The sequence below is a fragment of the Periplaneta americana genome, chromosome 11 (assembly GCF_040183065.1).
Source record: "Periplaneta americana isolate PAMFEO1 chromosome 11, P.americana_PAMFEO1_priV1, whole genome shotgun sequence".
NCBI classification, from domain to species: domain Eukaryota; kingdom Metazoa; phylum Arthropoda; class Insecta; order Blattodea; family Blattidae; genus Periplaneta; species Periplaneta americana.
The window spans coordinates 161945856-162090034 of NC_091127.1; the positions used below are offsets into that span (position 1 = coordinate 161945856).

A 144179-nucleotide genomic window follows, 5' to 3' on the forward strand; every position below is an offset into this window, starting at 1 on the left:
TTCAATGTAGCATTACAATACAAAATGGAGAGTTTTGCATGCCACTAACAAAACAGAACAGACGCTGGTACAGACACTCTTTCTACCTCACTTCGATTATTGCGACGTTTTGTTCAGTGATCTCAGGATTGATTCCGCCCAGAAACTACAGCGTGTTCATAACGCGTGCGTCCGCTTCATTTGTAATGTTCGATACTATGATCATATCTCACCTTCTTTCGAGAAGTTATCATGGCTTAGGTTACATGAGTGGAGAAATCTGCACTCACTTTCTCTCTTATATCGAATTATGCACCCTTCATCCCCCTATTATTTATTCGCTCTTTTTCATACTCTCTCTCGCTATCATAATATTAATACTCGATCACAACGCGACAACACGCTAGAAATTCCACTTCACACATCATATCTGTATTCCTCATCCTTCACTGTTGCTACCTCTCGTCACTGGAACTCTCTGCCGCCTGAAGTCAAGGTCTGCCGAACATTGAAATCTTTCAAATCCAAGTTAGAAAATATGACGAGTTGCCAAACTAACTTACTATTATGACAAGTGTTGTATTGCATGTTTCCACGTATTCACATTTTTTTATGTTCTAGTGATATTTAACTTATTTTATATTTTCCGATAATGGTATATCTATAATGTGATAAGTTGAGCTATATATAATCATAATTTTCCTTACTGTGTGTACTTAAAAATATTGTATTCATTGTATGCTTTGTACTGCACTATTTTATTACTACCATTATTATTGTTGTTATTATTATTATTATTATTATTATTATTATCAATAATTGTCTTATTTTTTATACTTTGTATGTCTCATTCATTTTCACCTGCTGTTCATATTTTATTATGCTTTTTTCTTTCTTTCTGTATGTTATATGTTATGTCTGATTTCTACTTACTTGTTGTTACATTTTATTGTTACATTAAATTATTATCTTACTCAGTTTTCTGTGTAAAATTGTAGTGTACTTTGTAAATTTGTAGTGTTTTTTGTAATGCAGTTTTACTCCTGGTTGAGTGTTAGAGAAGACCATATGGCCTTAACTCTGCCAGGTTAAATAAATTATTATTATTATTATTATTATTATTATTATTATTATAAATAGCTATTTATTATGCATATAATGATGTATACAACTAAACAAAATAGAAAAATGGACTTGGCGGGTTTGGATCTTGTCACCTCAATGTACAAGTTGTTTTAACCATGAAGCCTACTGAAACTCCTTTGATTACAACACTGTTGTATAGCACCGATATTTAGTTTGCAGTCAGATACTTGCACAGTCATAATGAAATTGCAACTCCTGACAGATTTATTCAAGGTGTGATGTCATAGCATGTTTCCATGACTACCCGACCTATCAGTTGTTACAGAATAGCCATGTTATCTCACGCGTACTACTTGTTATCTTCCTAACTTACCGTGCAAATAATGGACAACTAAGTGCAAACAATTTAATAATTTTAGCGTTGCTAGTGGCTGGGCTGTCTTAGCTCTTTTCTGAGAACATTAATTTCTGTTAGGAATTGGACGTCTACGTAATATTATACAACTGTTTAAAATAACTTAAATAAAAGGGCCTCGTTAAGTAATTAACTGTCACGTGATTTCCTCCCTTTCTACGACCCTACGAGATAACCACTTGGACGGACAGTAGATATTATGTCCGAGTAATTGTATCTTTTCGGATCGGGCAGAAGTGAAGATTGAATTTACAGTACGTAAGGTACTCTTTTATAGAGTAGGTATAGAATTATTTCAACATGAGTTACTCGTACAAAGGACGAAACTGGTAATTGGAATTAGGTACAATAGTCTATAGTGTGATAATATGCACAAAAGAACTGAAGCCTGTATCGAAATGAACGGCCACCATTTTCAAAAATGTGTTTAAATATCCATATTATGATTATTTTTCAATTTAACTTCGTTCTCTATATTGTAGGCTAATGTGCTGTAGACAGTATAATATACACTGCATAATGAATACGTTCGCATGGATAGCTCAATTCGTGAGTAAAAACACTCATTGTTAATACTGTACTGTATTTTGATTAAACAAAAATCGTAATGAAAATTATCAAACTCAAAATTGCGATATTTCCTAGTTTACGTAAATGGATGAACTACTTTTCTTCCCTCCTATACCTAGTAAAGTGATTTGTTTGTATATTACGCCAGTACCATCGTACTCCAGTCGTGGAAGGGGGTAGCAAACTGCGTTGATACAGAGATATAGCCAAGTTAATATTAAAAATGTTAGTAAAAATAAAATGATGTCCCTGTATATCTTATACAGGTCTATATTATATTCTTGTAGAAAACATACAGAGGGAACAAAAAATATTCGATGTAATACAATATCAAAATAAGAGATAGGCCCCTATTACTTGAGATTGCTTTCTTAAGATAATGTGTTATGGTTTTTTTCCCTCTTGTACGGAGGCGGAACCCGAAGGCTTACACTGCAGCCTGAGGCTTATTGTGCTTATCACTCTTATTCTGTGATTGATTCAGTAGCCAAACCCCACGCTCTTGTACAAGTACGCCTACAGCACGCCGCACCGTGAACTTAACCCGGACTATGATATGGAAGATGATATAAGAATAATTAATAATGGCGAAATGAGTCCGGGGCATAATTATACAGCCACAATAGAAGTCATGACATTTTAGTTGTCATGGTAATATTTTGCGGTACTGGTACAATAATGTGGCATATTTTGAACGATTTTAGCTTACTTACTTACAGATGGCTTTTAAGCAACCCAGAGATTCATTGCCGCTCTCGCATAAGCCCGCCATCGGTCCCTATCCTGAGCAAAATTAATTCCACCTCTATCATATCCCACCTCCCTCAAATCCATTTTAATATTATACTCCCATCTACGTCTCGGCCTCCCCAAAGGTCTTTTTCCCTCTGGCCTCCCAACTAACACTCTATATGCATTTTTGGATTCGCTCATACGTGTTACATACCCTGCCCATCTCAAACATCTGGGTTTAATGTTCCTAATTATGTCAGGTGAAGAATACAATGCGTGCAGTTCTGTGTTGTGTAACTTTCTGCATTCTCCTGTAACTTCTTTCCTCTTGGCCCCAAATATTTTCCTAAGCACCTTATTGTCGAACACCCATAACTTCTGTTCCTCTCGCAGAGTGAGAGTCCAAGTTTTACAGCCATACAGAACAACCAGTAGTATAATAGATATGGAGCTTCCGGTAATATAATTGATATGGAGCTTCCGGTAATATAATTTATATGGAGCTCTGGTAATATAACATATGGAGCTTCTGGTAATATAACTCTTTTATAAACTCTAATTTTCTGTATTCGACTGTAGGCTTTCACGGCCTACACTCGAATTTGTACTACAGTGGGTGATCAAATTATTAGGGACACTTGGTAAAAGTAGGAATTTCATCTTCAAATTCATATAAAACACAAGTCATTTGGATTTTCTCAACTGGAAAAGCTTCATTACTCTAAATAGTGTTTTATAAACAATATTATTACATATTTAATTGTGTAATAATGAAAATGGAATGAAATAAACAAGAAAACTAATATTTTGTCACATCCCTTTGTAGCAATTACAGCTTTAACTCTCTTTGGCATACTAGAAATGCATTGGATACAATTTTTTTTAAGCTCTTGGCTGTGATGCCACTTATTGATCAGTTTTTCTAGTAAAGATTGTTTATTTGTAATAATTTCTGAATGAACTTGCCTCTTCATTAGCTCCCAAATATTTTCAATCGGATTAAGGTCCGGAGAGTTACCAGGCCAATTCAGAATCCTAATTTTGTTTTCAGACAGGAATTTGGTCACCTTATTTGTCTTGTGATAGGGCGCAGAGTCGTGCATGAACACAAAATAACCATCTGGAAACCATTCACGGACTTGTGGAAGAAGCCGTTCGTTCAGAACCTTTATGTATTGATATTGTCTCATCATTTCTTGAACAAAATACAGGCGACCAGTTCCATGACCACTAATCACAGACCACACCATAAGGCTTAGAGGATGTTTAACAGTCTTCATAATACAGTCATTATTGTCCTTATCACCTTTACGCCTTCTAACGAACACAGATTTGTCAGGAAGTATCTGTATGGTAGATTCATTTGAAAAACACCTGTAAAAAGAAATGAACAGTACATAAAACACATTTGCACAAAGTAAAATTGTGACTAACAAAGAAATCATGTGAATGACAAACAACTCACTTTTTTCCAATCATCCACAGTCCAAGATTGATGCTGCTTTGCCCAAGAGAGACGCTTCTTCACCATATATGGTTTCAGGAATGGTTTCTTGGTTGGAGTGCGACATGAAAACCCTAACTCTTTGATCTTCCGACGGGTTGTCATAGAAGAAATGTCGATTTCAGCATCTCTCATTCACGCCTTTCTATGTAGAAGAATGTTAAACATCCTCTAAGCCTCATGGTGTGGTCTGTGATTAGTGGTCATGGAACTGGTCGCCTGTATTTTGTTCGAGGAATGATGAGACAATATCAATATATAAAGGTTCTGAAGGAACGGCTTCTTTCACAAGTCCGTGAATGGTTTCCAGATGGTTATTTTGTGTTCATGCACGACTCTGCGCCCTGTCACAAGGCAAATAAGGTGACCAAATTCCTGTCTGACAACAAAATTAGGGTTCTTAATTGGCCTGGTAACTCTTCGGACCTTAATCCGATTGAAAATATTTGGGAGCTAATGAAGAGGCAAGTTCATTCAGAAATTATTACAAATAAACAATCTTTAATAGAAAAACTGATCAATAAGTGGCATCACAGCCAAGAAATTAAAAACAATTCTATCCAATGCATTTCTAGTATGCCAAAGAGAGTTAAAACTGTAATTGCTGCAAAGGGATGTGTGACAAAATATTAGTTTTCTTGTTTATTTCATTCCATATTCATTATTACACAATTAAATAAGTAATAATCTTGTTTATAAAACACTATTTAGAGTAATAAAGCTTTTCCAGTTGAGAAAATCCAAATTATTTGTGTTTTATATGAATTTGAAATGAAATTCCTACTTTTACCAAGTGTCTCTAATAATTTTATCGCCCACTGTAGCTTGGTGTATAATTCCTAGCGATTTTTCATAAGTATATTAAACACATCAGATAAACATAAAAGAGAAGTTAATCATCAACAATATATTCTCCTTCACTATTTACAACAGTCTGCCAACGCTGGAGTAGTTTTTCGATTCCACAGCTGTAGAAATCGCGTGGTTTTGAGTTGAAGAAGTCGTCAAGCCATGTTCTGAGCGCATTTTCATCCTGAAAGGAAGTTCCTTGAAGATTGTTCGATAGAGAGCGGAAAAGGTGAACATCTGAGGAGCACAAGATCAGGTGAATAAGGTGGGTGCGGAATGACTTCCCAATCCAACTCCTGGATAGTGTTTTGTGTCAGGTTAGCAGAGTGCGGAAGATCGTTATCGTGGAGTAGCATCACTTCATGCAGTATTTTGGTCGTTTTTCTTGTGTTGTGAGTGCAAGACGTCTCAGTTGGTGGCAATAGCCTAATGTCGCACGATGGTGGAATAGTCACAGTTCATAACATTTGCCAGTTCTGACGTGAATCATTGTGGATTAAAGTGTTTAAACGGTCTTCATTAAACCCCGAAGATGTTCCTGAACGTAGGGTGTCACTGATGTCAAAACGACCCTCTTAAAACGAGAAAACCATTTTCTTGCCGTGCTCTCTCCGATAGCATTGTTCCCATACACGGCGCAAATGTTTCTGGACGCCTTCGCTGCTTTCTCTCCTCTATTGAACTCAAAAAGAAGAATATGTCGGAAATGTTCCACTTTCTCCACTTGACACTCCATTTTCTAGCGTTCACGGCTCCACTCACTATCTGCAAAAATGAAAACTTCAATATGTAAACTCAAGTACAACAATTGAATATTTTCAAATTTTTTTTTTCGTTGTTGGTAACTCTATAGCATCTATTAGATGCTTTATGGTTGTGCTAACAGATGGAGTTACTTGTCAACAATGTGACGCTGAAACGTGTGTTCAGGTTACTGCCCAGCGACAGTCCTGACGTATTTTTATATTGTGATGATTGGTTAATTTATATTAACCCGGCACACTCACATTCATACAAATTTCCAGACTGTAGACACCCAGGGAATTCCTCTTCTTCAAGAAAAATTCACCGAGAGCCTAGCCCGGGAATCGAACCCGGGACCTCCCGATCTGGAAACCAGCATGTTGACCAACAGACTACGGAGGCAGTCTGAATTTCAAATTAAGAGTGACAATCGATAAATAAATTCATAACAACCTGAGTACCAACACGCGAAACAAAAACGCTACGAACTTATACACCAACCCAATATTTTGTGGCGGTAAAATTTACCGTCACAAAATATTAATTAATATTATGACGGTATTTGTGAACATATTAGGTTTAAGCCTAATACTTTGGAATTAAGGAAAAACATTAGATTATTAGTGTCGTTTCATAATTACAACGTGCGAGATGCATTATGTTATAATATTGTTATCAACATTCAGCAATATTGATTTTTAGTTATGAAATTCCACTTGTGTTTCAAGAATTGAAGCCTAGTGTCATAAAAAGTAAGCACACTATCTTCCACAGGAGCAAATTTCAACAAGACATCATGTGAGGTAAATCGCATATCATCGTTAGCCGATTTCTGTGCGGACTCCCGCTCAAGGACGTTGAGGCAGTAAGAATCGAGACGTTGAGGAAGCAGCATCGTGCAGTCATGCTGCGGTTACAAGTTCTGGTCGTGCTGGCTGTAGCAGCTGCAGCTCTGGCAGAAGACACAGTCACACTGAAGCAAGGACGTCTGAGAGGACACGTTCTGAAGTCACGGAAGGGACGCCCCATATACGCTTTCCAAGGAATTCCGTACGCCAAGCCACCTGTAGGAGACTTGAGATTCAAGGTAAGGCAGTCTTAATTGTTGTTTAGTAATCCATTTAAATATTAGTAGTAGCCTATTAGTATTTATTTATTTAACCTGGTAGAGATAAGGCCATCAGGCCTTCTCTGACCCTCTACCAGGGGATTACAACTATAATATGAAGAATAAAATTACAATTAATATTACATTTACAATTACAATTACAATAAGAATTAAAGTACGACAAGATTACCTGATTAATGAAAGCTAGACTACAACTATAATATGAAGAATCAAATTACAATTAATATTACATTTATAATATTACGATTACAATAAGAATTAAAGTACGACAAGATTACCTGATTAATGAAAGCTAGACTACAACTATAATATGAAGAATCAAATTACAATTAATATTACATTTATAATATTACGATTACAATAAGAATTAAAGTACGACAAGATTACCTGATTAATGAAAGCTAGATAATTTATCATAGAAGTTAAGAACAAAGAATATTTTTGTATTTACTAAATTACAAATTAAACCTACAATAACAAAATTCTATAGTGATGAAATTACCATATACTGAGATATTTTGTGACAGATTAAGGGAACTATTTACAAGAAACCATGTCTGAACGAGTCTCAATTACTGTCCAAGTGACTATTGTCCGCGCAACTTATCTAGGCACTTGGGTTCCCTAGTGCTCTCTCGCTGTCCCTCTCCTTCCCTCTCCTGCCACGCTACCGCTACAAGCAACCTCGCTACACCCCGCTTCCCCGCTCTTTTAGCTGCCCAGATAAGTTGCGCGAACAGTAGTAAGTTTGCGTTTGAATTGAATTTTATTTCGACAGTCCCTGATGCTAGCAGGTAACGAATTCCAGAGTCTTGGCAGGGCTATTGTGAAAGAGGATGAGTATGAGGAGGTGCGATGGGATGGTATTGTTAGTATTGTTTCATGAAGAGAGCGTGTGTTCAGATTGTGGTGGGAAGAAAGGTATGTGAAGCGAGACGACAGGTACGAAATATGGTTGATAAATAAATTAAAACAGCGTTTCTGAAACATTTTTTAAGTGGGGACCACTTTTTTAAGTGAGAACAGTTCCGCGGACCACCTTACTTTTGTTCCCTTCGAAAGCAAATTTATCATTTTTGTAGCATATTTTAATACCAGTATACTTATATTTTAAAATAGATTTAATAAATTATAATGCTTTTCTAAATATAGTTTTGTAGCCAATCACAAGTAACTTATAACAAATTCTGTGCATTGTTGATTCATCGCTTGACTGTTAGCAGTTAGTTGTTTGAAATCCTTCTTATGTGGTACACGCAGTAGTTGTCCATGTCTCTGTTAAATAGTGCCCATTATAAATAATGGAAAATTGGCTTCGATCCGGATCTTTAAAAAAAGAAAGGAACATGATGGTACTCTTCATTTAGGCAGTGCTAATAGTTCAGAACCTGTGTGTGAAGAAATATAGGCCTATTAATATCAGTGATTATAGTGTCATTAAAGAAATATATAGTCCTAGTGGTAGCTATTGAAAGAAAAAATACTTTCGTAAATATGACAAGAGTTATTTGGAACTTGGATTTACTTGGTGTGGCAATGAAAGTGAACCAAAACCTCGGTGCGTTGTTTGTTACGAAGTGCTTTCAAACGAGTGTATGAAACCCGCGAAATTGAAACGGCACTTAGAGACGAACCACGCAAGTGTAAAAAGTAAACCTGTCGGATATTTTAAAATAGGCGGAGTCTAAAATTTCTTATATCGTCACCTGGAAAAAAAAAATAATAAAATTAATGCAAAAACTTGCGCGATTTTCAACAAGTAAAGATGCAATTTGGCACGTTCTATTATTGGTATACGACGTACAGTACGTGACCATTTCAATGTGCAGACTGGGTGTCGGCAAAACTATTTAGAATGTCATCAATACATGAAAAGGTTCGGTACTTTGGTCCTCTGTTATGAATTTGGGTGGTCCTTGGTTGGGTTATAGGCGCGGCACCAGATGTGCAGGGAAAAGATGGCGAGAAATACCTCTTTCATAGTCCATAGTGCTTTAAATCCCTCTTTTGTTGTTGAGAGTAGAGTGGGAAGTGGGTAGACAGGTAGGGTAAGAAATTTCATAAAGTATTAGTACTGGGACAAAAAGTGAAAGGCTATTGCCATGTATCATTTTCAAACTCTGAGATTTTCAGCTATAGTGTGATACTCAATTCGTTTGAATTATATTTTTTCTTCTGTCTTTTTTGAAGGACCACAAGGGCAGACTTCGGACCACAGGTGGTCCGCGGACCATAGTTTGAGAAACGCTGGCATAGCATATGTCAAATAATTGTAGCATGTCACCTTTTTACAGTTTGACTACTAAATGTCCAAGATTTGTATCATTTAGATGGTGGAGGGAGCTCAATTTTTTGGGCCCTTGGGCGTAGCAGGCTGCGTGTCGTCATGACAACTCTACGATTAACCTAAAGGAAAGCCTAGCGTTATGCCCCAGATCTGTTGCCAACTCATAATTAGGAGCTTATTTGTTATGTAGTTGTTTTGCCTTTATTCCACGTGTTACGCGCACATGCCTTTTGGTCATGTCGCAAGTGAATTTTTCTGTGATTTCTGCATTGTGTTACGTGTTTATATATTTTGCACATATCGATGACTAAGAAGTGATAGTACCTCATATCTGCAAAAATGGTCATTTTGTTTAACTACACTATTAGGGTGTATTTAGATTAACTACATTATTAATATGTAAAACCAATGCAGCTTTTTATCGTACCATGAGTCAAGGTCCCAGATTATTAAACAAATTTTATTCCAATATTATTTTAACCACGAATCCCCTCCAAATTAATAAAAAAAATTGTATTGGATTTATAGTTTGAGTTTAAACATATTAAACACTATTTAATCTGTATTCACTCTCAATTTTAATTTTATTTTTGTCTGTATTGGAATCCCCTCCTGAGCACGAGTCTTTCTCATTCAGGAGTGGGCTAGTTTATCTTTCATTATACAGTAGAGCCTCAATTATCCGTCGTAATGAAGAGGAAAGTAGAAACGGTTAATCGAAAAAGACGGATAATCCGTTCTCCTTCTTATTATTAACTTATTTTTTATGTTCATTTAAAGAAGTTTGTCGCTATTTTCTGAACTTTACTTTCAGTTATTTTTTTCTGACCTTCATTCTAATTCTCCGAAGTCAAACAATGTGCGGGAATGGAGTGTCATCTTTTTTGCTCCAAAAACCTCATGACGAGTCCATTGGTTTAAGTGCAGTTTCTAGTGAAACACGCGATTCATGTGCAATCGGATAATCCGATTATCGGTTAATCGAGAGACGAATAATCGAGATTCTATTGTACTTATTAACTTGTATTCATTTCAAACTTACTAGCAATAAAATAAATAAATAAATATGTTCACAAAATTGGACGGTTAACCAATAGTTTGTTGTCAAGTAGAAGATTTTACAAAACAGAAACATAAAACTGTTGCCTATTTTGAGAGAAAATAATTTTTAAAACAATAGTTTCACCCGCAAATTTGCACATACAAGGTATTACTTCTTAGCAATCATATATTTTTTCATTGTTCTTTATCCATTTACTTATAGCATAATCATCATCATTATCATCGTCATCATAGTTTTTAGTTGGTAATTTAACGACACTATATCAACTATTCGGTCATTTACGTCTATGGGATTGAAAAAAAAACCTTGTTGCTTAGGGATAGGCTTCCTTATATTCCTAGTAAGTTTGTATTTTTATATTTCACTATTTTCAAAATCTCTTCAGTGGGACTGCGTATACCAGAGTGAGATACAAGGCGCCCGCAGGATCTAATCTCAGTAGTAGCAAGATTGTTAGAAAATTAGAGGAACGGGATGGACGAAGAGAGAGAAAATTGAAAATGAAAAATAGCCAGTTCTGAAATCTAAATTACCCTGCGCACGCATTCATAGTTTAAAGCACTTGCTTTTGTCGAATTGTTTTGTTTACCGAGAGTTTGAGAAAACATATATCGAATACATAGAAAAAAATTTAAAAAAGCGTAAAAATAGAAATCTCAGTAGTAGCAATTGCTACCACTACTCCCTGTTTGCGCCCTTGGCGAGATAAATGACCAAAAGATCTGAGCATCACATATGATATCTCAGTATTTGAGATCTGTGATAAGGCGATAGATATTATGTATCTAGCAAATTTTCTTCTTGAAATTGTTATTGATGTCTGAGTTTTGAAATGAAGCATAGCCTACGACCGGATCAGATAGTTCTACTGGGTGTTCAGTTCAAAATGTGTCATGGCTCGCTGTATGTCGTCATGTGGCTATCCGATGAGCCTAGAGAATTCAATCTTCCTATACTTCCGCAAAGGCGTATTACCTAAATGCGAAAGATGTTGCCTAGCAAGTACGGCGTTCATTCTGAAGATTACTTACCGATACGTACGGTAACGCCAGTAGTGGCAAGAATGTGAACTGTTTGGAAACACGTACTGAAGTGAGTTTTTTTTTTTCTTACTGTCGGGATATGGGGGAGAGGGTTAAGACGATTACTTACGAATTTGTTGACATTAACTTCGACGGTCAACATGGACACGGAGCATTTGATTTGTGTTGTGGAATGTTACCGTACGCAACCGATGATAACAAATACCCTGCGTACGACTTGCCGGCGCAAAACACAGTTCGAAAGAGGTTATGGTAGCACACAGACCGTACAGACCGCCATCTGTTGCTACGACGTTCAAGTTATACCGTACACGTTCTCAAGTTCAGATTGAAGAACGCCTTAAATAATAGGCAACTTCTCTAACATATAAGCTGAAACTTGCTTCAAATCGGTGACCCAACAACAGTGACGTCATGACACACTATGAAATGAACACCCAGTAGTGTTCCTTCAGTAGGGCTATGTAGTAAGTACAGGTCTTTGCTGACAAGGATGGGAAATACTCCATTAAGCGCCGATAATATGGTACTGTAGAACCACTATAATGATGGTGCTATCCAGATGTTTGAAACTCGCGTGCGTCCAAGCCCGTAATTTGCAGTTAGAAATGTTTTTTTTTGTAAGGGAGATATTTGTGATGTCCTTGCAAAGTCATCTTCCATCCAGAGCTTTCCTTGACCTTGACCTTGGAACTCAGACAGCCTGTACCTATGTGGAATTTGAGTAGATCTTGATATCATGTAATCATTTCTCATGGTAATGTATATATCGTAGTGTTTGTTGGTTACAGGAATTAAAAATCATTTCAAATGTTACGTAAGCGTAAGTCGGCAAATAAGAATAGCCTTATAACTGTTCTTACATAATTCAGATCTTTCTTTTACCGGCCATGATACGTATAACTTACGCAACTGCTGAGGAGTGCAGTTTCAGCAATGATTCTGATCCCGCATAGGGTTTGTAGATACAGTATTTGTTTGCAGTGTGATTTTCTTCGTCGCTTTAATTGGAGGCTTGTTGCGCTGATTCCACGTCATGGGATCGTGTCGCCTATCTGCTTAGTCTCATTGTCAAAGCGAAAAATTGAGAAACAGTTTCATTTCATTTTTAATTTTATTTATTTTATTCCAGAGATCTTACATCAGCATTAAAGCTTTAAGATGTGCAACAAGTCAAGATTTTACAATATTAGAATTTCTTGGCGAGATGAAGTGAGGTGAGGCCGAGAATTCGTCATAGATTACCTGGGATTCGCCTTATGGTTGGGGAAAACCTCGGAAAAACCCAACCAGGTATTCAGACCAAACGGGAATCTAACCCAAGCCCGAGCGCAGCTCTGGATCAGCAGGCTAGCGAGTCCACCGACAGAGCTACGTTGGTGGCTCTACAAAAAAATATACAATGAAGCAACATGAAAAATCCTGGATACACACAATTGTAAAATTGAATGAAGATTTTAATATGTCTTCAGTATTACTGTAATAATTCTGCATACTCATTGGCTACTTTATACTCAACTGACGAATTCTTTATGCTTGTAGTCCACACCTGTGGAGTAACGATTAGCGCGTCTGGCCGCGAAACCAGGTGGCCCGGGTTCGAATCCCGGTCGGAGCAAGTTACCTGGTTGAGGGTTTTTCCGGGGTTTTCCCTCAACCCAATACGAGCAAATGCTGGGTAACTCTCGGTGCTGGACCCCGGACTCATTTCACCGGCATTATCACCTTCATATTATTCAGACGCTAAATAACCTAGATGTTGATACAGCGTCGTAAAATAACCCAATAAAATAAAAATAAAAGGTTTCGGTGCTGGACACCAGACTCATTTCACCGGAATTATCATCATCTCATTCAGACGCTAAATAACATAAGATGTTGATAAAACGTCGTAAAATAATCTACACCTCTCTCTCTCTCTCTCTCTCTCTCTCTCTTTATGCTTGTAAATTGAATTAATTTTCTTCTTACGTACTGAATATTTTTGTGTAACTTTTAACTTATTCCATAGCTTAAAGATACAATCCTGATATAAGATCTATGGAATACAATAAATGAAATAATGCCACCGGCGTAGCTAAGTCGGCTGAGGCACTTGCCTTTCGATTCGGAGTTGGATTCAATTCCCGCTTGGTCCCGTTACTGATTGGATTTGTTCCGAGGTTTTCCCCAACCGTAAGGCGAATGTCAAGTAATCTATGAAAAATTCTCAGCCTCATCTCGCTATCACCAATTCCATCGACGCAAAATAACCTAGTAGTTGATACAGCGTCGTTAAATAACCTACTAAAATAAATGAAAAAAAGAAGTTCGAGTTACAAGAGAGAAAATTTGTAACGTTCTGATATTAAAGATTTACTCTGTCACTCGTGGTGCCATCAGACGTATAGGCTACATATTGGCATTACTCCTGTTTGCCTCCCTTCTCTTCGAAACCAGTAAGCAGCGTCATTCCTGCTTGAAGGGGAGGCAGTAATATGTGTCGCCGCAAGTACCACCGCCAACACTCCTCAAACAGGCAGCATGGATAAATATATAATAGGATGCGAAACTTACTGAGTTTCCCGTAACACATGCTAGAGACGCTAATGTAGAAATTGCTCTTTCTGCCACCTGTTGGGAGTACGCGAACTTATTACTTCTAGCAGCGCACCAAGTAGCTAAAATAAAAACTAATTACTCCATGCATTTAGCAGCGCACCTGGTGACGAAAATGTTAAACTGTGCAGAAAGTATTCCCTCCCACCCTCATCGATATTCAAAACTAATCCAATTTAAAATAAAACATTTACATTTTTATTCCTCGCAACATCTTCTACTGAAAATTCTTACCGGAGCCAACAGGAAGATAAAAGAGACGATCTATTTTACACTACCCAATTAAAATATAACCAGACAGAGACAGAAAATAAAGCAAAAGGTTAGATAATTGGGATTGTATTCTTTGGGTATTTATTGTACAGCGCAATGGAAAAGTCTGCAAGAACTACTTAGATAGTTCAATTTATTATATTACTATTACTTTACAATACATTCAACAGCACTATTTTTACAACGTCCATAAACATCACTGTTTAACATATACTGCTTATACACACACGTAGTATCACTTTAAATTCACTTATTAGCAAGTTTCTGTCTGCCATCTTGTCACTTCGAGCAATATCTCGAACGGATAAATAGAGAACTCTGGGTAATGTACCCAACACGTAGTTCTAATGTTCACCACCTAAGACGTTGGGCGCTGATCATCTTATTTCGGCCCCCCGCCGCCAGATGGTGCTGACCGCAGTTTCGCATCCTATTATTTATATTCCATGGTAATATCTGTCGCCTCAAGTACCCCCGCCAACCCTCCTCAAGCAGGCAGTACAACTCGGTCCCAGTATTCGTACTCATAACTGCTCTGGTGAATGGATATGCATAGACATATTATTGTTTGTTGAATTGTATATTAAATTTTTGATAGATAATATTATGTTCATTTATGTTCCTTTAACACATTCGTGCACATTAATTATATATATATATATATATATATATATGTTATAGACTGTAATAGCCCCCGATCTCTTCAGTTACGTCACACAGATACTTGCATCGTCATCATCACATCCAATGTATAATGAATGAAATTGACAGACGTTTTAATTTAAGGCTACGCCTACTTCCATAAACTGAGCACACTTGCTATATTTCTTTAACAAAACAATGATGGAACAAGCAACAGAACATTTTCTTTCTTTCGGAACATTACAATCACACTTGCCTATACCTACGACAGAGGGTAGTACTAGTACGAAGCATTTCGTCTTGGCCAGGACAGGAATTCCTGTCCTATAGAGCAGCCGTGGCGAGAACGTGACTCGCGAGACATTGTGGCTCGCAGTGATTTCGCTTGCGTCTAACCTCCGACAACCCCCACCCTCTCACTCGCTGGAGTCAACTCCGTTCCATTTGTATTTGTCTCTGACCAGCGAGTGGCATATGTCTCTCTCGAAACCATGTACGAAAGTTCCAAGTAGGATGGGAGGACGCATTTTTTGCTGTCAATATGATGAGAATATTAAATGTATGATTTGTTCACAAGTATTACGAGGAAACGGTTGTATAACATAAAACGGCATTATACTACATGTTACTATGAAACATTAAATTATTGTCATCATCATCATCATCATCATCATCATCTCTGTACGTCGACCCTTTTTCAGCAGATGTACGAATAATGCGGTTAGCTCTTCAATTTGAACTCACAGATTTACAATGTGATGTCAAATGAAAGCTAGATGTAAGGACTTGACAAATGTTGAACTTTCAAATCTTTGCCAAAAAATAAATATCCGAAGCTTCGTTCTTTCGCTTGCTCTGTTGAAGCCATGTTCGCTACAACTTACGTTTCGGGAACATTATTTTCAACAATGAAAATAGTAAAAACCAAATTTAGATTACGACTGACAGACAAATACCTTCGTGATCAACTACGACCGGCAGTAAGTGACATAATTCCTGATTTTGAAACTTTGTCGCAGAGACATTCTAAAGACAGTTAATTTTAGGTTATGATATTGTTCATTTATTGTTCATTTCTTTCTTCGTTACATGTACTAAACATTCGTTTCTGGCCTTGTACTGTATAAAATTATATTTAAGTGCTTGACGTAAGGAAAATGAAAATCCGTTAATAAGTCAGACAGTTGCTTCACTTCCCCTTCGGGTGTCCGCCTCCCTCCATAGGTGCTATGCACGTTGCAGTTACACAGTGGTTCGGCGCACGATTACATTTTCGCCACCGCTGTTATAGAGTATTCCAGCTTAAGAAAAAAGCATTGGTCCTATAGGTCTTGGCTACTACACTGTTGCCGCAAGATGCTTCTGTTAGAAGAAAGAGTGAGGTATAGTATCTCTGTCTGACACTCTCTTCCTAACGCAAGTCGTAATTAGCAAGCTTATCGTACAAGATAGGTACGTCGAGTTAGTTCAAATGATAAAAAACTACAGTATTAATGCAATAATGATTCCTGCAAAAACATACATTATATTTTATATAGGGGAGAGTCGGGTAGTATCGGACATCGGGTAATATCGGACAGTGAGTTTCTTTCATCTACCATACGATGATAGTACCTGATTGACAGGGTTACGTTTCTGTGATGTCGCATAGAGAAACGTAACCATGTCATTCAGGTAGTACCATGTGGTGGTAGATGAAAGAAACGCACTGTCCGATATTACCCGATGTCCGATACTACCCGACTCTCCCCTACATTATAATTAGACTTCGGAAACTGTGTTAAACATGAATACAGTTATTTTATTGGGTTAAGACGTGCTTAGAATACAGATTTAGGATTATGTGCAGCACACGTTTTCCATTATTAACTTCGCACTATAATCAAACAAGAACATAAGGTACATACCTAATGCCTTTGTTGTGTTGCTGACATTTAAAAATGCTATGAAGAAAGTTTTACTTTGGATCCTGAGATTTGAGGATATCAGCACGCGGGAAGAGAAGAAAGCAATATATGCTTTTAGATGTATTTTCAATATATTTGTGGGACATTGACATGAAAATTACAAATTCCATTTCCGTTTATATGATTACTTAAGCTTGAATAGGCTACTGTTTCTAGCATACGAAAGTTGCTTTCTTAAAATGTTCTAAAACATTATATAAATATTATAGACTTATTAATTTGTCCTTACTTACTTAACGGGCTTTTAAGGAACCCGGAGGTTCATTGCCGCCCTCACATAAGCCCGCCATTGGTCCCTATCCTAAGCAAGATTAATCCAGTCTCTACCATCATATCCCACCTCCCTCAAATCCATTTTAATATTATCTTCCCACCTACGTCTCGGCCTCCCCAAAGGTCTTTTTCCCTCCGGCCTCCCAACTAACACTCTATAAGCTTATGCATTTCTGGATTCGCCCATACGTGCTACATGTCCTGCCCATCTCAAACGTCTGGATTTTATGTTCCTAATTATATCAGGTGAAGAATACAATGCGTGCAGCTCTGCGTTGTGTAACTTTCTCCATTCTCCTGTAACTTCATCCCTCTTAGCCCCAAATATTTTCCTAAGAACCTTATTCTCAAACACCCTTAATCTCTGTTCCTCTCTCAAAGTGAGAGTCCAAGTTTCACAACCATACAGAACAACCTGTAATATAACTGTTTTATAAAGTCTAACTTTCAGATTTTTTGACAGCAAACTAGATGACAAAAGCTTCTCAATCGAATAATAACACGCATTTCCCATATTTATTCTGCGTTTAATTTTCTCCCGAGTGTCATTTATATTACAGAATAATATCTGTAATATTGACAATTATTCTGTAGGACAAATTAATAAAATCTATAATATTCTCATAGCTGCAGTGCATATGTCTGTACATATTACTGTGCACTTAACTGCGGAATCCCGGCCAAACAAGTCACTCAACTGAGTGCGCTCCTAATATAATGGCAGTTGACATTGGACATATACGTCAACATATATGCCTAACTTGGAGTCAGGCCACAAAGGGAGATAGTAAAGGAGGAGAATTCGATCCGGTGCTATGGATTGAATTCGGCGTAGCTCAGTGGTCAGAGCGCTTGGTACGTAGAACCAAGGACCAGGGTTCGATCCCCGGCGCCGGAGCGAATTTTTCTCCTCAAATATTAATTATATAAATAGTTTATTACAATAAATAATACACAATTGAAAGATTAACAGTCGCATTAGTGATTTTTGTTTTTTGTCCTTTCAGATGCTTTCAGAGGACACCAAAATACAGTAGATCGGGCAAGGTTCAAAGTATTTAGATGCGTATTTTAAGCCCTTTTCAATCCAATAAAATATGTGGGCAAATCGCAATATAGCGAACGTAGAAGCTCCGCCCACGACCCCTTCCACTTTTCCCCTACTAGCTCATCAGACACTCTACGTGATAGGCGAGTGTTGTGTCGAATGCACATTTCATGTGGGTGGGGATAACTTCCCCTACTGGCGTTCGCTATATTGCGATTTATCCAAATATGTTCAGATTAAGAAAACAACCAAAACACCACACATGTTTTGCAACGTAATTTTCTATACCCGGTCTTTAAGGGGTTAACTGACATATAGGGGTAGTATTGTCTACAAAAACCTCTATGAAAAAAACATAAAGATATAAAAGAGCTGATAACTCTGCCGGTACTGTTCGTGTTTCCCTCATTCCAGTTCTGACAAATTAAACCACCACTTTTCCCCCTCTGCGCCCCTCACAAGCCGCAGAAACAACTTGCCACTCACAACCGACTTCCTCTTCCTCCAATAGCGTCCGGTAAGTATAGTGAGGATCACGTAAGTGTAGTTCCTAAAAGCTTCTTTTTGGCCGTCTCTTCGGTGTTGCCAACTAATACCAGTTACAACCAGAGAGGGAAAAATCACAATGCTACGTACTGAAATGATAATAATAATAATAATAATAATAATAATAATAATAATAATAATAATATAGTAATTAACAATAACATTGTCTTACTTATTTACCACATCTCATCTTTATGTTGCGAGGTGTTTTCTAAATGGTTCAATAAAATTATGAAACAGTATATTTTCCTCCTGGACTTCTCGCATATTATATTGGTAATTAGGATTAGTATGATCTAATATTAAAATTTATTTTGTCTGGCAACATGAAATTCATTGCTTTAACTAAACAACGTACGATTCACGAGATCTAACCTAAAAATGTAGTTTGATCGCGTGAAATGATTAGTACGAATTTCGAATACAGAACACCACTTTAAAATGTATAGCTTACTTAAAATATTTACAAGCATTTTCTTTCTTGTAGAAGTCGCTGCCATGCTATTTCCTCTCTTGGACATTTTAATAAAAACCTAAACACGAAAGAATTTCATTAAAATGTCAAATATATTTACATGCATGTTTCATACGAAGTAGGTCCATAAGCTGTTTCTTATTTAATTACACTTACCTGAATAAAGAGTTGAATTGGAATGATAACGCAACACAACTGAATTGTGTATTGATATTAATATTAACACCGGTATTACTAATTAATTATTAATTCACAAGCCTAGGTACTTGCATTTCCATCAGTTTACTTTACTGCAAAGCGAAGTTATTGCTGCCAATATAACACAAAATAATTGCCAGTTGTATTTTGTCAGTACCCGAAATTCGAAACGAAGTTGGTAAAAGAAAATTCAACCTGAGAGCTAGAAAATCACCACAATCTACTAGCATATGTAGTAATAGGGGAAAAATCGTTAGGTTTCACCCTTAGGGTATTAAGTAAGCTGACTCGGACTATAGTCAGAGGTAAGCAGGGGGAGAAATGGAAGCGCAATATATTGTCGCCTAAACCAGTAAATACCACTGCAAATCCTCAAAATCTGGGGCTAACTCCGCTACGAAAAATGAAACACTCGTAACCGGACACGTCTACGGCCAACATTCGGCCATATAGCCTTCACTCCGCCTCAACTCCGACTCCGACCGTAAGTGGGCCGATTCCTTCAAAAAGCAGACCTTCATATGGGATGCCATTTGTCATTTTGTCACCTATGTTCCAAATAGTGGAAGGCATGAGTAACGTTCGTTATCTTCACGAGATAGCTCGAAAAGTAAGAACTGCCTTGGAAATTTTGACAACTCTACGTAGACTTGTCGCTGCCGGTGATAGAAGGAACGCGAAACGGTCACGTCATGATGAATTTCGAGGTATATTACTCGATTATGTCAACTTTATTATATACGGTCAAGAAAACACTGCTGTCAAGTATCTTCCACCACTTGCAGAAGCGATGAGAAACGACTGTATAGTGAGGTCACAAAGTGGGCGTACCCTCCAGACAGTGCTGTACAGTAGAACCTCTATTATCCGTGGCAATGAAGGGGGTGGAGTGAACGGTTAATCGAAAATTCAGATAATCCGTACCATAAAAAGTTTTCATAAACTAAGTACATAATATTTTCGTAATTTCCTCCATGGTCTTTTCTTTTAATACGCTAGATAGTGGATCAGAAGTTCGCTAATTTAAGTCTGTTTTTTTTTTTTTACAATTCATGTTTGATTTTACGATAAGTCAGTTATTAAAACATTATTTATTATACTTATGTCTGGTTTTCAACGACGGGTTTTTAATGGGCAAGAAAACTTATGACGACTGTCTGTGGAAAGATAGGAATAGTAGAGGTCTCAGTTTGTAGATTTACAAATTTTATACAGTTTATATTTTAATTTTCATTAGCCTAAATCGCTTACAGTTGTAATTAATATCTCGTATTGTGATGTGAGATGAACCACATTTTCTCTTATCCCAAACCACTCAATTACTTGCACTTTTTTTTTGTAGTACAACATGTTTTCTTTTGACACTTGTAGAAGACATTTTGCCTAGAAGATAAACAGTACGACCACTCGAAGAGTAGGCCATAATGCGTAAGGGTAAAAGTTTATAAAAAAACACTCTGTAGAAAAAATTTGTACTAATATAATGTACAGTACCGGTACTTCATATTGTTTTTTTCTGCGAGCGAGAAAGACAGACGGATAATCCACCAATCGGTTAATAGGGTGACGAATAATCGGGATTTTACTGTAGTTGGAAAGAAATTTTAGGGGGTACTATTGAAATCTTCTTGGTCAGATAAGACTATATGGACTCATACTGCACTTCTTTTCCAAGGTTACTTCTTCGTCATGCAGTCTTCTCTGCAGACCTCCTTCCAGATCACAGCCACTAAGGGATTAAAAACTGACATTGGTGGCTCAACACTTTTTAGCAACGAAAGCCTAGGAACTCTTTTACTAGAAGAGTTCTCCTTTTCTTAGTAATCGTTCATTACAGTAATGCTCATTCACATTATTTAGTTGAAATTGGAATATAATCTATACTAGGCCTATGTACAGAGGTGTGGAAATTATTAGAATCATCTTAATTTCAAAGGTTTTTTAATAGTTCTTTCACAAATATTCATTGAATTAATGAATATTGGTATATAATATTACTATATTGATTTAGGATATATTTACTACTAACAATGCCGGAAAGCATTGTTGTACATTGGTATTTTTCTTATTTTACAATTGTTATGGAATTCAGAAATTATTATATTATGTTGGCGGAATTGGAAACATCAAAAATTAATTAAGAAAAGCTTTAAACAAATTGTTCTTTGCGTTTACATTGTTGTGAAGGTTCAAATGAACGTATACATCTGTTTTGTGCATATAATTTTTTATGTTTCCAATTCCGCCAACATAATATAATAATTTCTGAATTCCTATAACAATTGTAAAATAAAAAAATAGCAATATACAACATTGCTTTCCGGCATTGTTAGTAGTAAATATATCCTACATCAGTATAGTAACATATACCAATATCCATCAATTAAATTAATATTTGTGAAGGAACTATTAAAAAACCTTTAAAATTAAGATTATTGTAATAATTTTCACACCTCTGTAACTGGACTCTGATTGGATCTTTCCCAACCGGTGGATTGGAAGAGGATCTGCAGATGATCAAACTCCTTTTCCCGACCTCACAATACCTGATAATACTGTCTGGAGGTTCAACAAGTACAAAGTGCGAAATCACCGCCATAACACAACGGCACAATTATAGTACGTCCGCTCAAATGAGAGCCACTTGCACCTGCCTTGAGCGGGAGGTGTCAGGTGTTTCAGTCTTGAAGCAGGCGGCTGGTTGTTAGTACGCCAGCGCTGTTGACAGATCTAAGTCGGTGCTCCGAGAACAAGTTCATATAGTATTCGGTTTCAGAGGAGCCGGGAAGTATAATACAGTTAGCTCAGAACGAGGCAGAGGATCGTAAATGTATACTGTGGCTTTTGTGTTCCATATAATATAAATAAAAAATAAAATAGCCCCAACGTCAAACTTCTCAGTGCAATGCGTAATGAAACACAAGCTACCCAATATAAGTGTCCGTATCAAAGAATAGTAATATACGTTACAAGAGCGGTATGTTGACGTTTTCATGTTCGAGGAAAAGATTGAAAAAGCGAAACGTAGTTGAGCTTTTTTAATTTCCGAGAACATGAAAACAAACATACCGCTCGTGTATCGTACATTATTTTGTGCGAAGATCGTTTATTACATACCTGAAAGACGAATTTCTAATTAGTTGCAATGAAATCTCCATGTTGGTTTCTGTTTAATGACGCCAACTTCGGAACACCAAAATATCTTTCTTCAACATTGTTGCTGTAAAATGTTTTCTGTTTACTATACTCCAGCAGGCCGTGATATACGTCTGTCTTTTTTTTCCTCCAGTCTATAAGGTAAGGTTATGTAATGATTTATTTTTCATTTTAATATTTTAACAATAGCCTATTATTTATATAACATACTGCAGTAATAACATCGGCATCTGGAATCTCGTTGATTTTTTCACGGCTTCCTTAATGTTACTTGTATCAGGAATGCAATAAGTTTCGTGGAGTAGTAGACTTTACTTAATTTTTGCAAATATTTGAAAACAATAATTAACATTGCAATTTAGGTGAAATTGCAGTGGTAAGTTTCCAATTTATAATTATTACTATGTTAAACGTCTCTAAAAATAATATGTTAAAAGCCTAAAGCGGTAAAATGAATGTCGCGCTTAAGCGGTAAGAAGAGGGAAATTGTTATGTGTGTTACGTTGGGAATACTGAATGTGGTATTTCACACTTACCGCGTATTGGTTCTGTGCGGAAAACAAGCAAATACGCACGATCTCGCACAAATACTTTAATGGAACTATTACATTCAATGGGGTTTAAATATAAATTCATGGATCTCAACCAGCAGCAATGGAATCGTTACGAATACGGATGTGGCGTTCCTCGTATTTACGGAATATAGAGTATTATCAACAACTGGGTTATGCAGAAGTATACTTAAACGAAACATGGTATGATACTCATGACGGAGTGAAGTGTCGTTGGTCAGATTGGTCAAGTTATTGTGATGACAATATTTCTTCAGGTAAAGGACAACGAATGGCAATTTTACATGCGGGGGGAAGAAATGGTTTCATTCCAGGAGCATTATTCGTTACCCACCAAAGTATGTGTGATGACCCGGCTGATTATCGTGGGACTATGAATTCTAAAATATTTGAAGAATGGTTTGAGGAATGTTTGATAAAACGACTGGAAGAACCGTCTGTCATCATTATGGATAATGCCCCAGACCATTCCCGTATTGTGAATTCTGTATCTACCACTAGATCAACAATAGATGGAGCAGCACAATTACGAGCAACGGTGGAAGATGCCGTCAACGAATGACCCTTGATTATCAACAGTATTCTCACTAGAGGGTTTGATTTATCTAGAGAAAATCAAAACACGAGTGGGATTTAATTGAGTATTACACGATTAGAAGAAAGTAGGCTATATAAAGATTAGAAGTAACAAAGTGTACAATAAAATATTAATTGGCTTACGAAAATAAAACTGTCTTAAAATGTATTATTGTACCATCTCAACATTGCGCTAGATGGCAGTAGTGTTTTATGATGATGTTTTCTTGTTACCGGTATCAGTTGTGCCAACTATGGAATCATCATTGAACTCTGTGGACTGTTACTAGTCAAGAAGGCTTTGTTGATTCAGTTTCATTTTTATTAAAACATTTGCATACCATTTCAATCATCCGGATCCCAGTAATCAACGTCACTTGACAGATGATTTTCAATAAATCTTAGTATTAAACAATCTCTGATACGTGACTATCCATAATATCATATAGCAGAAGCTATAACAAACATAACCTAAATAATATAAACAAGTGTTCGAAAAGTTTTAATTAGGGATGATTAAATAAACAAGAAACGTTTTAATTAACGATGATGAAATAAAAAATAAGCATTAATAATTTTAAAAGAAACAATTATCGAAAGTACAATTTTCAAATTCGAATGTTTTGGTGGTTGGTGGTTCAGTTGATGTTATATTGGACGTGTGCGTAAAAGAAGTGAACTCGTTGATGTACATGGTGTATCCCTCAACTCATTCAGGATTTCCGAATGGTGCTCTTCATATATGACCAGTGATCTTTATTAATTCTTGTTCTTGAATGCCAAAATCCGAGTCATATTTGAAAGTGATGTGCATCGACTGGAGTGGTTTGTAATTTTCTGTTTTTTGACGGCCAGACCAATGCAGTTTGAAATGTTGGCAAACAAAGAAACAAATGCTAGGGTAGTGATAAAAATTAAAAAATGCTAGGGACGCGATAAAATTAAACAAATACTAGGGACGCGATAAAATTGTGCGATAAGCAGCCATGATTGGTTGAAAGACGTCCTTTCGTGCCGTTTTATTGGTCGAAAGTAGTGTGACGTAGTAAAAGTGTAATAGTCTCCACAAAACATCTGCAAGGACATGGCGCAGAATTCAGCTGTGCTATGAAAATGAAGGTTTTCTTGCCGATGTTTCGGATCGTTAAACTATCAGGTACGTGTCCATATCAATCAGTCAACCATACCCATCGTAGTGTCGTAATACATGGGGGGTACGCCCACTTTGTGACCTCACTGTACAGTCCTTAAAGAAATACAGTCGCTCTGTCATCTCTTGACAGAAAGCAATCCATCCTTCTACTGTTCAACCAATGTAAGAGATAAGCTGTTTTATTCGCAATCTCACTCACAAACTTTGTTTACAGCGGCGATTAATTGGTATATTTTCCGCGTGTTTTACGTCGTCGCACATAGGCTACGTAAAAACAAGAACGAGCTTAGCCACCATTTAAAAACTAAAAATATAAAATTAGTGCTTATATAAGAAATGCACCTCTGTCCTTACGCAATAAAGATAAGCCTGTAGAGATGCTAATCGGTCGGGACATCAAGCATCTTTTAGCACAGAGATGTCAATTGATGCCCATAGGAGCAAGCGCGCGCTTTAGAGCCCAGGAGAGCCTGAACGATTTACAGCGGAAAGGAAGGAGGTAGTATATGCCGCTTGGTCGAGCTATATACAGGGATGATCAGCACTAATTGAATAGATAAAGGGAAGAGAACTTATTATTATTTTTAGATTTGTCTGAGAAGTGTAAGTGCATTATAAGATTGTAAGTTTTAATTTTAATGTTCATTTTTCACAAGTTTGCTTTTTTATTCAAAAGGAATATTTTCTCAACTTTTTTACAGAAAAATGAAATTTTCAGATATGTTTGTTTAGTAGCCTTACAGGTACTAAAACAATGTTTTCGTAAATCTAATATATCGTAAATACGTAGTACTGAAGATAGTGTATTAAAATTTTTGAAAATATTCGCATGGAAAATGTTTGTAAGGAATTGAATTAACAAAGCAAATACTGTTATATCACAAACAAAAGATATGTGCCTATGTGTTGGTAAAACGTCAGCTCTATAGCTTCAGCAGATTTCGAGATAATTTAATATTCTGATAACAGAAAGTTGCGCACCAATATCACCTAAAAGCATAATGCGATAAGAGTTTTATTATGTAATATTAGTTACCTAGACAACTTTGCTTTGTACTATAATATTGTTTTGATTACTTTTATAAGGCTAAAGATACCATCAATATCAATTTCAACTTATGTCATATTCAGTGTCTTTCTTTGGGATAACACTTTCTTTATGAATGATGTGTTTAATTCACTTAGTACAGTATAGTTGTAGTTATTATGGAATTTGTGTGAATATTCCTTTTTTACTCTTTATTATGTTATTAACGTTTAAAACACAACTGCAATATTAGGCTAAGAAATAGGTGTTAGTATTTTTGTTTTACAGACAATATAGAAAATAACAAGCAGAAAGAAGCCATATAAAAATAACGACATAAAATTTCACGTTCCGTTTGAAGTTAGTGCACCACTGTTTTCTTAATCCAACACGCTGCTTATTCCTCCTAGCATATCTAGCGCTTAATGTCCGCGCACGACGTCAAGGTCAGAAAAATGCGCTTGCTTTGACATCACTGTTTTAGCACTTAGCCCAAATAAGCTTTTTATTTACCCATGATCGAATGAGTAGCGTATCGATTGTGTTCCCCTGCTAAGCCTGCACCATCATCCGCAACACTACGCTTTCCTCTCCAGCCTTCAAATCTGCATACCATATTTCTGGTGGTGGTCTGCGTACTTCAGAGATTAATATGAGAGGTGTAACTGTTGTATCCCCGTCAGGTAGAAGGAAGAACTTAAGGCCTTCGGTGTCTCTTATACAGCTCTATGAGTCGCCTAGAATTAACCACCAGTTCTATTTACCAATCTTTGCACAAACCGAGAGGAATATCCTCGATGGCGGACTGATGATTCGGTGTCACGCAAATATAGGACACGCTCTATATTTCGAGAGGGGAGATAATGAAAGGGAATTGTGGAGAGTGTTATCGGAATGAGAAAGGTAAAATGGGAGATCCACGGGAGAAACCCTTAAAATCTTGGTTTTGCCAACCACAAATAATTGCACAATCGTCAAGATTGATCTCGAATTCAGATGAACTACCAAGGCAGCTTTCTTTGTGAAATACTTGCAGTTACCTGCCTGTAGTTTTGTGTCCACGTGCCTTATCTGAATATACAGGGTGTTTCCGAGGTGGTATTATAAATTTTCAGGGATGATGACGAAAGGCACATGTATAAATTTGAGATCAGGAACCTTGGTCCGGAAATGACCGAGTCGAAAGTTACAAGCAAAAATAGTTGTGTGGAAATGAAATAATTTTATTCCTCTGTACACCTTATGTATGTGTATTTATCTGTACATCTTAAACATACTGTATGATGACGAAAGGCACATGTATAAATTTGAGATCAGGAACCTTGGTCCGGAAATGACCGAGTCGAAAGTTACAAGCAAAAATAGTTGTGTGGAAATGAAATAATTTTATTCCTCTGTACACCTTATGTATGTGTATTTATCTGTACATCTTAAACATACTGTATGATGACGAAAGGCACATGTATAAATTTGAGCTCAGGGACCTTGGTCCGGAAATGACCGAGTCGAAAGTTACAAGCAAAAATAGTTGTGTGGAAATGAAATAATTTTATTCCTCTGTACACCTTATGTATGTGTATTTATCTGTACATCTTAAACATACTGTATTCATCTGACGCTGTTTACGTTGTCTACTTACAGTATTCCATTCAGTGCAATGTCTGAGGGATGGGGACAGGAAACTACAATAAAGTAATGCAGATAGCGTAATATGTAACGGACATTGTCGGTCCTGATATGCACGTCTGTAGACAGCAGTGTATGTGTACAAGTTGCAGTGTCCAGTCGATCAGTCCTAGTGAAATGGAGGAGTACACGAGAGCGGAATAAGCAGACCTGATTTTCGAATACGGATGAGCCAATGGGAACAGTAGACAAACTCACAGATTGTATCGGGCCTAGTACCCACGTAGGAGACATCCGGCCCATACCATCTTTCCACGACTGTTCCAAAGGTTAAGGGAAGGAGGGCACGTGGTGCCAAATTACAATTCCATTTCCACACAACTATTTTCGCTTATAACTTTCGACTCAGTCATTTCCGGATCATGATTCCTTATCTCAGATTGATACATATGCCCTTCGCCATCATCCCTGAAAGTTTGTAACACCACCTCGGAAACACCCTTTATATGGACCTTAGGCCTAGTTGTTTCTACATCATATATCTTGCCTGAATTTTTCTGCTTATTCCATAGTAATGTAAACTATAGCCAGGAAGTGGCACTTGTGTTAACAGGCACCACAACCACCTGAGCCATGGGAGGGCGTGCTGGACGCTACCAAAGAAGGAGCCGTTTGCGTTCAGAGAGGGTTGTCCCCCTTAGATCTAACAGTCAGAGGGGATGAAGACTGTCTTTATCTCAACGTCTATACACCACAGGTAAGTCATTCTCTATCGAAAATGAAAATACACCTACATGTATTTATGATTATAAACTGGTTCTTAGTTTTTTAGAACCAGAGTTAAAGTGTGAGTCACAAGAATGATAAAAATTTCACAATTTATTGTTTTCTTTTGTAAATTTACATTATTTTGCAATATATATTATGTTACTTGGTATTATGCATACTATATCCTTATACGACGTTACGTTGAGTTGTGTTGCATTTTATTTTTATACCTTGTAACAGTTTTCTTCATATTTTATTTATTTCGAAGAATTTAAATTCTTCGCTTTTTAAAAGTTACAAATTATTTTCTGTAGCATACATAAACATAATGAAAATAAACTCCTGTCACATACCAGTACTCCTATAGATAAGTAGAATGTAACTATGCAACCTTCTTATTTTACCAGAAGGCAATTGTATAACATTTTTTCAATGTTATTCCGACATATCATTAAGAACCGACGGAATTATAGGAATAACTTTAACAACTTTTTATTTTCTCGGTACAGTATTTTCTATTTCTATTAGCTGGAAGCTTATACATAATTGAGGGGCTCGGGCGTAAAATATGGTAACTGACATTTTGGTCAAAAATGAGATATGCAGCATATAATAAGATTTCTCACATTTTGTGTCTAACGCAGTAGTTAGTTTTCCAGTGTCTCAACAGATGGCAGAAGTATACAGATTTTACTTTCCTAGTAAGCTTATATATATTTCTAAATTATAGACATCAGCTCAAAAAATTTGAATGACACCACAAGGGTCTCCTGAATACAAGAAACATGTACAATATAATGTGATGTGATACATTAAAGAAAAAAGAAAGTTAATTGTTGAAGGCAAATAATATGAGTGGATTAATTGAAATAGAGATGATGATGTAATATTTGAAGAGAATCCTTGATAATATTTATAAGGACAGACATTACATAATCAAAAGGAATGTGAAGTTCCTTAAGATAATTCCACGTGAATTTTGTAATCGAACCTCTACTGCCAAACAGCAAACCAATGACAGAACGTTGTTTAAGAGGGACGTTGTACTTTTGAGAAAGATACGGCAGACAAGGTTCATTGTTGCATGTATAAATGTTTATCTTCCTAATAACTTCAAAACACTAAAACGTCACTTACCGTGTTTTATTACCGAAGCCCTCAATTGTTAATTTCATTTGGATGTATTGCTGAAACATTATTTTTCTGATATTATTGCAATAAATATTATTATTATTATTATTATTATTATTATTATAAATATCTTCTTTAACTTTTTCGCTCTGCCTATCTGTTTGGGGACTCTGTACAGAATGCCCCATAAGTCTGGAATGACAGGCGAAATGACAAGCTCAAAAAATTTGTTGAACGTGTCTTCCAAGAACTGGCAACCGATAGAACTCGAAGGCCATTTCCCTGTGACTGCGGTTGCCAACAGACATCACTTATACTTTCCGCTTTACTTAACGATATCACTCATTCTTCAGAAAGAGAATACACAATATTTCAAGGATTTGGCCTACGGTTCCAGACTTAATGAGACATTCTATATGTTAAGTCATGCAAACTTTTAGTGAAGCGTGATAAATGTTTTTGTTTTGCGGCAGTATTTATCATTATTATTATTATTATTATTATTATTATTATTATTATTATTATTATGTGTATAATACAAAATTGGAATACCAGATTGTCTACACGTGTGGAGTAACGGCTAGCGCGTCTGGCAGCGAAACCAGGTGGCCCGGGTTCGATTCCCGGTTGGGGCAAGTTATCTGGTTGAGGTTTCTTCCGGGGTTTTCCCTCAACACAATATGTGCAAATGCTATGTAACTTTCGGTCCTGGACCCCGGACTCATTTCACCGGCATTATCACTTTCATCTCATTCAGACGCTAAATAACCTAAGATGTTGATAAAGCGTCGTAAAATAATATATTAAAAAAATATCAGATTTTCTGCACTGTATAGGAACAAGAGATATATTTGTTATTGTATTAAATATGATGTAAAAATAATACATTCACGTTTACAAGCTATTTACTGCATAATTGATTTTATTACTGTATCTTCTTTTTTATAACGATATTTTTATTTCTATTGTAATTATATTCTGTATTCTGTATATTTAAATTTAAATAAATAAATAAATACTTACTGGCTTTTAAGGAACCCGGAGGTTCATTGCCGCCCTTACATAAGCCCGCCATAGGTCCCTATCCTGAGCAAGATTAATCCATTCTCTATCATCATATCCCACCTCCCTCAAATCCATTTTAATATTATGTTCCCATCTACGTCTCGGCCTCCATGAAGGTCTTTTTCCCTCCGGCCTCCCAACTAACACTCTATATGCATTTCTGGATTCGCCCATACGTGCTACATGCCCTGCTCATCTCAAACGTCTGGATTTAATGTTCCTATTTATGTCAAGTGAAGATACAGTATAAATAAATACATTTATAAAAAGAATATCTACAGAGGGTAGTACTGAAAGTCATTGAGCTACACATTGCTATAATTTAAATTCCAACAATGTAACAAAAACGATTATATGATCATAATCTACAGACTTTACACCGTGTATTGACATATTTTGACGTCATTAATTTCTATCATGTGACCACAGGCAATGTTTGCAAAATGGTCGACAACGATGGTTCGTTTCGACAGCGTGCTGTCATTAAATTCCTTGTTAAAGAAGAAAAATCTGCTGCTGAAATTCACCTCAGACTTCAGCGTGCATACGGAGATGTGTGCATGGGCGCCAGCAGTGTTAGGAGATGGTGAAACATTCCGAAGATGGGAACACGAGCATCCAAGATGAGCCTCGTAGCGGTCGCCCTCGAACTGCCTCCACGGAACGCAACAAGGAAAGAGTTGATGAGTTCTGGGATGCATTTTGGTTGAATTTCTTGAACCTGGACAGGCCATAAATGCTGTCCGCTATATTTAACAGTTTTGAAGCTCCGTCTTGCATTGCGCGAGAAACGCCCTTGAAAGAAGGTCACCCTGCAACACGATAACGCATTGCCTCACACTGATCGTGTCACCATAGAGAAAATCAGATGATTTGGGTGTAAACTCTTCCGCGATCTCCCTACAGTCCCGACTTGGAACCCTCCGACTACCATCTTTTCTGTTCTATAAAAGAGCAGCTGCGAGGCCGGGCAGGGCATGGTTGTGCCCCACGGTCAGGTAAGATGCAGCAGATAAAAAGGGTCCCTGTTTTGTGGGCATAATTGCGCCCCGTTCCCATCAGGTAGAGAAAAGGGGCATGGCATAGTTGCGCCCCGATGAAATAGGTAGAGAAAAAGACATTACGGGAACTCGAGACTCGTAATCAACCAATCTTATCGATTTCTTATTCGATTTAATATTCATTATCGATACCGTTAAAATGAACACCATGAAGTTGGCAGTACTTTATTAGCTGACATATTCAAATGAGTGAGTCGTTGGAATATGGAACCTTAGAAATCTTGACATTTTTATTAGTGATTTTCACACCGTCTGTGGCGTATAGTGAGGTAAATTTAAAATGAATGTTAAATTTAGTGAAAAGGGTAGAGAGTTAATAATTCATAATGGTTCTAAGTTTCGATTTGCGAAACCCTGTACCGCAGGGTTAAGATATTGGTGTACAAACAAAAAATGCAGTTCATTTATTGTGTGTGATCGATAAAAAAAGTTATTTTAAATAGCAAAATTGATCATATGCTACCTGATTTCAGTGTAGCTACCACTATAATATTTTTAAGTAGGCCTAATTTATTTATATTATGATATCACTTCCGTGTGTACTATGCCCATCGGGGCGCAACTATGCCATGTCCATTCTGCTACTGACTTTTTCGGGGCGCAACTATGCCATGCTTAGGCCTCCGAATTGACCGCGGGGCGCAACTATGCCATACCGGCGAGGCCAACGCTACGAGACGCTGGAGGACATCCGGCAAGCAGTGCGTCAGTGTCTACTGGAAGTTGAAACGGACTTCTACAGCAAGGGAATTTTCAAACTTACAGAACGGCGGGAAAAATGTGTGCAAAGAAATGGAGACTATGTTGAAAAGTGACAGAAAAGCCTGTAGATTAAGTTGATGTACCTGGTTTGTCTAAAAAATAAAAATTAAGATTTATAACAATGGGTTGCTCATGACTTTCAGTATGAGCCTCGTAGTACTACTGGGTTAAAAAAGTTCCCGGAATTTTACTACCATTTTTTGTATTAATATATAACAAGGGATATTATACATTTGTTTTGTTGGTAACATTCATGATGTCATTTCCTTAAAGTTTGTTGATAATGGCGATTGTTGGTTTTGAGTTGTAGGCAATTGTTTATCATAGTGTTTTGTTTGTTCGTTGCATTTTGTAATTATGTCTACAGAGCAACGTACAAACATCAAGTTCTGTGGTTTGTTACACAAAACTCCTGCAGAGACATTAAGATTGTTGGAAGAAGCATATGGCGAAGCAGCAATGAAAAAAACTCAAGTGTATGCCTGGCATAAACGCTTTTCTGGTGGCCGCGATAGCGTCAAAGATGACGTACGCAGCGGCCGACCAACAACTGCAACAAATGAAGCAATCGCTCAGCGTGTGTGTAATGTTGTGAGGGACGACCGACGTAAAATCATAAAAGAGATAACAGCAGAGGTCGGAATATCAGTCGGAAGTGTACACAATGTTCTTCACAAGCATCTCAACATGCATTACGTGTCTCAGAAGTTAGTTCCGAAAATGTCGGCAGAACAGAAAGAAACAAGAATGACTCTTGCTGGGGACATGATCAGTATGGCTGATGAAGATTGTGATTTCTTAAACAAAATTATTGCTGGTGATGAAACTTGGTGCTACCCAGTCCCTAAACGACAGTCATCTGAGTGGAAATCGAAAACATCTCCTCGGAAGCAAAAATTTCCTAGGGACACTTCCAAAGGCAAAGTTATGTTCGACTCTCAGGGTCTCATCCATCATGAGTTCATTCCAGAAGGTCGTACTGTAACGAAAGAATTGTACGTAGAAATCCTCCGTCGCCTCCGGGACGCAGTGAGAAGGAAACGTCCAGAAAAGTGGATAGAAAACAACTGGTTCCTTATGCATGACAATGCACCTGCTCATCGCGCAATTATTGTAAAGAATTTTCTTGCCAGGCACAACATAACTGCTTTGGATCACCCACCATACTCTCCTGATCTCTCACCACCTGATTACTTTCTGTTTCCCAGTCTGAAAAGTCATCTGAAAGGACGGAGATTCAATGCTGAAGAGGTTATCGCAAACGCGACGAGAGCACTAAGACGGGTTTCACAAAATGGCTTCCAGGCCTGCTTCCAGGAACTCTACACGCGTTGGCAAAAGTGTGTTGTTGCGGAAGGCAACTATTTTGAAGGGAATGCTGTAGAATAGTGTTTAAGGTACGTTGTTTCTATGATACTAGCAAATTCCGGGAACGTTTTGAACCTAGTATGTATAACAATTTCAATGCTGGTATTTCCACTTTATTGCTACCATTATTATTATTATTATTATTATTATTATTATTATTATTATTATTATTATTATTATTATTTAGTAATAAAACGTTTAGCCAAAATTGCTTTATACTTTAAACATAATTGAGATTCAATTATTGTGGCGTGTTAGAGCCCTACGGGTGAAGCGTCTGAGCCTCTTGACGTCATGTTCTGGATCCATGGAGGAGGATGGTACACGGGCTCCGGTAATACGGATTTCTACGGACCTCAATACCTACTGGACAAAGACGTCATGCTTGTCACTATAAACTACCGTCTCGGATCACTGGGTAAGCACTTCATTATTTCAATTAAACCTAGACCTAATAAACACATAACATGATGCTGTAGTTACTAATGCTGTATTAAACATCAGTATATGATATGATATCAGATATGATATGACATGATGTATGTAACTAACTCAATGTAGCTTAGAGTAGGCCTAGCATAAATCCCACCGCTTCCTAAATCGCACCACTGCTAGTGGGTTTCTGCCATCATGGAGAATTGCTCCGAATCAACAGACATAATACAGTTCTTCTCTCATCGCAGCTTCAATCCGTCAGAATGCTTCCTATGAGGTTTATGAGGAGGTTGGTTGCGTCTCTTCTGATGGCTCTACTAGACGGGCTGATATCATCATAATTGATCGGCAGAAGGATAAGGGTGTCATTCTTGATCCCACAATCCGTTTTGAGATGCATGAGCAACAGCCACAAGAGGTGTGTCGTGAAAAACAAGTCATATATGAGCCTTGTTGTCAGCATCTCGGAGCACAATACCACATCACACATTGGACAGTTTTTGGGCTCATGTTCGGTGCCCGTGGCACGATCCCACGTGAAACTTTAAATCAACTTAGACAATATAAAATTTCTGATGCAACGATTGATGCCATAGGATCTCACGTGTTAAAATCATCCTTAGCTATAATTAGTAATCATTTGTACCCAACAAAATTTTTATTGTAAATGATTTCCTACGTTTTCTTATCTTAATGTTTTTTCTTTTTCTTTCCAAATGTCACAAAATTGTTTTGTTTACTTATTATTCTTTATGAATTGATTAGTAGGCCGATCTATCGAACCCTTATTTAGGGCGGCTTTTGTTTAAACAAATTTCATTCACTATAGTAGTGTGGCATCTAGTGGTATTGTTACAACCTACCATATGAACTTCCACCATGTCACTTGATTTCTGCCACTTCTTTGTGTCAGCAAAGTGGTGATAGTGTATCTAATATAATCGCTCAGGTGGATGTACGAGTATATTTAGCTAACATTTTGTAACTAAATAACGGATTTGTATAAGAAGGAATCCATAATCTTAAGATGTTATTCGTTTAAAGACGTATTAAAGAACATTTAACTTAGTAGGATTTTCGAACATGTGGTGATTATAGGCTAGAATGAAGGAAATAATAACTTATGGTGTAGTTTCTCAATTCGCACCAATTTGTAGGTGCCTAATTCGCACCGGTGCGATATGAGCAACTGTAGCAATTCTAGCCGTACAAAAGAAGGTCCCGAAAATTTTAACTGAACTAGGAATGCATCAGGTGGGTGCAATATCAAGTGGTGAAAAGGGCGTTAATACAACAAGTGTGTGTTGTACAAGCGCACCAGGTATTTTGTGCCACCTGTGATAATTTTTAAACGTCAAACAGTGCATCCTACATTATCAGCTGGTGCTCCTCCAGGATCGTTATTTGTTTGCTCTGAGTCAGGTTACATCAACAGTGAACTATTTGTCGAATAGCTCAAACATTTTATTTGCCACTCAAACCTGCCATAGAAAAAAGTGCTGCTTCTGTATGTCCACCTATACGACCCATTCCAAAAATTTAGAAGCTAGATTATCTCGGGAAAATGGTATGCTCCTGTTTCAGCTTCCTCGTCATAATACTCAGAGGCCCAGCCTTTAGATGTTTCTATCTTCAAACCATTTCAGACAGCTAAATCATGAAGCAGTTCTTAGGTGCTTCGAGATAATCGTGGAGAAAAGGTGACGCAGTTTACAGTCTGAACTGCCTGGTGAAGCACAAGGCAAATGTGGAAAAATAAAAAACGCATTCAGAAAATTTAAATGTTAGGATATTTTTATGCTGTATTTTTCAATTTCATTTGAAGAAGCGTTACTCTCTTTCATTAATTCCAATAAACTTGTAATTTGCATTTATTACATTATTCATATTAAATAGTGTTCAATATGTTCAATATTAAAACCTTTCCTTCATCCAGTTCCCTGCAGATAAAGAGGTGCTATTTAGGAAACTAGTTGCCTAAATGGCACCACTGACATGTGTTTCGAAAATGTCATTTTAATTAAAAATATTAAATCAAATTCAAGGATTCTTTTTTACATGAAAGGTAAATGTTCTGGGAACGTATCTCTGTAAAGGAATGCAGAAAATAAAAACTGTATTGTTCAATAAAAATTATAAATGCTAAAGTGGTGCGATATGGGCAACCTTACCCTATGTAACTTAAGGCGCAAAGCACCACATCGTACTAGATTATCGTTAACTGAAGATTCTTACTTTGAGTACTTTCATTCCCTTTTCTTTAAATACAACAGATCTCCCTACAGTGGAAAAAACTATAATTTAAAAATTCATAGCAATAACTGTACAAATATCTATAATAATTGCAATTGTCCTAAATTACGCCCATCAACCCACGTGAAATATTTAAGTATCTTCATCGATTAAAACTTAAAATGGAATTTTCATATTAACTATTTAGTCTATATCTTAAATTACGTAAAACTCTATATAAATTTGTCCAACTGCGTCGCTTTATGCCAGTAAAACTAGTGAAAACAACATTTTTAGCCATAGTTCAGTCTGTAATACAGTATGGAATTATACAGGGACATCATTTTATTTTTACTTCAATTTTTATTGTACCTGAGTTTTTGAACGTACTTCACTCCCACCCCTTCTACTAATGAAGTTCCAACTCCACACAGAACTAAGACCGCAGATAGTAAGCAGTACTGAGTTACTGAGTATAGTACGTTCCAGAAATATGTTCGCGTTTTCCAGTGACGAAAGAGCTTTCAATATTGAATCATATTTTCGCACAGGTACTGTCCGTTTGCCTACGTCGCATCCCGATTTCCCCCACCTGCTTCTGCTTTCCCCTCTGTAAAAGCTGGGCTGTCTTAGCTCTTTTCTGAAAACATTAATTTCTCTTAGGAATTGGACGTTTACGTAATATTATACAGCTGTTTAATTTAACTTAAATAAAAGGGCCTCGTTAAGTAATTAACTGTCACGTGATTTCCTCCCTTTCTACAATCCTGCGGCATAACCACTTGGACGGACAGTAGCTAGCATGTCTGAGTAATTTTATATTTTCGGGTCGGGCAGAAGTGAAGATTGAATTTACAGTACGTGGAGTAGGTACAGAATTATTTCAACATGAGTTACTAGTACGAAGGACGAAACTGGCAATTGGAATTAGATGCAATAGTCTATATTGCACAATATGCAATAGTCTATATTGCACAATATGCACAAAAGAACTGAAGCCTGTATCGAAATGAACGGCCACCATTTTCGAAATTGTGTTTAAATATTCATATTATGATTATTTTTCAATTTAACTTCTTTCTCTATATTGTACGCTAATGTGCTGTAGACAGTATAATATACACTGCATAATGAATACGTTCGCATGGATAACTCACTTCGTGAGTAAAAACACTTATTCTTAATACAGTACTGTACTTTGATTAAAGAAAAACCTAATGAAAATTATCAAACTCAAAATCGCGATATTTCCTAGTTTACGTAAATGGATGAACTACTTTTCTTCCTTCCTATACCTAGTAGAGTGATTTGTGTTTTACGCCAGTATCATCGAACTCCAGTCTTGGAGGGGGGAGCAAGCGGTGTTTCCGGTTCTCTAAAAGTATAGACAGGTTAATATTAAAAATGTTAGTAAAAATAAAATGATGTCCCTGTAGAATGGGGTGGATTATCACAGAGTACCATTCGCCCATTAATATTACTGCATAAAAGAATTATTAAAATATGTTTAAGGAGAGAACTTGATCACCCAAGTCATCTCATATATAAAGAATTTAATGTTTTAAATGTTAAGCACATTTATACTATTTTGAATCACTACCATAAATATCAAGCTAAATTCATATCATCCGATCATGGCCACAACACAAGAAGATACAATATTTCGGTCCCCCTCATTGAACCAAAATGTAACACTGAAGCAGGTCTAAGGCACAGTTCTAAATACAGTCCAAGATTATATTTTATAAAGGGGAATCCTAAACTAAAACTATTAAACGATACATTATTCAAGAAACAAGTGCTTGAACTGTTTTTAAAATTATAATCATGTAAATTCTTATTCTTTATTTATTTATTTTTCTGTCACCTTAACAATGTTGTATTCTTAACTTAGTACGTTTATGTATACTGTAGGCTATGTTACCGTTGGTTTTGTTTGTTTGTTTTCGTTTTTATTCTCATTTTTTTAAACTTTGTGTGTAATTACATTTAACAGTTTAATCACAGTTGTGATTATTATTATTATTATTATTATTAGGATATTATTATTATTATAACTATTACTATTATTAGCCTATTATTTTATTTATTATTATTATTATTATTATTATTATTATTATTATTATTAGGATATTATTATTATTATTACTATTATTACCCTATTATTTTATTTATTATTATTATTATTATTACTATTATTAGCCTATTATTTTATTTATTATTATTATTATTAGGATATTATTATTATTATTATTACTATTATTATTAGCCTATTATTTTATTTATTATTATTTTCTCTTCTATCCAGTTTTCATTCTTGATCACACCCGACCTCAAGCATCTTGCTTTTTCGTGTGTGACCCAGTTACCTTGTATTTATACAATAAATTGTAATATGTAGGCTATTTTACTTTGAGATTGGTAATCAATTTCGAATTTTGAAGAATATTCACATACGAGTATTACAATAATATTGTAAAATATTTGTTATTCTATGTAATTTTTGCTTGCAATAAAATCTTTGTAATCTTTGTAAAAAAAAGTACAGTGAGAGGAAAAGAGAACTAAAGCTATTTTAGGTTCATTAAGTTTCACTTTAATCCTTTCAGATGACGTTTAGGATATTTAGTGTTTAATTATTGCTCTACTAATGATGTGTCCAGTGTCAAAAAAAAATTCAGCTCAAGACATAATTCAGAGCAACCCCTAGTACTGCCTGCTGGTTACGGCCCTGACCTGTTAACACCGTGTAAACCACAAGTAGTTTAGTAACAAAAATAAAACAGAAATTATGGATCCATATGTCCACTATGTGAAAAATAATTACAATTCCTTACCTCATGTCTGGATAGACCTTAAGTGTCAGCGTGTCCTGTAGGTTTCCTCAGTACTGAAGACGAGGAATGTCCTGGTAACAATGGTCTCAAGGATCAGGTGGCAGCACTGCGGTGGGTGAGAGATAACATCGCAGCTTTCGGCGGCAACCCTGACAGTGTAACGATATTCGGAGAGAGCGCAGGTGGTGCCAGTGTCCACTACCAAGTGCTATCTCCTGCCAGCAGAGGTGAGTGGAACCTAGCGACAGCTAAGCGAGAAGTATTAATTTGTAACACGTTAGTTGTCATTTTGTTATAGTCCTTGAATTTGTAAGGAGTCCCCTACTGTATTTTCAAAGACGGTAAATTAATTGTTCTTTGCTATTAGCCTAGTCCAAATCAAGACTAAATTAAAATTACAAAATGTGCTCAATTTTGATCCTGATATGGCTAAAAATGTTCGGCAGTTTAATATTTCAATCAATATACATGAAGCTAAGTATTGGTTAATTACCAGACAGTATATGCTGGATGACTTAATGAAATGTGAAGTTGTTTCGTGTCGGAGTATATGGCACGTGCCGCGCCGTTCGTCTTTTGTGTGCCTGGCGAGTATAGCAGCGTACAAAACGAAGGAACCCCGGTCCACATTGCAACGCAATGTGTGCAGTTGTGTTATCCTGCTCAAGTATTTAGTACGAGTTGAATAGTGTAGTGCTGATCCATTCATTATGTCGAAATCAAAACGTTAAATTCGCTTAGAGATACGAAATGCAATTAAGAAGTATGAGAGTGACATTTTATGTATTAACGAAGACAATGTCGTGTGTAATGTATGTAAAATTGAAATAAAAACCAGAACAACTCAGGCTATAGAGAAACATTGCAACAGTACATCGCACAGGAAATGCGTTGAAATGAAATCTGAGGAACCATCATCATCACATCATCATCATCAGCATCATCATCATCATCATCATCATTTAGTTGTGCGGGTCTAACGACACGTGCAACATGATGCTCAGTACAAATATTCCTCTAAAGAAATTGAATGATCCCCATTTTAGAGGTTTTCTTCAGAAATTCTCTCGATACAAAAACTATTTAAGCGTTAGGCGAAGACGATTCAGCTTCGACAACTTACGAGAATATATCGTCGTTTACTGCAACGCTGGTAATTTCATCAATGAAGACGAGGACTGAACTTGCAAGGTATCTACTACAGTACGTTATTTTTCTTTTCCTTCTGACTACGGAGATATAGTAGCATGTTGACGTCGTCTGTTTACGTTTAAAACCTGTTGAGTCAATGGTCTGAATGAAAAAAATGTAACATATAGTAAATGTAAATCAAGATTTCAGGTATAACTCCCTGTAAAGTTGATTTGAACAATTTTTCCCTCGAAATTATTCATATAGTAAATGTGCACCTACATTCAACGAGAAGCCATCTAGCATCCACTGTCTATTAATTACAAAATAAAAATAACATTTTGAAGTGATCCTGTGATTTTATCATTGTTCAATCCGATCACATTTCATTATACAGTCGACTCCCGATACTCCGCGTGCGGTTAATTCGCTTTGAGGGTAATTCGCGATCCTTATTTCTTGGGAGGCGGGCGAATTAACGTTGTAGGCCTAATTTCCGTTCTTAGGCACATTTCTTGTGGTTCTACTTTTATTTGAAATTAAATAAATTAAGAAATTTTTGTTGGTTATAAGACGAAATTACCTTCGGGTAATACGTAATCTTTTATAACAAATATTGCTGAAATGTACATTTTTAATGTAGATCTATTGTGTAAAAATAATTACCAAAATTGACCTGACCTTCAGCCTCTACTTTGACGAGTTGTCATTGCTATATTCATTAGATATTTTCATTAGTCAAATGTCTTTCTTTCGTAGTAATTTACTTTCATAATTTAGCTATATTCCGAACAATATTAGTGAAGCCTTTTTTTTAAATAAAACTCTCGTTCACTTATAGTCCAAACATTTTCACTTCAATTATTTTCATTGGTCCAATTTTCGCAATCATAAAATGCTGCAGTAGTGATCAATGTAGATAAAAAATGTCTTTGGATACTTATAATAACATTTTAGAAGTGTGTACGTTCGTATTTTATTTGCGTACATTTCAGTATCAGATAAATTTGCATGTATATAATTACTTTAATATAAAAATATTTGTCACGTGTGTAAGAACGTTCACATTTTAAATAATGAATAAAACTCACTTAGTTTATTTCGAATAGTTTTTTTATTACACAGTTTTCGTGTGTTTTTTTTTATCAGCAAATGCCGTGATCTTAGTTTTTAAGGCATAGTTTAAAATATACTCCGTAAACATATAGTTTAATTTTAAAAATAATTTTGTTAAGTTCATCTTCAAATGTACTGGAGAAATCATAAGTTAGGTTCCAGGATACAAATTGAAATTAAAATATGGGGTCGTAAAATATTTTTGCAGAAAAAGAGGAAGCAAAAGAGTAGGCCTAGGCCTATTATTGAAATGTGTAGTGAGATATTTAAGTTGCAATATTTCTTTCATTGGGGCTTAAGTTGAAGATGGAACTTGTCTGCAGGTTTGTTTCACCGCGCAGTCTCCCAGAGCGGCAACGCCATCTGCTCCTGGGCTTTGACTCCCGGCGGACGTCCCAGACATCTAGCAGAAGAGGTAGCAGCTCTGTTCGACTGCCCTACTGAGTCGAGTTCGGAACTTATCGCCTGTCTCAGAGAGAAAGATGCCTACGAGGTGTTCGGTTCCGAACAAAAATTAAAAGTGAGTTTACTTTTGCTTATGATTCTTTTTCCATGTCTTCCTTCTCATATCCCAGTCTGGAAAATAAGGATTATTTTGAAAATATCCTAAGGTACAATATTTAAAAATATTCATCAGTCAAGACGAGAGGTTATAGGTGTCAAAAGAAAATGTGTTCGCTCTCTAGATACTAAGTTTCCTTCGGGTATCTCCGCTACAATTCGGAGACAAGCGATGTTACATGTTGTTGGACCACGATGCCTGCTATATACACTTATAATTACAGTATTTTTACTTTGTTACTCTCATAGCGTAATGGTAGCATTGTCGGCTGTTATTCGTGAGAGCTTGCGTTCAATACCACCAAGTACTTTTTATGATTTTTTTTTTGTTTTTGTTTTTTTTTATATTTTAAGTGAGTTTTTTTACGACGCTTTATCAACATCTTAGGTTATTTAGCGTCTGAATGAGATGAAGATGATAATGCCGGTTAAATGAGTCCGGGGTCCAGCACCGAAAGTTGCCGAGCATTTGCTCATATTTGGTTGAGGGAAAACCCCGGAAAAAACCTCAACTAGGTAACTTGCCCCGACCGGGAATCGAACCCGGGCCACCTGGTTTCGCTGCCAGACACACTATCCGTTACTCCACAAGTGTGGACTTTTGTTTTTAAGATAGAGAGAATCGCTGCTGTCTCTTTTATGGCTGTTTTAGTAGGCCTAATTAACATCAGGTTCATGAATGCATTATTTCATGACTTTATCATTATTTATTATGACATTATGGCTGCAAATGGAAAGAAGGAAAAAAATTATACTCAACAAAAATATCTTTCATGGCATAAACAAAACAAGCATATGGCGTCTGCCGTAGAAAATTCAAATAATTAAAAGGTTAAAAAAAAAAAAAAAAAACAAAAGCCACGATTCAATATTTAGTCCGTCTTCCTCCAATCTCGATCGCATTTTGCAGTCGAGTGGATATGTCCTGAACGAGCTTCACAAATCATCAGGACGTCTTGGAGGGGGATTGGGCCAATTTTTCCGCATATTATTATGTTTCTTTATTTGTGCCCCCGTAACTCAGTTGGAACAACGTCGGAATTCAGATGTCAACGTCTCAGGTTCAAATTCTCGTCGTTCCTTTTCATTTTATTGCGTTACAGAATAGTATAATGTAATAATATAAGAAGAAAAAACTAATACTAGTATTACTGCAACTGTATTTTTCCAAATCTAACACTAAATTTATATTATTTATATTGCTAAAGAACATAACAGAATATAAATGATAATTTGAATATTATATCGCTAAAGAATGATAACATAACATAAATGATAACTTGAATATTATTTATATCGCTAAAGAACGATAGCAGAATTATTTGTTACTGTTGCTCCAAGATACTTGAATTTTTCCACCTCTTCGAAGGATAAATCTCTAATTTTTATATTTCCATTTCGTACAATATTCTGGTCACAATTAAGTATCTATCCAAATTGTCTCGTGTGCAACAAAGAAGAGGAAACAATCATAGAGAGATAATGGAGAGATAGTGCTATATGAGAATTTTATAACATATGTACGAATACAGCTCACTTACATAATGTTTCTTTGCTTAACTCCAACACATTCCAATCTTCAACAGAGGAAATTATCTTCAAAATATGCGACTGGTTCTCAGTCAATAAATTGGTATTAAATTGTAACAAAACTAACATAATTCAATTTAAATCCTGTCCAAATTCAATCTCGCAAATTTCTAGCGCAATAGTTAACAATAGATCCCTATTAGAAACAACAACAACCAAATTTCTTGGCTTAAAAATCGATAATGTGTTAAATTGGAAAAATCATATTAAAGAAATTACTCCCAAACTAAATTCAGCTTGTTTTGCTATTAGATCTATGCAAAAGATAGTAAATATCAATACCTTAAAAACAATATACTTTGCATATTTCCACTCGGTAATGAGTTTAGGAATAATATTCTGGGGAAATTCCACAGATAGTAACAATATATTTCTATTACAAAAAAGAGTAATTAGAAAAATAGTAGGTGCCAAATCTAGGGAATCTTGTAGGACTATTTTCAAAAAAATACAAATAATGCCCATGGTTTGTCAGTATATCTTTTCATTAATAATCTTCCTCGTATGTAATCGTGAAAACTTTGTAACTAATTCAACAGTTCATAGCATAAATACACGTCAAAAAATGACTTTCATACTCCATCGGCAAGTCTATCATGCTATCAAAAAGGAGTGCGTTATATGGCAGTAAACATTTTTAATAGCCTCCCTATCGATATAAAAAATGAAACTCAAAACATAAGATTATTTAGGGCCAAATTAAAGAAGTACCTAATTTCTCACGCCTTCTATTCTGTAGGTGAATTCATGACATTCAGTAACGCTTCATGAAATTGATACTAAAACTTTGTGTTGTACTAGTAGACTATATTGTATACCTCGTCTGTATATATTTCATCTAGACTGTGACTATAAATTAAGACTTTATAATCTTTATAATAGTATTAAGTTTTTTGACTTGTTACATATTCTAGCTGTGAAGCAATGTATGAATACCATGGAATGTTAATAATACAATACAATACCTAAAATAAGACTTTTGGACTAAATAGCGCAAGAAATTTATTAGTTTTGTCACATAATTGGATTTTGCATTTCATGAAAGATTTTGTTCTAGGACGGAAACCGGTTCTTACTCGCTTTCCAGCCTGTGGTTGAGCCTGAAAGCGAAGAGGCCTTCATCACAGAGGAACCTTTCAAGATCCTTCTGTCAGGCACCGAGGATCTGGTACCGTGGATGGCCGGAGTCACTTCTAGTGAAGCAAGCTTTTTTGTCAATTGTAAGACATCTTATATGATGATGAGGATGATGATAATGAGGATTTTAATTGAAATTTATGTGTAAAACTGCATTAATGTCATACTCTATAAAATAATGTTAATAATTTACTTTTTCTGCACAGTTTTCTCTGGTGGTAACCCGTCGAAATTCAAAATTGACAACGTCCAATTGATTAAGGAGATCATGGATAATCCACAAGATTCAGCAAAACATAACCTTGCTATCAAAAAACTTGAGGAATTCTATTTTAAAGATGTATCGTCTCCCAAGGAATCGATTGCTGCCGCAGTGCAAGTAAGTCAACAATATTTACCCTTATGCAATTATTTGAAGTTGTGAAACAGTAATCAATTACATATAGTAGACTACACAGGAACAGGAAAAAATTAACACCAATTGAAATATCAATATAACTCATCATTAAAATATTTTCTTTACTCCTTCCACACGTTTTTATGATTACAGGAGTTGTTTTCTCTCTAGGGTGACCAACTTCTAATTACAAAAATACGAAACACTTGGTCACAACAAATTTTAGCGCAATTTTTTGGGGTGTGAAGCATGATTCAGCGATAAAATTATTTATATGTTTAATATAAATCTATAGATTTAACTTACAATACTAATATGATTTAGTTCCCAGCATTGAGTACAATCATATTTAAAAATACAATTTTTTCAGTTTTAACGATTTATATTTCGTGTTGAATCTTTCGTACACTACTTTTAACACTTGAATATAAATAATTGATTAAATGGCTATCTTGCTAGTGTTAATTATGTAAGCATGTGCGGCTTACAGCTGTTTCGATGCTACTTGACACCATCCTCAGAGCCTTCTGTGTCTCGGCGCCATCTCAACTTCGCTGCCTGTTGTGTGGGTGCGTTCGTGTGATGAAGAGTTGTGTCAAATAGTGTGTGTGTTCTGAAATTGATCTGTGTGTTGAGAATTTGATTAGGGTGTGTTTTAGTAAGATCGCCATTTAATCAATGATTTATATTTGTCAACAAAATGGTGCAGTACATACATTTAATTTTTTATCTTGCCATACAAATTGAAAATCTTTACAATCATATGTGCGTAAGTAACACCAAAGATTACAGTATCATCGGAACTGAATTGAATCGGTTTTTTTAAAAACCCCTTAAGTCACGGAATAAAATGTTTTGAGGAAACACAAAAAAAAAAACCTGTTTAAAAGAAATGCATGAGTTAAGAATTGGAATGTTTGAAATGGGAAATGTTGGTAAAAACATAGCGAATATGAGTAGTTTAATATCAAAGACGGACATCTGTCGTCTCCATAGTTTTGATCTAGAGGCAATTTTTTAATTCACAGTGTTCTTTGTAATATTTAGCACAATTTATTTCATAAATGTAGTGTTAGAGTTTGCATATGGTTTCACTATAACTGGAAAGAGCATGAAAAATTGTATAAAAAACCATAGCTATCTAAATTTCGATTGAGGTCAGATGTCCGTCTTTGATATTAAGCTACTCTGTATGCAAAATAATAGAAGTGTCTAACTAGTTACGTAATGAATGTATTTTATTAGTGATGTAAAGTCCACATTACTTAATCATAGTGGATAAAATCCATTTACGCCCCTAAAAACAAGCTAATAACTGCGTACTTATTTATTTATTTGTTTGTTTGATTGTTTGTTTATTTATTTATTTATTTATTTGTTTGTTTGTTTGTTTGTTTATTTGTTTGTTTGTTTATTTGTTTATGTATTTATTTGTTTATTTGTTTATTTATTTATTTGTTTATTTGTTTATTTATTTATTTGTTTATTTATTTATTTATTTATTTATTTGTGTATTGTTTATTTATTTGTTTATTTATTTATTTGTTTGTTTGATTGATTGTTTGTTTGTTTATTTATTTATTTGTTTGTTTATTTGTTTATTTATTTGTTTGTTTGATTGTTTGTTTATTTGTTTGTTTATTTATTTGTTTGATTGTTTGTTTATTTATTTATTTGTTTGTTTGTTTACTTGTTTATTTATTTGTTTGTGTGTTTGTTTGTTTGTTTGATTGATTGTTTGTTTATTTGTTTGTTTATTTGTTTAATTATTTATTTATTTGTTTGTTTGTTTATTTATTTATTTATTTGTTTATTTCTTTCTTTCTTTATGTATTTGTTTATTTATTTATTTATTCATTTATTGATTTATTCATTTATTCATTCATTCATTTATTGATTGATTCATTGATTGATTGATTGATTCATTCATTCATTCATTCACTCATTGATTGATTGATTGATTTATTTATTTATTTATTTATTTATTTATTTATTTATTTATTTATTTATTTATTTATTTATTCTAGTGTAGTTGAGGGCATCAGGCCTTCTCTTCCACAACACCAGGAATACAAATACAATAATATAAATAAACAGAGAAAAATAAATACACTATATAATATAAAGTAAAGCTACACAAGAAATAAAGAGAGAGAGAGAAAAACACTATAAACAAAGTAAAGTCACACAAAAATATACACAGGTTGCAGTCACACAAACTTTAAATGAGTGATTAAGTATCATAATTAATTGTATCCTAACTAATTAACTAACACAAACAAGAAACTTGGAATTTTAATCTAGATTAAAAAACAGAAAGGAAAAAAACACAAATCAATGCAATCAGTACCTAAAAACATTAACTAAGACAAAATTTTCCAATTTAATTTTGAATTGTGATAAAGTCCGGCAGTCCCTGACGTCATTAGGTAACGAATTCCAGAGGTAGTACTTACGGTAGGGGGAGTGAAGTAAGTTTAATGGCTTAGAATGAAGTAGGCCTACTTACTTAAGTCTGTGTATATTTTATATTTTTAATACAACATGAATTACCTATGTCTTAATGAGACTGGTTGACTTAAATACAGAAGCATTTAGCAAATGTTGCAATTTTGTAGGGAGGAAGAGGAGAGCAATATCACTGAAACTATTTAATCTCACTATTAACATATCAATTGAAGAAAACAATATTTTGTGTTTGACACAGAGGCAGCGATATGTCGGCTAATGTACACTAGTTATCACAAGTCTAGGATTTTTTACGTGACTTAACACAGTAACGAAATACTTTTAAGACATAAGTCTTTTAGTTTATCCTATTTGAAGTCAGTTATTGTTCTTAACATTACACTTATTCTAGCGAATTAACGTTTAATAGCGGCACTCAGGCTCATTTCTGCAGATAATTGATATACGTCTGCCCCGAGACACGATTTGATCTCCAAACTTAGAATTTTCTGCTCCAAGTATTTCGTGAGTAAACTCAAATCTTGCAGTGTCTCTGAAAAAGAAATGGATATTTTTAGTACTCGTACAAATTTATATTTCCTCATATGTTTTATTGAAGCACTCACACACAGTCGAGGATTCCAGTATTTACAAATGTCTGTTATAAAAATACGAGCATAATGAAGACAAACATTTATTTTCTTTTAGTACTTAACTCCAATGGGCCTCTTTCAAAATAGCTTGGAAACTTCAGAGTTTACCTAGAACATTCTGTTTTAGTTTTAATACAAAATACTTGATATATTCTGGCATAGAGTAGGCCTAATCTTCTGGTGAAAGGTATAGTATCCAGCGGCTTAAGGAAACAAGGTACCTTTGTATATGCCAATTATGGAAGTGGTGTGTAAAATTAATTGAATTAATGGATAAATTTGATTGAAAGTGTTTTGAAACTAGTAGTAACTGCAGAACTTCTAAATTTGTGTAACGTGGAAGGACAAAAGGGAGGGAATTAGGTAGCTTAACAAAGACCTTCGCCAGTGTGCCGGAATTTTATCCTGCAGGAGTTCTTTTACATGCCAGTAAATCTACTGATATGAGCCTGTCGCATTTAAGCACGCTTAAATACCATTGACTTGGGCAGGGATCGAACCCGCAACTCGTGCACACAAGGCCAACACTCTACTGACTGCGCTACCCTGGCAGACTATGTCCTCATAGTAATGTATAACTTATTATACAGAGGGTTATTTCCGATCTCTGGAAACGAATTTTGAATGACGTCATGTGCGTCAGGAATCATACGACAGTTGAACGATGGTGAGAGGTGACAGATCAGTAGTTAGTGATTTCTTAGTCAGAGTGCACGGTGTCTCTCAGCAGCAATGTCCAAGAAGATTGAGCCTTTTTGGGAGGAGTACATTACGATTCTTTCCAATGCCGTGTACAGTTAAGTGCAAATCACAGGAGCCTGCAAAAAACGTGGTTTCGTTATTTCCAAGAAAGGCATGTTCTGTGTAGGCCTACTTAATAAAACTGGAAAAGCTCGGATGGGTTTAATTTGTATCATTTCGGGCAGGCTTAGTGCAGTTTGTGGCGGGAGGTGGATTTTGCATGCTTTCCCCCCTCTGGAGTTAATTCCATTCAAGCTTTGCCAGTCTTTTGAGTACACAGAAGGTGCCTTTCTTGGAAATAACGAAACCACGTTTTTTTTTTGCAGGATCCTATGATTGTCACGTACAGATGGCGCCAGCATTTTTGGCGTGTGTCCTAGATATATAATGCCCAGTTTGTGAGCATGTTTCTAGTCCAGCTGAGAAAAAAGTTATGGTTTATTTAACGACGCTCGCAACTGCAGAGGTTATATCAGCGTCGCCGGATGTGCCGGAATTTTGTCCCGCAGGAGTTCTTTTACATGCCAGTAAATCTACTGACATGAGCCTGTCGCATTTAAGCACACCTAAATGCCATCGACCTGGCCCGGGATCGAACCCGCAACCTTCCCAGCTGAGAATGATATCACTTCCTATACATGTCACATCAGCCATTTGCCAAACACAGTTGTCAGTAAGACTGCGGCAAATGTAAAACACTCGACTTAACGTTCCCATTACCTATTTCACACGCCAAAAACTGTGACGCGGACTATAACTGTACTTGGCATCGGAAAGGGTCGTAATGTAACAGACCTCTCGCAAAAAAGCTCGATTTTCTTGGGCATTGCTGCAGTGAGACACCGTGCACTCTATGAAATAACTCACTACTGGTCTGTCACCCATCACCACAGTTCAGCTGTTGTGTGACTCCCGACGCACATGACGTCATTCAAAAGTCGTTCCCAGAGATCGGAAATAATCTTTCGTAATGTCAACCCTTTAAAAACCCAGTCAAACTTCGAATTACAGTGAAAATTGTTTAGATGCCAAAAGTTGTAAATGTCCACCATTGAAAGAAGCCACGTATGTCAAATATCTGGGTATCATTATTGATCAGAATTTAAAATGGCCTCATCACATTACTTATCTTTGTAAGAGGCTTCGTAAAACAATTTATAAATTCGTTAATCTTCGATGCTACTTACCCATTAGAGTTCTACGAAATGTTTATTTGGCCATTATTCAGTCTATCATTCAATATGGTATAATTGTTTGGGGTGGAAGTACAAAAATTAATCTTAGTCCGTTAAATTTACTACAAAAACGAATAATTAAAATTTGTTTGAAGAAACGTTTCGATTATCCAACTAAATTAATTTATTCTGAATTTAATGTATTTAATATTGAACAAATTTATAACTATACGCTGTTAAAATTTTATCATAAAAATCGTAATAAGTTTGTATTACAGACACACAATTATGACACAAGACGAAATATTAATTCAACATTAGTAGAACCTAAATGTCTCACATCTGCTGGTCTAAAGCATAGCATAAATTTTGGCCCTCGGTTGTACAATGCTTTAACTAAATTACGCCCAGAACTTCTAACATGTAACCCACTAACATATAACAAGAAAATTAGAAACGTGTTAATATCTTCAATTTGATTAAATAAATTTATAGCCTATGTGTATGAATTAATCAACCTATATTATATTTGTATTCTATAATTTTGAAATATATATTAATCCTACTTTTCACGTGCGATATTATTCTTCTCTAGTGTTAATATTATATTATATAATTCCATTGCCGCTGTAATTATATTTTAGTTCCTATTTTATTTTACTTATTTATTTATATTATTATTTTTTATTTTAATATTATATCTGAACTGCGACCGAGCACGAGCGCTGCTCATTCGGTCTCAAAGTTTGTTAATACTACTGTAAATGTTATGTAAATAAAAAATTGCTAATTTTTTTTGAGGTTGTATTCAATAGACATTAACTTACTTCATGATATAAAGAGAACGTCTCTTCAGAAGAATGTCCACAACTCTTTCTTTATGTTTCTCATGTGCCATTCTCATTACACTGTCTGATAAGAGACTAAGACCAGCAATTGTGTTCCCGCAGAACTATAAAAAAATTACAAATATTGCAGTAAGAATTCCAAAAGACAGATGTAAAATAAAATAAAATAAAATGGAACTAGCCACCGGCGTGGCTCAGTCAGTTAAGGCCCTTGCCTGCCGGTCTGAAGTTGTGCTCGGGCGCGTGTTCGATTCCCGCTTGGGCTGATTACCTGGTTATGTTTTTTCCGAGGTTTTCCCCAACCATAAGGAGAATGCTAGGTAATCTATGGCGAATCCTCGGCCTCATCTCGCCAAATACAATCTCACTATCACCAATCTCATCGACGCTAAATAACCTCGTAGTTGACACAGCATCGTTAAATAACCAACTTAAAAAAAAAAAACTAAAGACATGTGAGATTCACCTTCAGCATTTTAGTCTCAATGTTTCATTCCCTTTGACATAAAGAGATTAGAGTTAATTAAAAAGCCCTGGTATTTTAGTCAAATTTTATAACCACAACCATTTAGACGATATTACCTGTCCAGGGTTGGCAACTAATTTTTTGTACTAATAAGGGAGAAAAGAAAATTGAGAGAATTGCACTCAAGACGAACTACTGTATGTAAGCCTATTTTATACAATGAATTTTTTATTTTAGTAGGTAATTTTACGACGCTTTATCAACATCTATTTTAGCGTCTGAATGAAATGAAGGTGATAATGCCGGTGAAATGAGTCCGGGGTCCAGCACTGAAAGTTATCCAGGATTTACTCATATTGGGTTGAGGGAAAACCCCAGAAAAAAACCTCAATCAGGTAACGTGCCCCGCCCAGGAATCGAACCCGGGTCAACTGGTTTCGCGGCCAGACGCACTAACCGTTACTCCACAGATGTGGACTCTTATATAATGAATTGACATAATTTCACAGTGTAATTGTAACTACACAACAATTATTTATAGAATAATGAAGAAATTGTGTGAATAATTGTAGAGAAACCTCAAAGTGAGAAACCTGACACTCAGCTGAGCCGTTCGCAGATTCCAGTTTTGCTATTGATGATATTCAGCGCAGTAGTATTTATAATTAGACAAATCACAAACTTGATGTAAAATGTTAGACTACTAGATATGAGTAAACATCATTTACATTTCAAATTCAGAAACCAGATATTGAAACAGTCTGCCTTCTTGTTCCATACACGTCATACCTTTTTAATAAGTGATGTATCACTTGCCGTTGGAGAGTGGTGGCGATGTTTCTTTGGTGCTATTTTTTAGTTTTTCTACATTATTCGAAATATTTATGTAGACAAGTTCCCAGAGATAAAAGTCGGGGATAATTCTATCCACAAATACGCTATCAAGTTCATCCATAACATAGTCGGCTCTATGTGTTGTCACACACTTACATACTTACTTATGGCTTTTAGAGAACCTGGAGGTTCATTGCCGCCCTCACATAAGCCCGCCATCGATCCCTATCCTGTGCAAGATTAATCCAGTCTCTATCATTATATCCCACTTCCCTCAAATCCATTTTAATATTATCCTCCCATCTACGTCTCGGCTTCCCTAAAGGTCTTTTTCCCTCCGGCCTCCCAACTAATACTCTATATGCATTTCTGGATTCGCCCATACATGCTACATGCCCTGCCTATCTCAAACGTCTGGATTTAATGTTCCTAATTACGTTAGATAAAGAATGTAATACGTGCAGTTCTGCGTTGTTTAACTTTCTCCATTCTCCTGTAACTTCATCCCTCTTAGCCCCAAATATTTTCCAAAGAACCTTATTCTCAAACACCCTTAATCTCTGTTCCTTTCTCAAAGTGAGAGTCCAAGTTTCACGACCATACAGAACAATCGGTAATATAACTGTTTTATAAATTCTAACTTTCAGTTTTTTTTCATAGCTGACTCGATGACAGAAGCTTCGCAACCGAATAATAACAGGCATTTCCCATATTTATTCTGCGTTTAATTTCCTCCCGAGTATCATTTATATTCGTTACTGTTGCTCCAAGATATTAAATTTTTCCACTTCTTCAAAGGATAAATTTCCAATTTTTATATTTACATTTCGTACAATATTCTGCTCACTTTACGTAAAATAATTTACTAATTATGTACATTTACAAACACATCAATGAAACAAGTAATTCTTTTGAGATATCTTAATGTAACAAGAGTTCTCATAACCATGTATATTTACCCTAACATTGTCAATATGTGGTTTGATGAGACCTTTTGCAGCAAGATCCAATACGTGAACGAGTCTCGATTGTGGCTTCCCTGGAGCAAATGCCATGTCCCGAACCCGTTGCAATGTAAGAGTGTTCTGTGTATTCCAGTGCAATCTCTCAGTCTCTCTGTAACCATGGATAGCCTGTACAAAGATGTGTCATATCAGTTTTTATTTTTTCATATTTTTACAAATTCACATTACGAATTCCCTCATTTCCACTCAGGATGTATTTTCCATATAAATACATAGCGAGTCAAACCTGAGTTCCAACATTCTTATCGGATCACGAGGTTTCTTTTTGATGGGCATTCTGTAAGTTTTTCCCAATTGTTTTTCTGAGCCTGATATAGGACACAATGCTTTGATTTCCTTGTTAACTGTATGCGCTAAACTGGCAGCGCAATTCTCCTCATACTTTGCATCCACAATCTCTGTTAGTGAACTATCTGAACTATATTTAGAAAGACTTAGGCCTATTTCAACCATAGTCAGACAACAACACTTTTCCTCGTTGAAACGTAGGCCTATCTATTGAAGAAAGAACCTTATGAGTTGTTTGCACTTCGGAAATGTCTAGTTGAATTTGCCCGTTGCCCCGATCTGCACTCAGGCTTGGTTCCATTTCCTGCGTGGGTTGATTATTTGATTCGATTTTTTACAGGTTTTCCCCAAACGTAAGGCGAATGTTAGATAATCTGTGGCGAATCTTCGATGTCATCTCGCCAAATAACATGTTACTATCACCAATTCCATCGATGCAAGATGCTATTTGGCGAGATGAAACCGAGGATTCGCAATAGATTACCTGACATTCGCTTTGTGGTTGGAAAAAACCACGGTAAAACCCAACGAGGTAATCAGCCTAAACGGGAATCGAACCTACGCAACCTCGGATCAGCAGGAAAACGCGCTACCACCTGAGCTACGCCCGTGGCTATTATTATTGTTCCAGTAAACTACTGCAAATCCTCACTATGTATAAAGAGTGACGACAGATTGTATTCCCGTTTTCTATGAGATGTTATTTTTGCGTCAGGCTTTAAAAGATTCAATCCATGAAATAGAAAAGATAGAAGCTTATGAATGACATGTATATATCTATGTGCTAACTTATAGAGATCTCTCGAATGATCTGAATAATTTTTTAGTTGTTTGAAATGCAGTATATATTTTTTGTCGCTTAATTCATCCCATTAACATTATATAATTTTACCGATTTCTCTCTAGTGGCAAGATCATTTTCTGCGTTAGTTCATTGTCTTTATCTACAGACTTATAGGGCCGTATTCATAGACATTTCGCAGCACGCGCTACGAGCGTACTAAGCTAGCCCCGGCTATCCACTGGTTACTAGTACAGAATTCAAATCATATCCCATCGCTAACACAGGTTTATGAATACGAAAAACGCTGATCATCCACCGGAAGCTCGCGCTAAAAATGTCTATGAATAAGGCCCATACAGTCTGTAGGACTATTCTCATGAGTGCGACAACCTTGCCACTTGTCTCGGCATGTCTTGTTAAATACAGGTGTTTCTTTTATGAAAGTACACACAAATGGCTCATTATTGTAGTGTACTGTCTATAGACATTCAGACCACGAGTTACAGATAATATAACAAGGAATCAACGTAGTTTTTGGAATTCTTAATGCGATCTGGCAACAAAATATTACTAGGAAATCGAAGTGTGGCAAAACAGACAAGTCTTGTCAAACTTCAGTTCTCTTGTTATCTACCATACAATCTAGAGATTCATTCACGCGATGCCATTGCTGAAATGTACTACGTTTAATTTCCGTTGCTTTCGTACGTGGCTATGTTAAGGGAAGACTATACTGAAAAATCATGAAAATTTTCCGAAAAAAAAATTATTGGCTATTTCACTTCTTTACAATGTATATTTTCATATCCCAAATTGATTTAGTTCAATTCTGATTACAAATATGTTTTCATTTTTTAATTAAGCCTGTAAGGGGGCGTGTCATTTAAAGAGCTGTCAAAATTTGTATTGTATTTTCGTGAAATAATTCTTTTTTTACAAATTTATGATTACAAATCTAGTAACATTTTGTTCTAAAGTTGGCTTCCTGAAGTTACTAGATGAGTGTAGTGGAAAAGAATTTTAATCTACACAAAAATATAAATATAGAAACATTCATTTTTTGCCAAATATTAATCAAACTGGATGAAATTTTTACTGCAAGTATTTATGAGGTAGCTTCATGTTTCTATGCATATATTTGGCGAGAAATGCTGCAAGTTTGTTTTATTAATATTTTTAATGATTTATAGAAAAAATAACATTTTTAAAATTAAAAAAAAAATTATTTCATAAAATGAAATGTTTCTTTATGTCTTATGAATGTAACCAAAAAAACACAAAGCTTTAAAATTGAGATCTTCTATTAAAAACTTGGGTTTGAAAATATTTCTAAAACAATAGTATTAAAAATATCTAAAGCCAGAAACATTTGGGAGTTCAAAATTTGGATTTTGTTAGTCCTTTACATAGTAAACATGCTCCCAATATTTGGCTGAAAAAATGATTACGAAAGAAGTTGTAATTTTTAATGGAGTGTCCCCTTAAACATGGATTTTATAAGACGACGTTCCAGGCAGAGACTTCAACTCCAGATTATAGTGCAGATATTCAATACTTAAAATACTAAATATAATAACTCTTCAATTGATGGCCCAGTAGCAGTTTGGTTAGTGCTCTTACCTCGTCCCAGTGATCAAACTCATATCTGAGTCTTTTCATGTATGGTTCAACTTCACTATGTAAAGATTTCTCTTCTTCTTCACTCAAGAAATCTTCTACGACTACCATATCACGAATCATTAAGTCTTTAGAGCCTTCGTCAAAGGTTTCACCAAGAAGCATGTATTTTTTCCAACTAATTTCTTTCAAATTTTCTTGATGACAACTAGCATTTTGATTTTCTGTTGACATAGGTATAGAAACATTTACCGTTACCGCATTCAGATGAGATACATGAAGGAAAGGACTCTTGTAAAATATATTTAACCGCACAAAACGTCTAATACACTGCATTTTGAAATTTATCTCTAATTCTTTACACTGTTATTAAAGTACATGTAACAAGAAACGACTGCTTTCAACAATGTGCTCATAAACTTTAAGGAAATTCCTCATCAATGGACACAGATCACGCATGCTAGTGAACACAGATAAAATCTTTAGTTGACGGAAAAAGGCACATAAGTAAAAAAAAAAGTCGATTTTTCTGTTGTACCTAATCACATAAGTCTAATATTTTTTCTAATTTTTGAAATAATAAATTGTCTTGTATTTTAAATTGAAAAGGTTCTTACTTTAACATACATGAATTTCATTATTATACTTATATTCAGTTAAGAGTGAATTAAAAAGAAAGTCTCTCCTGAAAATTATTATTTATTGACCTATGTGCCTTTTCCCGCCGACCAGAGAAATGTGCACATAATTATGTGTGTCGCCAACAGATGGCATTGTAGTGAGCATTAATATATGCTGCCATCTTTCGGAAGTATTTTATCGATGTGTTTTCCTGAGGGCCAAGAAAAGTATGACTAATCTTGATATAGTAATTTTTTTCATGGTTATTTAACGACGCTGTATCAACTACTAGGTTGTATAGCATCGATGGGTTTGGTGATAGGAGGTGGTATTTGGCAAGATGAGGCTGAGGACTCGCCATAGATTACGTGACATTCACCTTGAGGAAAATCTCGGAAAAAACCTAACCAGGGAGGCCTAATCAGTAACGGTAAGCGCGTCTGGCCACGAAATCAAGTGGCCCGGGTTCGATTCCCGGTCGGGGCAAGTTACCTGGTTGAGGTTTTTTCCGGGGTTTTCCCTCAACCCAATATGAGTAAATGCTGGGTAACTTTCGGTGCTGGACCCCGGACTCATTTCTCCGGCATTATCACCTTCATTTCATTCAGACGCTAAATAACCTAGATGTTAATACAGCGTCGTAAAATAACCCCCCCCCAAAAAAAGCACAACTCCGGATCGGCAGGCGAGCGCCGTAGCCAACTAAACTACACAGGTGGCGGCGGCTAATATAGTAACTTAACTGGTAGTCTTAAATAAGCACGTGGAGAAACATTTTCAAAACATTAACATTTTCGAATTTGTGCGAAGACGAAAGTCTGTGAAGCAATAAAAAGAGAGAGAGGGAGAGAGAGAGAAGACATCTGTTAAGAGTTCTCAATAATTGTTACTATTTTTATAAGCCACTGGCGTAACTCAATCGTCCAAGGCGCTTGTCTGCCGAGCCGGAGTTGAGCTCGGGCGCGGGTTCGATCCCCGCTTGGACTGATTACCTGGTTGGGTTTTTTTCCGAGGTTTTTCCCCACCTGTAAGGTGAATGCCAGATAATCAATGACGCATCCTCAACCTCATCTCTCCAGATACCATCTTGCTATCACCAATCCCATCGACGCAAAATACCCTAATAGGTGATACGTCGTTGTACTGTAAATAACCAAGTAAAAATGCATTATTATTATTATTATTATTATTATTATTATTATTATTATTATTATGCAAACATATATAATTATACATCTTGATGACACAACGTTTAACACTGTATCACTTCGGAATATGTATGATAAGACTTTTTTGTGTTGAATTCTAACGTACCTTGTTTACATGTTTCGACCTATTTATGGGTCATCCTCAGAACTGGTCGTTGTTGGTCATGGCGCCTCTTGTTTTGTTTCCTGTGAGGGTGTGTTCGTGTGATGTAAAGTGGAGTCAAAGAGTGTGTGTTCTGAAATTGAGTTGTGTGTTGAGAATTTCTTTGGGGTGTGTTTTTGTGTGTCCGTATATCTCATATTGTTCTAGTGTGTTTAGTTTCTGGCTTTTTGGTTGGATGTGTAGTATCTCGATGCTATGTTGATGTCTCTGTAGATGTGGTTAGCATTTGTGATATGTTCTGCATATGTGGAGGTGTTTTGTAATTTTGTTTCGCCAAGACCAGCAACGACCAGTTCTGAGGATGACCCATAATAGGTCGAAATATGTAAACAAGGTACGTTAGAATTTAACACAAGAAAGTCTTATCATATATATTCCGAAATATATAATTACAATGAACGTATTTTATTAACAGCAATAGAGACAAATCATTCTTGGGCTTAACAAAAACAGATACTTTCGGCATGTTTCTTCCTAGTCCGGTTTTGCGGCCTTCTCTTTTGATATTTGATATTTATTTGTCAGCCAACTTTACAATTCACAGTTATGGTGGACCTTCACATTTCTGTTTTTCGATCCACCATCCCTTTAATACATATAATCCTTTTCAATTAATATATTCATTTGCCGAATATTTCTTGATTACTTTCTAATCTTCTGTTTTAACTGAATTGCTATCTAATCTTCCCTCTCTATCCTCTTCTATTCTCTCTTATACATAGACTGTCTTTATTGCTTACCTATTAAATATTGCATATTCCTTCCTTAATAATTTGCATTATTTATTTATTTTCTTCTCTACTCTCAAACCTACCTATTCTTAATCATTATTTTCCAGCTATTTTCTCCTACAATAATTGTTGGTTTTTCCCTTTTCTCTATTTTACAACACTTACATCACTTATTTTTTTTATGCTCGACCATGCCGAAATGTAGTAATTATACAGCTGGTAGCAGTCCTTTAATGCATGTCATTAAAGTACACCTATTCATTAAAGTTCAGGTTTTCGATTATTCTCGGATATGCAATCGAAAGACAACTAGCAAAACGTCACGCAGGCTGGAAATCCAATACTGTCGCAGAAGGTTATGTTCTGTTACTATAATAATTAGCGTTAATTGTAAATAATATTCAAATAAATTCAATTTGTCATCTCGTTTTTCAATGTCGAATTCAATTTCAGGGTTATATCAAGTTTACTCTCTAGGTTATATCAAGATCGTCGACATTCGTTGCCGGAAAAAATTAATACTTTCGCGTCTGCGCACATCTCACAATTTACGAGATTGCACAAGGTCAGTTCGCTCCGCTGTCACATAAGAATAAAATTAATACTTACGAATAATTTCAAGTTAGAAATATGGTCGAGCATAAAAACTCGTATGAAACTTGCCTATAATGGTAATTAAAACCCTCGTATGAAAAATTATGAAACTCGCTTGCGCTCGTTTCATGAACATCCTCACGTCTTAATTACTATCATTGTAGGCTCGTTGCATAACGTACTATTATATCCTCTCTTTATTTACGTATTGATCTCTTACTCTTCGCTTCACTCCTAAATTTGCTATTTTATTGCCTCTTTCTATACATTTATTTCTATAATACTCCTACAGTTACAGTACTACTGATGCTACGCACCAGAAATAACACAGTTTACACTACCACAAAAACAAAGCCACTCTTCACACACCTAAACAACATAAACAGGAAATACACACATTCGGCAGTAAATCGCGTATATACAACACATCTTCGCAAATCCCCCGAACACAAACAACAGAACAACACTGGAGAAACTCCTCTACAACTACCACCAGCCCCCACCACCAAACTAAAACACACAAACAAAACCGCAAACACTGTTGGAAATTTGAATACTGTCTGAGAGGACACACGACAGCAACAGAGAGGCAGATCAATAAAATAACACCACACCATGAAAGTCTCCATAACGATTCAGACGCTTCTGCCACCGGAAGGGGAAACTCAAAAATGTATGTATGTATGCACAGTGTTCTGCCCAAGAGCAGGTCTTTAACTGCAAACCCAGCATTTCCCTTTCTTGCGTTCCTCTTAATCTCCCCATATAATACTTTAATGCTGTCTATCAACTGATATCTTTTACCCCGAACTCTTGTCCCGTTCACCATTCCTTAAGCATTCCAAATTAACAAATTAGGCCTACACCAAAATAATTAAAACAAAAAAAAAATAAAGTAAAAAATAAAATAAATAAAAAGCCAATCACCGCACTCACACGCCTACTGGCACTTAAGCCAGAAATAGTGTATAAGTATGTAAATATATATTTATTGTTATTTATGTACAATGGCTGGAGAGGGCGTCCTGCACGTATAAGACCCTAAAACGGCCTCTGGCTCAAAGCCAGTAAAGTCAATAAACAACAACAACTCCCAAGCTACAACATTGAAAAACATGAAATATCTAATTAACTTAATCACACTTCCAATTTCTCTCTCTTCCACTTCACATTTGTTCAGATGTTTTTTCACTTTAATTTTCTTTTATTCATCGTTTGTATCTTTACACTCTTACACTATCTTCTTACACTTAACACTTTCTCCTCTGTTCCTAATTCTACCACTTTTGCCACCCCTAACTTTCTTGCACTCACTTTTTAGCACTCTTGTTCTTCGCTAGTAACCTCTCCAAAGCCCTATCTATTCTGTCCTCACAATCACTAATATCTGGTAGTCGCTTCATTCAGCCTTTTCTTTTAATCTTTATTTTTATTTTCCAACAGCTTTTATCCGACCTCATGTTCACCACAGGGACGGACACAGCAGTGAAGCTGCATTCCAAGAGAGGAGGCAAGGTGTACCATTACTGCTTCGACCATCTCGGCTCCGACAGCTTCAACTATATTTTCGGCGATCCTGACATATACCACGGTGAGTGCATACAAACTGCTTCTGTATCCAAAATAGCCGACAGAATTCGTGAAATAATGCTTTACGTGGCGATTATGCTGCCAGATGAAGCCGACTACACCATGTCACACTACACATTCCTCTCCAGCCATCAAATCCATATACAGGGTGCGGCATTTAACGTTTCCTATTTTCAAACCCCCATAACTTATTTAGTTTACAAGTAAATTACAAGAAATTAATCAGTTTACAACCATTATAATCTTGGAATTACAGTACATCTTATGTTTTGAAAATAATGTCTTTAAGATGTCCTCCATTGGCGTCAATACATTGTTGCAATCTTCCTTGAACACCGGCCATTACTCGCCGCAATGTTTCAGGGGTAACATCAGTAATTTCTTCACGAATCGCGGTTTTAAGGTCCTCGATGTCATGAAGGATACGACCGTACACCTTACTCTTAAGATACCCCCACAAAAAGAAGTCTGGTGCAGTGAGATCAGGGGAAACAGAGGGCCGCTGAATGTCACCTAATCTGGAGAGAAGTCGGCCAGGGAAAGCAGCACGAAGTGTGTTCATTGAAACACGTGCTGCATGGGATGTGGCTCCATCCTGTTGAAACCACAGGCGCTGAATGTTCCAGTTACGCCGCACGGAACGATACGGACTTCTCTGCAGAGCCGTTCTCACACGTTCGACATTATCAGGAGTCCGCGCCGTTTTCTGACGAACTCGAGCTTTGTTTTGAACCGATCCTGTTTCACGCCACTGACGCACCCACACACTGATTATTTTTCGTGATGGTGCAACTCCACGTTGATTATCACCAAAAATCCGCCTAAACTCGCGCTGGACAGCAACAATTGACTTGGTTGAAACAAACTGTTCAACACAGAAAATGCGCTGTTGCACCGGCCAACGTTCCATGGTTAACTAAAGGCTTTGCTACACCGAATCCCTGTGTTGGGATGTGGCTAACTAAATCCAAGGCTTTGCTACACCGAATCCCTGTGTTTGCAAACATGTTTTACCAACAATGTGAACAGAAACGCCAATTTAAAATGGGAAACGTTAAATGCCGCACCCTCTACTTTACTTCTGGCGGTGGTCGACCTGAACTGAATAGGTTAATCAGTCTAAATTCATACTAATACTAATGATTGACAAATATTTGCCTGGAGATCTCTGTCAGTTATGCAAGCTGCCTAATGGATTTTTAGGAGAGTAAAGTTATCCAAGCTGTAGGAATGTCATCCAACGATTCTTCGTCAAAATTCTTTTCTACTCTCCCTTTCCTTTCTGCGCGCGTTAGTCTGTAACGCTTTCAGTCTCCTAGATTGGTGTAAGTTATACAGGGACGTAATTTTATTTTTACTTCAATTTTTATTGTACCTGGGTTTTTAAATATACTTCACTCCCACCCCTTCTACTAGTGAACTACCACCAAGGCCGCATATGCAAAGTCATCTTACGGTCACAGTATACAGTATTGAGTGAGTATAGCATGTTCCAGAAGTATGGTTGTATTTTCCAGTGAATAGAGTGCATTCATTGTTGACTCTTATTTTCACACAGGTACTGTATCCCTTTGGTTACGTCGCTTCCCTGTTTCCAACATCCGTTTCTACTCGACCCTCTGTAAAGACTAGTGGCTGGGATGTCTTAGCTCTTTTCTGAAAACATTTGCTGTCAGACATTGGACGTCTGCATAATATTATACAACTGTTTAAAATAATCTAAATAAAAGGACCTCGTTAAGTAACTGTCACGTGATCCCCCCCCATTTTCTACGACCCTGCAACATAACTATACTAAAAGCCAGGTTATGAACCGACTAAACCGGAAGCAACGTTCTGTTGGTCTCTTTCTGAGCTCTGTTGCCACATAGTGGGGCGAGATTCAAAGCGTGTTCAGCGTTTGTCACCGATATGTTTAAAATAACTACTGTATATAGTTCTCGATAACACTATCCACAATATTAGTAATTAAAATTACTGTTTTAAGAAAGCACGAGCTAATGACGCTGGTACGAAATGCGACCCATAATGCACGTGGTACTGCAAATGAACTGGCTACACTGTCTCCGTGATTCCGTTGCCAGATTTTCGCTAGCAGACGACATTTTCACGCGAGGTCCAATGAAAAGCTCCGTTCTCGTTCTCCCCTCCATCCCCCACACTCAACGTGTCATCGCTGCACAGGCTACCCCTCTAACCCGCACTTTCCTCTCGCCCATCCAACTACTTCCTGTTTCGTCGGTTCATAACCTGGCTTTTAGTATAGTTGGACGGACAGTAGACAGTAATCTGAGTAAATTTATCTGTGCGAATCGGGCAAAAGTGAAGTGATTACAATACGTAAGTAAGGTACGGTCACACGTCGCTACTTTTGCTGCGCAACTTTTGTACTGCAGCTGCAAAATTTGCGTGTCGTGTTCACACGTAAGCCAAAAGTAGCGCGCTGCATGCTACTTTTCGTGCTGCAAAAGTTGCAACTGGAGGTTGCGAGTCTGTTCACACACAAGGCGCTGCTTTTGCAGCCGCAGTCATGCTGCAGGTTTCCATCTCCGTGTTGACTTCTCAATATACATTTTGTGGTTATGTTCGCATTATTAAGAAACTCATGCGAAAGCTTACTTATCTATTATTTGCTTTTCTGTCCTAACTAGTGTTCAGAAATCGGAATTATTTTTACTATAAAGCTTTTAAAAACGCCTATATACTTAAATGATAACCAACAGCATATTTACGTAATCAATGTTAGCAACCCTCCTGTTTGAAACTACGCTACAGAAAATTAAAAAAGTGAATTATCATCATCATCATCATCCTTCACGAATTAGGCCTCTGTAGACCTGTTTCGGCCCCATCTAGCAGTCTTCTTAACGGTCTTCCTGGTCGACGATGTCCTCTAGGTTTATATTGCATCATAATTTTTGGGATTCTTGAATTTTCCATTCTTCTTACATGATCTAGCCAATTGAATTTGTATCTGGTGATTTTTTCTTCTACTGACTCTACTTCTAATTGTTCTAAAATTTCTTCATTCCTTTTTCGGTCTAAAAGAGTATATCCTGCTGTTCTCCTGAATAGTGACGCGAAACATACAGCCTCTCCTATCCAAATGCCATCCTCACCTTCCCGTGGTCCACCCTGTTTCTACCAACGAGGAAATGGCGACCGAGTCACAGCGGTATAACTGTTTCATCAAATGCAGAGGAAATGCTGCATTACAAGCCTGTCCAGAGGCTAAAAGTGGCAGCCCCACTACTGGACTACCTAACGATAAGGCTAGTAACCTATCTTAGGGAAAACTACATTACTTTCAAGCCTCAAACAAGCAGTATAAGAAAAAGTGAATTATATCGTCAGCAAATATGCTCAGACTGTGTTGTGCATTTAATAACTGTCACAAATAATTTATTTTCATCACTTCTAACATTAAAATACATCCAAACAATAAAAGTATCACTGGCACATTTGGGTGGCAACACTGGTTGCAACCGCAGCAAAAGTTTCAACAAAACTTATATCAAAAATGCTGCGACTGCAACCCTGAGAACCCTGTTCACACGTCGCTACTTCTAAGCTGCGCGCAGCATGGAAAAGTAGCGGGCAGCAGGTTCGGCAGCGCTACTTTTCGGGTTGCACCGCTGTTCACACGTCGCAGTACGAGAGTTGCGCAGTTTTTTGTACTGCATCGCTGCAAAAGTAGCGACGTGTGACCGTACCTTAAGGTACTCTGTTATAGAGTAGGTACAGAATTGTTATTTCAAGAGGCACAAGATTATGGCCCCCATGTCGAAGTATAAGAAGTTTATCGTGAAATTCCTATAAAGATTTGAATTCAGATGCTTCTGTTTTACACTCTCTGGTATCTATGTTCGTTACTTAGATGTATTAAAAAATATGTGAACTAATGAGGTCATCTCTTATGTAGTCCTAAATAAGCTGCCATTCAAATTTTCTTTTATCATTATACAAATTTGTAATACAGGAACGGATTTTGTTGTACATTACAGGAGTTTCTCATCTTGATGATGTCATATATCTATTCCCTCAAGACTTCTCATTTCCGAACTCGAAAAAAACTGATTCAGATGAGCGAATGGTGGACTTGATGGTAACTTTGTGGACAAATTTCGCTCGAAGAGGGTACGTATATAACTTCTTTGTTTAATAATATTTAATTGGATGTAAAATGACATATGTAATAAATCTAGAGGAAAGTTCTACACGTCATTGAAAATTTCACAGTAGAATCGCTGAACTTAATCCTCAAAACTACGGAAATAAAAAATCGAAAATATTTTTTCATTGTTTTAATATTGTTAGCATATATATATGTGTGTGTGTGTGTGTGTGCCGCTGTAAGCCGCACATGCTTACATAATTAACACGAGTAAGATCGCAATTTAATCAATTATTCATATTTATTATTTTCCTTACTACCATAACTAAAATGAGACGTTAGTTAACATTATGAAACGATTTGCCAATGCTACAATATCATTGTTGTAATAACAACCTCTTTCTTCATAGACCATGAAATAAAACTTCCCATCATTACAAATCTGATCTTATTTCTTTATTAATTACTATCCGTACCCGTGCGCTCCCCTGCACCTGTTACAAATAAGTATAAAGTAATTACGTAATTAAAATAGGACGTTTGATCCAGGGAACATTCATGTTTGATAGAAGGATAAATTGTTTAATATGTTACTTAATTTAAGTTGTATTCAAATAATTAAAATGCGGTCATTTTGGTCCAGAGACACTCATTTGGTGCAATGACAATTCCTTTAACATGTTTCTTAATTGTTATTACATGCAACCATAGTTTAATGAAGATTGACATATCATTTAGTTTTAATGTGTATACTTTATATTACTTGCTATATGTTTCAGAAGTTACTGTAATAACATTATAGCATTATGTCCATCTAGAGAAACTACACTTTCCAATGGTGAAATAATAATTAAACAATTTTATTAATTAGCTTCCGATATTACTTCATACAAACACAGAAACATTCTCTTAGGCTATGTTTAATAGCTTTCGATTGTTGTTGTCCAAGGCCCCTTATAGACGAAGTCATTTGTTTTTATTTCAGTACAGCGCCTTAGATGGCGTTGTTATTGTTATTTTAAAACTCATTTATCTCATTAAATATCAGTCCTATCAAAATTTTGTATAGGATAAAAATTACCGGAAATTATTTTTAAAGAAACGTTTGTTATGTAATATTTTTCACGAAAATCAATAATAAGCGAGATATTTCGATTTATTTAATTCAGGCCCCCTTATAACACCCCTTTTAAATAAAGTATTTTGAATTCCATATAGCATAAAATATAAGTTACAACGAACTTAATTTATATTCCAATTTTCATATAAATCGGTTCAGCCATTATCGCGTGAAAAGGTAACAAACATCCAGACAGACAGACGGACATAGAAACAAAAATGAAAAAAAAAGCGATTTTCGGTTTCAGGATGGTTAATTATACATGTTAACACCAATTATTTTTGGAAAATCGAAAATTACCAGAAAAATTTTGGCTACAGATTTATTATTAGTATTGATTTTTTAAATTGTTTTATAATGCTGTCGTACAAAAAATAGCGTATGAAACACGTTTATAATGTTGTTGTTGTTGTTGTTTTCTAATGCCAGGCATTTGACAATAAAGTCATTTGACCTCTTGCACTCCAATATTTTTCAAAGATATTATCATGGCCAGCCACTGAAGCACAGATTTTGAGGTGTTCCGAATCCATTTCTTGGTTTGAGTTGCACAATGGGCAGTTAGGGGACTGATATATTCCAATTCTATGCAGGTGTTTGGCCAAACAGTCATGGCCTGTTGCCAATCTAAATGCAGCTACAGACGATTTCCGTGGTAAATCGGGAATTAACTGTGGATTTTGATGCAGAGAGTTCCATTTTTTCCCTTGTGATTGTGTTATCAAATTTTGTTTGTTGAAGTCTAAGTATGTAGATTTAATAAATCTCTTCACGGAGTAATACGTAGATTTAGTAACAGGTCTGTAAGTAGCAGTGCTGCCCTTCTTTGCTAAAGCATCCGCATTCTCGTTTCCCAGGATTCCACAATGGGATGGTATCCATTGGAATACAATTCTTTTATTGAGTGATATTAATTGAGAGAGCGTTTTAGTTATTTCTGCTGTTTGAGATGAAGGTGTGTGTTTAGAGACTATTGATAGAATAGCTGCTTAGGAGTCTGACAATATAACTGCATTCTTAAATTTACTGATGTGGCATAGAAGATTCCTGAGACTTTCACTTATTGCAATGATTTCTCCATCAAAACTTGTTGTTCCATACCCAAGAGATCTATAAAGTGAGAAGAGACAGCACGTAACACCTGCACTGGCACCTTGTTCTCTGGAGATCAAGGATCCGTCGGTGTATAAATGAAGCCAGTTTTGTGGAGGGTACCTAATATTAATTGTCTCTAAAGACAATTGTTTCATTATTTCAGTGTTTACTTCTGATTTCAGTATTTCTTCTGTTAAATTTAGATTATATTCTATATTTAATGCAGTTAAAGGTTTTGGTTTAATTTGTAGGTTTTCTTTTAAATTCGGGATATTGATTTTCTGTTTTAATTCTTGAACCATGGATATGAAACTCTTTTGAGTTTTCAATCTACAGAGAGGACTGTATGAATGCCAATTGTTTCCTGGTAATCTGATAAGTTTTTCATATTGAATCAGTGCTTTTTCTTCTATTGTCATTTTGATGCTGTTAATATTAGTGAGGAATCTCATAGAATCTATTGGAGTTGTTTTGATTCCACCAGTAATGTAGTGAGTAGGAAAGCTACTGAATGTATCCAATATCAGTGGCAAGCTCTGTAGATGTTTGCAAAATCGATGTTCGTTTCATAAAGCACCATCAGAACATCAAGACGTAGGGTAGAGAAGTTTTATTCACTTTTAATTCATTAAACACGACCGATTTTTACTTTTGATGTGCTTACAGATTAGGCCTATATATTTAATGCTAATAATAACAACAACAACAACAACAACAATAATAATAATAATTGTAAGAATAATAATAAAATTAGTGCCGGAATTCAACCTATGGTCTATTGCTAACAGTAAGTTTCTTTGAGCATCAGTATGGCAAAGTACAACATTAAAAAAAAAATATCACAATCACTATTTTGTTCACAATAACATGAAATAACAGTAAAAGCAATTCAAGTTTTAGTATTAAAATCCCCGCGCACCGAAATTTGTAACTGATGTTTTACGGCGAATGGTAGTGTAATGTGACCCCTTCATCATGCCGTCACAAGATATCGTGCTACAAGTCTACATGAGCACCAGGTGTAGACTTCATGAATTAAAATTCAATTTTTTGTTTCTTTCGACAGCGATCCTACTCCGACATGGAAGCCTGTTTCTTCGCCGGACATGGTAGAGCACGCGCGTCTGGACGCCGAGGGCTTGCACATGGGCCAAAGGCTCTTCAAGGAGCGGGTTGAACTGTGGGACTCGCTGCCCTTGAAGTACAAATACCCACAGTCCGTTGAGAAAGACGAGCTTTAATACACAAGGTCAAACCTAGTCGAATATTTAAAATATTCTCAGGGTCAATTTCTAAGTATTATGTTTCAGATCAAACTTATTTTGTGACGGTATTTTCTACAGACCGGACGTCGGTACTTTCAAACCTCTATACGGTGGAACGGTGTTTCTCAAACTTTTTGAAGGCGGGACCCACTTTTGGGCGACCCCTCCCCGTGTCCACTACGGTACCGGTACTTGACTCCATTTCAAAAATTCAAATCCCTGTAAAATCTTAAACAAGACCAGTGGATACAACCTGGGGTACGATTTTAAAAACAACTTCCTGAGTAAGGTGGTGCTCCTGTTATGGCCATGTTCCAGATATGGCCACCCCCACCCCTATTGTGAGTTAGGGGAGAGTCGGGTAGTATCGGACATCGGGTAGTATCGGACAGTGCGTTTATTTCATCTACCACCATATGGTAGTACCTGAATGACATGGTTACGTTTCTCTATGCGACATCACAGAAACGTAACCGTGTCAATCAGGTACTATCATCGTGTGGTAGATGAAAGAAACTCACTGTCCGATATTACCCGATGTCCGATACTACCCGACTCTCCCCTAATTAACCAAAAAATCCGCTAAATTGCAGCAGCATCCGGTGAAAGGGCATCCTGGTATGTCACTTGATCGTTTTCCATCCAGTCAGGTTGAGCAATATGGCGTCAGTTGCCTGTTTTGCGGTTTTCATGTGACCTCTTCTTATTTTTCTCTGGTAAGTCTCCTTTGTTTTATGCATGTTTTTCAAATACTTGTTTCACGAAAACCATCGTACTCCACTCAGGTTTTAATGTTCTGTTGATTGGTGTTGTAGTTGATGACGTATCTTTTACGAGTTGTTCATAATCGAACGATTTTCGTGAAAGCTTACCTGCTCCTGATATGGCCATATCAAATGCACCATGGCCATATCAAGTTCATTTCACTTTTATTTTTTCACCTGGCAAATTTACATGCCTTATTACGCAAAAATTTTGTATTTTAAACAACTTAATTTTTTTTATGGAAAAACCTGTTTTGACTACACTTTTGAATTATAAAAAAGATTATTAAGTGTCATTTTTATTCATTTTACACCAAAATTATTTAATTTTAAGACAACTGCGCTATCAAACTGAAAACAATCACGATTTGTAGAACATGGAACAAGGGTGGCCATATCATGCGCACATGTTCCTGATATGGCCACTAGGTAGACTTTTGGAATTTGGGACTTTTTGGACAATTAAAGCTATTTTTATGGGAAAGGAAATTGTTTTAAGAAAGTCCTTTAGACTGAGAAAAAAGTTGTTTACATTTTTTTTCAAAATGGCGGCTAGAAAAATTCTCAAACCTTAGCATGGCCATATCAGGGACACCTACCTTATTTTCCTTAAGAAACTCAAAACGACTGCGACAGCCACAGATAGATACAGAATCCGTTGCGTTCAGCTGGCTCAAATTAAAAAAATATATATATCAAGTAAAACTTATTTGAAATATACATCTACTGATGGAATGTTGAAACGAAACTTTTTTTCAGAGCAATGACTAGTTTAGCATCGAAAGAATACCTCGAGTTGCAAAAGAAGCTCTTAAAATTTTTTGATAACATTTGGAACCTGATATTCATGCAAATTATGTTTCTTGTCTGTAATTGCCTCAAAACGAAAGCGAGCAATCTCGAATTTATAAATGATATCACTGTGTGTGTACCAAATACATAATCCAGATTTGAGAGCCAAGTTCTGCAAAACAAGCGCAGTTATATTAATAATTTTTTACTTTAATACTGCTGAAAGATTTTTGGATTTTTATGTTCCCCTCTTTGGTAACCACTGTGGTAGAGTATACCAATAAAACTGGCGGTACTTTCAACTTCTGACCACAACGTTTTGGTTTTTTATCAGCAGGGACCGGATTTATGTGTACTAAAATGTATAAAAACATGTAAATATATTTTGTTATTTGTATCTGAATATTTAATTAAATACTTACTTACGGCCTTTAAGAAACCCGTAGTTCATTACCGCCCTCACAAAAGTCCGCCATGGGTCCCTATCCTGAGCAAGTTTAATCCAGTTTGTACAATCATATCCCAGCTTCCTCAAATCCATTTTAGTCTTATCCTCCCATCTACGTCTCAGCCTCTCCAGAGGTCTTTTTCCCTCCGGGCTCCCAACTAACACTCTATATGCAGTTCTGGATTCGCCCAAACGTGCTACATGCCTTGCCCATCTCAAACGTCTGGATTTAATGTTCCTAATCATGCCGGTGAAGAATACAATGCGTGCAGTTCTGCATTGTGTAAATATCTCCATTCTTCTGTAACTTCATCCCTCTTAGCCCCAAATATTTTCCTAAGCACCTTATTCTCAAACATCATTAATTTCTGTTCCTCTCTCAAAGTGAGAATCCCAGTTTCACAACCATACAGAACAACCGGTAATATAACTGTTTTATAAATTCTAACTTTCAGATTTTTTGACAGCAGACTGGATGATAAAAGCTTCTCAACCGAATAATAACAGGCATTTCCCATATTTATTCTGCGTTTAATTTCCTCCCGAGTGTCATTTATATTTGTTACTGTTGCTCCAAGATATTTCAATTTTTCCATCTCTTCAAAGGATAAATTTACAATTTTTATATTTCCATTTCGTACAATATTCTGGTCACGAGAGACAACCATATACTTTGTTTTTTTGCTATTTACTTCCAAACCTATGTCCTCACTTGCTTCAAGTGAAATTCCCATGTTTTCCCTGATAGTTTGTGGATTTTCTCCTAACATATTCACGTCATCCGCATAGCAGCTGATGTAACCCGTTAAATTCCAGACCCTCTGTGTTATCCTGAACTATGTAATTAAATATGGACATAAAATAAACAAAAATTACTGTTTTCTTTTAATTAAAGTATACAATGATTAGTGTAATATGTTACTATGTAGTCAGTGACTATTCAATGGAGGAGGAAAGGAAGTGGCCACCCTACCCCCCAGTGTTCAACATTAGATGACGTCATGGAATTACATTTCAAATTCACAATGTCTCCTGGGTTTAAATCTAAGTTTATATTCACATTTGAATATCCACAACATCACTGCAACTACTTGAGTTAAATATGTGAACTAATAAAGGTAGGCCTATAATAATTTCAGAACACTCCTTTATTATTTAATTTTGAATACCATCAGTGCCCATTAATTTAGTCGGCTTTGATTTTTTAAATTTATTTACTTACGTACGGTTAAGTGAGATATGGTCCACTTTGCAATACGTCCTGTCTACGAAAATGTCCAACGTTTAGAAATCTCCGCATAGAAAATTCGTCCATGCCATAAAAATGTCCTTACCTGAAAAGTCCACTGTCAGCAAGTCCTCTTCTTAAAAATGTCCTACGTTTAAAAATGTCCACAAATAAATTCGTCCATTTCCGTAAAATGTCCGACAAGGAAAAGTGCAGGGAAAGTGCCGAGAAATTTATTGTCATTTCAATTAGGTTATACATATTACTAGACTTCGTTGAATTGCCACACGCAGCATGCAATCAGGTTGCCGATGTACGGTAGTATAGAGGAGGTGAGCGACCTCCCGGTCTCGTAGTATAAGCAGTTCATGTTATGAGTTGTGACCGGTCCAAATAGAGCAGCTACAGCTATTGAATACCTGTGTAAGCACTTTTGTGGTTGGAATAGTCAAAGCTTAACATTTGTTCAGTGCAGACAAGAATTCAATCAAACATGCCGCGATAAAATACTTACGAATTGCCTGTTTATAGAGGAGTTTGGTACTAAGTATTTTAGTATTAAAGAACACACAATTTTTTGTAAAATATGCAAACAATCTTTAAGAGTGGATAGACGGCGTGATATAAAGAGACATCACAGTCTCCTATATACAGTCGCGAAGCTCAATATGTAGTAAAATGCAAACATGGGTAGTGGCCCACCACTAGGATCGCTACTATAGCCTCATCATCGCAGATCTCTCCCCTAGCAGACGACGAAATATGTTACATTTTCGTTGTCGTGTTCTTTTCGAAAAATTAACACCATTGAAATATTAAATGCATAAAGTTAATTTATTATTTTAATGAAGTATATTAAATTCCACCATAAACTCGAAGATACCTGCAAGAAATAGGTTAATATTATTTTTGTTTGTGCAAAACGAACTGAAATTTACTATAATGGCTTCACTCATTCAAGATTATAGCGATAATTAACTATGAAACCAATAAATATTAATTTGCATTTCCCTTTACAACAATAAAAATGGAAATATGAATTAATGGAGTAACTTACGTGTACCGGTACTTGTAGTGTAGGCTTACGTAGTTAACAAAGTGGGATGAGGTTAAGCAATAATAATCACACCAGAATTGGAAATAAAACGTGATCAATAAATTTTATTGTAACAGACTTTTTCTACGTCTCTAGTAAAGCAACACACAAAAATAACAACAAAATTAACAGCTATAATTAAAAATATATCCTTTGAAGAAAAAAGTAGGCCTAAGCAATAATAATCCCACCAGAATTGAATATAAAACGAAAACGTAATCAATAAATTTCATTAAAACAAACTTAATTTTTCTACGTCTTTAGTAAAATAACACATAAAAATAATAACAAAATTAATAGCTACAATTAAAAATATATCCTCTGAAAAAAAAGTAGACCTAACCTTTATTTCTCTGGAAATTTAGCAGCCTAAGTGACAGAACTTTAACCAGTATCTAATGTCCTTTCGGTTAGACTGAAACATTTCATTGTGAAATTTAAGGATATAATGTATTCTAACAGTCACAAAGAACTTAAAAATTAACAGTTTTGTTTCTGCACAGCATTCTTGTGGAAACCCAAGAACCTTTCTGAATCTTTCAGAAATCGGAAAAAGGATAACTCTGGCCTCTTTCTCTTACTGTTGCTACAATTTATAGCACTACAAACGTCTCCTCCTTGTCCCATATTATTATATTTTAGCCAGTAACATTTTCATTACAACCAATAACGAACATTTCACAAGCATCAATTTGAAATACGCAACGAGCTAGCACTCGATGGAAATACGACACAGTCCAAAGTCAACCGTGGACAGTCTATTGTTTCTAGTTGCTAACCGCTTGGAGCGCTTTATCACGAGATTTGCAAAAAAAACATCTCAAGCTTCGCGACTGTATATAGTAGACTGTGGAGACATTGTGACAGCAGATAACACAATGATAATGATAATACACAATATTTACACAATTTAATAACAAATTTTCTATCATATAATTATTCAACTTATGTTGGTTTAACTTACACTTACTTCTGGTTTTAGTGCAAGTTTTCACCCTATCGCATTTATTTTACACATTCAAAACTTGTTTACATGCTACGATTGAAATTCTCATTTCTTTTCTTTTTTTTTTCCTTTGTTTTTTTAAATTCTATAATAAACAAGTGTATATAAATCGTCCCTGCTACTATATTCATCTAATTATCTTTTACCACAGTCATATTTATATTTAAATTTCAGTTCCTCGTTTACACAATACTTAACTATTTCATGTAATGAATATCGCATAGAGGTTAGCAGATGCCGACAATATGAGAACAAACAGAATAGCTGAATCAGTACATTCTTTGTGTATATGTAGGGCAGTGTCTAACCTCGTGCTTACGCTTGTCAGCATAATCCTCGACGTAGCCTCATTACAGCTGTCAGCTTACTTGTTTAAACACATTATTTGTCAATCTAATTACATGATAACATAAATTCCACTTTAATCAATTCAATCGCGTGCACTCATTTACATTCATTGCTATTATGTTTCTAATACATTTATAACTTAGTACCATCCTGTCAAATTTAAAGAATAATATTTACCAATTTATAACGTCTTAATCTTTTTATCACTTTTTATCAGCTATAATAATTTACGCCGTTATTACCTAATAAATTCATAAACGTATTATTTTCAATTTTATTTATTAAAACTTCGACACTAATAAATCTTATTTATTTTTTTTAATATGTCTACCATTCTTACTTAATTAATTATTAATTTTTCTAATAGCAGGAAAGTTTATTCGTTGTTGCTGCCTATCTCTTAGCGAGTAAATTCTTTCAGTAACTATATCCTTATTCGAATTAGATTGTTCACATCTATTTCTATTAAAATTCCTATGTGTCATTTTACGTCTGAGCAAATGTTCGTCACCTGCATCGACCTCATCGTTTGATCCAGCAACACTTCTCCTTACAGTAGACGTTTCACTTCCTCTCAAGCACCACGAACTTCCATCAGACTGTGTCACCAGATCTTCACTTGCGCTGACCTAATTAGTTGCTCCAAAACCGCTCCTTCTTGCTATACATCCACTCGAGCCCCTCGGACTACCCTCCCTGGTAGCCTGTGGTACACCTCCCCTAACAGCATCCTCTCTTGCTCCTGTAACTTCTTCCAAACTAGGTTTTCCTTCTCCACTATAGATAACACATTGACAGTTTGAAACGATTGGAATTATCTCCGTATTCGGACAAAACTTTGTGCGACCAATCGGAATTCTAAGTGATTTATGTAATATGATGGCGAGTGCAAATATTCCTTTAAGCAAGATAGACAACCATCATTTCAAAACATTTATTGCAAAATACATCAATACAGAACTTCCTTGCGAATCTATAATCCGGCAAAACTATATGCCACTTTGTTATGACCGGATGTTAAGAAAATTTGGATTTTTGTTTATGAATCTACAGATGTTAAGGAAAGATATGTGGCAAATGTTGGGATATTGTCACGTGATGAACCTGGTGAAACATTTCTATTGACATGTGAAGAGTTACAAAAAATGAACAACAAAACCATAGCTGCTTTGTTTGAAAATGCAATGAGCCTTTTATGGCCCAGTGGCATCAAGCGGAAAAATGTTCTTTTCGTTATAGACGCCGCTGGTTTGTACTGAATAATTTTGACTGGGATTATAAAGTTTGAAAAAAGAGAATAATTAATAATTCAATTATTGTTTGGTTGGTTGAAATATGTATGATGGTGAAGAATCTTCAAAGAGTCCTTAATTATTGAAACGGAAGTTTCACACAACCAATTGAGAGGAACTTTAAGTTTTTAGAAATGTCCAGGATAATTTAGATATCCGTCCTGTACAACCAAATAATAAACCAATAACTGATGAAAGATTATATTTCAATGCCAGGTAAGGAATGCAGAGCTCATAGATTGACTTCTTCTCTTGATCCACTTCATCAGCATGTTGTAAATCTCTCACGGATCTGATAGTCGGATCAATAATGATTGCATATCGGCTCTGCGATGTGAACCATCAGTAGAGAGACAGTGGATTTCTTCATGAACTTGCCATTCTAAAGATTTTAGGGTAGAGGCCAATGCGGTTCTAACTCTGTGATGTCTTGTATTAATGAGAAGTTCCTCTTTCGGGCATGATCCCAGCACATGTCCAAGTATTAAAAAAATTCCTCCATTTTTGTATTTAATCTCCTGACGTTTTGGTAATAGATTTCAAGATGATTACTTGATTTGAACATTGTGTGTCTTGTAAAACTAAGAGGCATCCTCCTTAGGTCCTTCAGCTTCACTAGTGGTATTTCCAAAATGTTGTTCGGGCTTCAATTTCCCATACAATGCAACAAGAAGGCCATAAACTTGTGTTATTAATTAATTCAAAATCTTTTTCATCTACAGAGATGTGAACAGATGAATATGTTACCAGCAGTGACTTTAAGTTGATCTGATTCTTATTAAGAGAATCCTCAATGTTTTCACAATTGACATTAGGGCTGAATCTTGACACAAATAATGCTTTTGACTTTACTCTCTCTGGTATAACTTCAAGTGAACTCGATTTGAGTACTCCGACCGCGTGTTTTCTGCTTTTATTTCTCTTCCTCTTTACAATTTGAAAACCATAATAATTGGTGCAATCAGTCGGAGCTGTGACCTCATTATTATTGCTAACATGTTGGTGGCAGGAATAAGAGAACCAGACACTTGAGCTGACAGCAACACCTGACTCAGTAAAAGATTTACTGTAAGATTTCCCAACTTGTCTTACCTTAACCTGTTGACCTACATTAAAGCCAATCTAACTTCATAAGAAATTGTTTGAGCAACAGCACGTAATCCTCCCAACAATGCATAATTAGAATTAGATGGTAAACCTGCAATTATAACAGTGTGTACACCCAAACTAGTACAACAAAGAAAAAACAATAAACCCAACTCAAAAGAAATAAAACCAGTAAAGTATGGAATTACAAATCATACCAACGAAGACAAAAATAATCAAAAAACAGGATCAAAATAATAAGATAAATAATCACTGTTTTAGTAAGGAAGTGATCCCTTACTAAAATTTCGGTCATTTGAGATTTCAATATCACGGTTTCATTTTTAAGTTCCAACGTATCTTTTTTTTTAAGTCTTTGACTTAAAATTATATAATCAACCAACAAATTTAATTACTATCATACTTGCTTCTTACTTATTCTTAACATTAATCGTTTATCAAAAACATCTTTTCTTGAATTTTAATATGAAATATAACCTGCCCACATAATTCGAGTATATCTGAAATCATATCACAAATTGAATCACTATTAAGTCTGACAGTTTCAATCTGAACTGATAATGAGTCCAGGGATGGATGTTTAGGCAATTGAAGCTCTCGTTCCGTTGAAATTACCTTTAATAATAATAATAATAATAATTTATTTATTTATTTATCATTAATATTTGTGTGCTGAACAACAGCCAGAGGCCAATTATAGTTCAGCACAATACACAAACAGAAGATACAAAGGTGCAAAACAAAAATAAATAATATCTTAAATAACAAAAACATACATGAATACAATTGAGTACAAACAGTAAAAACTAATAATCAAAACGAAACTAAACCTTAAAAGGATCTAAATTGTGCCCATGCAAATTGGCATATTTTATGCATCTACAGACTGGAGAAAGTGATTTTGAATTTCGGTTATAAAAATTTTTTTGAAATCTCAAACCTTTTGTAGGAATACGAAGGCTGATATTGTTTATGATAGACTCACAATCAATATCACCCTTGATAACTTTGCAAAAAAATTGATAATCAAGATTTAGACGTCTAGCATAAAGGCTACAACAGTTAAAATATTTACAGGTAATATCATAGTTAAAGTCAGTGGAATTGGGTATATATCGAAAAGCACATAAGGAAATAAATTTTCTTTGAATATTTTCCAATTTAACCGAATCGGTTGAAGTAATGGAATTCCAGGCTACAGATGCATATTCAAGTTTAGAGCGAACCAAAGTAGAGTATAGAATTAATAGTGACTCAGGAGTAGAAAAAGAATAGGTTATAGACCTTATTAAACCAAACATTCTTATTGAATGATTATAAATATATTGAACATGATCGTGAAAGTATAATTTAGAATCGAGTAGTACACCAAGATCTTTTATAGAATTTTTCCTAATAATACAGGCGTTATTAAGAGAATAATTAAATTTTATGGAAGTAGTTTTTCGAGAGTACGAAATGACAAAAGTTTTTGTTTCATTAATTTTCATTCCATTAATGTCAGACCAAAGTTCAATGGAATTAATATCATTTTGAAGAGTTTGGCAATCGGCAGAACTATTTATTGAGCGAAAGATTTTGAGATCATAATAATAATAATAATAATAATAATAATAATAATAATAATAATAATAATAATAATAATAATAATAATCTCTAAGGCCGGGTGCACACAGAATCAGACGCGGCGCGGCGCGACGCGACATTTTGTCTCGTGGTACTTGTCTCCCATTGTTTTCTTATGATGTGGTGCACACAGAATCAGACGCGGCGCGACGGTCGCGGGGAGACACGAAGAGACAATATCGAATGACGGCTTGAAGTTCGTCGCGAGGAGACCGTCTGATGGCTGAAGCGTACTGCGCATGCGTTAATAGCCACGGCCGCGATAGCAAGCTTCCTTGTCTACAGACACTATTGTCAGCGGTTTTCCCGCTAGATCTAGCGTTTTTCGGCGTTAGTTTAGCGGGTAAAATTTATGAAATTTCTATTGCTGATATAGGGATTTAACGGGTATTTTTAGCACTCTCAGCGGCAAAATAATATAATTTTATATTGATAATATAGCAATTTAGCGGTTTCTGCATGGCTTCACAGCGGATTTTTAAGAATCGAGTTGACAACACTGACTATTGTTGCGTAGTAGTCATTCATCATGGAGCTCGATGCAGATAAATTTGTTTGTCTAGTAGAGGAAAGGCCCGTTCTGTATAATCCAACCTTAAAACAATATCATGACAATAATATGGTTTATAAAATGTGGGAGGAAATTGCAAGTGAAATGAAAGCATCAGGCGAGTAATAATTAATAGGCCTAATAATAATAATTTGTACTTAGCTCTACTGCTCTGCTATATACTATCATTCTTTATTGAATTTTAGTACAATTCATTATGGTGACTCGTGAAATAATCATAAACATACAAAATGACGTTTATGTAAGTATTTGTAACATGTAACCTAAAACATTAGGTTCGTTCCAACAAGCGGTTCATGGATCAGTTCATGTACGGTTCCTGTACCATCTTATGCGCATGCGCTAGTTGAGCAGCTGCTATGGGATTGAAACTGGACTGGACGCTGTTGGAACGCTTTCGCGGATCGTTATGTACTTTTCCAGAGATGCTATAACTGTGATCATATTTGCTAAGAACAGGATGCTCGTTTCAAGCTAATTCTAATTGCAGAAAATAGAATTTCGATCATTTTCTATAAAAAGATGACAAAAAGTATGGAAGGCAAGAATTCCGCTAGTTCAATGTCGTGTACTGGGGGACTCTCATCTAAAAATAGTTTTTTTTTTTTAATTATTAATGTATGTACAGTTACCCTTAAAAAGAATGAGACGATTCTTGGTCGTCGGAAGTTGAAGTTCTACAGCGCGGTTCACTCGATATCGACGTAACGATACATAACATGAGAAGTAGTATAAGAATTGTTACAAGGACCACAACAAGGACAAGGACCAGAATAAGGATCACGAAGAAGACTGCCATTTAAGGCCAGGATTTCACAACATAGCTCGAGTCACAAAATATCATTGCTTCACTGTACCGAATGGCAAATGCCTGCTAAGGGACCTACATTCTGGACTGCTGCTGTCACTGTCTTGTCTCCGTAGCTCACATAGTAGCGCGTTGGTTCCGCTGTATAACCGAAACGTCTCGTGTTCGATCCCGGGTAAAACTTTTTTTTTATTGAGGTGTAATTAATTTGTTCAGAGTTCCTCGACTGTCTAATTTGTCGAAAAATATGGAATAAATTATGCCCAATTTCTGGGTTTTACAAGTTGGCTGAACCTCGTCAAAAAAAAAAAAATAAAACTTACTTGGAAGTTAAAAGTATTCTTCCTCAAACAAAAATCATAAGAAACAAAAAGAGACCTGTTAACTTAAAATCTTGTCCACATGCCATCAGCTTCTATTACAGCTCTAAGTCGATCCGGCATGGATGTCACGAGATTGTGAAATAAGTTCTGATCCCCGGCGAGATCTTCCCAGGTGTCAACAACTTGATCCCACAATTCGTCTCGATTTCGAGGGCGTCGGTGGGCTTAGGGACTATCCTTCTCTTTTTCAATTCCACCCATAAATTTTCGATGACATTCAAATCAGGTGACTTCGGAGGCCAATTAGTGATTTAGATCTCGGGTCTCCTTTGAAACCATCTTTGAATGCTTGCAGCATAGTGCACGGGATGGCTATCCTGCTGGAAGAGCAATGTTCCTTCGGGAAAACGTTGTCGGGCGAAGGGAAGGAATATATTTTCCAGAATGTGCTCGTAAGTTCCCGCATTAAACCGGCCATAGATGCTTCTATAACGCCAGGTCCATCGTAAGACATCCACCCCCAACACGATATGCTAAAGCGCCCCGATCTTTCACGTCGGTGCACATAGCGCTGGTCATGTCGGAGACCATCCTCACAATAGACACGGACAGGACCTTCGTAATCACTCGAGATGGTTGTTTCGTCGGAGAAAATTACATTTCTCCAATCGAAATCCACTCGATTGGTAGCGAAGGCAAGACGGTCGACAGCTTGTGCTTCCCCCAATATTTCCATTTGCGCAGCCCTCCGGCTCCTAATACCGCGGTTCCTCAACCTGCTGATCACAGTCTGTGAAGAGCCGGGAAAGTTAGATACTGCTCTTATTTCGTTAGCAGTCAGAAAGGGGTCCTGTCGAACAGTCTCGAATAAGAGAGCATCCTTTTCCAATGAAGAAATCCGCGGACGCCCAGGAATAGGGCGATTTTCGACCTCCCCTAAATTTTGGTAACGATAACCCACCTCGCGGCTGTACTTCAGCAACACCGACCAAACGGCCAGCAGATCTAGCCCCATATCCAGCCTCAACTAGAGCTATAACTCGCTGTCTCATGTCACGTCGGTTCGCCATTACGATGAGAAATGAGGGATGACGATAATACTTTAGTGTAGACAATGACTATTTAGCGTGATATAGAATTATTGAAATAAGAGGCATCTTGCATAGTAAGAGTTAATAAATCAACCCTAAATTAAATATCTAAATAACAGGATATAACAGGAAGTCCAACTGTTGCGAAACTAATCAAATTAAATCTAAGCTGAAGTAGCACAGCCATTGATAAATGTTTTGTACACAGAATTAGACTGAATTCCTATTCGACAGAACCTATAATCAGTAGCTTGTCTGAACATGATAAACAAATCCTAAGTGTTTCCAGTGTCACTGAACAACTTCAAAATATTAATTTAAAAACTAAGAAAGGATCGTAAATGTTGTATCTAATGATTATTTACATTTTGTCTACAAAATGAATCTTGGAAAAACGTATATGATACTGGTACTACTGATATTAAGAGTTAATGTATTGCATTTTTCACTTAATTTCATAGTCACTTCAGTGGATTTTCTCCACTCAATGTTGTGAAAAAATGCACAAGTAGAAACATGTAGATAACGCAGGGACTTCAAAATCTCATGTATTAAAAAGAAGAATCTATATGTAATGAGTTGCAATGTAATGATCCTCATGTTCTTAAATACTACAAGAAGTACAGTGTAATTTATAAAAAATTATGAAAGAGGGAAATAGAATATATTTGAATAGAAAAGTACAAAATTCAGATAATGCAATTAAATCTATTCGGAATATTATTAAATTTAAACTTGTAGATATCCTAAGAAAGAAAATATTTTTTCACTAAAACCAATGATTATAAAGTAGAGGATCCCAAATCTATTGCAAATTCTTTTAACGTATTATAGTATATAGTACAGAAATATTATTGACAACTTAAACATTCAAGATTTTGCAAAAGATACTGCAATTGGTTACTTAACAGATGCATTTAATAATTAGTATTAATATATGTAATTAGTCAATAACTGCAACAGTGCTTTTCCATTCAATCATAACATCAATAATATTGAATGCATACTAAATTAAACACTATTGCAAACACGTAGATAAAATAGTTAAAATTAACTGAAGGTGTGAGAATGAAATAATCTAAAGCCATACTTTTAACAAAAATTGTTTTGTGCGAGTGCATTTCTTACACATATGGGAAAGCTATTAATAAAATATTGTAATAATTACTCAACAAATGACATAGCCTAAGGACTCTAAACCTTTGTAAAAGTTTGTCTATTATTATATATTTTTATAATTTCATTTTAATTGTTAGTTTTTAATATATATGCATTTACATTGTATATGTGTGTGTATAAATGCATTCATTAGATTAACGTTTATAATATTATAACTTGTAATTTTGTATTGTTTGCGATCATTAACACTTAATCTCAGGACTTTGTAAAACTCTATTTCAACGTTACTTAGCTATTTCAACGCTATTTAGACAAAAAAAAAATCGTATAGACTAAGAATCGAACTCGCACTCTTCTACACAACACGCAGAAGTCTTAGCGTCTGAGCTATTGAAACGACATGAAAGCTTTCCTTTCTGTGCGGAGTGTCGATCTAGTCATGAAGGTCCATTGTCGATTTAACTACACGATTTATGTATATATTTATCTTTCATTTACGTAATATTATCATATTTTTTGCAGTTTTTGAAGTGAATTTCGGAACGATGCTAGTAAGAAACCAAATAGCCTGAATTTAAGTAACTCAATATTCGTTATCTTGTGTATCAGTGCTCTGGTCTCCGATCATGTGCAGTGTCTCACATCTGAGACTTAGGAATATTCAATCGTCTCATCCTTTTTCAGGGAAACTGTACGTAATGCATATACCTTAATGTCGTCTATCATCTAATATATTCTCTTGCCCCAAACTTTTGCCCGTTCACCATTCCTTCCAGTGCATCCTTTAGCAGACTGTTTATTCTCAGTCAGTGACCCAGTCAATACCTTTTTCTCTTCCTTATCAGTTTCAACATTATTCTTTCTTCACCTACCTTTTCCAACACAGCTTCATTTCTTATTCTGTCTGTCCACTCTTCTCCATATCTACAGAACCCAGAAACGGTTTCGGAGGGAACGCCCCTCCTGCAAGCGGAGGAAGACATGCGTCATGTGCCATGACTGAATATGCCTATAGAATGAGATGAAGAAGATGAATGATGTGATATGAAATCTAAATTCTTTTTCTACAGGGAAAGGGAAGGCAAATAGACTGTGGAAAAGAAAATTTGAACTCGGCATTTGCCTAAGTAACTGTGGAAAACCACGGAAAAAACACAGTCAGGTTGGTCGGTCCGGGGATTTGAACAGCGGACCTTCCGAATGCGAGTCTCATGCGGAATGCATGAGCCACCTGGCTTGGTAACAATGTGATAACGACTGAAACCATTTTTTGTATAGCCCTACGTTAGGTGCCATGTAAATATGCTTTTATTTATTTATTTTAGTTGGTCATTTTACGACACTTTATCAACATCTTAGGTTATTTAGCATCTGAATGAGGTGAAGGTGATAATGCCGGTGAAATGAATCCGGGGTCCAGCACCGAAAGTTAGCCAGCATTTGCTCATATTGGGTTGAGGGAAAACCCCGGAAAAAACCACAACCAGGTAACTTGCCCCGACCAGGAATCGAACCCGGGCCACCTGGTTTCGCGGCCGTTACTCCAGAGATGTGGACAGTATGCTTTTATGATTATGTAAATTTGTAATACAGGAACTGATTTTGTTGTACATTACAGGAGCTACTCATCTTGATGATCTCATGCGTCTCTTTCCTCAAGACTCTTCATTTCCGAACTCAACGCTAACTGCTTCAGATGAGCGAATAGTGGACTTTATGGTAACTTGGTGGACAAATTTCGCTCGAACAGGGTACGTGTATAATATGTTCTTAGTTTAATAATAGAATATTGTATGTAAAATTATTCAACGTAATAAATTGAGAGGAAAGTATCACATTTAAAATGTTTCTTTTCGGGTATGAAAAAAAATTTAACAATCACATGTACCTATGAGGAGGGAACCCTTCTTCTCGAAATTGGTACAAAAGAGTTTATAATGTCACTTCACTCTTCTTCTTCTTCTTACTTTCCGGTTTAAACACTTTTGTCTGTTTCCGTTCACTGTTCTAACCATCTTGTTTGTGGTCTTCTCTGATCTTCTCGTCCTATGGTCTGTACGATAGAGCTGCCTTTGGATAACGGGAATTTTGCATTCTTTTAGCATGTTTTTTCTATTGTGCCAGAGGAAGAACAATTGCTTATATGCGTCTGAAGTATGATTAGTAGACTTCGTTGAATTGCTGCACGCAGCATGCAATCAGGTTGCCGATGTACGGTAGTATAGAAGAGGTGAGCGACCTCCCGGTCTCGTAGTATAAGCAGTTCATGTTAAGAGATGTGACCGGTCCAAATAGATAGAGCAGCTACAGCTAATGTATACCTATGTAAGCACTTATTTTGCACTACTGTGGTTGGAATAGTCAAAGCTTAACATTTGTTCAGTGCAGACAAGAATTCAATCAAACATACTACAATGAGAGTATTGCTGTTCCAAATAATTGCCCCTGGAATACCCTTACCCCCGCAGCCAGTTTTGACCCGTTGGGGAACGTGGTTGGATGCTGTTAATTATTATGCAGAACATTACGGCAAAATAATGGGGGTAATTGATGCAGTGGATAGCACAGATAGTTCCGCTGTTGCAGCTGTAAATTCATTGTCTTCTGAACAGCTATTGGCAGTTATTTTGTTCATTGATTCTAATTTTAAAATCCTGTCCAAAAGCATCACCCTGTTAGAATAGTCTAAACTACAACTCTCAGAAGCCCTTAATATAGTGGATAAAGTATCACAAACCATTATCCAAAATAACAATTCACTAATTTCAGAAAAAGTGAAATGTAAGTTGAGAAACATTATTGCTAAAAATTCTGCCTATTCACAACTTCGTATTATAAATACTATCAGGTCATGACAAGACGTCTGAAGTTGGTGTACTAAAAAGTAGTGACTTTCCGTTCTTCAAATATGCACCTATTACATCGTGTGATGTCGAATGTACATTTTCCCAATATAAAAACTGTTTAAGTGACCATCGGAGGAGGTTCACTTTGCAGTCGCTCAAAATGTACGTAACTCTTCACTGCAATGAACATATTCAAGGATGATGTAAGTATATTACATTAAATTTTAAGAGTTAATATATCTCACTATAAAATAATTGTGTATTTACATGTTTAGACATTTCCTACTTCAATGATCATTCATTATATTTCTTGAATGCAGGATAGAGATTTCATTGTAACCGCAGTATACTGCTCAGTGTTTACATCAGAGGCATACTCCATCCTTTGCACGCCCCCTTCTCATACAGTCTATACCGTGTGTGAAGTAAACCTTACGATTCTCGTGGCAATTCCACGAAGTCTACTGATTAGCATAATATGCAGCTAGTCAGCGATGTATGCAATGGAGGGGAAAAGGAACTAGCCAACCTTCCTCATTATCTCCTGCCTTAGTTGCCTCATAAGTTGTGTCATGTTGGTATCACATGTGAAGTTCAGACCTGTCTTCGGACAGTTAACTAAACAACATCGAGAAGAGGAAGAGGAAAGTTTTATTTCCTTTTAATTCATTGATCGATCATTTTGTAAATTTGACTTAGACATATTAAGGACATATTTAATCTTAATAATTCGACAATAAATCAAATCGATGCTCTCTTGTTAAGTTATTTTGGACTTCAAGACCGCATAGTGCAAAGTTTAAAACTGACAAAATTAGCTGTTGTTTTATTCAGTTTCGAAAACACAATGCCGTAGAATTCCACCATGAAATTCTTAAATTAGTTGAACCTAAATATTTCACATCTTCTGCTTTACTACACAGTACAAATTATGGTCCACGTCTATATAATTCGATAATAAAATCTCATCCAGAATTGACTACTTTAAGCAATGAAATTTTCAGATCCAGAATTAAAAAAAATTATATGACAGACTTCCCTGTATTTATATTATGTACCATGTATTGTAAACCAAGTTTATTTCTATCCTAAGTATATTTTTTTCTATCTTATCTTGGTTACTATAGCAACATGACCTGCACTAATTATACTACTAATAATAATTTAATATTAATCCTTCAATCTCAACATCGTCTCTTTTTTCGCTCAGTTATTACTAGTATTATTATTTACTAATTTTATTATCATCTTTATATGAGCTTTTTTCTTCAGTATCTTGTCTACAAAGTATGTGTATCTATGTAACCGAACTGTCCTCGAACACGAGCTTTGCTCTTTCGGGGTATTTTAATGTAACGTTTTTATGTAGATGTTATTATTAAATAAAATCTAAATCTAAATCTAAAATGTTACACAGCTCAAAGATATCGTGCTACAAGCCTACACAGCACCTGATAGACTTGATGAGTACTATTCAATCTTTTTTCTCTCTACAGGAATCCTACTCGGACATGGAAGCCAGTTTCTTCGCCAGACATAGTCGAGTACGCGCGTCTGGACGCCGAGGGCTTGCACATGGGTCATGGACTCTTCAAGGAGCGGGTTGAAGTCTGGAATTCGCTGCCCGTGAAGTACAAATACCCCTGGAGAAGGAGGAACTCTGGCACACACAGCGGGACAAAGAAGAGCTTTTAAAACATTCTCAAAGCCTATTTTTAAGTATTATTGTTTAGATACAATTTTTATTCTGTAATGGTATTTCCTACAGTTCAGACATCGATATTTTCAAATCTCGATACCTTACAGTATATCGACGAAGGGATCGAAAATACACTCCTATACCCTATATATTTTTCTTAGATTTTGCTCAGGATGGTGGGTTTCAAGGAGTAACTTTTCTTTGTTTATATCAGATTGGGGCCAATATAAAAGGAGAGGAAATCACTAACTGATTTGGTGAATTCTGTGATTAGTATGTTACTAAATTATAAATAATGCGTATTGGAGGGGGAAAGGAACTGGCCACCCTATCCCATTATCTCCTGGCCTAGTTGCCTCCTGAGTGATGCTTTATTGGTGTTACTTATGAGGTTGAAATCTGTCTTCAGACAGCTGACCAATAATCCATTTGTAGTTCATGTTACCCAAGCAGCAGAGCCACTATAGAGATGCAAAAGAGCACGCCACTAACGTGTTTAGGAAAAAATGGATTAGATCTCTATAAATACCTACCAGAGGAGCAATTCTCTAATCTGCGCTCATTTGCAATGCGTATGGTATCTATGTTTGGCTCAACTTACTGTTGTGAGCTGTTTTTCTTTTCAAGATGAATATGACCAAAAGTATCTCCAGGTCTAGGATCACAGACATGCATTCAGTTTCAGTATTACGGTTGAGTTGTTCCATTTTAGAGCCAAATATATCCTTTTTTAGTTAATAACAAGAAAACAGAGCCACTTCCAGACGGTCGATATTCAAAACACCAGTCACTAGCGGCGAACCGCAACTCTGTCCACATTCTGTTTCCAGTCTACCATTGTAACACTTAATTCAATTTGTAAACAGGGCTTCGCTTATTATTTATTATGATTCTTTATTTAACATACTGAAGACCAAGATAGTTTCAATAAAATTCATATTCTACATATAATATGAGCATAATCCTTCCTATTGGAAGAAAAATAGAGAAGGTAAACATGGGAATTCGAAATGAGGCAGTGGAGCAAGTGAAGTTTCAAATTCTTGAGGTGTAGGGGAGACTGTTGTACCTTGAAACACTTTTCATATATATATATTTTTTTTTTAATTTGGGAAATGAAATTTTTAAATGAAAAAAATGCTTGAAATAATTATTGAAGATTTATTTACAACTTCCCGTATGTATTTTCCTGTTTTACAGATCTATTAAGGATGGAAAAAATAAAATGAAGGGATATGTGTTCAAAGGTACAACAGGATCATGTACCTTGGAACATACCCTGTTGTAAGTTGGAACACATGCAATATAGGTGGGAATATAGCTGTAAAAACTGACAATCATATCTAAAATATATTCTCAATCATAAACCAGAGCAGGCTTCTCTGATTGAGATTTTATTTCCTGGAGGAGCAGTAACTGCTTCAACAGCTTTCTTCAAGACATCCGAATCAATTGGGGACCTCTTTAATTCCAGAGTTATTTCGTGGCATGATCTTAAAATAAAAGAAAAACAAAAACCGATAGTATCGTATAATTTGGAACATGTTCCATAGTACAAGATGTTTTGTGTTCAAAGGTACAAGAGGGTGCACGTTTAAACAAATATGGCTCCGAAATCTAGAGAGTCAAATAAATCATGGAAATTAAAATATGTTATTACTCACCAGATCATAGGGGACACACCGTACTTGGAAGATATTAACAAATACAATCTGGTTTTGTGTTAGAAAACATATATCAATGAACGAAATGTTTACTTTTGGTACTAAAAAACTTATTTTGTCCACGGAACTCGCATTTTGCAATAAATGAAACTGAAACTACGACCAGACCTACTTAGCGGCTTTCTCTACAGCCTACTTCATTTTGAGTCCTCTAGGTAGCAGCAAAAATTAAAAAACAAGAAGTGTTCAAAGGTACACTATGCTAAAGGTACAACAGTCTCCCCTACTATAAGCAGTAACATGAGCTGCCGCCTGGGAGTAAAAAGGAGGATAGCAAGGCAAAGGAAGCTTTTATAGGAAAAGGAGCATCTTCTGCGGACCTCTGGAGAAAGAAGTGTTTGGTGTGGAGTGTGGTATTGTATGAGGAAGAAATATAGACACTACACTGTGTACAGATAAGCAGTTTATTACTGTTGAAACGTGTCTTTCTGTGACTGAGTTTTGCATCACAGATATTCTTCATAGGATAACTGATGCTTCTTTAAAGTCACAAAACCCCCTATCGGGTACGAAGTAGGCCTATAGTCGCCAGATGCCATTATCAATATGTTGTTGTTTAGTCAGCGGGTGTACTATAAGCAGTAACATGAGCTGCTGCCAAGAAGTCAAAAGGAGAATAGTAATGGCAAAGGAAGCTTTTAACAGAAAAAGGAGCGTCTTCTGCGGACCTCTGGAAGAAGAACAAAGGAAGAGACTAGTGAAGTGCTTTGTGTGGAATGTAACATTGTATGGTGTAGAAACATGGACATTACGACGAAGTGAAGAGAAGCGAATAGAAGCATATGAAATGTGGATATGGAGAAGGATGGAACGTGTGAAATGGACAGACAGAATAAGATACGAAGCTGTGTTGGAAAGAGTGGATGAAGAAAGAATGATGCTGAAACTGATCAGAAAGAGGGAAAAGAATTGGCTGGGTCACTGGTTGAGAAGAAACTGCGTACTAAATGATGCACTGAAAGGAATGGTGAACGGGAGAGTTCGGTGCACAAGAAGATTTCAGATGAAAGACGACATTAAGATATAAGATCATATGAGGAGACAAAGAGGAAAACAGAAAATATTAAAGACTGGAGAATGCTGGGTTTGCAGTGAAAAACCTGCCTTTGGGCAGAACACTATGGCACACAACTGGCAAACTTGGAGCTTGACTGGTTTCTGAAATAAACGATTCAATTGACAGATAAAACATTCAACTAGTGAGTAACAACCGAATCGTCTCAATAGATTTGTTCCAGCACGTTCGGGAATCGATTCTGAACTGCCTCCTCATGCGCAGTAGCTCAGTGTGTTCCAACAAGACTGGAACTGATTCCAAACCGATACTGAACTCCCAGATCCATTTTCCAACAAGCTTTAGAACTCGTTCCGAACGAGTGAAATTGGTCGATCGTGAGTGATTTGCAAGGTGAGTGATATAGTTTATGACAAATTAAGTTCGGAAGATGATTATAATTTTAATATGGGAAGAAACTCCGAAGGCCGTGAGAGAACAGTTCAAGAAACGTTCGAACAACGTAAAATCCCGAACTTGTCCTGACACCGTACACAACTCGCGCATGCGTCGAAAGAAGTTCGGTATTAGTTCTGAGTTTCTTGCTGGAACAAACCCATTGTTTTGGCTGTGATGTGCTTAGTTAATAATGCATTTTCACAATAGAGCCTATGTTGTGCGTTGCCTGGAAACGTTCCTCAAATTACAACAGGAAAGATGTGGACCGCAAGAGTTATTGCACGTACGCTAGCGAGATCTTGGTCGAATACAGGGACCGCAACTAAAGTGGCGGTCACCGGAGGGGCCACAATTGGAGCTTACCTCCTATACAATAAAAATAAAGAAAAACCGCCCCTCCGGGATGTTACAAAACTGTATATAATAAAACCGGACAAAAACGGAAATAGCCCCCCAGGCACAAGCGGTCAAGGACCTGGCAAAAAACCTGCCACTGCCACGAAAGATAAAAGGAAACCTGGGAGTGGCAGCTCAAAAGAAGACCCTAGAGCAACTGACAGTGATAATTCCGAAACCAAGAATATGGAACCTGAGAAAGACAACAAAACCAAGAATAAGGAACCTGAACAAGATGACCACAAAACCAAGGGCAAGAAACCTGAAAAAGATGACCAGAAAACGAAAGATAAGAAACCTGAAAAAGATGACAACAAAACCACGGATCAGGAACCCGAAATAGATGACGACACCAATGATAAGGAACCCGAGAAAGATGAACAGGAAACCAAGGATAATGAACCTGAGAAAAATGACAAAGAAGAGACGACAATAGAACCAGAGGAAGATTATCACAGACATGTAACTTTCGCAGATCCTCTCGTAGAAATCCTGGGAGAAGAGCCACCACCACCACCTCCATCCGAAGAGAGCCCACCACCAGAAGCCCCAGCCCAAGAGGAGCCTCGCAACTCCTACGAGAGGCTCCTCGACGAAGTGTGCCGAATGTTCGGCACACGGAGAAGTTAACCCGGTAAGTGCAAGACCCTCTTTTGTAATTGAATCCCTCCTTTCCAAAAGAGCTTCAGTCCATCTTTTCGAAAAACGACTTTACTGTTGGAATTGGCGGTTTACAGGTCGGCGCATCATTTTACAACAAAAGAATTTCAGTCTAGTTGATAGTTATATGTGAAATGTGGGTGTAGAAATGTTGTTCTATTACAAATGGACGTCAGTCCTGAACTGTGGCCCGTTTGGAAAAAAAGAAATTATTGCCAACCAAGATTTACCTATGGGATTGGATTGATAATTGAAGAGTCCACTGCAAGAATGATGGATGTCACTTTCTTGTCGAAAATGAACCAAGACTGTCAATGCATAGCTTAAAATATATAGAATGTACATAGAGAGTTATATGGCATTAACACTGATAGTCATTGTCCAGTAATGATCGGAAAATCACAGTTAAGCTTTGAGGGCTAAGCATTTCAAACTTTCAATTGCTTCTGCTCCGTAAAGGACGGTAAATCCTCGTGAATGACTCTGTATATAAATGTATTTTAATGACAATTATTTATTTCCACTGCAAGTACATATAAAACATATGCACTGAGATATTTTAAATCCTGTTTTACTTGATCATGTTATTAAGTTAAGGACCGAAAATATCATATTACTATATTGTTTTATAATTAATGTTTACATATTATGAAATATGCTAATATGAAGTATTTAATATAAATCATGATGTATGACTTGAGGCTTTCCCGGCGTTTGATGTGGAAAAACTCTTCTTGGGTTGTCAGCCACGTGAGTTGCAGATTTGTTTCCAAGCTTTCGATGCCTAGCTCTACCATCATCTTCAGGGAATTAAGTCATAACCGGAAGATGTTGGCAGAGCTAGCCATCGAAAGCTTGGAAGCAAATCTCCAACTCACCTGGCTGAGAACCCGAGAAGAGTTATTCTATAAACCATGATAATTTTAACGTGTTCTCACCATGGTGCTAACAGTATCTGGTATGTCAAAAGACTTCAAGCCTGTGCAATTATATCGCAATTGACCGTACTTCATTATTTTCCAGATCCTCGTCCTCGCCGCCCTCCTGCTGCTGGCCACTACCACCATGGCCGGAGTCGCCCCCTTAGCTCTGCCATACGCCGTCGCCCCCTTCGGAAGCTCCTACACCGCATATTCGATCAATCACGCCCTCGCCGCCCTTGTCGCCGTTCCTGCTGCCCCTGTCGCCGTTCCTGCTACCCCTGTCGCCGTTCCTGCTGCCCCTGTCGCCGTTCCTGCTGCCCCTGTCGCCGTTCCTGCTGCCCCTGTCGCCGTTCCTGCTGCCCCTGTCGCCGTTCCTGCTGCCCCTGTCGCCGTTCCTGCTGCCCCTGTCGCCGTTCCTGCTACCCCTGTCGCCGTTCCTGCTACCCCTGTCGCCGTTCCTGCTGCCCCTGTCGCCGTTCCTGTTGCCGCCCCCTTGATTGCCGCTGCTCCAGCTGTCTACGCCCCACATGTTGCTGCTCCTGCCGCCTACTTTGGTTAAAAAACCACGCCACATGGAGTGGCGACCATCTTACAAGCAACTATGTGAGGACAATACCTGGACGAAAGTCGAAAAACCAGACGAGACATTCTGCCTCGTGGGTTTAGAACAATAAATTTAAAGTGATTTATTTTACACACAAGTGTATAAGGGAATGTACAAACAGATCTTCTATTTGTATTTAAATCCGACAAGCAATAAAGTCTGAAGATGAGAAATAAGAAACTGTTTTAATGTTCCTAGACTTCACCCAAAGATACACTGACGTTCAAAGATACCTGACCCTACTAATCAATAGTGATCGATAATTAATTTTTGTAAGTGTTCCTTCTATTCTTATTGAATTTGGTATTCCCAAGAAATTAGTTTGATTAATTAAAATGTGTCTCACTGAAACATACAGCAGAGACATATAGGTTAGTTTCTGTCAGACGCGTTTCCAATTCACTGTGGGCTAAAGCAAGGAGATGCACTATCACTTTTACTTTTTAACTTTGCTCTAGAATATGCCATTAGGAAAGTTCAGGATAACAGAGAGGGTTTGGAATTGAACGGGTTACATCAGCTGCTTGTCTATGCGGATGACGTGAATATGTTAGGAGAAAATCCACAAACGATTAGGGAAAACAAGAGAATTTTACTTGAAGCAAATAATGAAATAGGTTTGGAAGTAAATCCCGAAAAGACAAAGTATATGATTATGTCTCGTGACGAAAATATTGTACGAAATGGAAATACAAAAATTGGAAATTTATTCTTTGAAGAGGTGGAAAAATTAAAATACCTGGGAGCAACAGTAACAAATATAAATGATACTCGGGAGGAAATTAAACACAGAATAAATATGGGAAATGCGTGTTATTATTCGGTTGAGAAGCTCTTATCATCCAGTCTGCTGTCGAAAAATCTGAAAGTTAGAATTTATAAAACAGTTATATTACCGGTTGTTCTGTATGGTTGTGAAACTTGGACTCTCACTCTGAGAGAGGAACATAGGTTAAGGGTGTTTGAGAATAAGGTGCTTAGGAAAATATTTGGGGCTAAGCGGGATGAAGTTACAGGAGAATGGAGAAAGTTACACAACACAGAACTGCACGCATTGTATTCTTCACCTGACATAATTAGGAACATTAAATCCAGACGTTTGAGATGGGCAGGGCATGTAGCACGTATGGGCGAATCCAGAAATGCATATAGAGTGTTAGTTGGGAGACCGGAGGGAAAAAGACCTTTAGGGAGGCCGAGACGTAGATGGGAGGATAATATTAAAATGGATTTGAGGGAGGTGGGGTATGATGATAGAGACTGGATTAATCTTGCACAGGATAGGGGCCGATGGCGGGCTTATGTGAGGGCGGCGATGAACCTCCGGGCTCCTTAAAAGCCAGTAAGGAAGTAAGTAAGTAAGTAAGTGAGTGTGCATTCTTTAGTTATTATTCCTATGTATAGATGGCAAAGATAATAGTCAGTATTGTCAATTATAAGAATATTTATGCTTAATCTCCATAATCATTTTTCCCGACACTTTTTAACAGCCCCAATAATGGTGCCACCTATTGAGAACTAGCGGAATTTTTTTTCAAATTCGTAAATTTTTTTATATAGTTGGTTCTGACTTATCGCGTGGTTGGAAAGTTCGCATACACGATCATAAAATCGTAGGTCAGATATCTTTGAACGCCAGTATATAGCAGTACTGTGTGCATAGGTGCCGACTTGGGGAAGGGGAGCAAGACACTTCCTGCTCCTGCCAGGGGCGTAGCCCCACCCAAATAATTCGAAGAGAGATTCCTGGTCTTAAAAATATAATTAATTTGTTTGAAAGATGAAGTAGGATATAAAATAATGATTATTTGAAATCAATAGAGATGGCCAGCTGACACAATGAAGATGTTACTGACGTAACTCATAATGCCCGCCACCCTTCATCTCCTCCTGCATTTCGGATCGGTGAATCCCCACACATGATGCAACAATGACTCCACTTTTTTTTGTTTATAATCCACATGTTTTATGTTCAGTTCAAATTTTTAAACCAATGCAATCGAATAATAATGACCATATGAGTAAAATAATAATAATAATAATAATAATAATAATAATATTGTTGTCGTTTAGTCAACTGTCGGAAGAAAGGTTTGAACATCTATGTAACACCAATAAAGCATTACTCATGAGGCAACTAGGACAGGAGATAATGGAGTAAGATGGTCAGGTCCTTTCCCCCTCCAATGCATACATCGCCAATTAGCTACATATTCCACTAATCAGACTTCAGATGCATACAAACAATTGTTCTTCCTCTAACACATATCGTCAACTGAAATGTAGTGCTTGATAGGTAGATATACATACCAGCCAGAACCTCGATCAGAGATAAATAATATATTAATTAATTAATTTATTTATTTATTTATTTATTTTATTTATTTAGAATATTAATGTGCGAAACTACAGCACAAGGCCAATTACAGTTTAGCACAGGTACAAAACGAAACAAAACAACAAATGATGATGAGAATGAATGATAGAAAATGGCAATGAGATGAAAATACAATCAATATAATAGTATACATTACTCAATTGACCAAAATGCAACAAAATAAATAGCACAAATAATATTATTAAAATTAGTTCAGTGAGATAATTAAAATGATGGCAATTAAATAAAATGTATTATAAATGAATTAATGAAACCATATAAATGAAGACAGGAATCATATAATTAATATTGTAAAGTTATGCAAATGACGAGAATAGTATGATACATATCTAACAATGGCATAAATAATACAACTGACATAAAACTCGAAAAGTATTACTACACATTAAATGGATCCAAGTTCAATCCATGCAAATTAGCATATTTAATACATCTGCAGACCGGAGACAGAGATTTAGAATTCCTATTATAAAACAATTTATGAAATCTTAAACCCTTAGCAGGAATACGAAGACTGATATTGCTTATGAAAGATTCACAATCAATATCACCATTAATGACTTTACAAAAAAATAAATAATCAAGATCCTGACGTCTGGTGAACAAACTACCGCAATTGAAATATTCGCAATTAGTCTCATAGTTATAATCGAAATTTGGTAAAAATCTATAAGAACACAGGGAAATAAATTTTCTTTGAATATTCTCCAATTTAGCCGAGTCAGTGGAAGTAATGGAGTTCCATACAACAGATGCATATTCAAGCTTGGATCTAACCAATGTATAGTATAAAATTAATAAACACATAGGAGTAGAAAAAGAATAAGTTATAGACCTAATTAGACCAAGCATTCTTAATGAATGGGTATAAATATATTGCACATGATCATGAAAATATAATTTTGAATCAAGTAGGACACCAAGATCTCTAATACAATCTTTCTTAGTAATTACGACATTACTAAGAGAATAATTAAATTTTTGGGAAATAGTTTTCCGTGAGAAGGAAATAACAAAAGTTTTGGATTGATTAATTTTCATTCCATTTTCAACAGACCATTGTAAAATTGAATTAATGTCATTTTGAAGAATTTGACAATCAGCCGAACTATTAATTTTACGAAAGATTTTGAGATCATCCGCAAATAAAAGGCAGCTAGAACTTATTCTCTTACTTATATCATTTATAAATAATAAAAATAGGAGAGGTCCCAATGTAGACCCTTGAGGAACTCCACATAAACTATTAAATGGAACCGAGAGAGAATTACCTAGTCGAACACAAGACTGTCTGTCTGTTAAATAATTTTCAAACCAATTAACGTAGCTAGTGGAGAGACCAAAATTACTTAATTTATTTGATAAAATTTTGTGAGGAACAACATCAAATGCTTTGCTAAAATCAAAATAAATCGAGTCAATTTGACCTTGAGTTTCGACAACAGGCATAATGAGATTGAGATAGGAAACTAAATTAGTAGTAGTAGATTTCCCTCTAGTAAATCCATTTTGAGCCGAATTGATCTTATTTTTGACATAAAATGAAATGTGTTTGTGAATAATTTTTTCAAAAATTTTAGAAAAATTGTTTAGGATAGAAATGGGTCTATAATTAGTAACACTGTTTTTATTACCATTTTTGAAAACTGAAATAATGGATGCTTCCTTCCAAAGTGATGGGTAAATTCCTGTTTTTAAACTAAGATTGAATAAAAATGTTAAAATGGGTATGAATATATTAGAGCAACCCTTGATTATAAAATTAGGAATGGTATCTGTACCTTTAGATTTATTAGGCTTTAGCTTTTTAATGGCTTTAGTTACATCATCGGATGTAATTTTAGGCAGGGGCAAACAGTCAGTAATATTAGAATCATAAGTAATGAAATTGAAGTTACAATTTTGTTGAACAGATTTAAATTGGCTAGCAAATGCATTTGCAATTTCTTTTTCATCTGTGATGTGAACGCCATTTATTATTAGTTCTGTGGGATAGCTATTAGTTTTTCGAAACGTTTCTACATATTTCCAAAATTTATTTGGTTCATGCTTTAGGTTATCATCAATTGATTGTAACCATTTGAATTTATTGGATTTAATCATGGCTTTGACTTGTTTTCTAAAATTAGAAAAAATTTGATAATGATCAGTTTTATATTTTTTGTAATTTTTATGAGCTTTATTTTTTTTCTTAATAAGCTGACGTAATTCGTTTGAAAACCATTTAGTATAGTGCGATTTTTTAACAAAGGTGACAGGGACACAAAGAGATATAGCATAGTTTATAATTTGAGACAAGGAATTTGCAGCAGTGTTTACATCAGTAGTCTGATATATGCTAGTCCAATCATAATTGTATAGAATAGAATAAAGATTCAGATAATCACCTTGAGAATAATTTAAGTATGAACTGATATGACAGTGTTCTGGTAACGATAAATTTACTTCAATATAAATAGAGATAGATGGATGATAAATATCCTCTAAAACTAGAGAGTGATCGGCAAGTTTAACTGTACTGTTATTGACATTAGTAAAAACCAAATCAAGAAGATTTTTACTCGTAACTGTAGAGTTAATTTGGTTTAATCCAAGAAGGCATGACGAGGAATATAAATCCTTAGCCTTAATTTTAGAGTAATAATGAGTATCATTAAGATTAAAACCAGTTGACCAGTCCATACCCGGAGTATTGAAATCACCAAGGATTACTATTCTAAAATATTACTATTCTAAAATAATAATAATAATAATAATAATAATAATAATAATAATAATAATAATAAACTGAAATGTAGTGCTTGATAGGTAGATATACATACCAGCCAGAACCTCGATCAGAGATAAATAATAGTATTAACACCAATAATAATAATAATAATAATAATAATAAACTGAAATGTAGTGCTTGATAGGTAGATATACATACCAGCCAGAACCTCGATCAGAGATAAATAATAGTATTAACACCAATAATAATAATAATAATAATAATAATAATAATAAACTGAAATGTAGTGCTTGTAGGTAGATATACATACCAGCCAGAACCTCGATCAGAGATAAATAATAGTATTAATACCAATTTATTTATTATTAATATTTGTGTGCTGAACAACAGCCAGAGGCCAATTATAGTTCAGCACAATACACAAACAAAAGATACAAAGGTGCAAAACAAAAATAAATAATATCATAAATAACAAAAACATACATGAATACAATTGAGTACAAACAGTAAAAACTAATAATCAAAACGAAACTAAACCTTAAAAGGATCTAAATTGTGCCCATGCAAATTAGCATATTTTATGCATCTACAGACTGGAGAAAGTGATTTTGAATTTCGGTTATAAAAAATTTTTTGAAATCTTAAACCTTTTGTAGGAATACGAAGGCTGATATTGTTTATGATAGACTCACAATCAATATCACCCTTGATAACTTTGCAAAAAAATTGATAATCAAGAATTAGACGTCTAGCATAAAGGCTACAACAGTTAAAATATTTACAGGTAATATCATAGTTAAAATCAGTGGAATTGGGTATATATCGAAAAGCACATAAGGAAATAAATTTTCTTTGAATATTTTCCAATTTAACCGAATCGGTTGAAGTAATGGAATTCCAGGCTACAGATGCATATTCAAGTTTAGAGCGAACCAAAGTAAAGTGTAGAATTAATAGTGACTCAGGAGTAGAAAAAGAATAAGTTATAGACCTTATTAAACCAAGCATTCTTATTGAATGATTATAAATATATTGAACATGATCGTGAAAGTATAATTTAGAATTGAGTAGTACACCAAGATCTTTTATAGAATTTTTCCTAATAATACAGGCGTTATTAAGAGAATAATTAAATTTTATGGAAGTAGTTTTTCGAGAGTACGAAATGACAAAAGTTTTTGTTTCATTAATTTTCATTCCATTAATGTCAGACCAAAGTTCAATGGAGTTAATATCATTTTGAAGAGTTTGGCAATCGGCAGAACTATTTATTGAGCGAAAGATTTTGAGATCACCAGCAAATAACAGGTAGTTTGAACTTATTCTTTTACATATGTCATCAATAAATAATAAAAATAATAGAGGGCCCAATGTAGATCCTTGGGGAACTCCACATAAACAATTAAATGGGTCCGAGAGAGAATCACCAAGACGAACACAACATTGTCTATTAGTTAAATAGTTTTCAAACCAGCTCACGTAGTTAGAAGAGAGACCAAAGTTTTTTAATTTATTTATCAGAATATTGTGAGGTACAACATCAAACGCTTTGCTAAAGTCGATATAAATCGAGTCAATTTGACCTTGGGTTTCAACAACAGGCATAACAAGATTAAGGTAGGATACTAAGTTTGTAGTTGTTGATTTACCTTTAGTAAAACCATGTTGTGCTGAATTAATTTTATTCTTAACATAAAATGAAACATGTTTGTGGATTATTTTTTCAAAAATTTTTGAGAAATTGTTTAATATTGAAATAGGTCTATAATTGGAAACAACATTTTTTTACCATTCTTAAAGATAGGAATAACGGATGCTTCTTTCCAAAGCATAGGGTATGTACCGGTTAATAAACTTAAATTAAATATAAAGGTTAAAACGGGTATTAGAATATTAGAACATCCCTTAATAATAAAATTAGGAATGCCATCTGCGCCCTTTGATTTATTAGGTTTAAGCTTTTTTATGGCTAATGAAACGTCTACAACTGTAATTTTAGGTAAGGATAAGAAGTCAGTAGAATTATACTCCAACAAACAGAGATTAGAATTAGGCTCTTTTTGAATCGATTTGAATTGATTAGCAAATGCATTAGCAATTTCTTGCTGATCAGTAATGTGAATCCCATTTATTAATAATTCGGTGGGATAATTATTGGATTTACGAAAAGATTCTACGTATTTCCAAAATTTCTTAGGTTCATTCTTCAAATTTTCATCAATGGATTGTAACCATTTAAATTTGTCAGATTTAATCATAGCTTTAACTTGTTTTCTGTAATTGGAAAAAATTTGATAATGGTGATCAGTTTTGAATTTCTTAAAATTTCTATGTGCTTTGTTCTTTTTCCTAATAAGTATACGCAAGGTATTTGAAAAACATTTAGGATAGTGCGATTTTTTTACGAAAGTGACAGGAACAGCAAGAGAAATAGCTTTGTTCATAATCTGGGATAACGCGTTAGCAGCAACGTTAACATCAGTAGTTTGATATATGGAATTCCAATCATGATTGTATAGAGTGGAATAGAGTTTCAAGTATTCACCTTGAGAATAATTTATGAAGGTACTAGATTGGCAGTGATAATAATAATAATAATAATAATAATAATAATAATAATAATAATAATAATAATAATAATAATAAACTGAAATGTAGTGCTTGATAGGTAGATATACATACCAGCCAGAACCTCGATCAGAGATAAATAATAGTATTAATACCAATAATAATAATAATAATAATAATAATAATAATAATAATAAACTGAAATGTAGTGCTTGATAGGTAGATATACATACCAGCCAGAACCTCGATCAGGGATAAATGATAGTATTAATACCAATAATAATAATAATAATAATAATAATAATAATAATAATAATAATGATAATAATAATAAACTCAAATGTAATGCTTGATAGGTAGATATACATACCAGCCAGAACCTCGATCAGAGATAAATAATAGTATTAATACCAATAATAATAATAATAATAATAATAATAATAATAATAATAATAATAATAATAATAATAATAATAATAAACTGACGTGTAGTGCTTGATAGGTAGATATACATACCAGCCAGAACCTCGATCAGAGATAAATAATAGTATTAATACCAATAATAATAATAATAATAATAATAATAATAATAATAATAAAAATAATAATAATAAACTGACGTGTAGTGCTTGATAGGTAGATATACATACCAGCCAGAACCTCGATCAGAGATAAATAATAGTATTAATACCAATAATAATAATAATAATAATAATAATAATAATAATAATAATAATAATAATAATAAAAATAATAATAATAAACTGACGTGTAGTGCTTGATAGGTAGATATACATACCAGCCAGAACCTCGATCAGAGATAAATAATAGTATTAATACCAATAATAATAATAATAATAATAATAATAATAATAATAATAATAATAATAATAATAATAAAAATAATAATAATAAACTGACGTGTAGTGCTTGATAGGTAGATATACATACCAGCCAGAACCTCGATCAGAGATAAATAATAGTATTAATACCAATAATAATAATAACAATAATAATAATAATAATAATAATAATAATAATAATAATAATAATAATAATAATAATAATAATAAACTGAAATGTAGTGCTTGATAGGTAGATATACATACCAGCCAGAACCTCGATCAGAGATAAATAATAGTATTAATACCAATAATAATAATAATAATAATAATAATAATAATAATAATAATAATAATAATAAACTGAAATGTAGTGCTTGATAGGTAGATATACATACCAGCCAGAACCTCGATCAGAGATAAATAATAGTATTAATACCAATAATAATAATAATAATAATAATAATAATAATAATAATAATAATAATAAACTGAAATGTAGTGCTTGATAGGTAGATATACATACCAGCCAGAACCTCGATCAGAGATAAATAATAGTATTAATACCAATAATAATAATAATAATAATAATAATAATAATAATAATAATAATAATAATAAACTGAAATGTAGTGCTTGATAGGTAGATATACATACCAGCCAGAACCTCGATCAGAGATAAATAATAGTATTAATACCAATAATAATAATAATAATAATAATAATAATAATAATAATAATAATAATAATAATAATAATAAACTGAAATGTAGTGCTTGATAGGTAGATATACATACCAGCCAGAACCTCGATCAGAGATAAATAATAGTATTAATACCAATAATAATAATAATAATAATAATAATAATAATAATAATAAACTGAAATGTAGTGCTTGATAGGTAGATATACAAACCAGCCAGAACCTCGATCAGAGATAAATAATAGATTAATACCAATAATAATAATAATAAATTAATTAATACTATTATTTATCTCTGATCGAGGTTCTGGCTGGTATGTATATCTACCTATCAAGCACTACATTTCAGTTGACGATATGTGTTAGAGGAAGAACAATTGTTTGTATGCATCTGAAGTCTGATTAGTGGAATATGTAGCTAATTGGCGATGTATGCATTGGAGGGGGAAAGGACCTGACCATCTTACTCCATTATCTCCTGTCCTAGTTGCCTCATGAGTATTGCTTTATTGGTGTTACATATGATGTTCAAACCTTTCTTCCGACAGTTGACTAAACGACAACAATATTATTATTATTATTATTATTATTATTATTATTATTATTATTATTATTTTACTCATATGGTCATTATTATTCGATTGCATTGGTTTAAAAATTTGAACTGAACATAAAACATGTGGATTATAAACAAAAAAAAGTGGAGTCATTGTTGCATCATGTGTGGGGATTCACCGATCTGAAATGCAGGAGGAGATGAAGGGTGGCGGGCATTATGAGTTACGTCAGTAACATCTTCATTGTGTCAGCTGGCCATCTCTATTGATTTCAAATAATCATTATTTTATATCCTACTTCATCTTTCAAACAAATTAATTATATTTTTAAGACCAGGAATCTCTCTTCGAATTATTTGGGTGGGGCTACGCCCCTGGCAGGAGCAGGAAGTGTCTTGCTCCCCTTCCCCAAGTCGGCACCTATGCACACAGTACTGCTATATACTGGCGTTCAAAGATATCTGACCTACGATTTTATGATCGTGTATGCGAACTTTCCAACCACGCGATAAGTCAGAACCAACTATATAAAAAAATTGACGAATTTGAAAAAAAATTCCGCTAGTTCTCAGTAGGTGGCACCATTATTGGGGCTGTTAAAAAGTGTCGGGGATAATGATTATGGAGATTAAGCATAAATATTCTTATAATTGACAATACTGACTATTACCTTTGCCATCTACACATAGGAATAATAACTAAAGAATGCACACTCACTTACTTACTTACTTACTTCCTTACTGGCTTTTAAGGAGCCCGGAGGTTCATCACCGCCCTCACATAAGCCCGCCATCGGCCCCTATCCTGTGCAAGATTAATCCAGTCTCTATCATCATACCCCACCTCCCTCAAATCCATTTTAATATTATCCTCCCATCTACGTCTCGGCCTCCCTAAAGGTATTTTTCCTTCCGGTCTCCCAACTAACACTCTATATGCATTTCTGGATTCGCCCATACGTGCTACATGCCCTGCCCATCTCAAACGTCTGGATTTAATGTTCCTAATTATGTCAGGTGAAGAATACAATGCGTGCAGTTCTGTGTTGTGTAACTTTCTCCATTCTCCTGTAACTTCATCCCGCTTAGCCCCAAATATTTTCCTAAGCACCTTATTCTCAAACACCCTTAACCTATGTTCCTCTCTCAGAGTGAGAGTCCAAGTTTCACAACCATACAGAACAACCGCTAATATAACTGTTTTATAAATTCTAACTTTCAGATTTTTCGACAGCAGACTGGATGATAAGAGCTTCTCAACCGAATAATAACAGGCATTTCCCATATTTATTCTGTGTTTAATTTCCTCCCGAGTATCATTTATATTTGTTACTGTTGCTCCCAGGTATTTTAATTTTTCCACCTCTTCAAAGAATAAATTTCCAATTTTTGTATTTCCATTTCGTACAATATTTTCGTCACGAGACATAATCATATACTTTGTCTTTTCGGGATTTACTTCCAAACCTATTTCATTATTTGCTTCAAGTAAAATTCTCTTGTTTTCCCTAATCGTTTGTGGATTTTCTCCTAACATATTCACGTCATCCGCATAGACAAGCAGCTGATGTAACCCGTTCAATTCCAAACCCTCTCTGTTATCCTGAACTTTCCTAATGGCATATTCTAGAGCAAAGTTAAAAAGTAAAAGTGAAAGTGCATCTCCTTGCTTTAGCCCACAGTGAATTGGAAACGCGTCTGACAGAAACTAACCTATATGTCTCTGCTGTATGTTTCACTGAGACACATTTTAATTAATCAAACTAATTTCTTGGGAATACCAAATTCAATAAGAATAGAAGGAACACTTACAAAAATAAATTATCGATCACTATTGATTAGTAGGGTCAGGTATCTTTGAACGTCAGTGTATCTTTGGGTGAAGTCTAGGAACATTAAAACAGTTTCTTATTTCTCATCTTCAGACTTTATTGCTTGTCGGATTTAAATACAAATAGAAGATCTGTTTGTACATTCACTTATACACTTGTGTGTAAAATAAAGCACTTTAAATTTATTGTTCTAAACCCACGAGGCAGAATGTCTCGTCTGGTTTTTCGACTGTCGTCCAGGTATTGTCCTCACATAGTTGCTTGTAAGATGGTCGCCACTCCATGTGGCGTGGTTTTTTAACCAAAGTAGGCGGCAGGAGCAGCAACATGTGGGGCGTAGACAGCTGGAGCAGCGGCAATCAAGGGGGCGGCAACAGGAACGGCGACAGGGGTAGCAGGAACGGCGACAGGGGTAGCAGGAACGGCGACAGGGGCAGCAGGAACGGCGACAGGGGCAGCAGGAACGGCGACAGGGACAGCAGGAACGGCGACAGGGGCAGCAGGAACGGCGACAGGGGCAGCAGGAACGGCGACAGGGGTAGCAGGAACGGCGACAGGGGCAGCAGGAACGGCGACAGGGGCAGCAGGAACGGCGACAGGGGCAGCAGGAACGGCGACAGGGGCGGCAGCAGGAACGGCGACAGGGGCAGCAGGAACGGCGACAGGGGCGGCAGGAACGGCGACAGGGGCAGCAGGAACGGCGACAGGGGCGGCAGCAGGAACGGCGACAAGGGCGGCGAGGGCGTGAATGATCGAATGTGCGGTGTAGGAGCTTCCGAAGGGGGCGACGGCGTATGGCAGAGCTAAGGGGGCGACTCCGGCCATGGTGGTAGTGGCGAGCAGCAGGAGGGCGGCGAGGACGAGGATCTGGAAAATAATGAAGTACGGTCAATTGCGATATAATTGCACAGGCTTGAAGTCTTTTGACATACCAGATACTGTTAGCACCATGGTGAGAACACGTTAAAATTATCATGGTTTATAGAATAACTCTTCTCGGGTTCTCAGCCAGGTGAGTTGGAGATTTGCTTCCAAGCTTTCGATGGCTAGCTCTGCCAACATCTTCCGGTTATGACTTAATTCCCTGAAGATGATGGTAGAGCTAGCCATCGAAAGCTTGGAAACAAATCTGCAACTCACGTGGCTGACAACCCAAGAAGAGTTTTTCCACATCAAACGCCGGGAAAGCCTCAAGTCATACATCATGATTTATATTAAATACTTCATATTAGCATATTTCATAATATGTAAACATTAATTATAAAACAATATAGTAATATGATATTTTCGGTCCTTAACTTAATAACATGATCAAGTAAAACAGGATTTAAAATATCTCAGTGCATATGTTTTATATGTACTTGCAGTGGAAATAAATAATTGTCATTAAAATACATTTATATACAGAGTCATTCACGAGGATTTACCGTCCTTTACGGAGCAGAAGCAATTGAAAGTTTGAAATGCATAGCGGTCAAAGCTTAACTGTGATTTTCCGATCATTACTGGACAATGACTATCAGTGTTAATGCCATATAACTCTCTATGTACATTCTATATATTTTAAGCTATGCATTGACAGTCTTGGTTCATTTTCGACAAGAAAGTGACATCCATCATTCTTGCAGTGGACTCTTCAATTATCAATCCAATCCCATAGGTAAATCTTGGTTGGCAATAATTTCTTTTTTTCCAAACGGGCCACAGTTCAGGACTGACGTCCATTTGTAATAGAACAACATTTCTACACCCACATTTCACATATAACTATCAACTAGACTGAAATTCTTTTGTTGTAAAATGATGCGCCGACCTGTAAACCGCCAATTCCAACAGTAAAGTCGTTTTTCGAAAAGATGGACTGAAGCTCTTTTGGAAAGGAGGGATTCAATTACAAAAGAGGGTCTTGCACTTACCGGGTTAACTTCTCCGTGTGCCGAACATTCGGCACACTTCGTCGAGGAGCCTCTCGTAGGAGTTGCGAGGCTCCTCTTGGGCTGGGGCTTCTGGTGGTGGGCTCTCTTCGGATGGAGGTGGTGGTGGTGGCTCTTCTCCCAGGATTTCTACGAGAGGATCTGCGAAAGTTACATGTCTGTGATAATCTTCCTCTGGTTCTATTGTCGTCTCTTCTTTGTCATTTTTCTCAGGTTCATTATCTTTGGTTTCCTGTTCATCTTTCTCGGGTTCCTTATCATTGGTGTCGTCATCTATTTCGTGTTCCTGATCCGTGGTTTTGTTATCATCTTTTTCAGGTTTCTTATCTTTCCTTTTCTGGTCATCTTTTTCAGGTTTCTTGCCCTTGGTTTTGTGGTCATCTTGTTCAGGTTCCTTATTCTTGGTTTTGTTGTCTTTCTCAGGTTCCTTATTCTTGGTTTCGGAATTATCACTGTCAGTTGCTCTAGGGTCTTCTTTTGAGCTGCCACTCCCAGGTTTCCTTTTATCTTTCGTGGCAGTGGCAGGTTTTTTGCCAGGTCCTTGTCCGCTTGTGCCTGGGGGGCTATTTCCGTTTTTGTCCGGTTTTATTACATACAGTTTTGTAACATCCCGGAGGGGCGGTTTTTCTTTATTTTTATTGTATAGGAGGTAAGCTCCAATTGTGGCCCCTCCGGTGACCGCCACTTTAGTTGCGGTCCCTGTATTCGACCAAGATCTCGCTAGCGTACGTGCAATAACTTTTGCGGTCCACATCTTTCCTGTTGTAATTTGAGGAACGTTTCCAGGCAACGCACAACATAGGCTCTATTGTGAAAATGCATTATTAACTAAGCACATCACAGCCAAAACAATGGGTTTGTTCCAGCAAGAAACTCAGAACTAATACCGAACTTCTTTCGACGCATGCGCCTGTTGTGTACGGTGTCAGAACGAGTTCGGGATTTTACGTTGTTCGAACGTTTCTTGAACTGTTCTCTCACGGCCTTCGGAGTTTCTTCCCATATTAAAATTATAATCATCTTCCGAACTTAATTTGTCATAAACTATATCACTCACCTTGCAAATCACTCACGATCGACCAATTTCACTCGTTCGGAACGAGTTCTAAAGCTTGTTGGAAAATGGATCTGGGAGTTCAGTATCGGTTTGGAATCAGTTCCAGTCTTGTTGGAACACACTGAGCTACTGCGCATGAGGAGGCAGTTCAGAATCGATTCCCGAACGTGCTGGAACAAATCTATTGAGACGATTCGGTTGTTACTCACTAGTTGAATGTTTTATCTGTCAATTGAATCGTTTATTTCAGAAACCAGTCAAGCTCCAAGTTTGCCAGTTGTGTGCCATAGTGTTCTGCCCAAAGGCAGGTCTTTCACTGCAAACCCAGCATTCTCCAGTCTTTAATATTTTCTGTTTTCCTCTTTGTCTCCTCATATGATCTTATATCTTAATGTCGTCTTTCATCTGAAATCTTCTTGTGCACCGAACTCTCCCGTTCACCATTCCTTTCAGTGCATCATTTAGTACGCAGTTTCTTCTCAACCAGTGACCCAGCCAATTCTTTTCCCTCTTTCTGATCAGTTTCAGCATCATTCTTTCTTCATCCACTCTTTCCAACACAGCTTCGTATCTTATTCTGTCTGTCCATTTCACACGTTCCATCCTTTTCCATATCCACATTTCATATGCTTCTATTCGCTTCTCTTCACTTCGTCGTAATGTCCATGTTTCTACACCATACAATGTTACATTCCACACAAAGCACTTCACTAGTCTCTTCCTTTGTTCTTTTTCCAGAGGTCCGCAGAAGATGCTCCTTTTTCTGTTAAAAGCTTCCTTTGCCATTACTATTCTCCTTTTGACTTCTTGGCAGCAGCTCATGTTACTGCTTATAGTACACCCTAAGTATTTGAAGCTGTCCACTTGCTCTACTGCCTCATTTAGAATTCACAAGTTTATCTTCTTTACTTTTCTTCATATGACTATGATCTTCTTCCTGTTGGTATATATCTTCATTCCATACTGCTCACAGCTGTCATTTAGCTCTTGCAGCATATTCCTTAGCATCATCTCCTCTTCTGCTAACAACGCCATATTGTATGCTAATGTGCTGTAGACAGTGTAGGCTGTAGGCTGCTATATATTGCATAATGAATGTATCCGCCTGGATAGTTCAGTTAGTGAGTAAAAACATTTATTGTTAATACTGTACTGTTTTTTGATTAAATAAAATCCTAATGAAAATTATCAAACTCAAAATCGTAATAGTTGCTAATTCACATAAATGATTGCACTACTCTTCTTCTCTCCTATACCTAGTAAAGTGATTTGTTTGTATTTTATACTACAGAATCATCAAATTGCGGTCTTTCTGGTTCTCAACCGTTAATCCAAAGATATACAGTAGCCAAGTTAATATTAAAAATGTTGGTAAAAACAAAATGATGTCTCGGTACATCGTACTGATATTTTTCTAATAGATGACGTCATCTCAGAATTCTCTAACTGGGATCAATTTGCACTGTCTCCAGGTCAAGGGTTTATGGTCAGTAACAACGGCCTAGAAGGTACGGTCTGGAGCGTTTATCTATCCCCAGGTCAACACTAATTTTTGACACGTAGAATACGCTTCACTTGGTCTATAAACCACACGACTGTCTATAATCACACCAATGCCTTGCACAATCTCTATGTATTAACTCCGGTTAATATTATTCTCGTAACAGATTAGACTGTAAGCACGCGTTTTATTTTTTATTAAAAATTATTATTATTTTTTTTAATGCCAACATATCTTTGAGAAGTATACGTTAAAGAACATGCAGTAAAATTTTCTAACTTTGTAGCATAATGTTTGTGGATTCCTTAGCAATGTGAATGCAGAGATGTGGACAAAAGAAAAGAGCAAAAAAAAATACTTAAATTTGTGTATGTTTTATACTTAATGAGCGCAGCCTTTTTAAAGAGGACGTAATTCATGACAAAACCGTCGTAAGGTTCTAAAATCTCGTCAAAGTGTAAAGTAGGCACTACAGCCCATTTTCTACAAAAAAAAAAAAAAAACGTGATTTTGGACGAAAAAACTACAAAATTTTCATCTATTCCATCTCTTAAGAGCCAAATTCCCTACAGAAACAATTAAACGTAATGACCAAATCAATACTTGCAAGACAAATCGACGTGGACGGAAGTAGTGAGGGTCTTAGGTCAGCCACGATTGGGAACCCTCCCCCCACCAGTCGCACTAAAATAAAATCGCGCATCATGCATGTTTTGTTTTATGCTCTATTCAGTAATAGTAGAATACGCAACGAGCCTATAATAATAATAATAATAATAATAATAATAATAATAATAATAATAATAATAATAATAATAATAATGTTTTATTTTCGCTGGCAGAGTTAAGGCCATAAGGCCTTCTCTTCCACTCAACCAGCCTTAATCAATACAATACATAAATTTAAATTACAAATATTTTCACTACACTTAAAAGATTCTCCAGCAATATTCTTCACTACACATTTATTTAAATTTAGATAAATCTATAAGGTAAAGTAGTAACTTAATTTATGAGCTAATTTAATTCAATGAATTATAATTAATTTAATATTTGAGATAGCTAGTAAAATGATGAAAATTAATTTAATATAAGCTTACTAGGACTATGTTACAGGGAGAATATATATATTTCTATTTCTATAATGAGAATATTAATGTAATTGCCATTAGAGGTTTTGTAAATCTATTTAGAGAAATTAAAGATAATAATAATAATAAGAATGGACAGATGTTAGTTTCATTATAAGTAACAAATATTAATCAGCAATTCATCTGTTAAGTAAGAATTTATGTAATTTTGACCCAAATGAAGTTATTGTCCAACAACCCCTTATATCACTCGGAAGCGAGTTCCAATTTCTAGCAACTGAAACTGTATAGGATGAAGAATATAAAGATGTCTTGTGGTAGGGTATAATGAGTAAATTGTTATGATGAGATCTTGTACTTAGCTGATGATATGCGGATAAATTTTGAAAACGAGAAGCCAAATAGATTGGGGTAGCGGTGCGCAGAATTTGAAATAAGAGAACAAGAGAATGCAGGGCTCGTCGATAATGATAGTAATTAAGAAGCGAGTATGGATGTTTATGAAACGAGCCCAAGCGAGTTTCATAATTTTCATACGAGCTTCTTAATTACCATTATAGGCGAGTTTCATACGACTTTTTATGCTCGACCATATTTCTAACTTCAAATTATTAATTTTATTTGTATTTAACTGACCTTGAGCAATACCTCGTAAATTGTGAGATGTGCGCAGACGCGAAAGTATTGATTTTTTTCCTAGGAACAGATGTCCACATTGACCTTGATAGCCTATAAGAACCTACAGAGTAAACTAAATATTAACTTTGATATAACATTGAAATTAAATTAGACATTGAAAAACGAGATGACAAATTGAATTTATTTGAATATTATTTACAATTAACGCTAATTATTATAGTAACAGAACATAACCTTCTGCGACAGTATTGGATTTCCAGCCTCCGTGACTTTTCGCTAATTCTCTTTCGTTTGCATATCCGAGAATAATCGATACTTGCGGTTTCATAACGGTACAAAGGTGACTTGTCATTGGCTGACCACCTGTAAGCTGACTTGTCATTGGCTGAACACCTGTACTTTAATGAGTAGGTGTACTTTAATGACATGCATTAAAGGACTGCTACCAGGTGTATAATTACTACATTTCGGCATGGTCGAGCATAAAAGTTTATAAAATGTGCGTTCTTATAAATTCAAAAACATGGGGTGAAAAAGGTTGCGTTAAATACCAGTAAATTAATAATGAGAGAGCCACCGGCGTAGCTCAGTCGGCTAAGACACTATCTTGTCTATCGATCCGGAGTTGTGGTCGGGCGCGGATTCGATCCCCGCTTGGACTGATTAGCTGGTTGGGTTTTTCCGAGGTTTTCCCCAACCGTAAGACGAATGTCAGGTAATCTATGGCGAATCCTCGGCCTCATCTCGCCAAATACTATCTCGCTATCATCAATACCATCGACGCTAAACAACCTAATAGTTGATACAGCGGCGTTAAATAACCAAATAAAAAATAATAAATAAATGAGCAACAATAATTTATTTTTCAATAATGAAATGAAGAAAAGAGAAGTTAAGCTAAGCTTCTGGTGTTATATTATTTAGTTTTCTTGACAGGATAAATTTGCAATGAAATATATTGAAATGGCGAGTATTGACGAGGGAGGCTTTGGTAACTCGTTTGAAGACGAATTAATAAAGGTCATGCGTTTTATTTTACACCACTATGTTTACAAAATGCTATATATTGCCAATGCAAGGCAGGCGAACGCCTTATAAAACGATGAATTTGCCATATAACGTGCAAATTTCCACCCCCATGGTTCAGCAGTAAATTTCTGAGCTTAAAACTTGTAACGTAATGTTTGTGTCGCGGAAATTCGAGAGTTAAAAAGAGCATGGTTTATGTTACAACGCTGAAAACTACTTCAACTGGGACCTTTTTCTGCTATTTCGGAACTCGCCTTATGCTACGGCCACTTGCTTCCCCGAAACTTGCGGCTCTATATATTGACTACATTTATGCTGTGATTAATCTGCCACTGCAGAGAAGAATCCTTCTGTTTAAGGTAATTGAATCGCTTGGTTCAGAAACCAGTCAAGCGCCAAAACAAGAAAAAATGAGTTAATGGCGGCATAATGTTCTGTGAGGGTATACGTACATGTTAGTGCTGAAAATAGTCAGATGCCGTCCTCCTGTAATGATGAGGCATTATGTTGACTTTCGTGTTTAGATCAGAAACCAGTCAAGCGACACCACTTGGCGGTTTCTGCAGTAAACTGCGGGTAGATTTTCTCTTTCACACTTGTTCTATTTTTGATGAACCTCTGTGACAAAGGGGGATTTGACAGTATCACCCACAATTTCTCTGTTCGTGGTCACTCGTATTCACCGTGACACTCCAGAGGAATATATGGAGCTTATACGAAAAGCCAGTAAAACAAATCGTTTTACTATTCATAGCGTTACCTCCCAAGATATCTGAAGTTTCAAAACATGATGGCTTCATTCATACAAGAAGCTTACTAACTCAGACGAAACCCCTGGTAGAGGTGTTCCTAAAGACCAAAAGGAGAGTTCCAAGATATCGATACACAAACAGTTTTGTTACAACAAGGACACTCCTGGAAAAGTGATAGTAAAGCCAAATATTGATGAAATCATTCAATCAACCTTCACTCTGCTGAAAACAGCTTGCTCCTGACTTACCCATCCAAATGGCCTATCCTTCAGAAAAAAATAAGTTTTTAAAAACATCATTTATTAGGCATATAATAATAATAATAATAATAATAATAATAATAATAATAATAATAATAATAATAATAATAATAATAATAATATTGTTGTGGATATTTTAAAGAAATGTTTGAAAATGATGAACGTTCATTTCGATACAGGCCTCAGTTATTTTGTGCATATTATCGAAAACGTTTTTAATCATATTTTCTGAAATTTAATATATTGTTTCTAAAATGTAATTCTTTAATTATTCTATTGTTGTAGCATATTTAGCAAACAAAACTGTTTTACAGTAAACCCAAAAGAAATAATGCAAAGAAATCAGTCGACATTGTGGGCCATAATCTTGCGTCTGTTGAAGTAATTCTGTATCTACTCTATAACAGAATACCTTACGTACTGTAAATTCAATCTTTTCAATCTTCACTTCTGTCCGATCCGCACAGATAAATTTACCCAGACATGCTATCTACTGTCCGTCCAAGTGGTTATGTCGCAGAGTCGTAGAAAAGGGGGGGGGACATCAATTGAAAGTTACTCACTAAACTAGAGCATTTTATTTAAATGATTTGAATCTCTTTATAATGTTACGTACATGTCCAATTCCTAAGAGCAAATGTTTTCAGAAAAAAGCTAATACAGCTCTGCCACTAGCCTTTACAGAGGGGCCAGCAGAAACGGGTGGGGGAAATCGGGAAGCGACGTAACCCACATGTGCGAAAATATGATTCAATAATGAATGCACTTTATTCACTGGAAAATGCGACCATATTTCTGGAACGTACTATACTCACTTGGTACTGTATACTATGAGCAAAGCTCGGAACTTGGGGACTTGTGTGTCGTGTGGATGAGTAAGGTTACAGGTACAACGTACACAAAGCTCACGCTGCAAGTGCTCAGGGACAGTCGTACGTACTAAGAAAGTGGTCACATCGAATGACAGGAAGACGGAAGAGGAAACTGTGTCGTGTCGAAGCCAATGACATTCAGATAATTAATTAGAGGTAAACGGTCTGTTTGAAAATAAGAAAATACGTATTATTCGAATGGGTATTATATACGTTTGAAAATATATTTCTTAAAATTTAGGTACAGAATTTCGTGGAGGAATTCTGAGGCGATACATTATTTTCTTCGAATGGAGAGTTTATATTTTGTAACTTGTGTCAAACACAAACTAGAGATTGGAAACGGGCATTCATTGAAATACATTGAAGTCCCTTAAATCGGTGGAAAATTTGTCCATAGCCATGGATCAAGTCGTAGTGGAACCTTCCCTAGTAGTGACATAGAAATTGAAAACTATTTTCGAGACAAACTTAGGATACTTATCTTTCTCAGATACGAGATCAGCTAGCAACTACTGAAAATCGAACAGGAAACAGTGACAGTGAAAACATTCAATACTTTATTTCGGCCTAAGACTTTATAATACAATTACAAACCATTTTCCAAATTTGAAATTTTTTTAAATTGAAGCTTTTAAAAAATAAATTTGTAAAATTATCCACGATATAATATAATATTAACAAATGTATTTTTTACCTTTTATTTCTGTCTACTATGTTCTTGTTTTTATTGAATATCACTGGCTTCTGTCGAATTGCCAATTTATATTAAATGTGTATTTTTCTCTCTTTTTCTCTTTCTTCTTTATTCTTGCTCTTGTATTGTATTTATTGGTTTGAATTAAGTTACTTACAGTATTTAGTAAAGTGTCCTTGTAAATTTTATGTTATATTATTGACTAAGACCACACCGTACACGAGCCTGGCTCTTACGGTAGTGGCTAGAAACATTTTTGTTTTATAAATGTAATTTGTATTCAGTAGGTAGCTAGTTAAAATAAATAAAATAAAAAATTTAATTTTGCTCCCGTCACTTCATGTGACGTGGAAATAAGTTTCTTTCGTTTCAAATCATGTTTAACTAACAGACGAAGAAGGTATGGGTTCGAAAAATATTCGAATGTATGTAGTCATACACTGTAATAAAATATACAGAGCAGAACTGTAAATTTGATATATTTTCCATGTTTATATATATATATATATATATATATATATATATATATATATATATATATATATGCTATAAAATTACTTGTTTCAACCTGCCATAATATTATCATTATGTTGTTCCAGCCAGGAACCACTTTTATAGCAGACCTGACAGTACCTCTGTGCTGGAAGCGGGAGTTTGTTGACATTGAAGTCCGGTCGCTTAGCCACGTTCAAAGACACAAGTCCCCAAGTTCCGAGCTTTGACTATGAGCGTATGACGACTTTGACTACATATGCGTCTTGGTTCTGTGTGAAGGACGGGTGGAAGTTTACTTAGTAGAAGGGGTGGAGGTGAAGTACGTTAAAAAATTCAGGTACAATAAAAATTGAAGTAAAAATAAAATAATGTGCCTGTATTTATGTATGTATATATGTATTTCATTTCAAAACTTCCCAGTCTAAGTAACTAATTATTTAAATTGAGTTCAATTTAAATCAGAAACATGTCAATTTAGATATTGAGGGGAAATTCTGAAACCAGGCTTAATTGCATTTTAGATTTCACCTCTCACCCCCCCCACTTTGAAATTTCAAATGGCACCTCTATATTTTTATACCGACTGGACATTTCCCGTGCCACTAATTGAAGCCATGTTGAGGTTTATGGGACATAAGGTTAAAAAAAAAAACTTCTCAGTTTTAACTCTTTACCACAATTAGTTTCGTTATGTGTCTGACCGCCGGTATTCTACCTCGAGCCATGTATTATGAAGCATCTGTAGTGTGACATTGTTGACAGCAGCATAAATTGTTTCCTGTAAGTCTTCCAAATCACGTACTGGTGTCCTGTAGACCTGGTCCTTAACAAATTCCCACACGAAAAATCCAAGTGGTGTTAGAATATTTATTGAATGAGTATCTGTCAAAATGACTTATCAATATTAAAAAAAAAACAACAACAAATATTTAAACATACAAATAATTCATTGAATTTAATAATATGTTGCTAACGTTTTCGCCTATTTAAGCATCTTGAAGCGTATATACAATATTTAAAATTTCTCGTGTAGTACATTAATATTGACTGATATTGGCATATTCATTAAATAGATAATTAAACAATCTTAAATAAACATATTGAAACAATACATAAAAATTAAATGAGTAAAATGATATTTGCTTTAATTATTGCTTTCAATTAATTTACTTGTTTAACAGTTAAAACCAAACTAATATTCAAAATCACTTCAATTTTTGTAACAATAGTTAAAATAACTATTACTACATCTAAGAAAATTACATTTTTTAAATTTTATTTGACAATTTTTGTACATTGGTACTATCAATTGTGCTTAAATAATCAACATTTCAACAATATGAGACTTGTGGAGAGGGTGACGTCCATTAACGTTCCTCAAAGCATCAACAAATCAGTGTGTCTTTTCCTCTTGAGGCGACGATCAGTCCGTGCAGGGGACAGGTTCCGAGGAATCTGGTTGATTAAGGGAAGAGGATGGTATTTTTTGGTGAAAAATGAGTAAATTTTCGAAAAATAAGATTTTTTCCTTAAAATACTCTGTGATATGTGTGGAATATATTGTATGATATTTTGTGGGTATTTGTGCCCTTATCGGATGTTGAAACGCCATTTTTAAACTTCCTGCTCTCTGGATTTTTAAATCATACCGCCCTTTGTTTGTTGTTTCCGGAACTTCATTTTTTTTTTCAAAACCAAATTTTTCTTTAAAATACTCTGTGATGTGTGTGGAATACGTACATTGTATAACTTTTGTGGATATCTGTGCTCTTATTGGATGTTGAGACGCCATTTTTAAAGTTCCTGCGCTCTGGATTATTAAATCACACTCCCTTTGATTGCTGTTTCTGGAACTTTATTTTTTTGCTACATTGCCAGACAAAAATCGATATAATTTTTGAAGTATAAATATATATGTATGAAATTTAGAATACACATTGTCTAGACTACTAGGAAACTTTTCTCTGTAACAGAATTTTCGTAATTGATTTCATTTTAAAAATAAGTCTGTCTGTTTGCAAGAAAGAAAATAAAAAAATATAATTAAATTTTAATTGTTTATTTTACAAATGTAGGGATTAATATCAAAATTCTGTTATAGACAGTTTGTAGAACATGCTTTTACAAATAAATTGTAACAAACTGTTTGAATTTATCTTTAAAAATTGCTTAGATATATCGAGTTTAGTAAAATCCTGCACTGGGTAGATTTTTGTTTTCAAATCTGGCTCCCAAAATTTTTTTTCAAAATATTTATATTTGGATGAGTTGCTATAGCCATGAGCTCTCTACATACAAAAAATTAATATTTTACACCAAATAGGAAAAAAGTTTTAAAAAATACCATCCTCTCCCCTTAAGCTGTTCACAATGTTGCATATAACCGTGTGTAGGAAGAATGAATTACAGTCTCTATTTTGGCTAGGTCTAGATCTGAATGAAGTGTTTCATTTCTGATGTACCATGGTGCTCCAGTGATTATCCTTAAGTGCCCGATTTTGGAATGTTTGAATACGCTTGATTTGACTTATAGAAGTCGATCCTCATAATGAACATTCATAGAGCCAAATAGATTTGAGAAGCATTACATATATTACCTTTTGTTGGAAAGGGAAAGACAAGAGCTGGAAAGTATTGCTTTCAATTGATGAAGTCTGTATCTTAATCTCTGGAGGGTGTAAATGAGATGTTTATTCCAGGTCAAGCGTCTGTCTAGGATGAGTCCAAGATATCGTACTTCTTCATGCTACGGCACTGGTGAACAGTTGAGGTATAATGGAAGTGCTTTTTCTTTTTTGAGGTATGTGAATGTTACTGTTGATGACTTATTTGTGTTCATGGCTGTTCTCCATTTTTTGTTCCATATTTCAATTTTTCGTATAAAGTTTTGTAGATTGGTTGTCACTTGTTCACCAGTATCTCCTTTGCTAAGGACTAGCAATGTCATCAGCGAACTGAGCTACAATTAGAGAATCTGATTTAGGTGTTGGTATATCATGAGTGTAAATTAAATAGAGAAAAGGGGCTAGAATGCTCCCTTGAGGTACACCAGCAGAAATATAACTAATCTGAGACTGTACACTTTCGTAAATTACTGTATAAGTTCTCTTCTAAGAAATGATTGAATTAAACGGTAGTATGTGTCAGGAAAATGTTTTTTTAGTTTGAATAAGAGGCCATTATGCCACACTTTATCGAACGCCTTTTCTGTAGAAACTTACAATAATTATGTACATTAAAACAGGTTCAATTTATATCAATGTTACACCTATATTTAAGGTTAATTAATTCAGAAATTATATCTTTATTAGGCCTAATGTAATGCACATGATCGTACAAATGTTTATGTACTATTGCAAATTTATGATTTGTGTCGTGTGTCATATATGTCAAGCATTTGTTGTTTTATTAAAGTTACAATTGCAGCAAAGTAATATGACCATGCTATTCGTGTTAATTCCAGTATTAAACTTCATTACATCATATATTAGTACACGTCGGAATTGTTTCAAATAGATCCTTCGGCTTGGGTTGCAAATTAGATCGTAGGTGGGTCATTTACAAAATTTGTATAACAAACTGACGATTGACAACGGCAAAATTAAAGTACTATTTAGTTCATATTCTGCATGTATTAATATAGTGCAATGTATCTGCCATAGTAATCAGCCACTGTACACTCACCTTGCTTTACAGCACTGTTTTGAATGATGTAACAGACATGACGGAGTAACAGATCTGACAGGTAATAGACATGACAAAGCAAACATAAGCATGTGCTAACCTAAAATTTTTTTGCTTAAAAATCTTCAAAATAGCAACTTAACTACTGCACACGTGCATTATTATGTCTTCTTGATCTTGACTTTATATGTTGTTATTTGTGGAAAACACAACACAAACAGATCTGACAGAGTAAAAATGCACGCTTAGACTAAAAAATAAAGCAAGAGTATGACACACAATCTCGCCAAATCAAAATGGGTGAACATAGCAGTACAATCAAAATGACTCTTTTTGCATCATCTTGGCTTGTGCTGACATCTGTGGGATTTCTTATTCAACTGTGTATCCATAGGAACAGAATGGTGTAACAGACCTGACTGACTTACTGGACTAGAGTAATTATGCAATAATATTTAAGGAAATATAAACTCAGACATACATGAATAAGTTTTGATAATATCAAATGTTTCTTTGATTTTTTCTCAATTGTATTATTAAACAAACCTTTATCTGGAAATAATCATGCTCCATTTTAAAAACTTAACTAGTATGGACACAGCATTATAGCTGTTACTATATAGTACATTATGCAACGAGCCTATAATGATAGTAATAAAGAAGCGAGTATGGATGTTTATGAAACGAGCGCAAGCGCAAGCGACTTTTTATGCTCGACCATATTTCTAACTTGAAATTATTCAGATGTATACATTTTATTTGTATCTGACAAGATCGGAAGTGACCTTGTTCTAGGTCGTGAATTGTGAGATGTGCGCAGTCGCGAAAGTATTGATTTTTTCCGAGGAACAATAATGTCATTGACCTTGATGTAATCCCGTTAAACTTGATATAACCTTGATTATTGAATTCGGCATTGAAAAACGAGATGACAAATTGAATTTATTTGAATATTATTTACAATTAACGCTAATTATTATAGTAACAGAACATAACCTTCTGCGACAGTATTGGATTTCCAGCCTCCGTGACTTTTCTCTAATTCTCTTTCGATTGCATATCCGAGAATAATCGATACTTGCGGTTTTATAACGATACAAAGCTGACTTGTCATTAGCTGAACACCTGTAAGCTGAGTTGTCATTGGCTGAACACCTGTACTTTAATGAGTAGGTGTATTTTAATGATATGCATTAAAGGACTGCTACCAGGTGTATAATTACTACATTTCGGCATGGTCGAGCATAAAGAATTTTATTTTATTCTCGTGAAATATTTCACATGAAGGAAATAATTCTTGTGACGTTTACTACATTAGTATTGAAACTTCTCACTGTTAGGAATTTATAACTCTATCGTTATAAATGCAATAATGGGAAGGGTAAGAATTGATGGACGTCATTTGTTATACAAATTTTGCAAATGACCTAATATATTTATTAACTGCATTTCATTGTTTAAATTCAAGTCAGAAAATTGTTCGATGAATTAAGGGTTGAACAGACCATGTATTTAAACGTTGACACGTGTATAATCCAGTAATCAATTTTAGATTTATTGTAGTAGGCCTACGTCTTTGGGAATGCTGCTGGTGATGCTTAGAAGTCAAAGCATCACCATTACCCATTTGAACGCGTACTTTTCACGTTATAACTACTTATTTTCTTTATTATACTTATAAGCGGAACACGGTGAAGGCCTACTTCCTCTTTAATCTTGCGTAACATTGTGCTACAACGAGGTATATTGTTATTATTCGGATTATAGAGGAAATTATCTGACGTGATGCTCTCCACATAAATGTCTAGACATCACACGGACTCCACTTCTTTCTATCTTTCAAAATCACTTGAGAATAATGTTAGTAGTCTCGAACAAGACAACTGTTGTATTGTTAATGGGTATATTTAAAATAACTGCCAAGCATTTTACCGCTCTCCAGGATATCGCTGTGGCGGACGTCCCTCTCACTGTATATGACACTCACAGGCGAATATTTGAAATGTATGCTTGTATGAATTGTTAGTGTCATCGTAATACCTAAAGCAATGTAAAATTTAATGTTATTATCCATAAGTTGTTTAAGACTCGACGCCACAACTCGTTGCATTTTTATTATTTAACATCGTCCACACAAGTCTCTTACAATTATTGTACAATATTTCGGAGCTGTAACTTTTGAAAGGAATATGATAATTTGATTTTTGTTCACATATTCATAGGCACAGACTTCTTTGAAATAATGGGGAAATAATCAGGTATCTGCACAAAAGCCTGAGAAAACTTCAATTGCTGTTTAAATGTCGTTAAGAGGAGTTCCTTTTCAACGCATATAAAATAATGGTAAAAATAACCTGTCTTCATTGTAGGCCTAGTAATAAATTTAATACTATTTATCAGAGTTCATTTATTTATTAGTCATGTGTGTATACATAATACTTACTTATAAATGGCTTTTAAGCAAACCGGAGGTTCATTGCTGTCCTCACATAAGCCCGCCATCGGTCACTATCCTGTGCAAGATTAATCCAGTCTCTATCATCATATCCCACCTCCTTCAAATTCATTTTAATATTATCCTCCCATCTACGTCTCGGCCTCCCCAAAAGTCTTTTTCCCTCCGGCCTCCAACTAACACTCTATATGTATTTCTGGATTCGCCCATACGTGCTACATGCCCTGCCCATCTCAAACGTCTGGATTTAATGTTCCTAATTATGTCAGGTGAAGAATACAATGTGTGCTGTCCTGCATTGTATAACTTTCTCCATTTTCCTGTAACTTCATCCCTCTTAGTCCCAAATATTTTCCTAAGCACCTTATTCTCAAACACCGTTAATCTCTGTTCCTTTCTCAAAGTGAGAGTCCAAGTTTCACAACCATGCAGAACAACCGGTAATATAACTGTTTTATAAATTCTAACTTTTTAACATTTTTTGACAGCAGGTGTATATACATTAATCTTTAAAATGTAAATCTTTCACCTTAAAATATTTTTTGAATTCAAACATATTTTTTTATAAATTCACAACTTGCCTTGTATGCAATAACAAGGAACTCCCCTTCGTATTTTTCATAAAATAACAGTCTGATTTTTCATGTAGTACCCATGGCAACTGATTAAAGCAAACTACGGCCCTTATACACTACCTTATTCTTTTTATTGCTTTCCTAACCCTTCGTTGATCCTTGCAGCGATTATGAACATATACTGACATTTACAACCCAATGTATCATGCTGTTACCATTGATTGCAGTTTTATTTTGGACAATTTCTTTGTTAAGATTTTATCAATTATCAATCATATTTACGCTGATCACTTAGCAAGCCCACACTCGAGTTGATCACCACAATAAATGATCACTGAAACTGAATGTTGATAATGGTTAGTTTTAAATTTCGAAACAAACTTAACTGTTTATCAATAATAATTTAACTGATATTAGACCAAAATACAGTCCAATGCACTGGCACTTTTACTTGAATTATTGATTCCGTATTATTATTTTTGCTTGGTAATATTTATTTTATGACCATCGTGTCTAGGACTGGTTTGAGTCCTCATGGGGCAAGAAGTTTTCTCATGAAATTTCGGCCGTGTATGGGAATGGTGCCCATAAGTATCGTGATGCTGTTAGGGAGCGAGGATAAGTAGGGAAAACCGGTTATGAAAGCCAGCTATAATGGGTGGATCATCGTCCTAACAACATGATACTTCCATTCTGGTTGGATGATCGTCCACCTCTGCTTCGGCAAGTGGACGTGAGGCCAGCAGCCGGCTGTCGATCTGGGCTATTGAAAGGATGTAGCGCCACAATTCTTCTTCTTCTTCTTCTTCTTCTTATTATTATTATTATTAGTATTATTATTATTATTATTATTATTATTATTATTATTATTACAATTAATTAGTTACAAATGGGTTTTAGAGAACCAAGAGGTTCATTACCGGCATCGGTCCCTATCCTGAGCAAGGTTAATCCAGTCCCTACCATCATATTCCACCTTCCTCAAATACATTTTAATATTGAAATTATTCAAACCTGCTTTACAGAGAGCTACTACCTGAAAGCCAGATTTGATCAACATTTTAATATTAATCCACCCGTCTACGTCTCGGCATCGTGCTACATGCCTCCCAATCTCTAACGTGTGCACTTGATGTTTCTGATTGTTAAATGAAGAATACAATGCGTGCAGTTCCGCGTTGTTTAACTTTCTCCATGCTCTGTACAAAATTCAAAATCTTTTTCATCTACAGCAGGCCTGCACAAGGTTTGCGCTCTCCGAGCCGGCTCACAGCTCATGAGCGGAATGCAGATATTAGCTGCGCTCTGTATAAGGGTGGACTGGAACAAGGGGCGATCTCGTACAAAATGTACATTTTTACGAGTGTTTATGAAGTGAATTCCCGTTCAGTGTTTGCAAAACTATCTTGTACTAATATTAATTAATAAAGAAATATTTATTTTACAGAATTAATAGTAATTCTATAGCTACTTATATGTACAACATCATTTTGTTATATTTTTATTTATCAGTACATCAAAACGAGGTTATATGCTATTGGCAGTTGAAAGCAACAGTAGCATACTGATCGTAATGAAACATCAGCTACAGATGTTCGATGTCTGCCTTTATGAAAGTTGATTATAGAAAACAGTTGCTCACAAATATAAATGTTGAGCCAAACATAGCAATCATTTTCACAGCCAGCCTGTGTAGTCGTGGATATTATTGCTAATGTTTAGTCTTGTAAAACTCAACCAGGCTAGTAGTATTATTCAAACGATCTTCAGCCCTTAGGCCACATTGAAGATCCGTTTTTAATAAATAGCGCTTGGCCCACTATAGCTCTGAACTCTTCATATCCTTGTTTCTTTTTATTAAATTGCGCACGCATGTAACACAACTGTTTCACGTTGCTTACCTACTGCTACAGTACAGTATGGAGGAATCTAAACGAAGAAAGCAAGGGTTAAAGCTAAGTGAATGTCATGGTTTAATATCATTTAGTTTTAATGTGCATACTTTATATTACTTGCTATGTGTTTCCATTGAATTATTGTAATAATTACATTTTAACTCTTGTTTTCTACGGTTTTAGTAAATGACGCTTGGCCCACTATGGTTCTGAACCCTTCATATAATATAACGTATTAATGTTGTTGTTGTTGTTTTCTAATGCCAGGCGTTTGACAATAACGTATTAATGTACTTCATTGAGTTTATTAGTTATAACAGGAATACTACAGTATAGTACAGTATACAGACGCTATTGGTTGCGGTACGGTAGGACAGCCGTGGCGAAAATGTGATCGTGCGCCGAGCCACTGTGTAACCTGCAACGTGCATAGCACCCATGGAGGGAGGCGGAGACCCGAAGGGGAAGTGAAGCAACTGTCTGACTTATTAAAGGATTTTCATTTTCCTTACGTCAAGCACGTAAATATAATTGTATACAATACAAGGCTACAAACTAATGATTAGTACGTTAACAAAGAAAGAAATGAATAAGAAAACATAGGACACATTATCACAGAATGTCTCTGCGACAGAGTTTCAAAATCAGGAATTATGTCACTTACTGCCAGTCGTAGTTGATCACGAAGGTATTTGTCTGTCAGTCGTGATCTAAATTTGATTTTTACTATTTTCATTGTTGAAAATAATTTTTCAAAAACGTAAGTTGTAGCGAACATGGCTTCAAAAGAGAAAGCAAAAGAACGAAGTTTCGGATATTTATTTTTGGCAAAGATTTGAACAGTTCAACATTTGTCAAGTCCTTACATCTAGCTTTCATTTGACATCACATTGTAAATCTGTGAGTTTAAATTGAAGATCTAACCGCATTATTCGTACATCTGCTGAAAAAGGATCGACGTACAGAGATAATAATAATAATAATAATAATAATAATAATAATAATAATAATAATAATAATAATAATAATAATAACACAACCTTTTAATGTTTCATGAGTAACATGTAGGGCTAGTAAAGGGTGCGTCAGAAAGAACGGATGGATTTCAAACTATCGATACGCAACGAGGAGAGAGATATAGTGAGGGGGACCACGACTGTTGGGTCAGCCATAGAATGCAGTTTCAGTTGAGAATATGGTGTTGGTCTGGTGTACAACGTGCTTTCATCGTAGAGACATTTTTGAAAAATGAAGAGTCTGTGATCGCCACTCAGGACTCATTTCGACATCGGATGTCACGCTAGGATTCCAACTCGGAATACAATTTTGCGGTGGGTGGCTTCATTTCGTATCACAGGTTCAACATTAAAGAAGAAATCACCTGGACGAAATTCTATTGCACTGAGATTGTCCGAGGCTACGGTAAGATCTCGCGCCCTGCGACTTCTTTCTTTGGGACCATTTGAAGGCGTAAGTTTGTAAACATCGATCACATACACTGGACGAACTGAAGACAGCGATTCGTGAAGAAATCGCGGCAATCCCACCAGCTGTGACTGTGAAAGTGATGGCGAACATCAGAAAACGCCTCGATGCCTGTATTGAAAGCCAAGGACATCATATGGATAATGTTGTTTTCCATAAATAAACTGCATGTATTGGTGAATATGTTGATAACAATAAATTTTTGATTTGATGAATCTTTACAATTTTCTTGCCATGTGAAATCCATCCGTTCTTTCTGACGCACCCTGTATAATGCCGTTTTAAGTTATACAACCGTTTTCCTCGTAATACTTGTGAACAAATCATACATTTAATATTCTCATCATATTGGCAGCAAAAAAATGCGTCCTCCCATCCTACTTGAAACTTTCGTTTTTATAGAGGTACATGGTTTCGAGAGAGACATTGCGACAATACGCCACTCGCAGGTCAGAGACAAATACAAATAGAACGGAGTTTGACTCCAGTGAGTGAGATGGTGGTGGTTGGAGCGAGAGAAATGTTCAGCTATCATTGCGAGCCACAATGTGCTCGTGAGTCACATTTTCGCCACGGCTGGATTACATTAATCGATTAAATGCCAGAATAATAATAATAATAATAATAATAATAATAATAATAATCTATAAGTCTACGAACAGATAAGTGTGGTTCCATGATCTAGTAATACTAGCGACCTAAATACACCGTTTTCCATACGATCAGATTTGAACACATCTATCTACAGGGACATCATTTTATTTTTACTAACATTTTTAATATTAACCTGTCTATACCTTTAGAGAACCGGAAACACCGCTTGCTCCCCCCCTCCAAGACTGGAGTTCGATGATACTGGCGTAAAACACAAATCACTCTACTAGGTATAGGAAGGAAGAAAAGTAGTTCATCCATTTACGTAAACTAGGAAAAATCGCGATTTTGAGTTTGATAATTTTCATTAGGTTTTTCTTTAATCAAAGTACAGTACTGTATTAAGAATAAGTGTTTTTACTCACGAAGTGAGTTATCCATGCGAACGTATTCATTATGCAGTGCATATTATACTATCTACAGCACATTAGCGTGCAATATAGAGAAAGAAGTTAAATTGAAAAATAATCATAATATGAATATTTAAACACAATTTTGAAAATGGTGGCCGTTCATTTCGATACAGGCTTCAGTTCTTTTGTGCATATTATCGCACTATAGACTATTGCATCTAATTCCAATTGCCAGTTTCGTCCTTCGTACTAGTAACTCATGTTGAAATAATTCTGTACCTACTCTACGTACTGTGAATTCAATCTTCACTTCTGCCCGACCCGAAAATATAAAATTACTCAGACATGCTATCTACTGTCCGTCCAAGTGGTTATGCCGCAGGATTGTAGAAAGGGAGGAAATCACGTGACAGTTAATTACTTAACGAGGCCCTTTTATTTAAGTTAAATTAAAAAGCTGTATAATATTACGTAAACTTCCAATTCCTAAGAGAAATTAATGTTTTCAGAAAAGGGCTAAGACAGCCCAGCTATTACGGAGGGGCGAGCAGAAGCAGGTGGGGGAAATCGGGATGCGACGTAGGCAAACGGACAGTACCTGTGCGAAAATATGATTCAATATTGAAAGCTCTTTCGTCACTGGAAAACGCGAACATATTTCTGGAACGTACTATACTCAGTAACTCAGTACTGCTTACTATCTGCGGTCTTGGTTCTGTGTGGAATTGGAACTTCCTTAATAGAAGGGGTGGGAGTGAAGTACAAAAACTCAGGTACAATAAAAATTGAAGTAAAAATAAAATGATGTCCCTGTATATCTGTCAGCAAAACCGCTTTATTATCGTTAGCGGTATTCGTGTGCAGGACGTTAACTCAAGGATGTCGCGGCAGTGCGGAAGCGTATGGGAAATACCAAAGAAAATACAGTAGAATAGGCGGCAGATGGCGTCACTAGCAGTGGGAGGTATTCCTGGTAGCGACTACCTTCTAGTCTACATATTTTCCTTGTGGAAATACTGTAACTTCGTTGCTATTGCTGCTCACGATCAGTCGACTGAGCAGCGGCAGTGAGCGAGCAGATCTCGAGTGGTCATGGTGCGGTTACAAGTTCTGGTCGTGCTGGCTGTAGCAGCTGCAGCTCTGGCAGAACACACAGTCACACTGAAGCAAGGACGTCTGAGAGGACACGTTCTGAAGTCACGGAAGGGACGCCCCATATACGCTTTCCAAGGAATTCCGTACGCAAAGCCACCTGTAGGAGACTTGAGATTCAAGGTAAGGCAGCTTTTCTTAATTACTGTTTAGTAACAAATTAAATATGATCGGTAAAGCAATCAAGATATTAGAAGTTTTGAAGAATAATGTATAGCATAACATCTCTGTGTTCTATTTTAAAGCGGCTGAAAGCAGCTTTGATTCCGGTAATACCAAATAAAACAATAGAAACACTAAGGGAAATAGCATATATCGCTGTTTCGGAAGAATAATGACGCAACTGCAAAATTGGGGTGAATATTAAAATAGTAAATTATGCAACGAGCCTATAATGGTAGTAATTAAGACGCGCAAGCGAGTTTCATAATTTTCATACGAGCGTCTTAATTACCATTATAGTCAAGTTTCATACGACTTTTTATCCTCGATCATATTTCTAACTTGAAATTATTCATAAGTATTCATGTTATTCTTATCTGACTGAGGAGCGGAACTGACCTTGTGCAATACCTCGTAAATTGTGAGATGTGCGCAGACGCGAAAGTATTGATTTTTTCCGAAAAACAAATGTCGACATTGACCTTGATATAATCTAGAGAGTAAAATAAACATTAATCTTGATACAACCTTGAAATTGAATTAGGCATTGAAAAACGCGATGACAAATTTAATTTATTTGAATATTATTTACAATTAACGCTAATTATTATAGTAACAGAACTAGTTGTCTTTCGATTGCATATCCGACAATAATCGATGCTTGCGCTTTCATATTGCTACAATGGTATTTTCTGATTGGTGGAACACCTGAACTTTAATGAATAGGTGTACTTTAATGAGGTCCATTAAAGGGCTGCTACCATGTGTATAATTACTACATTTCGGCATGGTCGAGCATAAACACATCTATCTGACTAGTACTATTTAAAAGTAACCAAAAACCATAATATTTTTCTTTATTTAGATTCTCATAATATATTTTTTTTAATATTTATTATTTATTGATATCTAACATTCTGTCTTTTCCTTCTCTTGAAAAATATTCAATGTTGCACTTACGTCTTTGTTCCTCCGAAACAGCGATATGACTGACAATAAAGAAATTATTGAAGTTTGCTTCACAGGGAGCCTCACCTGAAAAACTAGACTTGCATAATAACTGTGGTCGGGAGGAAAAAGGTCGTAAAGTAAAAATGTTATACTTTTCAAGAGAGCAGTAGAAAGATTGAAATTGGTGTCAATTGTAGAACTTTTTTAATGAAGAGGTTTTTCCTGGATATTATTTGTTTATATTTATTCTAAAATAGGTAATGTTGCTCATTTAACAATTTTCTTGATTATTTCCAAAAATAGCCGCACTTAAGCCCTTTTAAGACTAGAACCCAAACTGAATAGAAGGGACTATTTAAATATAAGACATTTTTCATGTCAAAATAAATGAGAAATGTAAATTATTACTGCCCAATCGTCGAGAAGCAAAACACCGCGCCAGCGGTCAGTACATATAACGAAAGCCATGTAATTTTAGTTCTTTTGACATCTTGTCTATCTGTAGTTTGTGCGTCATGTATGTAACTTTCCTCGATGTAGTTGTTTCTACATCATATATCTTGTCTGCATTTTCTGCTTATTCCATAGTAATGTAATCTATAGCCAGGAAGTGGCACTTGTGTTAACAGGCCCCACAACCACCTGAGCCATGGGAGGGCGTGCTGGACGCTACCAAAGAAGGAGCCGTTTGCGTTCAAGTAGGCTTTCTCCCAGGAGACTTAGCAATAAGAGGCAATGAAGACTGTCTTTATCTCAACGTCTATACGCCACAGGTATGACGTTTTTCATCTACAATAAAAGAACAGATTTTAATCATTACAAACTGCCTGCTATTCTTTATTGTTAAATGTACTATTAAAATTACACACTTTACTTCCTCGTGTATATTACCTTTATTACGTTATATTATTTTGATATATGAAGAGAGTCCACATCTGTGGAGTAACGGTCAGCGCGTCTGGCCGCGAAACCAGGTGGCCCGGGTTCGATTCCCGGTTGGGGCGAGTTACCTGGTTGAGGTTTTTTCCGGAGTTTTCCCTCAACGCAATATGAGCAAATGCTGGGTCAATTTCGGTGCTGGACCCCGGACTCATTTCACCGGCATTATCACCTTCATCTCATTCAGACGCTAAATAACCTAAGATGTTGATAAAGCGTCGTAAAATAACCTACTAAAAATATATATGAAGAGTCCACTGCAAGAATGATGGATGTCGTTTGGAATACATTTTGCAAGAGAAGCAGTTGAAAGTTTGAAATGCTTAGCGCTCAAAGCTTGACTGTGATTTTCCGATCATTACTGGACAATGACTATCAGTGTTAATGTCATATAACTCTCTATGTACATTGTACATGTCTTAAGCTACGCATTGACAGTCTTGGTTCATTTTCGAGAAGAAAGTGACATCCATCATTCTTGCAGTGGACTCTTCACATATTATAGTCTTGTTTTGCGTAACATTTTAATATGTAGGGATATCACTAGGCCTATGTAGCTTCACATTAGGTTTTATTATTTTTTTTAATATCTTAATGATTCAACAGAATTTAAAAATGTTTTGGTGTTAATAAAAACGTAAAAAATAATTTCCTAATGCAAATGAATTGGACACTTAACATTAGGATGGTACTAAGTGCCAAAATTGAAAGTACAATTTTATGAAATGTCGTCGTGAGAAATATAATTATTGTTATTGTGTTATTAATTTACTTTATATACGTGATTTCTCAGAAGATAGATTGAATATTTTAGAGCTATCAATAAAACAGTCTTGGCCAAGGAAGATTCAAGATTGAACTCTTTACAGTAATTAATAACTTTTTTGTACCACCCACTAATAACCCGATAATTTCAATTGTTTGTAACTTATAGGCTACGTATGTAAATAATAAGGAACAGTTGGACTATAAATTTGATTCTTCTCATTGTTGACATCTTCCGGTTGAATTGTATCCAATTCGAAGCGGTTAGTAGGATCTATTATATAGCCTGTTGTGTTGTTAAAGGCTAATATATCAACCCGTCGACAGCTTCCTGTTTCCGATAGACCATGGATTTCTTCATAGGTGGTAGATCCATTGTCGCGAAGAACTTGAGCGATTGCGGACCTGATTTTGTGATGCCTGGCATTGCGTAATGTCTCACCATGCGGGCAAGATCCAAGAACATGGGCGAGAGTTTCTATCTCGTTGAAGCAGTGGCGACAACGGTTACTGTCCATGGATCTGCCCGGAATAGCGCGTACAATCGCAATATTACCGACCATTTTGATAGCATCCCTCCAATCACTGCAGCTCAGTCCTTCATGATGAGTGATCCACCGGTTTGCGGCAGGATATTCCGCGTAAAGCAGGGATGAGACGATATTAGCTCTCAATCATGGTAGAAGAGCTCGACCTTGATCACGAGCGCATAGCGCATCCGCTACACAGCGTCGTAACGTAGACGTCAGGGATGTACAGTACATGCAGCGAATAAAGGCAACAATTATTACAATAACTTGCGTTACTAAATTTCTGGCTATGTAATAGGGCTAATTATTCAGTTATTTAATATACATGTACAGGGACATCACTTTATTTTTACCAACATTTTTAACATTAACCTGGCTATACTCGGAAACACTGTTGCCCCCTTCCATTACAGGAGTTTGATGTTGCTAGTGCAATATGTAAACAAATCATTTTACTAGGTATAGGAGGAGAGAAAAGTAGTGTATCCATTTATATTGTAGGGAAATACGATATTACGATTTTCAGTTTGATCATCACTTTTACGGAATTTATCAAAATACCGTAGAGTATTAACATTCGTTTTTCAAAAACTCAACTTTTCATGCGGCTATGTTCGTTATGTAATGTCTACTTTATTTAGCATATTAATTATTGGTGTTAACATACAATATAGAGAGTGCATTTAAATTGAGGGGGTCATAAGTAAAGGGCTGTAAGTGCACTTAAGTTACTTTTGAGAAAATGGGGTTTAAATATCTAAGCTTTCGTAAAATCAGTGAAATTTTTATTTAAATTTTAATGTGTGATGCGATTAAAATATCCCTTTGCCACTAAAATTTTAGATACTTTAGCTTACACTGGATGCACTTAACTCATGTTATTACAAATGTCACTAGCATTCCTTTGCTTCTAGCCACCTCAATTCAAAATAAGCTAATCTGAATTTTTAAACAAGTTGCTGAAAATAGTTGCCGTTCATTATAATGCAGGCTTCAATTCTTTACGCATATTATTAAAAACATTTTGAAGCATATTCTCTGAAATTGAATTTATCGTTTCTTGAATATAATTTTTAGTACGATATTATTAATATAGCCTAGGTTCTTTCTTCTATAGAAAACGCAACCATATTTCTGAAACACACTATACACTGCAGTGTTTACTTCACTGCTTGAAGACTTCGAATGCAACAGCGGCCGTAAGTTTGTGTGTCTGGCGGGAGCAAGGACATTAGTGAAGGGGTGGGAGTGAAGTACATTCAGAAATGCAGGTACAATAAAAATGCAAGTAAAAATAAAATGATGTCCCTGTACATATATAAACAAATCGCAAAGGGAAGGGTTTTTTAGGAACAAAAAGAGAAATAGGAAAAGTTAATTGTATGTGAACCATTTTCTTGTTAACAGCAATTATTTATTATGTAAATACTTCATTCGTTAGGAGAAACTAATAGGGTCTACCTACTTCACGTGTGTGATCTCTAAGTACTTTTGAGTATTTGTTGAAAAAATAATAATGGCAATATTGATTGAAATAGAGTATATCGATTGTGTGATTGTGCAAATGTAGTCCTTACTCTCCAGTCGTGATTATGTAATGAGGTTTCGTAGAGTGATTTGTGAGATGCACGTAACACGAAAAAATAAATTGATTAAATTAAGATATTGAGAGCCATCGTAATTTTTGGGGTCAATAATTTAAGGGGATATGTGTGATTTTTAAAACTTCCACAATTTTCGGCCAAAATTTGTGAAATTTAAACTATATAAAGAAAATCTATAATAATATCATCTGTACAAAATTTGGTGCAATTAGGTCTAATAGTTTTGAAGTTATACTTTTAAGTATATTTTTATATTGACGTTACTAAAAAAGCTCCTTGCATCAAAGTTTTCAAAATGTTTGGTTCATATTTGATAAAAATCCTGAAAATAGTTATTGGAATAAAAGTGAATTAGCTTTTTGAGCTTAGTAATAGTATAAGTTAAATAAACAAATAAAACATCAACAATACATTTAAAATAAATAAATGAATGAATCTAGAAACAGTCTACTGACCCAAATGTAAATTAATTTACCTTCGATGTCAATTCCGAAAGCAATTTATTTCTCTCTTCTCCTGAATAATGCCTATATATTTTTTTTCATGTTGCGTCTCATAATGCCGTTTTATGTTGCTTTTTTTGCAAATGATATATTTTTTACACAACAAACACTGGACTTCATCACCATGTTCGAAGCATAAATATTGTATCTTCCACTCTTCCTTGAAAGTTTTAAGCGTTTCAGTTCCGTCATGATGCGCTGTGTTCTAAGATCTGTACATCCTTCAGCAATGTTTACAGGTAAAAGAGCTCCGCGCGCGCGCAGCGGGCAGAAAAGAGCTCTCGCTCTAAAGTACTAGTCGCCATCGCAAGACTGGCACAAAGGGAAACTTTTCCTTTTTGAGAAAGCGCGCTCCATTTCTGAAATTCTAAATCTCTTAGCGTAGCCCTCACTTTCCTTGAATCAAGAAATCCGTCTCGGGAGTTAGCGAGACTGTCATCGTATGTTAAATTTAGTCTGGTTAAGCAGTGTTTGCTTTCATCTATTGGGCTTTTGGTATTTAGAATATAGGGATTATTTGATTTGTATAGTGTTTTCAAAGCATTAATTTGCTCCAGAACTGCTTCCCATTGAGATCTGAAAAGTCCCAAGCTTATTATTTTTGTTATTATTATTATTATTATTATTATTATTATTATTATTATTATTATTATTATTATTATTATTATTATTATTATCATTATTATTATTATTATTATTATCATCATCATCATCATCATCATCAGTGGCGGTGCGTTAATAAGAGCACAAGAGCACGTGAACACCTTGTTTCCATTAATGCACGACTAGTTTTATTATTTACTACTGGGTTCAAAAAGTTCCCGGAATTTTACTACCATTTTTCGTATTAATATATAACAAGGGATATTATACATTTGTTTTGTTGGTAACATTCATGATGTCATTTCCTTAAAGTTTGTTGATAATGGCGATTGTTGGTTTTGAGTTGTAGGCAATTGTTTATCATAGTGTTTTGTTTGTTCGTCGCATTTTGTAATTATGTCCACAGAGCAACGTACAAACATAAAGTTCTGTGTTTTGTTACACAAAACTCCTGCAGAGACATTAAGATTGTTGGAAGAAGCATATGGCGAAGCAGCAATGAAAAAAACTCAAGTGTATGCCTGGCATAAACGCTTTTCTGGTGGCCGCGATAGCATCAAAGATGACGTACGCAGCGGCCGACCAACAACTGCAACAAATGAAACAGTCGCTCAGCATGTGCATAATGTTGTGAGGGACGACCGACGTAAGACCATAAAAGATATAGCAGCAGAGGTCGGAATATCAGTCGGAAGTGTACACAATGTTCTTCACAAGCATCTCAACATGCATTACGTGTCTCAGAAGTTAGTTCCGAAAATGTTGTCGGCAGAACAGAAAGAAACAAGAATGACTCTTGCTGGGGACATGATCAGTATGGCTGATGAAGACGGTGATTTCTTAAGCAAAATTATTGCTGGTGATGAAACTTGGTGCTACTTGTACGACCCAGTCCCTAAACGACAGTCATCTGAATGGAAATCGAAAACATCTCCTCGGAAGCAAAAATTTCCTAGGGACACTTCCAAAGGCAAAGTTATGTTGGAAGTTTTCTTCGACTCTCAGGGTCTCATCCACCATGAGTTCATTCCAGAAGGTCGTACTGTAACGAAAGAATTGTACGTAGAAATCCTCCGTCGCCTCCGTGACGCAGTGAGAAGGAAACGTCCAGAAAAGTGGGTAGAAAACAACTGGTTCCTTATGCATGACAATGCACCTGCTCATCGCGCAATTACCGTAAAGAATTTTCTTGCCAGGCACAACATAACTGCTTTGGATCACCCACCATACTCTCCTGATCTCTCACCACCTGATTACTTTCTGTTTCCCCGTCTGAAAAGTCATCTGAAAGGACGGAGATTCAATGCTGAAGAGGTTATCGCAAACGCGACGAGAGCACTAAGACGGGTTTCACAAAATGGCTTCCAGGCCTGCTTCCAGGAACTCTACACGCGTTGGCAAAAGTGTGTTGTTGCGGAAGGCAACTATTTTGAAGGGAATGCTGTAGACTAGTGTTTAAGGTACGTTGTTTCTATGATACTAGCAAATTCCGGGAACTTTTTGAACCTAGTATGTAATATCGTATTGGCGTAGTGGGGATGTATAATATCAGGATCGAGTATTTTAAACTTCCCGCATCTTGCATAAAGTTCTTATGTAAACTTGGCAACATCAGTTCACGTACAAGCCGTGCTCTTTTCAAGAAGGTTACAGAAATTTCACGCATGCGCGGGAGAAAATTGTCTTTCGCTAGCCGCTTATGACTCGTCAAGAGCACAAAGCGTTAAGTGAACAGTGAATCTATCCTACAGATACGATGAAAGAGTAATGGAACGGAGAAAAAAAAATATATATATCCTACAGATGTCAGGTGCATCGATGCCTATCGTTTACGTGCTATATCTCGAGGAGGAAATTTAATTAGTCTGTATTTTAGCCTGCAGGTGTCGGCATCTCACAGTCGGAACGTTTACTTTATGCGGATGTATGTACAGTGCTGCTACGAGAGTGTAGTTTGTGTTTCAGTATCGGCATATTGCACAGTTTGGCTTTCAAAGACGTGCTGGCTGAATGTGATGGTGGTATGAATTTAAATATCTGTATGGTGGTATATATTATTTAAGAATAATATTTACTGGCATGTATTTATAGTAATCAACCTATGCGAATGTGATTACAGTACTGGTATAGGCTATAGTGTATCAGTGTGTTGTGAATCAAAATATACAGGGACATCACTTTATTTTTACTAACATTTTTAATATTAACCTGGCTATACTCGGAAACACTGTTACCCCCTTCAATTACAGGAGTTTGGAGTTGCTAGTGCAATATGTAAACAAATCATTTTACTAGCTATAGGAGGAGAGAAAAGTAGTGTATCCATTTATGTTATAGGCAAATATAGTATTACGATTTTCAGTTTGGTCATTATTTTACAGTATTTTATAAAAAAACAGCAGAATAGTTACAATTTTTTTTTCACAAACTCAACTCTTCAGGCGGTTATATACATTATGTAATGTCTACTTTACCCAGCATATTACTAACCTAATTTATTCCTGAGAATTTTGTGAGCACTTCCGTAAGAAACCCCAATTTCTACAGCTAGCTTGTTGACCGACTTATTACGACTTCACTGCATCCTTTCTCTAGCATATTCCACAGCATCTTCTGTCACCTTTGTTGGCCATCTTACACTTTTCTTCCTTTCTGTACACTCTGTTGCTCTAAATTTATCTACCAGATTAATGACATTTCTACGAAAATATTCCGTAATGATATAATCAGGAAAAAAAAAACTGTTGTTCACATTCGGTTACATTGTAATTCCAGTTTCCATCATCGTCCTTTATACCTACAAATTGTAAAACAAAACTCTTGTTTAAATAATGCTGTTAAGTACCGAACCGGTACCATATTATAGGGTACCGTACTTTCGGTAACTCTAATCTTCACTTGTGCTCAGTCCACACAGATAAATTCAGTTATGCTACACACCATACCTGTGTGAAAATAAACTTCAGTAATACGAGTATAAGCTCTTTCTTCTATAGAAAACGCAACATATTTCTGAAACACACTGTATTTTGTACTGTTTGCTTCACTGCTAGCAACAGCGGCCGTAAGTTTGTGTGACTGACGTTAGCAAGGACATTAGTGAAAGGGGTGGGAGTCAAGTAGTACTTTCAGAAACGCAGGTACAATAAAAATTGAAGTAAAAATAAAATGATGTCCCTGTATTACTGAACACACGCTTTTGTAAATTGTGCTATGTATTAATTTTTAACAAACGTAAACAATGAACTCTGTTCAAGTAATTTTGAAGAGTAAAGAACTGTGTAAATTGGCTTACTAGGAAAAATTGGAAATAAAAAGGCTAGATTTCATTATTATTATTATTATTATTATTATTATTATTATTATTATTATTATTATTATTATTATCATTATTATTATTATTATTATTATTATATGTTGTTTTGAATTTATATATGATTTTTTCGACAGTGAAACATTGGAATCATGACATTTCATATTAGGCTAAAAACGTAAGATTTAAAATTCTCTTCGATTTTGAAACACAAAATTGTGAACACACATAATATTTTATCACGAGCCGCCACTGATTATTATTATTATTATTATTATTATTATTATTATTATTATTATTATTATTATTATTATTATTATACAATAAGAAAACTTGCAGACTTTTGGTTCACATTCTGAAGATAATAATTCAGTTTCAATGATTGTGGCGTGTTGTTACGTTAGAGGCCGACGCGTGAAGTGTCTAAGCTGCTGGACGTCATGTTCTGGAGCTATGGAGGAAGTTGGGTCTCAGGATCTGGTAACACGGACTTTTACGGGCCGCAATACCTGCTGGACAAAGACGTCATGCTTGTCACTATAAACTACCGTCTTGGAATACAGGGTAAGTTGTTCGTTATTAACAAAGGTTCACATGTTACTGTAGTTCCTAATACTGTACTCTTTTTTTTTAAATACTATATTAATATAATATAAGTCATGTTTTCGATCTCGGTGATCTCGGCACGATTTTCTTCGGAAAATAATTAAATCTGGGGGGGGGGGGATTTCCATAGACTGCGGAAGGTTTACGGCACAGAGAAGAACCTTCTTGGTAGACGGCTCCAGGCAAAACTTGTCGATCATTTCTCGCCACGTTGAAGTTCGACACTGAATAAGTTCTGCAGATGAAAGCATCGTTAAATAAAATACTGCAACTATAGATCATGCTCTTAATGTACGCTCTGGAATTAACTTTTTCTCTTGTAATTTTAATTTTCACAGATGCATGAACCTGCTATTGCTCTAAACACAAAATTTTTGCACCATCTTGGAACTGTGAGGCACTTACAATATTCTTTCAGGAGCGTTTCTAAATTGAGATTGTTGGCATGTTTTATTTACTGCGAGGCCACGCATTCTGGCCGTCTAGAAGGAGTGTGTTTATGTTATACTGTTCTACAACCAGGAGATAGCCGTGGAAGGAATGTGCTTACTATTGCTTACATGCGCTTTCCTGCATATGCTCAGCGTTGACTCATCAGCAGTTTATCTTTCATGGCAATAAAATTACAAAGCCGAACACCTGCATTATCGCATTTTACAAGATGATGTATGAGGTCACGTTCGTTGAGTCTCGGCGTAGCACTGAATTATATTGACTGTTACACTCTTACTACGTCATACTACTTTTGACCAATAAAACGGTACGAAAGGACGTATTTCAACCAATCATGGCTGCTTATCGCACAATTTTATCGCGTCCCTAGCATTTGTTCAATTTTATCGCGTCCCTAGCATTTGTTTCTTTGTTTGCCAACATTTGAAACTGCGCTGGTCTGGACGTCAAAAAAAAAATATATAATTACAAACCACTCCAGTTGATGCACAGCAGTTTCAAATATGACTCGCATCGGCATTCAAGAACAAGAATTAATAAAAATCATTGATCATACCTATGTATCTTCTGAAATCCGATTTACAAATAAATGAAGAGCACCATTCGGAAATCCTGAATAAGTTGAATACACCATGTAGGCCTAAATCAACGAGTTCCACTTCTATTACGCACACGTCTAATATAACATCAATTGAACCACCAACCACATTCAAATTTGAAAATTGTACATTCAATAATTATTCCTTTTAAAATTATTCATGTTTATTTTTTATGTCATCGTCGTTAATTAAAACTTTTCTAACACTTGTGTATATTAGTTAGGTTATGTTATAGCTTCTGCTATATGATATTATGGATAGTCACGTATCAGAGATTGTTTAATATTAAGATTTATTGAAAATCATCTGTCAAGTGACGTTGATTTTTGGGATTCGGATAATTGAAGTGGAATTTGCATTTTAATAAAAATGAAACTGAATCAACAAAGTCTTCTTGTCTAGTAACATTGCCATCGTGTATAATAGATCGAGAACTTCTCGACGAGAAGGCATTGCTCACTACTGCCATCTAGCATGCATCTAGCGTAATATTTGTAATGTTGAGATGGTACAATAATACATTTGAAGACAGTTGTATTTTCGTAAGTCAATTAATATTTTATTGTACTGGAGTACTTCGTTACTACTAATCTTTATATACTTTCTTCTAATCGTGTAATAGTAAATTAAATCCCACTCGAGTTTTGATTTTCTCTAGATAAATCTGCTCGTGTTCCACTTGCAGATATATCGATAAAATCAAAACGTCTAGTGAGATTACTGTTGATAATACAGCCGTGAAAAGACTGAACGTACATAGGAATTAAGTTAAGGGTATATGTACGTGAACGACCACACATAATATCAGAAAATGCAGGCTCTGAATTTCTAAAATTTTGTAAGAAAATGAACTCACAACTGGACAAAAATTACAAGGTACCGCAACAAGACATATTAGAACTTAAATATCTGATAAAAGTATAAAAAAGGATTACTAATAATATTTTTCAATCCAGTTTTGTCAAAGTATGAAAGAAGAACAAAAAAATCTGCAGTTACATCATTTGGTAACCATAACATTGTTATGGTCTCTCTGACATCTTTAATATTTTCCTGCATGTAATAAACACTTATTTCTGAAAAGTAGACTACTCTCAGATATATAGAGTTGTTTATTTTAATACAATTAATTTTTTATTTCTCTTATATAAAATGTATTAAAATTTACATAATACTTTGTGACCTAATTTTTCTATTTTCAAAGAAATGGACATTATTGTAGTGTATATTTTGCATAAATGCATGTAAAATCAGTGTACAAAATTTCAGAATTATATCTGTAATGGTTGTGGAGTTATGAAATAATATGTGAAAATTTTCAAATTTTGTAAAATTTAATTTAAAGTAAAAAGTGAATTGTAAAAAATATTAGTAACCTTTTTATACTTTTATCAGATATTTAAGTTCTAATAAGTCTTGTTGTGGTACCCTGTAATTTTTGTCCAATTGTGAGTTCATTTCCTTATAAAATTTTAGAAAATTAGAGCCTTCATTTTCTGATAATATTTTTGGTCGTTCACGTACATATACCCTTAAACTCTACTGCAGTTATTATACATGCTGTGATTGGATAATAATCCAATTTAACAGCAAGCAGACTGATGTTATATGACATTCATATTAGAGCAGTCTCTTCGTAATGTTTACGAGTTATCATCCGGAAGTGTGCGCCTTCAAACTCTTCTGCTCACCCACACTCGTGTTGTTAAACCACAACCAGGAGATTAATCGTGATCTAATTTTGTAACTAGGGTAGTATATGCATGTGTGTATCGGTGTTATGGTTTGTGCTTTGAGAGTTAGCCAATGGAGATGCGTTAACCCACGTGTGTGTGTGTGTGTGTGTGTGTGCGCGTGTGCGTGTGCGTGTGCGTGTCATTCATTCACTGCATTACCCTGCTGCGTCTCATTCCCCAGAGACTTTCTCCTGGTTGGAGTGCAGTAAGTGTAGCAGTAGGCCTACCTATTTAATACTTGTGCAATTGGATGGCTTCCACCAGCGGCGGATTATCAGAGGAGGCAAGGGAGACCGAGCCTCCCCTAATATTTTACCAGAACACAATATGGCAGTAATAATTTCAGCTGAATTAAGATCACAGACAAGTTACAGAAAATGACGAACATTTTTCTTTTTATATTAATTTTACTATTCACTACGACTAAGATGTAAGTTACGTAAAGTCGACCACATTCAGTTGGTGATGCCCGCTCGCTATACTGTAGATAGTACAAATAATTCGTACTGAAAAATAACAGATAGCGCTGTAACCTGTATAGTCGACATCTAGCAGCCTGCAGTGTCTATGAGAGAGCGGGAGAGAGGATTCGGCTACATGACGCTACTCCCCGGTAACTATGACAACAGCAGTTCAACCAATAAGATAGATAGTTAGAAAAGTGTTTGAACTTGACTAGAACGCGCGAGGGGAGCCGATTTGGAGACGTCCTACCCACCGCTGACAACTGTACTGCTTGTAGTCACGGCTGGTTTCGGCTGTATTGGGAAGCTCTCTCTCTTTCTCTTTTCTTGGTTTTAGAAAATTGAGTCACGTGTTGTTAGTTTTCTCTCCCTCCGTAAAAGTTTTCATTTATGTTGTTAGATTTTCTCTTGTTTGCGGGTGTTCTTGTTATTTTATTCTTTTGTGTTACGAGATGTATTTACTTATACAGTATTTTAAATATATCGAGAGTTTAGAAACAAATGCAGATTTGTCTCTTGCTTCTTCTAGTAGCAGTTATTCAGTATGTTGTGACCTATTTGATCGGTTTGCGAAGAAAGAGGAACGTCCAGTTAATTTGGTGTAAAATTGTACTGTATAATAGTAATGAGCAAGCCTCGGATTCTTACGTTCGAATCAATTTTGTTGTCATCTCGTTACTCTCGAAATATTGCTTTTCTTGTTCGTTTTATGTAGCAAAGAGTAACATTCTTAAATTCAATATGACCTAAAAAGACCTAATTCGTAGGTTATGACTTAGAGTGTCCCAAAGAGTGGCAGTCTTTACCAAGTCGTTGTAATAATATTAACAGTATGTTGTTTATTTTTATTTTTTTCTCCGTAAAATCATATAAATTCCTAAACATAAGATTTAAAGTCCTAAAACATAAATTGGAAAACCTAATTTTAATTTGTTAAAATCTATAAATTATGCGCTTGCTAATGAGGTATGTCACAGACCTCATATTTTTATATTCTTTTATCATTCACGTCTTGGCCTCCTCAACTTTCAAACCCACCGTCCGCCATTGGCTTCCACATTCCGTCGTGCATCCCAGTAGTAGACTACACTCGAGTGCACTGATGGTGGCACAGTAGGCTATAAAGAAATACTACATTCCTCACCTTCTTCCCAATGTACGAGCGGCAATTGCTATTTGTAAGCCTCGTATACGTTAATGGTCGGAAGATGTAAACATAAAATTCTCGTACGATGAAAGAGTAATGGAACGGAGAAAAATTCTCTCCGGCGCCGGGATTTGAACCCGGGTTTTCAGCTCTACGTGCTGACGCTTTATCCACTAAGCCACACCGGATTCCATCCCGGCGTCGGAAGAATCGTCTCAGTTTTAAGTTCCAACTCTTGGGTTCCCTCTAGTGGCCGCCCTCTGCACTACGTCATAGATATCTATGAACCTAGGACCGAAGTCCACACATGTGCTGAGGTGCACTCGTAATGAGTGACTAGTTGGCCGGGATCCGACGTAGAGAATTTTTCTCCGTTCCATTACTCTTTCATCGTATGATGACGCAAATATCTGCATGGAAACATCATATGTACTTCGGTACATTAAAATAATATATATGATATGCGTAAATCACTTCGTGATTTAAGACGGCGCTTATTCCGTCGGATCCCGGCCAACTAGTCACTCATTACGAGTGCACCTCAGCACATGTGTGGACTTCGGTCCTAGGTTCATAGATATCTATGACGTAGTGCAGAGGGCGGCCACTAGAGGGAACCCAAGAGTTGGAACTTAAAACTGAGACGATTCTTCCGACGCCGGGGTGGAATCCGGTGTGGCTTAGTGGATAAAGCGTCAGCACGTAGAGCTGAAAACCCGGGTTCAAATCCCGGCGCCGGAGAGAATTTTTCTCCGTTCCATTACTCTTTCATCGTATGATGACGCAGATATGACTATTATTATTATTATTATTATTATTATTATTATTATTATTATTATTATTATTATTACTTAATTATTTTATTGGTGTTGTGGAGACGAAAAGAATTATCATTGTATTATATTAATTATGTATTATATTGTCTTGTATTTGTAGTAGTGTATTGCTTTGAATTTTATTGTATTGTATTGTATTAATTATGTTATATTCATAGCACTGTAGTAATTTGTTATCATACTGGTTGAGTGGAAGAGAAGGCCGAATGGCCTTAACTCTGCCAGTTAAAATAAACCATTATTATTATTATTATTATTAATTTTATTATTATTATTATTATTATTATTATTATTATTATTATTATTATTATTATTATTATTATTATTATTATTATTATTATCTGCATGGAAACATCATATGTACTTCGGTACATTATAATAATATATATAATAATATATATCAAATTCTCGTTCTTACCCTAGCATAATTAGAAGTCATTAATCATTAAGATGTTTGACACCGAGCTTTCTGTTCAGGAGTGAAGTCAGTGGTGAAGTTACTGGCTAATTGTGTCCGGATAACGAATGATGAATATAGTAAAGTATATGGAGCAACAAAAAATGCTTTCCACCTTGCCATGTTTGATACAGTCCTTGAAAAACGATGTAATTTTGTATCGGCATTTCTTTTGCAGACGAGTGTACATGTCTGCTACCACTTTAATTAATGTTTCAGAACTGCGGTTACAAAAGAAACGAGTGGTATCAAAGGTCTATAGCTGCTGTCAATACCGAGATTGGATTGTTTAAATATTTGTCTGTAATTCATTTTACAAAAATTTGCATGAGAAACTATTGATGTGGCTACTATTGTAATCATTTCTGACAGATTTTATATGGCATTTATAAACTTAGGTAGAAGTAGCACAATATATCAATGGTTTAAATGCAATTCTCGTAGTCTAATACCTGCTGCACCTATTGTGAAAACAATTACTGTCTCCAGATTTCTGTCGGATTTTAAACATTGCCCCAGCTGTTCCGCCATGGAAAAGGAAACACGTCCCAGCAAAATACTTAACAATACTTAATTACAACATACGACGGGATGATACGAAACTCAAGGTTACAACTACATTCTTATTTGCAATACTTCCGTCCCTTGTGAAGTGTTTTTTCCTTTTTCCGGCAGTGGTTTACCGTGGTACACTTCCTCAGTAATGTTTTTCCACATATCATTCGTGCACCATTTTAAGCAGTGTACGTTGGTATCCCTATTATTGAAATTTGTGTCACTTTTATCATAAGCAATGTGTTGATAGAGAGTCGAGCGGTTACCATGTCGCTATTACCAAGGAAGGCTCATCATGTGATAAATAACTTAATGGATTTTCACAATGATTGTTTTCCCATACGTTCCATTTGAAATAAGGAACCTCCCTATAAATTTCTACATGTGAATTAAGTCTAATTTTCGAGATGTGATTTTTTTTCAAATTCTTCAATCCAGATCTGTGACAGCAAACCGTGCTATTGTAAAATATTGTAAAAAATTGCACAAAATTGTAAAAATTGTAGAAAATTACTAAATTGTAAAACTGTAATAAATTTGTAAAAATTGTAATTGTAATATTGTAAAATTTTGACTTGTTCCACATCTTAAAGCTGCATTGCTCATGTAAGATCTATGGAATAAAATGAATGAATGAGTGCTAGACATAGCAGGCAATAAATCTCATCTAGGTGCATACCGTACTGTCAAAATCTTCTTAAATAATATAAGTTACGAAAATAACATACCAGATACATAATATTCACGAAATTCACTGTAGAATAATCTATGAAGAAATGATAAGGAAATGTAAGCATACCTAAAATTACTAACGGTACTGATCACAGTAATGAAAATCGTCGTAAAAATGCTCAAAACACAGTGGAACTTTGAACTACGAACATTAAAAAAAAATAAGTTTCTCAGTCAGCTTTAGAGTAGTTCTGTACATCAACACAGTCTAATATATACAGTCGCGAAGCTCAATACGTAGTAAATATGCAAGCATTAGGTAGTTGCTCACCACTAGGATCGCTAATATCGCCTCATTACAGGCAATGCAAAATAGTACCGTCACAGTCTATTGTTTCTAGCACCCTCAAAACTCAAGCTTCGTGACTGTATATAGTAGACTGTGACATCAATGTGAAAACAGAATTATATATGTCTTTCTCGTTAGCCACGATTTTCAGGTTTGTTGTCAAGGTACACATCATGAGACCAAAGTATAGTTCTTAAGTTTCAGCATACATTTTCATGTTCTCTAGGTTTCCTCAGTACTGAAGACGAGGCTTGTCCTGGTAACAATGGTCTCAAGGATCATGTGGCAGCACTGCGGTG

The 144179-nt window shown here is 35.7% G+C and overlaps 5 protein-coding genes across 5 annotated transcripts in view; 3 read left to right on the forward strand and 2 right to left on the reverse strand.

Annotated features, from left to right (window-relative positions):
* Nucleotides 1–6692: 6692 nt before the first annotated feature.
* LOC138709526 (juvenile hormone esterase-like) lies at nt 6693–70461 on the forward strand. Its single transcript, XM_069840351.1, has 10 exons — nt 6693–6966; nt 28145–28288; nt 33945–34104; nt 39232–39417; nt 41761–41957; nt 44646–44808; nt 44932–45104; nt 60762–60909; nt 64913–65045; nt 68304–70461. Exons 1-10 carry the CDS (start codon nt 6784–6786, stop codon nt 68476–68478), a joined length of 1662 nt encoding a protein of 553 aa, XP_069696452.1. The 5' UTR covers nt 6693–6783; the 3' UTR covers nt 68479–70461.
* LOC138709527 (alpha-ketoglutarate-dependent dioxygenase alkB homolog 7, mitochondrial-like) lies at nt 50916–56487 on the reverse strand. Its single transcript, XM_069840352.1, has 3 exons — nt 56005–56487; nt 53247–53420; nt 50916–51091 (listed from the first exon to the last, which is right to left on the reverse strand). The coding sequence occupies exons 1-3, from the start codon at nt 56335–56337 to the stop codon at nt 50963–50965; spliced, it is 636 nt and encodes a 211-aa protein (XP_069696453.1). The 5' UTR covers nt 56338–56487; the 3' UTR covers nt 50916–50962.
* Nucleotides 70462–90101: 19640 nt separating the features above from the next.
* LOC138709524 (uncharacterized) lies at nt 90102–92056 on the forward strand. The gene is made up of 2 exons (XM_069840348.1): nt 90102–90873; nt 91923–92056. Exon 1 carries the CDS (start codon nt 90102–90104, stop codon nt 90867–90869), a length of 768 nt encoding a protein of 255 aa, XP_069696449.1. The 3' UTR covers nt 90870–90873; nt 91923–92056.
* A 12072-nt stretch (nt 92057–104128) lies between these two features.
* Nucleotides 104129–106272, reverse strand: LOC138709525 (calphotin-like). The gene is made up of 2 exons (XM_069840349.1): nt 105973–106272; nt 104129–104923 (listed from the first exon to the last, which is right to left on the reverse strand). The coding sequence occupies exon 2, from the start codon at nt 104879–104881 to the stop codon at nt 104354–104356; it is 528 nt and encodes a 175-aa protein (XP_069696450.1). The 5' UTR covers nt 104882–104923; nt 105973–106272; the 3' UTR covers nt 104129–104353.
* Nucleotides 106273–126510: 20238 nt separating this feature from the next.
* Nucleotides 126511–144179, forward strand: part of LOC138709528 (juvenile hormone esterase-like) — a 37294-nt gene continuing 19625 nt past the window's right edge. The window contains exons 1-4 of the mRNA XM_069840353.1: nt 126511–126759; nt 128379–128522; nt 136411–136570; nt 144107–144179. The exon at nt 144107–144179 is cut by the window's right edge and continues 113 nt beyond it. Coding sequence (XP_069696454.1) covers nt 126577–126759; nt 128379–128522; nt 136411–136570; nt 144107–144179 — 560 coding nt within the window. The 5' untranslated portion in view covers nt 126511–126576. The remainder of the gene's footprint in view (nt 126760–128378; nt 128523–136410; nt 136571–144106) is intronic.

Excerpts from the sequence above, each read along its gene's own strand:
- LOC138709526 (XM_069840351.1), top strand. The coding sequence starts at position 6,784 with ATGCTGCGGTTACAAGTTCTGGTCGTGCTGGCTGTAGCAGCTGCAGCT. Across the intron at positions 28,289-33,944 it reads TCAACGTCTATACACCACAG|AGCCCTACGGGTGAAGCGTC; the intron begins GTAAGTCATTCT and ends GTGGCGTGTTAG. Across the intron at positions 44,809-44,931 it reads AGCAAGCTTTTTTGTCAATT|TTTTCTCTGGTGGTAACCCG; the intron begins GTAAGACATCTT and ends TTTTCTGCACAG.
- LOC138709527 (XM_069840352.1), bottom strand. The coding sequence starts at position 56,337 with ATGCAGTGTATTAGACGTTTTGTGCGGTTAAATATATTTTACAAGAGT. Across the intron at positions 53,421-56,004 it reads AGTTTGATCACTGGGACGAG|GCTATCCATGGTTACAGAGA; the intron begins GTAAGAGCACTA and ends ATCTTTGTACAG. Across the intron at positions 51,092-53,246 it reads CACATATTGACAATGTTAGG|TTCTGCGGGAACACAATTGC; the intron begins GTAAATATACAT and ends ATTTTTTTATAG.
- LOC138709524 (XM_069840348.1), top strand. The coding sequence starts at position 90,102 with ATGTGGACCGCAAGAGTTATTGCACGTACGCTAGCGAGATCTTGGTCG.
- LOC138709525 (XM_069840349.1), bottom strand. The coding sequence starts at position 104,881 with ATGGCCGGAGTCGCCCCCTTAGCTCTGCCATACGCCGTCGCCCCCTTC.